General features: G+C 45.1%; 4 protein-coding genes and 1 long non-coding RNA gene across 16 annotated transcripts; 2 read left to right on the top strand and 3 right to left on the bottom strand.

Moving 5' to 3' along the window:
* Positions 1-2,511: 2,511 nt before the first annotated feature.
* MBTPS1 (membrane bound transcription factor peptidase, site 1) lies at positions 2,512-57,537 on the bottom strand. 2 transcript variants are annotated; one of them, XM_019743717.2, is made up of 23 exons: positions 57,370-57,537; positions 42,538-43,023; positions 41,533-41,790; positions 38,429-38,632; positions 36,547-36,657; positions 35,980-36,089; positions 34,561-34,677; positions 34,018-34,085; positions 30,103-30,205; positions 28,201-28,352; positions 25,476-25,637; positions 21,212-21,356; positions 18,323-18,511; positions 17,580-17,752; positions 16,063-16,178; positions 15,194-15,350; positions 14,293-14,417; positions 13,527-13,604; positions 11,300-11,440; positions 9,228-9,359; positions 7,857-7,983; positions 4,774-4,904; positions 2,512-3,391 (listed from the first exon to the last, which is right to left on the bottom strand). In XM_019743717.2, exons 2-23 carry the CDS (start codon positions 42,704-42,706, stop codon positions 3,195-3,197), a joined length of 3,165 nt encoding a protein of 1,054 aa, XP_019599276.1. In that variant the 5' UTR covers positions 42,707-43,023; positions 57,370-57,537; the 3' UTR covers positions 2,512-3,194. The 2 variants fall into 2 exon arrangements, with proteins under 2 accessions (XP_019599276.1, XP_074170611.1); XM_074314510.1 differs by lacking the exon at positions 57,370-57,537 and adding an exon at positions 57,183-57,298.
* LOC141567477 (uncharacterized) lies at positions 7,929-10,364 on the top strand. The gene is made up of 2 exons (XR_012490117.1): positions 7,929-8,036; positions 8,398-10,364. It is a non-coding gene; the product is annotated as an uncharacterized LOC141567477 (long non-coding RNA).
* A 1,588-nt stretch (positions 57,538-59,125) lies between the features above and the next one.
* On the bottom strand, positions 59,126-80,329 carry HSDL1 (hydroxysteroid dehydrogenase like 1). 5 transcript variants are annotated; one of them, XM_074314512.1, is made up of 7 exons: positions 80,206-80,314; positions 76,009-76,128; positions 71,860-71,910; positions 68,755-68,980; positions 67,628-68,073; positions 67,189-67,416; positions 59,126-61,878 (listed from the first exon to the last, which is right to left on the bottom strand). In XM_074314512.1, exons 4-7 carry the CDS (start codon positions 68,972-68,974, stop codon positions 61,780-61,782), a joined length of 993 nt encoding a protein of 330 aa, XP_074170613.1. In that variant the 5' UTR covers positions 68,975-68,980; positions 71,860-71,910; positions 76,009-76,128; positions 80,206-80,314; the 3' UTR covers positions 59,126-61,779. The 5 variants fall into 5 exon arrangements, with proteins under 5 accessions (XP_074170613.1, XP_074170614.1, XP_074170612.1 ...); XM_074314513.1 differs by lacking the exon at positions 80,206-80,314 and adding an exon at positions 76,676-76,789; XM_074314511.1 differs by lacking the exon at positions 76,009-76,128 and having other exon boundaries at positions 80,206-80,324.
* Positions 80,330-80,434: 105 nt separating this feature from the next.
* On the top strand, positions 80,435-99,898 carry DNAAF1 (dynein axonemal assembly factor 1). Its single transcript, XM_019743734.2, has 12 exons — positions 80,435-80,712; positions 82,559-82,694; positions 83,077-83,168; positions 84,675-84,896; positions 85,042-85,208; positions 87,952-88,073; positions 89,737-89,903; positions 93,130-93,393; positions 95,450-95,553; positions 97,423-97,479; positions 98,372-98,738; positions 99,559-99,898. The coding sequence occupies exons 1-12, from the start codon at positions 80,577-80,579 to the stop codon at positions 99,642-99,644; spliced, it is 1,920 nt and encodes a 639-aa protein (XP_019599293.2). The 5' UTR covers positions 80,435-80,576; the 3' UTR covers positions 99,645-99,898.
* Positions 99,899-99,910: 12 nt separating this feature from the next.
* TAF1C (TATA-box binding protein associated factor, RNA polymerase I subunit C) lies at positions 99,911-109,718 on the bottom strand. 7 transcript variants are annotated; one of them, XM_074314503.1, is made up of 17 exons: positions 109,563-109,718; positions 109,243-109,416; positions 109,054-109,128; positions 106,716-106,854; positions 105,512-105,593; positions 105,222-105,319; positions 105,052-105,141; positions 104,886-104,959; positions 104,003-104,241; positions 103,750-103,866; positions 103,555-103,672; positions 103,397-103,468; positions 103,131-103,266; positions 102,831-102,974; positions 102,052-102,226; positions 101,825-101,962; positions 99,911-101,745 (listed from the first exon to the last, which is right to left on the bottom strand). In XM_074314503.1, the coding sequence occupies exons 4-17, from the start codon at positions 106,851-106,853 to the stop codon at positions 100,754-100,756; spliced, it is 2,613 nt and encodes an 870-aa protein (XP_074170604.1). In that variant the 5' UTR covers position 106,854; positions 109,054-109,128; positions 109,243-109,416; positions 109,563-109,718; the 3' UTR covers positions 99,911-100,753. The 7 variants fall into 7 exon arrangements, with proteins under 7 accessions (XP_074170604.1, XP_019599292.2, XP_074170605.1 ...); XM_019743733.2 differs by lacking the exons at positions 109,054-109,128; positions 109,243-109,416; XM_074314504.1 differs by lacking the exons at positions 105,512-105,593; positions 109,054-109,128; positions 109,243-109,416; positions 109,563-109,718.
* Between the last annotated feature and the right edge of the window lie 6,723 nt (positions 109,719-116,441).

The following is a 116,441-nucleotide window of genomic DNA, read 5'->3' as shown; positions in this document are numbered from 1 at the left end:
ACCAACCACAGTCTTTCAGGGCTGCTACTGAACTTCACTTTGTTAGACTATCCCTCATGCAGCTTCCCTTCTTGGAGCCACAGTAACCACAGGTCCCTAAAAATCGTGGTACCTTAACATCCCTCTTCTGCTCTGGACTTAATGTCTCAGTGTCCGTGCTTGTCCCTCTCTAGCCTCTCCTGTCCCAACTACGTGACCCTTCAGATGCCCAAATCCCAAGGAGCACCCTAAAACCGCCCTTAGTGTGCTTGGTCCTGAGCTGGCAGGGCCACCCCATCTAAACGGACAGAGCACACAGGGCAGCAAGCAACCCTGGCACAGGAAGAGGTGGGGGGCAGGAGAGTGGGTCCCGAAGGCAAGTGACACGTGTAGACGCAGACCTCAGGTAGGAACAGGGGACAGCCCAGGTCCGAGCTCCATCTTTCAGAGGTGAGGTATCCAAGTCCCCAGAGGGACAAGTGAACCTGCGACTGCAGCCAGCGTGGGGACTCAATGCCCAGCTCACAGCATGGGCTCTACAATGTGATTCCACAATCACTAGCCTACAGTGTTTGGACAACGACATCGGAGATGAAGCCTTGTGTAGTTTATACAAAGCTTTCTCTAGTTCAGTCATTTGCCAACATTAACACGAGGAGATGTCACATACTCTAGATTTCCGGTTTCTCTAGTGAAATCAAGACGTGCTGTCCCTGGGAAAGGGCCCTGCAGCGTGTCCCAGTCCCGGGACCTGCTGCCTTAGGCTGGAGCCACGTCCTCCTTCTCTGCGGAGACAAGGATGGGCCGTGACCCTGGCCTTCACAGACATGGTCCGCTGTCCGCACCTGCAGGGTAGGCAGGGGGATAAGAAGGCCCTGTGACAACCAGTGCACGGGCCCCTCATTCTGACATGTGGAAGCTACACGCAGATCCATGACCCACCTCTGAGGACAGCACGCGACTGTGAGCCTCAATGCCTGTTCTCACGCTGCTTTGTGGGGCCCTCAGCAGATTCTCCAAAGCTGCAAAGCAGCAGCAGCCACGGAGTGCATTTCAAAGTACAAGGTCACCAACGTGACCTGCCAAGGAGAGCCCGTCACAGGAGAGTTGGGCCTGAGTGGCTCCTCCCTCGTCCCTTCTCCTGGGCCTTTCTCTTTCCAGAACCTCATCAGCGCCCCGATCTCACATGGCCTCTGCCTGCGTCCTTTCCATTCAGTTCATTCTCACCTGTGACATGAAGGCTGATACTCGGGCAGCACAGAGAAAAGGCTGGTCAAGCAGGGGTTAAAAATTAACAGGCTCCCTTAGATCGGTTACTTAGAAATGACACCTAGTAGGCAAAATAGACGTCATTGAAATGAAAAAATTTTATGCTTCAAAGAATACCATCAGGAAAGTGAAAAAGACAACAGAATAAGAGAAAATACCGGGGGTGCCAAAAAAATGTACACACATGTTCATCTTTTGTTACCAGTGTATATTAATACCGTTGTTTTCTGTCTTAAAATGTGCATACATTTTTTTGGCACCCTCTGTATTTGCAAGTCATGTATCTGATGAAGGACTTGTACCTAGAAAACACAAAGAACGCTTATAAGTCAATAATAAAAAGACAACCCAATTAAAAAATGGGCAAAGGCTCCGAACATTTCTGGAAAGAACATGCACACACACAGCCAACAAGCACATGAAAACACGCTCCATGTCCTTAGTCTCTAGGGAAACGCAAACCAAAGCCACATGGCACTTCACAGCCACTAAGACGGCCAGAATCAAAAAGACGGACAGTCACAAGTGTTGGTGAGGACGTGGAGAAGCCGGAGCCCTCAAACAGGGTTGGCAGGAACGTGAAACGGGGCAGCCACTTGGGAAACAAAAGTTTGGCAGCAACTCAAACAGTTATACAAGAGCCGTATGATTTTACTCCTAGGTGTCTACCCAACAGAAATGAAAACTTACGTCCACACGAACACTTGTACACACACACTCACAGCAGCATCATTCACAGCACCCAAAAACTGGAAACAACTCAAATGTCTATCAACTGAGAAATGGATAAACGAAACAAGGTCTATCCATTCAATGGAATATTATCCCACCATAAAAAGGAACAAAGTACCGACCTGCTACAACATGGGGTGAGTATTGAAAACATGCTGAGTGAAAGAAGCCAGTCACAAAAAACCATATACTATATGGTTCCATTTACATTTTGAAATGTTCAGAATAGGCAAATCCATAGAGACAGCAAATTAGTGGCTGCCATGGGTTTTGGGGAAAGGGAACAGAGAGGATGACTTGCTAACAGGTACAGGGTTTCTTTTGGGGGTGAAGAGGTTCTGGATTTCTGGGGGTGATGGCTGTACAACCTATGAATATACTAAAGACCACTGCGTTGTACACTTTAAAAGGGAGGTGTTTATAGTACGTGAATTACATCTCCACAAAAACAAACAGGCTGCCTCAGAACCCATTCCAGGTTGTCATCAAGGAGAAATGGGACAGGTGGAAAAAGAGCCAGTGACACAATTCTTTTCAGCTTCATACAGGTAATGCATATTTATTGAAAATTTTCTTCACCGACAATGGTGAAATCAAGACCCCAAATTACAAAACATGATGGCAGTTGAGACTTATAAAAATAAAGCGAAGGTCTATGTTTCACAGATCTGTGCAATTTGCCTTCAAATCTCAGTCTGTCCTTTCATCAAAAAGGAGATCACAGAATCTGTGTTATTCCTCATGATGGAATAGTAAAAAACTGCATTCCATTGACAAAAAAAATAGCTTTGCTTCCAAATAGCACGAGTTTTTAAAGTGACTTTTTCCCAACAATAAATATAGAAAATAGCCTTAATGAGCACATCTTAGCTTGGTCAGAGTGTGTCATTGTTTAGAAGTACATCCTCCTGCTCGGGTCAGGAGGCCGCAGACAGCCTTAGTTCTCCAGGCCTCTGGTGCAGCAGTGGCTGCCGTCGCTCTGGAGGCTGAGCGTCGGAGCCCCTCTAGCAGGCCCGTCGAGACAGACACTTGCGGATGTACGCGAACCGCCGTGCACCACAGGGGAGGCCCGTTTAGAACAGACTCTCAGACCCCTGAAGATGAAGACCCAGGCCCTCTAAGCGGGCGGCCCCTCTGGAGACTCCACAGCAATGCCTGCCCACCAGGGCCGTCAGGAAAGGCTCTCTCTGGCTCTCACGGTCAGCGGTCTGACATCACACGGAAGGGGTCTTCGGTGGGTGGACCTGCTGCATGAGCTGTGGGCGCTTCACCCTGGGTTTCCTCCGCTTCGGCCTGCTTTTGGCCTTGTTGATTTGTACCACAAAGAAGGCCAGGACCACCATGGCCCCCAGGAAGGCGAACACGGGGATGGTCTGGCCCACCTCCTGATTGTAGCGGCCAGGCATGATTCCTGCAAGGGGACAGCAGGGGACCATCAGGAATGCCACAGCCCCTTCTCCTATGAGAGGCAGGCTCATTGGCAACAAAAGGCTGGCTAATTTCATTAGCCGGGCTTGCAGAGCAAACATAATTTCTAAACCTTAGCTGAAGTAACCCAGGCATTAGCAGAGAATGAATGAGAGCGACCTACAGCTGCATCCTCAGATTAGCAGCTCCTGTGCGTATGGCGGGGTGAGGGTGGGGGGCGTGCAGTGAGGTCTTTGCTCCTCACCTCAGACAGAGACCAGGACTGGCCTTTGTTCTGTTGCAGACAATCTACAACAGGGCTGCCCAGAGCTGCTTTTTGTTTAGAAACAATGGAAGATGGATGAGTCTGGATGTGGGGAGGAGAGGAACTGCTGGTGTTATACTAGCTGAGCGGGAAGAAGAGGGAGAAGGCCAGGCAGGGAGGTAAGGACAGCTGGCCATGCGCCACCCTCCTGGGAAAGCCTTCCACAGATGGGACACTGGTCAGGAACTAAGAGTGGCCAATGGAGACCCCTGGATCTAGTCAGCATGACTCTGTAACAGGACTGCTGGGATTCCAGGATTAATTGTCTTCAGTGCACCCCATGACCTGCAGGCAGGCCCTCAGGAGCTTGGCATCCCCTCGCAAAGTTCCCAGGGTTGGACTGCATGGGGTGGAGTACCCTTTTCTGATCCCCAGAGTTTCTGTCCAATTCCTGGAATCAGAAGAAACCCCCGTTGGGAGTCATAAACTCTTGGAAGAGCACAGGGGTTTCCAGAGTGAGAGCTGCCCACACTCTGTTGGAATGACTGGTAACAGCGCTCCCAGGTCAGGGAAAACCTGTCCCAGACAGGCTGGTCAGGCCAAAAGCCAGTATCTGTAGAGGGTACATTTGATGTCACTTGGGGTGAGGGAACAGAATCAGATCACCTGAATCTAACTGAGATCCCAGCCCCTTGAAGTCCCACCCAGGGAGGGCAGACTTGGTGGAGACCTCTGGGCTCAGGGTTCAGGCCACAGCCCCCGGCTGGGCCCCACGACAGCTGATGACAGGCAACCCCTGGGGTGTATAATACATGTTTGCAGAACTTAAATAAGAATGTGTAAGTTACTCTGTTGGAAAATTTTAAGTGTAGTAACAGGCCATCATAAAAGAAATTCAAATTTGAAAATCATGGTAGAATTTTCTGAGAGGGGCGACGGAGCGTTAATTTCTTCAGCCTGCTTATGGCCTTGGTGAGTCACACCCCGAGGAAAGCCAGGACCACTGTGGCTCTCAAGGCAAAGACGGAACCATCTGGCCCACTGCCTGGGGGAGGGAGGGAGACCACTTTGAACAAACTACAGTATGACTTCGCACAATAATAAAGCACCTAAGGACTGACCTCCAGGAATGTCCCAGGCACCACTTTCTCCAGGAGACAGGGGTCTCACTTGGGGACGATTCGATCGAAAGTTGGGTAACACCACTTTGTCCAGGTCGATGGAGAGTAACTTCTGATGTTTCCAAAGATTACTTCAGGAAAATGGATAAAAACAAAATAAAAATGAGTAACAGTACCAGCCTAGGAAGCTCAGCCAACACCTAAGACACAAAGTGATTTAAAGAGAAATGTCAAATGACATCCCATCTGCATCTCCCTACATACAACCGCCTAACAACCACAGTGACAACTTCCAGGTCCTGAGACAGAAACGTCAAAATCAAGTCCACACCCATGAGATTTTAGTGTCCTGAGCAGGGATCAGTTCTACTGGGTTTATCACATTGTCACCTGGGAAACGTTACCAAACACTGGGAGAAGACCACACATGAAACCTCAGAAAGGAGCTCGCGGACGGCAGGGGCTGACGGCGGGGGCTGTGGGCAGGGCATGGCCACAGGCCAGGCTGAAGGCGCACGGAGGTCTGTCCTGGAGACACTGGAGCTGGCAGAGCCTGCTTTCTGACGAATGCAAACCAGTGCAGCAAAGGTGCAGCCAAGATGGTGAAGAAAGAAAACACACGTGCTCTGTGAAATGTGCTGGGCCTGTTACGGCAGCACCGTTATTACTAATTCTGAGATCTGAGGAACTTGTTCAGGCCAATACAACTTACACCCAAAGAACAGAGAGGCTGATGTGCTGCAAAGGGCAGCAGACAGACACCTAGATAAGAGCAAAGAATGCCAACGGAAAATCTGAAGATGGTTCTGGCTCAAGTGAGGGAATGGAATTAAATATGTTTGCAAATGATGAGTTCCCCATTTTTCTGCTTCTCGTTCATTTGGAAACAGTTGGCCTATCTCTGCGTTTGGCCAAGTGACAGCAAAGCTGCTCAGGTGTGTCGGCCATTGGGGTGAAGGCCAGCAGGCAGCGGGGCGGCGCCAGGTCTGTGAGGAGGATTTCTGTGTAGGAAAGAGAAACTACATCGCGCACTTCTGCCTGGGTGAACGCCTGGAAAATGCCAGCGAGTATTACAAGCTATTCTACTTTATATGATTTAACTTTCCAGTTCAGGTTTAATCAGTCTGAAAATTAAACTGACAATGTTAAATTGTGAAATCAACGACATTTAAGCTTTATAGTTCTAGTTGAATATATATGGGGCTATGTTTTAATTCTAATGGGTGATATCCTGTTCTGGAATTTAATTATCTGGTGACGGTACTGTCTTGTTAGGCAATCATGGGAACGGCATGCTACACGATCATTTGAGAACTTCACAATGCTCTGATGGAAGGACAGAAGGGGTTCCCAGGGGGCACAACACCCCTGCAAAGCTTTAAGGACACCTGATGCTCAACAAAGACACCGGGCAAATGAGCCTTCACTTCAGAGATGGACCGGAAACTTGCACTCAGCACTGGGCTGCCGGACACCCTGGGCCTTTCAAGGGCTGTCGGAAGCTGCCTGACACGGTCTCACAATCTCTTCAGAGATTCAGAACGTAGACCTAGATCTCGGCCTCTGAGGACTGAGGATAATATTCAACAAGACGTGAAATGTGAGGTAAAGGTGAAGCCTGGTGGGTGGGTGTATCAGGAAGGAAAATCAGATTCTATGAGCTGTACATGATCAGCACCCTTGATGGGCCAGGTGGACATTTAATGGATTGTCTGATGTGGACGCGCAGAGACTAAGGACACTGTTATCTGTTTCTCAGAGGCCTGAGCCGCATCGTGGAGAATAACTGGGTTTCAGGAACTCGAGCCAACAACAGTTGTCCAATGAGTATGAATTGCTGATCGCGGCTAGAATTGAAGTCTGGTTTGAATGCTCGGATAATAGTGGGTTATAAATAGATAGGATGTAAAAATAGAATCTTCTCAGAAATTTTTAAATGACAGGTTGTTAACTGGAATGGAAAAGTACTCAGTAATTAAAGTTTCAGGAAGAACACTGCTGATGAGAAGACAATGTCACAAGGCTACAATTCCACTGTTTTCTACTGAGCACGTTCTAAAGCAGGCCATCTGGTCAGTGAGCGGAGTCTGACAACAGGAAAGCACAGGAGGCTTCTAGGCCGTCACAGGCATCCTCGTTTTGGTGGTGCCCTGTCCCTGCCACACGCCCCCTGGCCACACCAACACCTGTACACACTGAGACCCGAGCAAAGTGGGCAGCCTGGTGGGGGAGGGAGGGTAGGAGCTTCCCAGAGGGGAGCCTGCTGCCCCGGCACTGTGGGGGAGCCCTGGCCACCAGTGTGTGTGCGGTGTGCTGCCTGTGAGAGGAAGACCGTTTCCACAGCATCGCTCAAAGGAGAGGGAGTGGGGGACGGCCCCATCACTGTCTCGGAGACACGAGCAGCTGCTTCATCCTGCCAGGACCCCGAGTCAGGAAAAGCCCCCATTCTCCTGAGAGAGCAGGATGTTGTCCACGGAACTCAAGTTTTAGCTTCCGAAAGGAAACGACACACATTAGGAGGTCGAGTTAGACAGTGAGAAGGAGAGGCAGGCAGACCCACAACGTGTGGGCAGCACATACAGACGCATCGACCCAGTCGTGGTGGGCGGTCACGCTCCAGGCACAGCACTCAGCACGGCGAGGGCACAGACGCACATCCCGGGCAGGGCGACGCCCGAGAACCAGACCTACTCTGAGCTGTCCCAGCCCTTTGTGCATGATGCACAAAGGACCTGTCTATGTTTCAGAATCAACATCGCAAACAGGGTGCACTCAGTTCCTGAACCCCAAATCCAAGGAGTCAGAGCTTCTGTTCAAGTGATACCACTGTCAGAGCACAGCTTTGTAAGCAAGAATCGACCAAACCTAACGAAATGCTAATTATGCAGAACACCACCAGAGAGCACAATTCTAAAGGTCAATACGGGGGCTCACTAATTTAAATAACCACCACAAAATGACACGCTAGAAGACTTGATTTTTCAATAATAATGTCAGTAAAATTCCATTCTCTTTTATGAAAAAAAAAAGTAATGAATCATAAACCCTGCAGAAGGAGTAGAAAAGCACAGGAAGACACCAACCTGGGTGCCGTCTCATTTAAAGGCTGTGGCTTGGCCCACGACAGGTGCGGACAGGCGGGCAGCGCCCGAGGCTCGGGACCTCCCAGACGGGCCTCCAGGACCTTGGAATACCGGTGCAGGTGGTTCCCTGCGGCGGCGGCAACACAGACAGCAGGCAACGATCGTTATGAAGATGCAAAGGTAAAAAACGAAGCTTCGTCAATTTGTCTGTTTTCTGCCAATGGGCCCACCACACGCCCCATGAACCTGCCTCCAGGTGCTTCAGGAGTGAGACGTGACCGGGGCCGCCCCGGGGACGTGTGCTCACTGCCAAAATGGAGTGAGCAGAACAGCCATTCCACTGAAGGTGGCCACGCTATACGCACGGCTGTGGCTGGGTGCCCTTTACTGACCATGGTTACATGCACCAGGCTGTACTGAGGAATCCAACCTGTAGAAATGCTTCATGGAAAAATCTTTCTCTTTTGAAATTATTGAATTCCCACGCAAAAAAAAAAAATAATCTGCATTTCCAAACTTGCAAATTTCTTTTATTTCGCAGATCTGTGCTGTCCAATACTGCTGCCACTGGCCATGTGGCTAGTGAGCAGCGGAAATGGGGTGAGTGTCGCGTATTTAAATAATGATACTGTGATGTACTGGTCTAAAGTATTTTATTCAAGTGAATTTCACCTCTTTCCTTTTACTTTGTAATGTGGCTACTGGGAAATGTAGAATCACATCTATGGCTCCCACTATACTTCTGTGGACAGTGCTGGGAGGATCGGGACACTCGGTCCACGAGAGCACGCAGACCAGCCTGCCGTGCAGCAAGCAGGTGGGGCCACAGGCCCCACGGAACCCTCTCTCCACGTTCCACCTCATAACCACCCGTGGCCCCAAGGAATTCCTTAACTTCCCTCAGTTCCTGTTTCTTCACTGGTGAACTAGAAAGAATACTATCTATTTTCACAGGGTTCTGAGAGGACTCAGCGAGGGAGTCTATGTAAAGCAACCCCTACCCAGTGGCTAGTACCTAGTGAGAGCTCAAAAATGTCGGCTATTCTCACCAAAGACCCCCTGGAGCCAGGGTCTTCGTCTGTGAAAGGGGGACATTAAATTTTAACTCAGAGCAGTGTGGGGACCTAGGAGTGAGCATGGGAAAGCACATGGCACCCAAGAGGCCCTCAGCACATATCCATCCTGTTCACAGGAGAACGGCCCTTTCTGTAGGTTAGAGCTACTGGCCACCATTCCGCCTGAGGTCACAAGGAAAAACATCAGTGGCCCTGCTGACTGGCTCCATTCTCTGGCAGGCACGACCATTTCCTGAAGCAGCCTGAGCCAGGCTTCACCCAATTCTCCCCATGGAGTGCCTGTGTGCCCACTCACCTTCCATCCTCTCTGGAGTGACTGAGCCTGCCCCGCTGGGAGGGCGCTGTCGGTTCCCAGAATGACTGAGGCTGGGAGGTGTCACCCCGTACGACGTGTACTGAAGGAGCGCATCCAGGAGCCAAAAGCAGTCTGTTGGTACAACAAGCAGGCTGCTTAGGAATTCGATTGTTTTTTAATGGAGAATAGAAGTTAGCCCCCCAAATGAGGGGGGAAATGGGTCCAAGTAAGATTAGGTCCAAGTAAACTCCTGTTCTTGAGAAACACACATTCTCCTCGGTCAGCATCAGACACAGAGCCCAGCAACAGAGACGACCTGGCCGTGGGCTGCGGCGCTCGGGAAGGTCAGCAGCACTGTGCCCTGGCTGGACCAGCTGCCCCAGTGCCACTCAGCTCTGGGTCCCTCATGATGAGGACAGAACAGGGCTCATTCAGGGACAGCGACACCACGTGACACCCACTGAGAAAGGAACCATCCAGAGACGGGGCTCCAGGCAACGGGAGAGGAGAACAGGGCACCAAAGCTTCTGCCAATGCCCAAAGGCTGTCCTGAGGGAAGGATCTAGATTTACATTGTGAAGGCAGAGCCAGGACTACCACCTGCGCTCCACACGGAGGTGGACGCAAGGTCAACACAAATGCAGAATCCAGCAATTTGGGGGGCCCTGTAGGACAGTGGGCCCCACCCCCAAAGCATGGAAGCAGAAAGCCCTCGGTTACTCTGGGAGACATCACAGGGAATGGAGGTGCTGGAATGTGAGCACAGCTCCCCTCACAGAGCCACATGGATGGACCCTTTCTCTCAGGGGATGGAGATGCTGCACGGTCGTTAATCCTGGAATCACCACATGCGTGCAGTTTCTCCCCATATATGCCACTCCAAGTCCCATCAACACCAGCCTGGACCAGACGAGACTCACGAGCTACAACACCAGGAAGCACTTCTTGCAGGAAAGAGCACTTTCTGGGGAGGTGCCCGAAGCCTCTGAAAGGTCCTCAATGCTGCCATTTGAAGTTTAAGGACCAGGACAGTCCCCTCGGGCATTTAAAATGTTAATAAAGACTCTTAGCGGGAGGCTCCAGGTCTTAAAAGAAAATCTCTGTGGAAATAAAACATTAATCTTCTTTGAACTGTGACTTTCACCCTCACTTTTGATTTTTAAAAAGAGCAACCCTACTCTGAGGATTTACATAAAATGCTAGGAATGTGGTCAGCTTCAACTTCCACTCAGAGAGACTTGACCACACAACTCCCAGCTCACGCTCTCGTGGCCGCTTTCTTTCCAGTTAACCCTGTTCACTGTTCGCAAATATGAGGACATAACCCACTACCCTCCCCTCTGCTCTAGTTAGAAGACTAGGTTTTGGTCCTGGTTTTGTCATCGTCTGGCCAGGCATAAACATGTAACACTCTCACCATTCCATCTCCTCCTTTACAAAATGAGAAAAAGAAACGACGTCCAAGCTCAAAATTTCCAAATTTAGAGGCAGCATCAAGAGATGCTGAAAAAGAGGAGGTGTGCTAAGGACTATTCCCCATCTCTGACACCCCCCCACACCACTGATGAAACCAAACACTCCTCACTTGTGAAGGCTCACAACAGCCAGAATAAATAACCACGTCTGGGAGGAAAGCCAAGTGCTGGTCCTGCAGGAAAGAGTGTGTCCGACTTGAGAGGGGCACCACGTGGCAGGGCTAGCGACATACAGACTCCAGAGGGGAAAGCTGAGGAGGGCAGACAAGGGAAACCCGCAGAGGGTCTCTCCACGGAAACTCAGTGGTGCTGGCACCCACTGGCCAGGACAACAAACATGGAGGGGAAGGCAGAGGAGGCAGTAACTGCAGTTTTGTTTTGCTTCTTAAATGTGCCCAGATTTATATATACCTATCAAAATATTCCAAGCAATCAAAGCAGCGGCAACCTCCCCAGCGGCGCCTGGCTCTCATGAGCAGGTTTCTGTTAATTTACCAGCATCTCACCAGTGCCTTTTCAGGGAAAAGGGGGAGAAAGGATTTGAATGTCCAAGTCGTGAGGCACAATCTACTTTTCAGCCACAGCACCAGTTCTCACCCTTCTGTCGGTGACTGTCATCCAAGCAATTGGAGTCCCCGTACAGCACGATCCGGCCTCCACCTTCAGCAGGAATCTGATAAAGTCCCAAAATGGGGACATTTTCAACAACTGCTGTTTCCTGCTTTAAAACCTCCAATCCTGAAACAACACAACAAAAACAGCAATGAGAATTTTTGTCGAGGAATAAATGATTTTCCAGTTGCCACTGAACTTGACATTTAGTCCATGTCACAATTAAAGAAAACACAGCAAAATCTACTCTTCAATCACAACAGTGCAAACTTTTAGGGTAAGAAAACAATGCCTTAAGTGCCATTAATTTCGGTTTTAGCCAAATTCACGTCCACGATATATTTCCACATCTTCTTTCACTGCTACTTAAAATGGTGATGCATCATATTTATAATTTTAAAGGTGCCACTTTTTCTTTTTATACTAAAACCCACAAGCTTTTGTCCCTTCTTATTATGCTAAAAGGTTTATGTCCTTGGACTGCATTCACTAGGTGCAGCCAGCCAGGCAGCTATTGCTCAACACATGGGCAGGAACCTCTATGGATATCATCACAGATACTGATACCCAGTTTTGTGTCTTATTATTCAAAGTGAGGACAAACATAACTAAGTTTTAAAATATTTGGCCACATATTTTAAATTTAGATTTAAGATAGTTTTACATTAATCTCACAAATATAAATGTTCCAAGAGCCTTCTTATCTCTGCCCAAACAGATGGCACAATTTTAATGTCTAGTGAATCAAGAACTCAAAGATGCATAAATGCCATGGGCAGCACCTGCCAGTGACGTCATCATATAATCTAAGAGTTGCTACCCTGAAGCAAATGCATTCCTCGGCACTAGATGACACACATCTTCGTCAAAATCCAGTATTTACCATGTTGGGAACATCTGAAATGTCTGTGGCTATAAAAAGGCAGCATTTCCTGCTCTGTGTATAATTCCAATAGAAACTGAGTGCAAGAGAAAGCAAGATTCTTTCTGGTGGGGAGGGAAAGAGCAGTAAAACAGGTGAAATGGGGCAAGTACACACTGCATTGCCACTTGGCCTCCTGGTTTGACAGGATTTTGTTTCTGACAATAAGGTCCTTTTTGATCCCATATAACCCAGATTTTCAAATTCCTATTTTGTACCCAAAAGGTTATTCATAAAAGCCTGTGTGGAGATAAAAAAAAAAAAAAATCTTAAAAAAAATTTCAAGGTGATGAATTTTATTTTCAGACTAGCAGAACCCCAAAATAAAGTACACATCCTTAAATCTACTTTCGATTCCTCTCCCTCAACAAAATGAGAAGCTACCACAAGTCACAAGCCAAGGGAACCACTGCTGTCATCCCTGTGTAGACCTGTACCAGAAATGACACTGCCCTGTGAGAAACCGATTTCAGAAAGTCACGAACCCATGGTAAACTGTGCCAAATGACTAGGAAGACATGATTATTTATTTATGTGCTTGAAGTTAAAATATAGCCCTATGAACACTGATCTATTGACTGACCTTGTCTTGATGAAAGGAAAAAGCAACCCTTTCTAGATAATTAAAAATAAATTCTACCTTGCAGTTGTAAAATCTGGCAACCATGAAAGCAGAACGATTCACAAACAGTAACAAAAATTGAAGCAACTTTAAAAGTAATTTTAAAAAAAATCTACAAATATTCATCAGCAAGAGGCTGTCTTATCTATCTCTGCATCTCCCAGAGCCACGACCCAAAAGTCTTGCCTAAAGTAGGTACCATACATAGTATGGAAATAAATTATAAAAGAAAAACAAAACAAAAATGCTAAGGGGTATAGGGATTTCTTTTTGAGGGTAATGAAACTGTTTGGGGGCGGCCAGTTGGCTCACTGGTTAGAGTGCAGTGCCCATAATACCAAGGTCGCCGGTTCGATTCCCATATGGGCCAGTGAGCTGCGCCCTCCACAACCAGATTGAAAACGACTTGACATGGAGCTTATGGGTCCTGGAAAAAACACACTGTTCCCCAATATTCCCCACCCATGAAAAAAAAAAAGAAAAGGAAATGTTTTAGAAGTAGCTAGTGGTGATGAATGCACAACTGTGTGAATACGCTAAAAATCACTGAATTGTATACTTTAAAAGGGTGAATATGTTATGGTACATGAATTATATGCAATAAAACCATTACTGAAAAGAAAAAAAGAAAGGAAGAAAACAGAAGCGTATGAATAGCAATGCCTCACCTTGGTCTTTAAAAGTCTGTGTTATCACTATGCCATCTTCTGGAAATTTCGCGATGCTGCACCCGGATGCATAATACACTAGAAAAGAGTCGTTCAAAGTTATGAGACCATAGAACCACGGAACATTTTCTCAATAGCTACTCATTTACCTAAAATGCATTCTTTAGACATTATATGTTTTCTAAGGTTATTGTAAATCTTAAGAGGAGCTGCTATTATTGCCTGGTCACACTTAAACTACAGGGAATTACCTCAAACTTCAAGTTAAAAAATGCTATTAATATAAGGCTTCTGAATAGGTTTCAGAAGTCAGAGTTGTCACAGACTTGAAACAACTAAGTCAGGACGAGCAGAACCAGCAGTAACCACAGCGCTCAAGATGTTGTTCTAGAAACTATCTCCCAAAACTACTCTGTGGGGAAATTACTTAAATGAGATTTGCAAAGTTATTTCATAAACACAATTGTATAAATAATCAGGAATCTATGAGGAGTGTGTTATTTGGGAACATACAGGATACAGAGCACCTTACAGATGGCACTAAAACTAGACATGCTTGCATACAGTATTTCCATTTGAAAAATTTGGACTGGACTAGAATGGTTAACACCCAGCCTTCCGGTCCACTGTGAAGACATGGAATTGTCTCTCCATGGACCCCAGCCTCTTCCAGAATCACACCATTCTCTGAAACTTAGACTTTAAAGACACACTGCATCTGCTCTTGCATTGCCTGGAATACAAAAACACAAACACAAAACCTTACTGTCATGGCTCGCCAAGGTAAAATCCCCTTCGTACAGGCCATCGCTGAACCCCATATTCCAGACAGACAGAAGTTCATTCAGAGCTGGGATATTGGCTCCTCCAGTGTCTGGCATCCACCACTGCCTGGGAACGTGATAAGGAGGCACAAAGAAGGAAGGAATTAAAACACTCCACATACGCTTACTCTCTGCATAACGAAACTGAATTTCCTCTGCCAGAATCCAGTCCATCCACACTCAGGTTTCAGCTGAAACTAACTGAGTGGGTGTGAGCAGTACTATAACGCAAATGCTTCAGCAGTTGTGCAGAGGACATCAAAGCCAAATTTATGAAATGCACCCTATGTAATATAAATGCACTGCATTTAGAGCCTAGACCTCGAGACGGTCAGTGAAGGAAAAGACATGAGACAGAAAACAAAAGAGAGATGAGAAAGAAGCTTCTGAAGTTCGTCAAAGACCCTAAAGAAAAAAATCTAAAATCTATTATAGGGGTGACATATTCATAATACATTGGGAATCCTTGGTTAGTAACTAATTTACTGGAAGGTTTCTTTAAATAACAGTTCCTCTGGTGTATTTACATTTGTATAGATTCAGTAATAGAGCAATGGGAGAATAGAAAAGAACTAAACAAATTTAAAGCTCAAGTAGCTAAGATGAACGAGGAAAGCCAACAAACCCTTTAACTTAGTACTTGGACTCAATGAGCATTTTGCTCCCTTTCGAGAACATCTCTACTACATGAAGAGAAACCTTGCGCTAACCAAGCATCTGAACATGTCACTCACAGCTGAAAAGACCACCAATGGCCCACACGGTCACGTTACGTGTTTCCCAGGTAGAATTTAATTCCCCAAAAGGCAAACTTCTTATCCAAGTACCAACTCCTATCAGTACCTCGTGTTTTCATCGTAGAACTTGACTTTCCTCATAACGGATGTGTTGTACCAGTCACTGAAGACAATGAGGGAAAGGCCGTTGTCCACGTCCCGCCTCAGCTTGGCGACCTCCTCAGGGAAATACTCCTCTTCACTGTCCACCATGAGCAGCGTTCCTGGGGGACAAAGTGCCAGGCTGGGGGCAAAGTGCCAGGCTGGGAGAGACTTCACCTCTGAACAGCGGGCCTCACTGTTTCACAAAAATGGTCTTTTACTGGCATCCACACCTCAAGTTCCTGGCTTCTAACGCTTTGGTTTGTGTCCCTGAACCACTTTAGAAGGGAGTGAAAAAGAAAAGATCAGGGCTCCACAGTACAGACACCAGCTGGCTGCGGCCTTGTTTCGTTTGTGACGCCCAATGTAAAGACGTCTCACTTGCTTGGGAAGAAGTAAAATACAGCGAGTGCTGGAGTTTCTTTTAATGAAAAATAAATAAAACTGTGCAGACGTCCTTGTCCCCCATCATCCTGACAGTGTCACATTTTAGCTGAACGTTCCCACCGTCACCACTACCATGTTCTCCCGAAAATCAGACCGGGTCTTATATTAATGTTTCCTCCAAAAGACGCATTAGGGCTTATGTTCAGGGGACGCCCTCCTGAAAAACCATCCTAGGGCTTATTTTCTGGTTGGGTCTTATTTTGGGGGAAACACGGTAAGTAGGGCTGTTCTGCGTGGCGCCTCGTTCCGGCCTCCACTAGGACCAGGAGACCCCACGCATGCTCCTTTTGCTGGCCTCTCATTTAAACTGCGATTCGCCTTTCCAGCTTCCCACAAAACACCCAAGCGAGCAGGAAGACCCCTGGCCAGCACCTGCGTCCTGCTCACCATACTGATTAGCGTCAAAGCACGTGAAGGGGGAGCCGAGGACTTCGACAAAGTAGCCCATGCTTCTCAAGTGCTGGTACATGTCCCTGAAGTTGGTATGGATGTGGTCACCATTCCTGAAAAACAGCAAGTGCCGGCGCTGAAGGACCAATCGCTCCTCATAACAAAGGCTACCTCACCAGTTAATTCCTGAAAGCTGGTCGCCTCTGCAGGGCACGGCTCCATCCCAGCAGAGGCCTGGGGAGGCCGGCCCACTGGCACAGAAGCAGCAGTCGGCCTTTCAGACCAGCTTTCTCTGGGCTAGCATGTAAAATGGGTGATAAGAAGAAATCGTGCACATGGCACGAGCATGGAGATAAAATGACAAGAAATGGCCCAAGAAATACACTGAAGCGTCACTTTAGTGGTGGCATACGTGTAAATGGCTAGCAACCACCCGCAGTTGACAGAATCAGCATGGAAACGCAGATGTGCTGAAACAAGCCCCAGGGGGCAAGCGCACTAAGACAGCAACGTACACTTCACCTCGCATCACTGCTACTTGTCACCTTGCTACCCCTCTTCCTCCTAAATGCGCTCATTTCCCTACTGTACATTCTGTGTAAGCTGCCTACCCCACTGCCCCATGGAAAGACCCAGCGGTCCTTCCATCTGCCTCCCCTCACCTCTCGGCCCCTCAGAGCCTCCTCAGTGGGCTGAACCCAGGCGCTCCTCTCCAGGCCCATGGCCATTACCTTGGTCTATCAACTTCTGCCTGTCTCTGGTCTGAGCCCCTCTAATCTGACTTCCAGAGACATCTTTATAAAGAACAGATATGACTTTGCAAGTGTCCTGCTCAAATCTTCAAGGCTCTTTCTCCCCCTCACCTTCAGGGTCAAGTCTCAACTCCTTGACTTACACTAAGGCAGAAATGAACTTGGCACATGGGTTAGGAGACTCAGCCCAGCTGCCCTGGAGGGGCTGTGAGAGGGCAGGGTCTGGAGGCTTGAGGAGGACACAGCAGGAAGTCTGGCACACAAACAAGTCTAGACAGGCAGCCACTGGAGTTATAAGCAAATCGTGACACAATCTGTTTTTAGGTGACTGCTGCACGGACAATGGGATTTAAGAGAGCAAGAGTGGCAGCAGTGACTCATCAGGAGGCCACCATCACCGTCCAGGCAAGAGATGACAATGGCCTGAATGAGAATGGGAACAGAGGCGGGAGCCAGATAGGGCAGGAGTCAGGACATGTTCTAGAAGGAGAACTGAAAGGATCTGCTGGCTGATTCTACAGAAGTAAGGGAAAGAGAGCAATTAAGGATAAATTCAAGGGTTTTTACTGCACAATTATGCAAGTCTGAAAGGAGAACTGCAGGGTGCCTTAAAAGCATAACAAGGACCTAAGAAGTCTGGGGGGTCGTGGCAGCCCAGGCTCAGTGAGGAGCAACGTCTGCTCCCCAAAGGGACAACAAGCCCGTCCTGCTGCGGACGGACTGGGTGTTGCTGAGTGTCGCGTCTGGCAGTTGGCTGCTCACCAGTCCAAAGGGTCATTCTTCATTCTCAGGTTATCCCTGGGGAAGTAGCCGGGTGGATAGCGGAGGTTGTGGTACTGGTCCCAGAGAACGCGCTTGCTTCGAGGAGGAGCTGGAATTATCTTCACCTTAATAGGGAGCTTCACTGTTGAAGTCTGTTCTGCACCATTTTTTGACTAAAAATTCAATAAAATAAACTTGAAACCGCCCCCTCATGCTCAGAAGAAACTTTCAGGTTCTTGGGTTTAAAAAGTCATTTCTATTTATTTAAAAAGTCATTTCTATTATGTAACCCTAAAAATTTGAAAACAAGAATTTCTAAAACAACAAACATAGGACAGAACCTTCATGTATCACAATTAATTTCATTCGGAATCTTCTTTTAAGAGTTTGAGACTTAAAATTCAAAGCACTTTGTTCCTGAAACACTAGTGCTACATAGGATTCACCCTACATTCCCTGAGAGAACACCCATTTTGTGCCATCATTTTGAGCTTGAACTTGGGCACAGAGTAGTCCTATCTGCTGCTGCTCAGCTACAGAATCGGAGGCACTATCATTACTGAGCGGGCGTTTCAAATCCAGCTGCTCTACAGGCCCTGGAATCATCGCTCAGGGCCTTCAAGCCTAATGGTGTCTGCCAACTGTGCCTCAAATCCGAGACCCGAGGCCTTCAGCCTGTCCCTCCCTTCTAGCAGGCTAGGGTGAAGGTCAAGAGAAACCAGCCCGTCCCTGCATGCACTTACTTCCACCTCTGCTGGGGAAGCTACGGTGATCATGACGTGCCCCTGCGCAATGCCTTCCCAGGAAGCCGCTTTCTTGGTGACAGAAATGGAAATGGCCAGGTAGCCTGACCAAGGCCATAACACCGAGGAGTAAGAGAATGCTACTTCGATGTTGTCTCCGTTCTGCGGTAAATAGGGCTGCCAGTCAGGCTGCAGGAGAAAAACAAGCAAAGGCGAAGGTGAAATGCTCAGTTCCTCAATGACCTGCAGTGGTTTTTGAGAAATGCTTCGCATCTTAAATAAGGCAAAATGAAATTTAGACACAGATACTAAGCAACATATACCCAAAGTAGCCTATGGAATGTCTAGAACATTGTCCACTAGAAAACTCTAGAATCCCACTATTTCGGACAGACTCCAATTTTAAAGAGAATTTTTTCCCTAAGCTAAAAAAAAACAAAAGAAAAACAAAAAAACAAAAAGGGACACGTTTTGATGGAAAACTTTTATCTGATAGAGAACTTAAATAACTGAAAACACTCAGATTTGAGGTGATATCCCAATTAGTCGAATGCTTCAAGCATCACATGAATTGAAAGGAATCATGGATGCAAAACTGTCACCAAATTCTGAAGCCAGTAATTGGGCAGGTAGATAGAGGTTTATGGCACTGCCAGAGGAAGAGCAGGCTCGACTGTCAAGATGACTGCCCTTTCAGTTTCCTCCTGGTTTGAGGAAAGCGAAAAGGGAAGCATGAGAGGAGACCATCTGGAAGAAACATAAATGAGCTCTTATAATAGTTCAATAACCAGTATTTCAAACTAATCTAAACTACTCATTTCCCTCACAAGCCAGATAGCAACAATATACTCCCCAAGTGAGTCAGCATATTAAAAACAAATCAGAAAAAGAAGACAAAATATTTGTAGGATACATTATCACAAACAATGAGGAAGGAAAGGGATTTTTAATAAACACTCTTGAGATCACTGGTTAGCAATTGAGAAAAAAGTTAATTTTCATCCATCTCTTATACCACATATCAAATTAACTCAACACACGAAAAAATTACATATTTAACAAGCATAAAAGGAAAGTCAGGTAGAAAATAAAATTGAGATTTTTATTATGTCTTTGGAAGGATAAGTTTCTAATTTTTGAAACAAAGAAATCACAAAAGATCAAAATTCAACTAGATGAAAATGTGAAATTTTTACAGAACTTCCCCCTTAAAATAAAACCTACTAATACATTAAAGAGAAAACTAAACAATAAATCTGTGGGAACTTTTTGCACAAAACACAGTGGTTCATTTGTCTATGATATGAAGATCTTGTTCAGATGGATAGAGAAAACCTAAATTCTAGTACAAGAATTGGCCAAGACAATGAAAAGCTACTTCACACAAGAGAAAATGCAATTAGTAAACAAACCTGGACAGCCACCTCACAAATAACTGCACAAGTGCACATTAAACAAGGTACCCCATTTTACCCTCTCTGAATTTAAAGTTAAAAGATGAACTACCCAGAAATAAACCAAATGTCCATCGACTGGTGAATAAACAAAATGGTCTATTCATACAATGGAATATTATTCAGCCATAAAAGGAACAAAGCACTGACACATGCTAGGACACGAGTGACCTTTAAAAGACATGCCCCTGAGTGAAGGAGGCCAGTCACAAAAGACCACATGTCACAGAACTCCATGTATATACACTGTTCAGAACAGGTAAACCCAAAGGGCAGCAAGTATCGGAGAGATTGCCAGGGGCTGTGGGAAAAAGAATGGGGAGTGACTGAAAATAAGGGTTTCTTTTTGGGGTGATGAAAATATTCTAGAATTACATAGTAGTGATGGTTGCATCACTACTCACTACTAAAAACTACTGAACTGCACAATTTAAAAGGGTACATTTTATGGTATGTGAACTTTATCTCTCTTTTTTAAAAACCTCATAAAAAAAAAAAATGTTCCATCCAGGGCAGGCACAGTGGAAACACTGCCCCTCTGTATGCCACTGGCCGCAGTGTGAGATGGTGTAACTTGTCTTGGAGAGAATTTTGTAGTATGCAGCAAAGAGCCGTAATAATGTCCACACCCTCTGATTCACGATTCCAATCCAGGGAGTTTATGTTAAGGAAATAATTCAGAAGAAAAGAAAACTGTATATGCAAAGATATTCAGTGAAATGTTTATATTTGAAAACTATCTATTTGTAAGCAAATTATGGAAATAGTAAGCAAATTATGATTTGACAGTTTTATGTATTATTAAACAACCATGAAAAAGTACATTGGTGCTACTTTTAAATGTATGTGTAGTTCCATTTTTAAATGTTTACGAGATTGAGAACTAAAAAAACACTAAATTTTTACCTGCTGCACAAAGATAAAAATGTGTATTTCAGATAAGAGTTGGAAAAGAATATTTAAAAAATAGTGGCTGTGTTAGTGCGCTGGGGCTGGAAGTGATTTTTCTGTTTCTTTCCCTAGCCTTTACTGTTCTGACGTTTATGCAGTAAGTATAAAAAAAATTATAAAAACAAAATGCAAAAAAGACCATACCTTCTAAATGCTAACGCCCATTTGTGCTCATTAAGCAATAAAATAATTACAAGTGGGTCTTTAATTATAGGTGGGAAATAATCAAGATGAGGAATAAAATGCAATTAGTTGATTTAGAAGCCAAACTCAAAATGCCAAAGTGGAAAAAAAAAGCAATTGGTTGCATTAATTTATCCCTGACTTACGTGGAAAGGACTTGGGGGAAAACAAATCACTGCTTCCAATCCCCCAGCACCCCACACAGGAGAGAACCATCCGTGTTTTAACTTCAGGGGAAAGAGCTAAGGCACAAAGGTCTGGGCCAGGTCTCAGTTCACCTCTAGCCAGAGTGCAATTTCACCTTGTCTACAATTCTTCCTGTGACGCCCATGCCATTGAGGATCGTGACATTGACGATTGTCGGCATTCCTCCATAGTAGATGGGCTGGGAGCAGTAGGGCCACATGTAGGGACACTCGGTCAGATCTATGTAGCTGGGGCTCAAACTGAAACAAAGAACATAGCGTTAGAAAACAACACCAACGTGTACAGGGAGAGTCAGCAGGGCAGGCCTGAGCCTTAGAAGGGCCTGCCTGCAGGGCTGCCCTCAGCAGGCATCTGGGAACTTGGCTTTGAAATGCTTCCTGCGCTAAGACCACTGGGCCAGTCTGCCTCAACTGTCTGTACAAACAACGGGATGTGTGGGCAGCACCTCCTTCCTTCTGCAAGTCTGGAACTTTGGTGGTTGTGGCTGGCAGAGAATGAGGACATGACCAGCCCCAGTGAATGCCTTGGATACAAAGTCTCAAATCATGAAATCACTGGGGCAAAGATGGATTTTTTAATAAATGCAGCTGTGACAAATTGGTGGTCATTTGGCAAAAGATAAAATTAGACCCATATCTCACACCACACCTAAGAATAAACCCCAAATGGATCAGGAGTCTCAAGCACATAAAAGGAAGTAAACAAGAATTAGAAGAATTTCTCTTTCACCTCAGCATAGAGCAAGTCTTTCTGCGACTCAAAATCCAGCGGCAACAATAACAAAAGACTAACAAAGTTAGTTATTAAAAAAAAAATCGCATTGGCAAAAATCAAAGGACAACTGACAAACTGAGAAAAAGATCTGCAATGTGTATCACCAACAAAGGGTTACTAACTCTAAATTATCAAGAACTCTGAACAACCGAGGGACGAACAAAACCCCAGAGCAAAATGGGAAAAAGAAATGAACAGACACTTCACAAGAAAGGTATAAAAATGGCCTTGAACCACAAAGTGCTCAAACTCACTCATAATTAGAGAAATGCAAATTATAACACTACTGAGCAACCATTTCTCACCTATCGGATTGGCAGAAAGTGACCAGCGTGACACAACACTCTGCTGGTGAGGCTGTGGGGAGGCAGCGCTCTCACACATCACTGTGGGATGCAGATGGACATAGAGGGCAAAGGAGTGATACGTAACACAGTTCCTATCCTATGCTCTTCACTTGGACCCAGCAAATCCCACTTCTAGGAATTTTTCCAGAAGACACACCTCCAACAAAACTAAAACACGAGGCCCAAGATGATTTAGAGCAATAGCTTATCATTGCAAAATATTGGAAACACAATATAAATACCCAAATATAGATAAGTGGTTGAATAAACAATGGTACATCTACACTGTGCAGCTGTAAAAAGGAGGAAGATCTCTATGAATTGATATAGAGCAATTCCCAGGGTACTGTCAAGTAAAAAAAATCAAAGTACCAAAGAATATTTGTAGTAATGCTACCCTTCGTGTTAGAAAGGGGATTTAAGAAAATATGTATTTGCTCATTTGGGCAAAAAGAAACACAAGAAAGATAAACCACCAACGAATGAGGTTGTTACCTACAAGGTGGGTGGAGCCAGTGTGGAGAGAATAGAAGGGCGGAAATGGGGACAGAAGGATGCGGGAAAGTGACACTCCTCCAGGTGTACTTTTGTGTGCGGTTCTGCCTTTCGAGCCGTGGTAATGCTTCTCATACCCAGTATGTAAGCAGCTGAAATGAACCAGGATGTGGAGGGAATCCAGAAAGAGATCCAAACACTAACAAATGAACTCGACTGTATGAAAACTGAACAGCAACACCACACTGATGGAATGGAGGGAAACTTAACCAAAGTAAGGTTCCTAATGGGAAACAACGTGACTGTATCCTGTAAAGCTAAAGATAAAAAGCACTATTCATAATTACTGTAAGCAAATTTGCTAGTGTATTTCTTTTTTGCAAGGGCGCGTGTTTGCAACTCTAAAACTACTCAGTATGCATATACTAGGACTGAGCAATCAGTGAACATGTCGTGGATGAGAGCCAGGTTACTCGCTGTTAGAGAAGAGTTACAAACAAGGAGAGGGAAGACCAGACTGAGAACCGTGGTGTTGGGTGGGATCGGAGAGAGATGAACTCATGTTTTTTGGCATATCTACAGATGGACACATAGAGCAATAGGTACAATGTGTGCACGCGCGTGCGCACATACAGACATTTCCTAGCTCTGTCTGATAAAAAGGCCTAGAAAAAACTATAAGCACAGCTGCCAGGAGGAAAACTAGTGCCCAGGTCTGGCTTCTAAATACCTCTCTCCAGTTAAAGGACCCAGGCTGTTTGGAGAAAGAACTGACACCACGCCTGGGGCATGGAAATGCTGTGCTGCCAAAAAGTGAGAAAGTGCTCAAAAAATGATGGAGACATGCTGAAAAGACACAAGAGCCAACTAGAAGGGGCCCCAATAGCCAAATCTGAGACAATGTGAGCAACAATATAAACAATGATATTATTAGCTTATAACCCAGAATCAAATAAATGTCCACATGTCTGCACTGATAAAAATAAATTGAATAAATAAATAAATGAGCGAGAAGGGACAGCTCTTCCTTACAGCAGATTGCCAATTAATAAATGAAGCAAGAATGAGAGAAATAGAGAATCACCATGGGGCAATCTCTATCGTAATAATCACTGTAGGCAACAACCATCAACGGACGCTAAAATTAGTGAGTGAAAGTATGTTAAGAAACAAGAGGATCTGCAAGTGCACCCGTACACGTGACATTTAGTAGCCGCAAAGGGACAAACAGTAACTGCAATGAAGAAACCTGGCAGAGCCACCACAGGCAGGCACCATGAGCCGTGCTGCTCAGATCTCCTGCTACAGAAGCACAGCTACGGACGCCGCCAGCTGCTGACCCTCTGGACCCTCCACCACGTCTGTGCCAAGGCCATGTTCCCCCAGGCTGCTCCCAGCCAATGACTGAGTATGGAGGGGTACGAGGGTAGGCCCATCCTGAGGGACACAGGCTCCTCTAACAGGTGACTCTGGTTCAAGGACTTCTCCCCACCAGTAGAAACACTTAGACCTGTGCTATGGTCGGAGGGTCTTCCTCCGCAATCCTCCTTCCTCCCTCCTCTGTTCACAGGCATCCGATCAGCACAGCAGTCCTAAGACCATTCCTGCCTCTTTCTGTTTATCCTTCATCTCCCCCTTCCCCAACAGATCTCTTGGACAGCTAACCCCATCTTGGCATCTGATTCCTGGATGGAGGGCCTGGACTGACACATCACCTGAACTAAATGATGCAAATGAACTCCACCAGTAACAAGAGGAAGGAAACCAGTGAAGTGTTCCCCGATTGGAGGAGACCATGGAGACAACAAAATAGAACATGAGATGCTGGACTGGCTCCTGGTCCAGGGAAAGGACAGGGGTGGGACAATGGGTGAAATCTGAATACAACCTATAGATTAATCAATGGTAATGTATCCTCATTAATTTCTAGACTCTGAGCCTTATACTATGGTTATGTGAGATGTTAACATTAGGGAAAGCTGGGTGAAGGATTTATGGATCCCTGTGTACTATTTCTGAAACTATGCTGTAAATCTAAAATCATTTCAAAATAAAAAATGAAAAAACTTCCTATCAAAAATATATAACCTCAAAATAATCATGAGAAAGCATCAGAAGATAAACCCACATCAAGAGACAGTCTACAAAACAGTCACCAGCACTCCCAAAAGAGTCAGAGTCACGAATGACACCAAAAGACATGAACTGTCAAAGGCTGGAGGAGACCAAGACGACACAACAACTAAATGCAATGTGGGGCCTGGGTTCTGGACGGGACAAAGAACACGGGGGGAAACCGGCAAACTGGGAATAAAGTCTGCAGATTAATTACAGTACAGTATCAGTGTTCATCTGTTAGTTTTAACAGTTGAATTATGCTCATCTAAGATACTGCCCTTAGAGGAAGCCCAGGAAAGGGTACACGAGAACTCTGCTATTTTTGCAAATTTCTGTACGCCCGAGATTACATCAAAACAAAGTTTTAAAAAGTGAAAAAGAAAATAGGAAATCATTATTTTAAACCATTCATATGAAAAATAATAGAACATCAGGCAGTGGAAAGCAGTTCAAGCTCAGCCAGCCGGCACCCTGGTACAAGCGGCAGCATGAAGCTCTCCCTGGGGGCCCTGAGTGTCGCATGATCAGGGCCTGGTTCCGTTTGGAGGCCGGTATTCTGTGCAGAGGGAAACGCGCCTCAGGATGCAGTGCAGAGAAAGCCCCGCAGGAGGAGAGCACACTGACCTTGCCTGTGGCTTGTAGCTGTTGAGGACCTGATAGGCTCTGAGGAGATCCAGCTTGCCGTGGCCTTGCTCAAACATATTGACCCCAGGAAGCCTCCGGGCTGATGCAATCAGGGCCTGCTTCATACTGGCCGGATTCACCAGTTCACGTTTCTGGACTGTGCTGGGGGAAAATCATGTATTTGCTCATTTTCTCATTAAAAAAATGAAAATCAGATTATTCCTAACCTGCAAAAGTGCAAACATGTACCGCCAATCTTGTTTAGTCTCTACGAAAGCTTCTTTGGTCAGGCCTGTGCAAGATAAGAATGAACATGTGTTCATTTCCGCACCTGCCTCGGAAGTGACGAGTTATCAGCCTTCCACATGGCTTGTGAGAACAGTGCCTCAAAGAGCTACTGCTTTTTATACTAAATTTATCAGAAAAACATATTTTCCCAGTAACGCAACTAAATCGATCCTACAGGCTGCAAGAGGCAAGAAGAGGTAAGAGGTACTGGCTCCTCAGGGAAAGCCAGGAGGAGGAAACAAGCTGGGACATGACCCAGCTGGGAAAAGGAAAGGAAAACAGATGGATCCTGTAGAGGTAAGTTGATGCAGGCTGGGCAAGGGGCACCGCACCTGAGAGAAGCCCACCTGCTCCACAGCCAAAACTGCCTTTTCTGTTCTGGAGGCCTGTGTGTGATGCATCACTGCTGCATAAAGCCTGACAGAACCGTGCAGATCTGAGGCCACCTTGAGAGTTTCCTTATTGGAATGCATCTCGACAAACCTGAAGTCAGCTCTCCTGGGCTAGGAACTTCGTGATACCTAGGCAGTATCAACTGCTTAAGAAAGCTAGTGTTAAAACGTTCACTTCTGTATGTCAATGCATTATAAACACAAGTAAATTTTAGCCTCTCAATGCAGGGAAGAAAAATCCAGTAAGCAAAAAAGAAAAACTTACTCTCTGAAGTACCTAAATATTTCTCTATAATGGTGGTTGGTCTTGGGGTGTAGGCAGGTTTTTCTAACAGGTCTAGACGGGAAATCTGACATAAGGGGAAGTAACAAGACGTAAACCGTGGGACCGATTTTCAGTGACAATAAAAGAACTACTAAGGGCTCAGCTATGGTCACCAATCTTCCCCTCTTCCTGCCGATAAAGCAAGACCAAAGGTCAGGTTCTAGCTCCTTACGGAGCTCTGGGAGGCTGGCGGCTGAGGAAGCACTCCCTTGTTGCTCAGCATCCATTAGGAGCTATTTGTCACGCCGTAAAACTGTTTCTGAACTATCACAGTGGCTTCATTTTTATCTGCTGCAGGGAGAGAGGGAAGTAAAAGGATTCCTCGACACTGAAAGTATCTGAACTTAGAGATGCCCCTGAGAATGGAACGTCACACCCTCCTCATCTCCCCACTCACTTGACAAGACAGAGTTCTGACAGGCTCAACAGTGGAGCCTGGAGACTGAACCAGTATTTTCTGTTTCACAATCAACAAGAGTGAGAAAAGGAGCCCTAGCTGAATTCTCTCCTTCTGGAGAATACAGAAGCCTAAGTGAGCCAGGTGACTCCCCGTCTGCATTCCCTCCCCTCTTTTGTCACTACATGTAACACGGGGGTGAAGAAAACAACTAGAACAGAAATACAATGTTTCTAACAGCCACGTAGTTATTCTCCAAAGACTACTCTGGCCAATGCCAACAATTTCAAGAATTTGGCTCTGAACTGCAAGGGAAGGATGGGAAAAGGAGGAAAGGTAAACATCTACCTTTATGAAAGATTATTTAAAAAAGTCTCTGGCATTAGAAACTAAAATCAACATAAATTTAAGAGAATTTTAAATATAAAAACATTTACTATCATTTGACGGTTTTAATTTTAAAATTAATATAGAGTATAATAACTTTTAAATATGCAGTTTTGTGTTATTGCAACACAAAAGCTCAACTAAAGCCTCACCTAGACAGAAAGAGGATTTTTGGGGAGGTAAGACAGGAAGAGTTTTTTGGGAGATAAGATATAAAATAAGTGCTAGCTCCAAAGACATCTTTTCATGACGGCAAGTACGGCACCACGGCCCATCTAAGAGCACCCGAGCATCGATTCCGGTGCACTGTCTTTGAGAACTTTCTTCCAGTTTAATTAACTGCAAAATTAAGGGTCGATCACTAAGCTCCATTCCGACTGTGGACAGGATTCAATAAGACAATGACAATAAGTAAATCACACTGTCTTTTATGAAGGAGTGGTGACTGCTGGTTTGACAGCTCCTAGCCAACAGAGAACATTAAAAGGTGAATCCCCAAGGAAATGAAGGCTATGGCAGGGAAAGAGCTTACTTTTTGTTCCCTGCCTGCTAAACACACTTGCTTGGATATAACATACAGCTGTAGCACAAACACGGTGCGAAAACAAACAAAATGGGGGCACAGGGGACATGGGGGACTCTCTGTACTTTCCTCTCAATTTTGCTGTGACCCTAAAACTGCTTTAAAAAAGTCTTAAAAACAAATCTCCAAAACAAAACTTTATGGTTTAGTTTACATAGTGTGTTACCACATATGCCCTTAACTGTCAGAAAAATCCTCTATCAAAGAACAGACTCGGACTTCTGTAGAGATGGAGAAACAGAGCCGGAGCAAGGTCCCATGATGTGCTCCTAAACTCTAACCCCAGCTGGTGACGAGCGAGATTCAACTCCTGGTTGGCTGGCACCACCTTCTCTCTGCTCAGCAACACTTACCTTACTAGTAAGGTGACAGCGCCGGCAACCACTGGAGAAGCTACGCTGGTCCCCGACAGGGCCCGGCACCCTCCTTTCACACCGGAGCCCCTCACTCCAGCACCATAGGTGACAATATCAGGTTTCACACGGCCATAGCCTCCTGGTAGCTCCTATGAATAAAAGCAGGAACACACATGGGCTCACAGGTTACGTGTGGTTATCAGTGAATAAAACCAGAACAGAAATATGGGTTATTTAAACAGTGTCATTGCAGTAAGTTTCTGGTTTTAGTCTGAAATTCACTGCAATACAGAAAACAAGCTTAAATGATAATGTAGAAAATAAAATTATTTGGGGTGTGTTTTATGATAACCAGTATAACAGTAACGCCATCAAGCAACTACAAATGAATATTTTTAATTTTGCTAACACACAAGACTAGAAACTGGAAACTGATTTATCTCCAGATAACTTAAAAATTAGAGGTATCTTAGAAAAATCAGAAAATTAAAAGTTAGGATAAAAAGAAATTATTTTCTTTATAAGGAAAAAAGTACATAATACAACTGAAGGTTTCAATCTGTCACTAGAAGAGAAAGAAGCATTCAGAATGATAAATGTAACTGTAAGAGTAACTTGGGAAAAGATTTTTAACTGAGTACTCTGAAATTTCCTGGAAACTGAGGCAAAAATGATAATTACAACAAGGGTCTATGTTCTGTAGAAAGAAGTACTCCAATTTAAAGTGAAAAAAATCTCGTGGCAATCAAACATAAATGGACTTTGCACCCATCTATGTGGGACACTGAGTAAAGATATCTTGAACTGCAGCTCTGTAGATGATTCAGGAACATTTCTCAAAATGTCATTAAAAAACAAGGACAGCACAAAGGCCAAGGCCAAGACATTACAATTCTGTGAAAGCATTTACGAGGGAGCAAGACAGACATCAACTGGTACAGGCATCCTTTCCAAGTATTTGGCAGTAAAAAGAAAGTGCTGAGGGAGTGTGGATGAACGGGTAGGAAACACATCCCTGAGACTGACTTCCTCGGAGTGGGGTCCCCGCCTGTGGCAACAATTCAGTGAACATCATTCCGGGAGGCATCTGAGTGCACAGGAGGCAGGGACCCACGGTGGCATCGCCTGAAGGGGCGCCAGGAGCGGGGATACTGTCATGGTGGCAAGCTATCCCGTAAAGTGTTGCCAGCGTAGACAAGGCCACAATGTTCTCAGGAGGCTGTGACTCTCTTCTGGGACTTTCCCAGACCTCCAAGCTCGGCACCCTTGAGTTAGAGCACCCAGGAGGTGATCTGACCCTGAAGATCGTGAGGGGCAGGCAAGAGTGCCCAGTGCTGCCTGAGGGAGCGTCTAACACTGAATCCAACTCTGTTCTCACGGGTAGAGGAGGATGAATTAGCAGCACAATTAAGCCCCGAGCAGCTGAATTACTTAACTTGCTGGATTATTTTGATTTCGTCCAGCTGTATACAATTATCTCTGTGTTGGCAGAGTCCATAGTAAGTTCTTCTCAGTGGTTTCTCTTGTTTCTTAAGGACAAAAAAATCATCTCACCCAGCCCCAAGGAAGACTGCTCACCTTTGTACTAGTTAGGACAAGCGGGTACAAACCTAGTTGAGACCTAAAAAGTGAGTCACTCAGGAAGAAGTTCAAAAGTGGGACGGGGAAGAAGTGGAACAGGGAAACACCCTTGCCCAGAGCTCCAGGGAAGCGGCAGACGTCACAGGGGCCAGATCGCATCTTCACGGCCGGGCAAGTACCCGCAGCCCTGACTATGCCACCTGTGCATGTGAGTTGGGCTGACAAGCCGCTTTTCTGGCTGTGCGCTTATAAATACACCCCCAGGCTTTTCGACAAATGGTTCCTTTAGGCACATTTGACGAATGAAGAAAAGCCTACCCAGGTAGTCATTCCCCTCGAAGAGAAGCGGGCGATGTTATCCTCAAAGTCAATGCCACCTACTCCAATCACATCCATCTGATCGGCAGGGTTATTCAGAGTGCTGCATTGAGGCACAAAAACACAAAGGGAGAAAAAGAATTTTAAATGAACTAATTGAAATAAGGGCAATTACTCCCCGAAAAATCAAAGCCCGGCTGGGGTGGACGGCTGCTCCTCACCGCTGTCCTGTGAAAGGCCAGGCTCACGGCCACCTTCATGCTGGGCTCAAATCATTCCCTTGTACCTGGAACACTTTCTTACCTCCCTTCCCCGTCAACTTAGCATACGACAGCCCAGGACTTCCTTTTTCCAACAGGACTTCTAGGCTTGAAGGAACCCCCCCACCCTGAACTTCACAAGACTTAACACTACGAACACTACGATGATTCATCACCTATGCACACATTCTCGCACTGCTTTCAGATCATCCCAAGTGTATTCATCTTGCCTCCCCAACTAGAGTCCACATTTCTCTGGGAAGGAACTATCGTCCCACATTTGCATCTGCCATGATTAGGAAGTTATAAAGTTTTCCACAGATCTTTGTAGGGCATTCCACTTTCCTCCCAGGGAACCGTGGAAATGACTATCATTATTCCAGAATCTCGGGCTCCTCAGAGAGAACACTTGATGTAAGGGGAAATAACGTGTAATTCTCTTCAATACTTCAAGAATACTAGATCTGCAAGGAAATTATAGTGAAATAAATAATGACAAATACATTTAAATTATAAAGTCAAGATATAAATCAAGATGCAGCTGAACTATTAGAAAGTGTAAAACAACCAGTTATGAAACTGCATTTGTGAGCTTTATCTAGTACGGCTCTGAAACCAAAAAAATAAACTCTTTGATAATTCAATAACCCAAACTGATTCCAAGTGGCTTAAGGGATATTAGTAGCAAAATTATAGAGTATCTGCTTTTAACCAACTATTTTAAACCACAGTGAGTCAACCTTGGCACTGCCTTCTTAGTTCAATGGCCACCAACATGCTACCAGGTGGCTGTTCAGAGGTACAACAGTGCTATTTTACAGGCTGATGCTAAAAATGTATAAATTTCTATGAAATCAAGGAGCAGAGATTAGTATAGAAATCACTGATAAAACTTCCCACTATAGCTGACACACAAAAAAAGCCACCTTCCCACCCTCTTCTACCTGTCAATCCCTGTAATACTTAGTGTGCTTTAAACCTTTACAACGTAAGGGAAAGCATCAAGAAATCTTTGTTGGTGCTCAAAAGGGGGAAGCTGCAGCTGCAAACTCCCTGCACCATGAAGTCTAAGTATCAAGGGTGTGGGACCCCAAGACAGCTCACAGCAAGGGGTACCTCGGGATGAGAGCATTAGCTGCAGAATAGCTGGCAGTACAATACCTGCGATCAGCGAAGCAGCTCTTTAGGCACATTACGGCTACGTGACCAGCCCTACCCAACGCCCAGCAGTAAGCGATGCCTCGGTGCTTACATGCCATTCTCAGCACTACAAAGCAGGTGGCAGATGCCAGATCTCTGTGCAGCAATATGAGCAGATGAGTATGACACCAGGCCCTCCTCTCCAGAGCTAATACACTGAAAATGAACAATTCTTTGATTAGAAGCCACTAAATGTGACTGCCAAGAGATTTCAGAAAAGTGACTAGTGTGTAGCAAAGTGGTCGGAATGGCATGTGGCAGAGCTGGCAGTCGAGCGGTGTGAACAGAAGAAACGCCAGCTAGGAGGGTCAGCAGCAGGAACATAGGTGACTGAGACTGGCACCAACTTGCTTTCCTCAGGGAGACCCAGGAGGAGACTGATCTGGGGAAGACGTGCACGCAGGGTGGAAAATAAAGCTGAGCCAACAGCTTCAGGCTACAGTTAGGGAACTAGGCTTTGGCTCACAACAGGCCCACCACCTGTTTTTGTAAATAAAGTTTTACTGGAACACAGCCACGCCCATTCGTTCACACATTCCAAGGCTGCCTTCACTCGCCTAGAGCAGCTGAGTAGCTGTAACACCACATGGCCTGCAAAGCCTAAGCATTTACTATCTGATCCTTTACAGAAAAAGTTTGCAGACTTCAGGCTAGAATACTGATGACCCTGAAAACTAAGAAGAAAAATTTCTATTTCATTAGGTGATAATCATCCACGGCAGATTCTGCGGTAACAAAACTGCCAGAACACGTGTTTTAACAGGAGGAACACAGGAAAAGAAGAACAGCCCCACTTATAGAGGCTTGGTATTTCTGGTGCTTTCCCTTTGTTCTCTAATTACACCCTCAAAACCACTCATCAGAGTGGGTCTCAGGCCTGCCTGTGACAGGGAAGGAGTCTGAGGCTCAAAGAATGAAGGCCCCACAGCCTGCAGTGGGCAAGTCAGGGTCACCCGGCTCCACACCGATGCTCTTTCCACAAGCCCACGTTGCCCATGAAGGGAAGAGCTGGGGAGGGAAAAGACTGAAGGCAGAACGACCAAGTGATGACCTGGTGACCCTGATCTGATGAGGGCTGGCCTTGAGTGGGGACACCAGAAATAGGACAAGTGCGAAAAGGAGAAACATTTGGAAGGGAAAACAAGAACACTTGATAAAATCACTTAACAATTGGTGTTTTTCATGGTAGAGCTACAGTAGTTAGAATGTTTATGTCACCTATGAGTCACAACATATGTTACTGATGACATAGAAAAATCCAGAACCTTGGACCCCTTACAAGGAGACAGCATCAGTGACTAAACAACTATTAGCCTGGAACCATGACTGCCAATATGCATGGTCTTTGAACCATAAAAACATTCATTTCATACATTCAGCCTAACCCTATGCCCTATACCCTTTGCATAAGCTCAGCCAGTCCTCAAGGCGGCTTGCTCTCCCCAGCAGGATCTCCTACGGATGTCACTGCGAGACGCAATGAGGGAGTGTTTCTGAAGGCACACGCACACGTCCTTGCCATGTACACGGTAGACACACACGCACGCGGGAGGGAACACATACATTCGTCTCTCCCTCTGCTACTGGGTTATGGCGCACTGAGGGCAGACTCGGTATTTTTTCTTTTTCCTTTGTGGTGACCTCAAGTCCTCTGTCACAGCACCGAACTGCCCATATCCTGGGTACCCAATAAAGGAGGATGACAAACATCTTACTGCGAAAGCATTTCAGCATGAGAGATTATTTACATACGTTACCTACAGAGTAAAAATCAGAGCTGTAGGCAGAAAGAAAACTGGGATCTCTAGCCAAAGTGTATTGTGTGTGATTCAGTGACTAATGTTTCGCATCTCACGCTGCTTCAGTTCACCATGACAGCACAGCACAAAGGAACGTTTCCATGACACCATTCTCTCTGCCTCCCCCACCTGATCCCTCTAGTCAATCCCCAAAGCATCATCTGTATCTGTTATGTCGCTTTCTCCCATTTCGTTCCCTGGTATCTGTACTGCATCTTTCCTAACGAGGCAGGTCCCTCTTCTTATCTACCTTTCACCCCTGTGCTTCATATAGAGTACGTCTCAATAAATATTGCAGAATCTATTTATTTCTAATCGATTGACCTTCCTCACTGATTGTGGGGGGGGAAAAAGGAGAATAAAACATGAGGCCTTCAAATTACTATTTATAGCAAAGTAAAAAAATAATAAAATAAAAATTAAACAGAAACAAAATTGGCCTTGAGTTGATAGCTGCTGAAGCAAGTGGTGGCGACCTGTGGTTTATTATACAGTCTATTTTTTGGTATGTTGAAAATTTCCACATATAGGATGTCAAATATATATGAACAGGTATAGGTAAAATACAGAAACAGACAGACAACAGATAGTTTTTTCAGTTATTTCAGGGGAAAAAGAAAACACCTCTGAGTTCATCCCTATACGGGGATACTTACCCATAAAGAGGCCCATCGTTGCCAATGGCAGAAACCATGATTACGTTGTTAGCCGTTAACTCCCACACCTACGAAATCAGCAAGCGTTTATTAACGACAGTACACCACTTTTGAACATCAACATATAATTTTTAAAAAATAACCACGACTTTGAAAAACAGTCCTAAAAAAAGAAGGGTTCACCCTGAAAATAGAACACTAGACCCTTCCAGGCATGAATGTGTTTGTAACAAGTATGCTTAGATAACAAAAGCCAGGGTGTAGGATTATACAGTGCACAGAGCAGACACTGCATTTCCAGGCATGTTCAAAACACAGGTTATGTGTTTAGATAAGACGGAATCAACAAAGTGCTGTGGGCTACTTCCGATGCAAGCCACTAAAGCTCATGTCATCACCCATCTGTCCTCACAGCGGGGTCACCTCAGGGGTGACAAACCACCGGCACACTAGAGATGAAGCCCTCGAAAGTCAGGGCATGGAAAAGAGCAGGGGCCATCACCAAAGGAGGCAAGCGTCCTTCTGTGCGGTGACAGGACCGACCTTGTCGACAAAGGGATGGTCCATGAAGTCGGGGCCACCGATGCTGAGGTTGAGCACGTCGATCTTCTTCAAGATGGCGTAGTTGAAAGCGTCCAAGAACCAGGATGTGTAGGACACCTGGGTAATGACAACACAGGCCTTCAGGGCTTTTAGGGAATGTCTCTAAGTGCCACAACGGAGTTTTTCATTTTAAAAGTAAAGTATAGAATTTTAGCCGCATGAAGTTCTAACTTAAATCTCAGAAGTAAACCCCAAGAACAAAGAAGGCTCTGAAATGTGAACTACTCCACCCAGAAACTCTAAGTCCCTCAAGGGAGCTGGGCTCGAACGAGCGCGCATGTACTGAGGGCGCTTATCTCTCCAGGTCTAAAGTACAGCTCCGTACCTTAAAGTAAACCCTCTGAGGCAAAACCCCAAACTTCTAACTGCCCCTCTTATGAAAGGGTTTATCCCAAGACTCTTCTATTAAGTTGAGAGTTAATAAATAGTTTAATATATTTGTCTAATCATCTTTATTCCTAAATAGACTGAAGGATACGTAGCACCAATAAATGTTATCTCATAGAAGTATTTCTCTGATGTTCAATTCCTCCTAGTTTTCTGACAGAAGTTACATTATTTGTGTATCACCATTTAGGGGTTTCTATAAAATACAAAATTAAACTTATAGTGGAAAACAAAAGTAAGACTAAATATTTATATTTGCTTGTGTATGCTAAAGAAATTCTAGGAGAGCGTATAAGAAAGTAAACTCTCTCGCGGGAGACAGAGGGGAAGTAAGGTAAGCACCTGCGAGACGGGGACAGGGTTGGGACAATTAATTATCGCTGTGTTGCCTTTTACATGAATACATAAAACTACACAAAAATTAAACTTTAAAAATAAATAAAGACTAGGACCCTCCCCCTTTTCTATGAATAAGTTTCCAAATGAAGAGTAAGGGAGCACGCTTGTATGTCCACGTTACCCAACACGATCCTAGGTGCTGGGCTACAGAGGTGACCCTCGAGGTGGTCCTAGTACAGTAGGGGTAACACACACACAAACATGCAATCATTCTCTCATGTAGAAAGCACAAGAAATGTGCCTGAGACGTGTGGCACAGGAGCCCGAGGCAGGCCCAAAGCAGAGGGAGAAATGGCAGTAAGGAATCCCTGCATGCAGCTGCCTCAGGGCAGGGTCTTCAGAGTTCAAGTGAGGTCGATGAAAGGGGTGGTGGGAGAAGGGCAAAGCCACACAGAAGGGACGGTGAAGAGATGGTGGAGAGACAGCACGACACACGTGGGACGCCAGCAGCAGCTCTCAGCTCGATGGCGTGTGCTGCATTTAAACCAGTAGGCATTTTCTAGAATTTTCCATTTTTACATTTCAATATCAATTCTTTATTTACTTAAGTTTCAGGGCCCTCAAAACACCTACCTGGTTGTTGGTGAAGACCCTGAAAATATGAAGTTCGGCATCCGGAGCAAATCCTTGGCATTCCCTCATGCTGGCTATCACACCCGCCACGAAGGTGCCATGGCCCAGCCCTGTTGCCCGTAAGGGGAGAAGTCATAAAACCGCTGAGACATGTGCCAACATGCAACATTTCAACCCACCAATTCAAACCGGCTCCTTCTCCAAGTCCTCGCTACCGAACGTGGCCTCTGCACTTCCTCCACTCAGAGCCTACGCCGCACCTGCCCCCCTCCTGGGCCTACCACCCCTGCTCTCTCCCAAACAGGGAGCTGCTCCTGAACCAGGCATCCCTCTTGCCTCAAACGCTACATCCTCACATCCTCTAAGACGTTCAGCAAAGTCTCTGCCAAAAGACACAATGACAACTTGGGTTCATCTGAATAACGATGGCACACGAACTGTTTAATCATTAACACACAGAAACAAAATACCCCTAACTGATAAAATGGAGAACGGGAGTCACGCACGAAGCCCGTATGAAACCAGAAAATGCCTCACTCCCGGTCTCACCATAACACTGCCACCTACCGTCGTCCAGCGTTCGCTCGTTGGTCCAGTTGGTTCTCTCCTTCACATTTTTGAAGTGGGGATGCTTCTCACTCAGCCCAGTGTCAAAAACAGCAACCCGCACGTTAGCACCTTATTCCAAAAAGAAAGCAAGTACAGTCAAGTTTGGAGAAATGATCTTTTTGGATTTTTGTCTATAAAACACATCCCTCCTTGGAACCCATAGAGAACGACATGTCATCGAGGGCCAAAGCCTGCCCAGAGTGCACAAGTCAAGTCAGATGCCCCAGGGAGCCTGGCTGAGCCGAGACTAAGAAAAAGGGACAGATGGGGAACGCTATTATTTGCTGCTAAGTAAGACTTGAGGACAAACAGAAAATCACTCTGGATACCCTTCAACTATCACCAATGCTCAGAAATGAACCACCTCTCCCCACTCCTCCATGATGACAGATTTCCCCTTCTGGTAATTTCCTACAGGCCTCCATCCCCTCATCTCCTTAGAGAGGCCCTACAGGCAAAGGGCACCCACAAAGCACACACCTCTAGGAGACGGGGGAACATCCCTATTCCTGACAAGGACAGCGCCTTACTGCTGCTAATTCGTGACAACACTCTCCAGAGAGGACTTGTCAAACACATGCAGAGATAATCACATTTTAAGGAAAACTATTATATTAGGCACTTTTCTACAATGAGTCTATTTCAGATACTGGCCAAAAGGCACCCGCATCAATGCAAAACAACTAATGCTGTCAGATCAAGAAATTCTAGAAAACAATGAAGAAAAAAATCCAAGATACTTCTGTTATTTAACAGCTACCAGTTGTAATGAAGGTAGTGTCTTCCGGTAACGAGAGTTGTGTTTATGTATCTATACATTAAATAATCAATTACACTGAGATAACCATCAAAATGTACTGCTGACTTTTAAAAATGCACATATAAAACTGGAAACTGTTCGGGGGGGAATAAAAAATGCTTTTCTGATGATTAGAGAATTTCTGTTTTGTGAAGGACTTTTCACTCTAAAAAGGATAAAACCAAGAAGAGACAATCATTTTAATAAAATGTCCATAAATGTCTAATTAGTATGTTGCTTTGTACACCTGAAACTAATTTAAAAAAAAAAAGTCAGTCCACCGGTGTTAAAAGTTTAAGTATCTCAGGGTTTCTGAAAGGCAGGAGGCTGAGGAAATCAAAGGAGAGCTGGGGGGGGGGTGGTGGTCTCTAGGTCTAGACAAACTGTGGTGTGCTGGGGGCCAGGGAAATGGGCTTACATTTAAAAAAATGTCAGGGTCTAAATCACATTAGTTAAAAAAGGAATTTTCTGCCATGATGAAGCAGTAAGAAAAAAAAATCTTATTGGTTGTTTTATTTCATAGGATATGGTAATTTCCTGTTCTGAAATAAAAGATCAACCAAGTGTGATAGTCAGTTACTTAGCCATTCTGCACACCGGGCATCACACAGGACTGAGAAACTCATTTTCATAAAACTGCCCAAGTCAAGGTAACCATTTTTGACAATTAAAATCTCTTTCCTGAGAAACTACAGAACTTTGCTGGACTGCCAGTCAGCTCTGGCTGTGGGCAGTGCTGTCTGTTCACATATGTGTATGTGTCAAGAGGAAAGAAATGCTTTACGATCTACCCCTTCTAACCTCAGACACGGTACAGAAAACTGAAATACCAAAAGTGGATAGGATTCAACAATTGAAAAAGTCACAGAAACAGATGCCTAGCACAACAGAAGTCAAAGACAGGGACAGCTGGCTGTGTCTAGCTCAGTAAAGAATGACGAGGACAGATGCCTGATGTCGCCGGGTTTCAGCGCTTGGCATCCGAGAGGGCGACCTCCGGGACACCGGATCCTGTGCTGCTTCCGGATGCACAGCACACACCTGTGTATCCCATCTGCCAAAGCACGTCTGCCTGGAGGGTCTGGGCAACCTGGCGCGGGATGGCTCTCAGCAACCGTCGACTCGAGTGCCTTCCTGTCGCGTGCCAGAAACCAGAGCCCAGGGAGAGACTGGCTCTTCGCAGGGGACGGGACGACTGCCACTTCTGGCTCCATCGAGTGTCATTACAAGGCACTATGGGGTCAGCTAGAGCCAAAGAAGAGAAACATCAGACGAGAAAAAACACCGAAACAACCCGATACCTGTCAGGGAAAACAGTCATTCTAACAGTGCAATGGTTACCTTTTCAAATCCTGTTTGAAGGAAAATAGGCTTCTCTCCCTTTGCTAAAAAGATTTTCTCAATGCACCTGTACTTATAGGATATTATTTAGCCTATATGATTCCCAAATAGTTTTTTACCTGAAATTTTCTAACCAATGTAAGGCAGAGAAAGAATGATAAAATAATCATTTTTAAAGAAATAATGTAAATTGTGATACTAAAACTGAAAGAATGCCTGATTTTTCATCACCAACTTGTTCTCACTGAACCAGAAAAAGGGGGGAGAGGGGAGAATTGAAGAGAATGGCTACTACCCATTCGTGAAGTTTTATGGCACTGGATTTCTAGGACAGGAAAAATACATGTTATCCCATTACACGTGTCTCCAATCAAACATCAATACCTTTTTTCAACTGTATATTGCTCGGTATTCTCAATATACTTCTCTATCAGAAAGTCATCTTTCAAACAGCAAAAGAACTACAAAGGAGTCGGGAGTATTTCTGAGAGTGATGGAACTATATCATATCTTGATTTTGTTGCTGGGTAACTGACTGTACCCTTTTATCAAAACTTACTTAACTGTACACTAAAAAGCATGCATTTCACTATCTGTAAATACCTTACTTTTTTTCAAATGGAGGAGAAAGCAAGAGAAATACAACAAGAGCTGTCCCTTTACCTTTCACAGACCATGCTATAATGAAGACAAAACTGCATTTCGAATCAGTTATAAGAACAGCAAATCCATAATGATACTGAAGTTCTGTTTCTAAAGCAAATTATCATCATTTTAATTCCAGTCTTACCAGACTACACCCATGAAAGTACAGAGAACCGGAACAATATATAGTCATGTCAATTCCATTAAGTAATTATTTGCTCAGTCCACCTGAAATTATTCTACACTGAACTTCCTGTGTTGTTAAGTCAACAGCATGGATACTGGAGGTACTAACTGAAGAATAATGTATAGGACAAGGGAGGAATCTGTTCTGCTTTACCTTAAGTACTGAATTTAATTCTGGCTTCACTGTTTAAGAGCAATTTAGAAAAACTGAACAATATTCAAAGGAAAGCAACTAAAATGGTAAGGGGACTTGAAACCACGTCATAGGAATAAAATGGTGAAGGGATTTGAAAACATGTCATACAAGTAACTTGAATAAAGAGATTTTTATTATCCTGGTGAGAAGAAATTCTCAAGGGGGGATACCACGGATATCTTCAAAATAAATCTTTTAAGTACCACCTTGTGGAAAACAGGGTAGCTCCATCTTTGGCCTGTGGGACAGAGCCAGGGATGGGATCCAGAGTGAGACAGGTTTCAGCCCAAAATGAAGCAAAGCCTTCTAAACACAGAGCCACAGAAATAATTAAAATTTAACATCTACTTACAACACCCTAAATCTCGGCTAAGCTCTCTTCAGAGGCACGATTTCATTTTATCTTTACAAGAACCCTATGAGGTAGGTCATACTATCTTCACTCTTTGGATGAGACAAGTTGGGACTTCGAGAACAGTTGCTTATCATCCAAGGTCACAAGTAACAGGAGACTGGGCCCATCAGGCAGTAAACTATCTCCTTAGTCAAACATAGCATGAGACAGCCATGGTGGAGAGTGCATCAGGGAAGCCCCACCGTGAGGGTCTATGATTACCGTGCTAAAATCAGGCATCTCCATATTTCCTAAAATATTCTGGAGCTCTTTAAGATTAAAAATAATAATAATAAGGAATAATATATAATATTTGGTTAATAGTACAAGGCTTGATTTGTTTTTAATCTTCCTGGATTGCTTTGAGGTTATTGCTTTTTAAAGAGCAAAAGCACTACAAAATATCTGGACTAGTAGAAAGAGCTCTGAAGAAGTGAGACACCTGAGTTGGAGAGCTGGCGCCAGAACTGGCTGGTCATACCATGCAAACAACTTAGCCTTTTCCCCTGTGTGTTTTGTAAACCTCAGAGGCTCTCAGGCCTAGTATAAGACAAAGGAAGAAAAGTGAAAAAAATTTTTTTTCCCTTCCGATGAAAGAAATGATAGTAAATGATAAGGGAACCGGCAATTTGTTGCCCTAGTTTATGACAAGTAGGAAAAAAACAAAAAACCTTTCCTTTGGTAATCCATATGCTTCGGGAAATATTACGTAATAAGTATGCAATTCATTTTTGAGGATAGGCTTTATCTTGACAAGCCCAAGTTGTAAAGCAGGAGGAAAGAATAAGCCCTCGTGCTGAAAAGGCAATCGTCAAATTCTTTCCATCCGGACACCCGCTTGGCACAGCCCAGCCAAGGCGTGATCGTGCATGGTCGGGAGAAGCTCTGAGCAAACAAAATGAAACCCAAGGAAAAGACGTTTTGCAAGACACCATAAAAAATGAAAACACACAGTGATAGAAGCAAAATTCAAATAAAGAGGAGACTCAAAGACACGGTCTTTTCCGTCAGTGTGAAGGGGCTGCAGGGCCTCAGAGTCTGAAGGCTGGGAGACCAACGTGGGTGAAAAATCACTCCCGACAGAAACAAAGCTCACGCTCATCCTCTATGTAAAATCTGTTTTCCTACCAGAAGAGCATGATGCCTCTTTTTTGTTTTTAAGTTCCTGCCAAGAAAACATTCACAACTAATGAAATTAGATGAAAGGTCACAGGTATTCATTCACTGTACTATTTTTCAACTGTTCTGCCAGTTTGAAATTTTTCAAAATAAAGTGGGTGGAAGGGGTGGGGGGGTAGTTTGTCATGAGTAAATATGTACATTCTCGCTCTAAATCCAAGTGAAACACACGGACACAGATTAGCCTGAGGTCTCAGTACTCACACTCAGCATACTTGAGGGAACGAAAGACTTTCCGTTGGGGTGTTACCCGTTTGATGTTTGGGTGATCTTCAAGTGTTAGCAGCCCCGCTTTCTGTTTTTCTTTTATCTGAATCACTTCAAAATCACTAGGGTAGTCACTGGATGGATTATTTCGAGGAATAATTCTCCAATTGTCTATTTCACTGCTCTTCAGGGCACTTGAAATAAATGAATTCCTAGCTTTGGCTGTAAAGTATCCATTGAAAGCCACAATATATTCTGAAATCAATGACCACAAATAAAAATCAGAATTTACATACATATGTAACGTAAGATTATACCTAATCTAAAATTTCGCTGGCAAAAGAAAACTTACATATCTTAAAACCCACAAGAGCAGTAAACAAAGAGACTGGTTTATATGCTCTGGACAGCAGTTTCCAGAGCTTTAAGTTATAACGATTGGCATGAATCCCCTGATCACAGGACACATCACTCAAAATCAGATACTTGTGCTATTTTTTCAAAAGCAAATAGCACCAGAAGTTGGAACGTACAGCAAAGTGCATGCTAAGCTTTTCAAATAGGCAAAAGGAATCCACAGAAGTGAAGGCTTAATTTTATTTCACTGAAAACAATAACAAAATGTGGAGATTATATACGCATGTGCTAGTTATTCACATCTGGTCACTGGGACTTCAGAACGTAACAGCCAATTCCTCCAAGCCCCCCGCCCTCACTAGCTACAGTGGCATCTGTTCCATGGACTCAGATTTTAGGGAAACAATTCAGAATGTTGATTTCCTTGCTTCATATTAGCTAACTACACTAGGAACACAAATTTTAGCAGAGATAACACCAAGCGCAATACACTCACTCCATTTGAAATGTATTGTAAATAGGAGGGAAATATTTGCTGGCAAAAGATAATGTTTAAAATAAGTTTGAAACAAAAATATGGGGGTGGGGAGAGTCCCTAACATTTAAAATAATATCGTTACAAAAAAAAAAAAATAATATCGTTACCATATTCCACCACTGTTGAAGAGAATTCCACCTTCAAAGTCAGGTGGGAACAGCCAGGGCACGGGGCCTTTTCAAAAGATCTCTTTTCCAGTCTGTCACCCAGATGTTTCTTCCCACAGAGCAAAACCATTAGCAGGAGCAGCCAGATGTTGACAAGCTTCATGGTCATAAGTGAATATGGTCATAAAATTGCATAAATTCAAATCACACTTTTTTCTTCCTTGATTATAAGTTAATTTTTGTTTCAGCTAAAAGCCGAAACATTGCTGATCAGCCATTTTACAGTCCTGTCCAATGTAAATAAAAGTTAAATTTCATGGCCTTTTGTGGTTTGGCCTGAAAAGAGGCTTTCATTTCTTTCTTCGTTTCTTCTCCATCTTGGACATGAGGCTTCTGTCACTCCAGTCCAGACAACTGAGTCCTACACTCCATTTGCACCACAGAACCAAAGTTCAACAGGGATGAGCAATCACTCTGTGAGCCAATCTACAAAACAAAACAAGCACAGAGGCATGAGTAGCACACTGACGGAACCAGGTAGGATTTAGTAGTTACCAGCACAATTTAGATAAGAGTCTCAAAAAGATACTCCAGTTATAAGACAAAAGGAATGCATAACACAACCATGAAAACACCTTATTATTTCATTTTTAGTTACTCCTCACCTCTTTCAGGGAAAACAATAAAGTTTGAAGGCAGCTTCAAAACTGAGAAAGGAAACAATGAATGAGAAAACTAAGAATAACAAATAACCAGGAATATGACGCACATTGGTCCTGAGAATCCTGGCAGCCAAACAGAAGGAAGAATCAGGATCTTTTGCTTATTTTCCTTTACTTTGTTTCTAATTCAGATTCTGTATTTTCCTATCATTTGTAACTCTTCATCTCCAGGGCATTTCCCCAATCAGCACTTTAAGTCTCCATAAATTTCACTAATTTTTCAGGCAAAAGCTTGGTATATACACCCTTACTCTCTAGTGTAAAATTAATACCTAAGAACAAACTAATTTCTATTCAAGTCTTGTACGTAACACCTTCTTTAAGAGATACTGTGCTTTAAAATTATTCAAACTACACCTTTTTATTTTGAAATATTTTCTGCCAATTCTAAGAAAAGACCATAGAAGGGTTTTTACTATCATTAATGTTACTTTACCTGATGCCTCAACTTAAAGGAATTTAACGTACTACATGTTATAAAACCAAATCATCTTTTTGCTGGAAATAGTATGAGAAGACAGTTTGTGAGGTAAGCTGTTGCCTAAGAAAAATGTTATTTGAGTGTTAAATTACACATGGACACAAACACATTTCAAAATATCTGAGTGGTAGGAAAAATGATCATTCTTCACAGTGAAAATTATAGTAGCAGTAAAAACAAAAAAACAAAACAAAACAACAAAAAAAAACAATGTTGGCTGTAGTATTCCCAGAAAAATCAGTTGCATAGATCATACCAGAAACGTAAATAATCCAGCAAGGGGAAGATAGATGAATCAGACAAGTCATCCTTATATTACCACTTGTCTCTAAAATGAAAACGTTTAGGAAAAGAGTTAGCCCCCTTTCCAGAGGGGAATGCCAAGCTGTTAAACCCGTCTTCGAGCAGAAACTGGTGCTTTAGAGGAACAAGGAATTGGTGGTTTCTGGGGTTATTCATAGGCACTTCTATAAACAAGAAAACACTGATAAAGTAAGGGGTGAGTGTCTAAAGAATTCTGAAAAAGTTTAACAATTAGGACTTTCACTGCTGTAATAACAAATGATTCTGAAAAGCAGGCCTTTCTCTGGAACCAAAGACTAAGGTTGGTGAAACGGAGCTCATCCTATAGAAATGAAATTTTAAAAGTTATTTCTGCATCCACACAATGAACAACGAGAATGCTAACCACAAGAACAAAGAAATGAAAACCAAAGTCCAGAACAGACAGACCAAAGGAGAGGAACAGGCGACACCAAAGCCACTCCACACACAACGTGCTGTGTAGTAATCCACCTGGGAGAGAGGCCCAGTTTCTTCTGTTTATACTTCCTACGTGCAGCAATGGAGTATCACAGAATAAACTACACGAGGCATGTGCCTCACCTAATTCTAGTCTTTACTGGTGAAAGAAGACTGAAGCTCACCACTGATGGCAAGTGCTCATGTTACATTAAATGAGCTTCCAATTAAAAGATTTAAATAGGTCTCTCACTCAAAGCAAACCTTTTAAAGAAATAAACAAATCTCTTAAAACTCTTTTGCCTCAAGATAAAGAATCTCTCATACTCGGACTACGTATCACACAAATATTAGTGCGTGATCCTAGGGAGCAAATCTTAGACTGAAATGTGTCAGATCAACTTTTATTAAACCTGTTCCAAAAAAAATCACACAGGTAAAGACAGCGGACTTACAATGCAGCCTACGTAGAAGAAATGGCGGATGTTCTCTTACAACTGAGGCAGAAACTTAACTTTAAAAGAAAGAGAAACAGAAAGAAAAAGTTAGTGGGGAGGGGGTTTAAATTTTAAAATGCCTAAAGTAATCCATTCTCTCTAAAATAGAAAAATAAAACTTTTTAGGCTTTTGGAAACCAGGACACTGCAGTATCATAAGACACACTATCTTAATTTACTCACTGAATCACGTGAGTTTACAGAGTGCTAACCAAGTCTAAGACGCCACCAGGTACTGCAGAAGAAACACGTATTGTTAGTAAGTGAGGGACACAGGCCTCCACGTGTGACCCAGCAGAGGCCAACCATAATGGCAAGCAGCTAACCAAGGTGCAGGAAACTGCCAGACAGTGCCAGGGACACTGGATTGAGGGTGTAGAGGGGAGCCTTCTGTTGATGACGTGAATGGCCACTGGCTCTGGCGGAATCGGAGCTGGTAGGGCTGGAAGGAGGGACATAAGGAGAGGAAAAGGGCATTCTGAGCAGAGCTCCATCACAGAAGAGGAAAACACGCGCCGTACAAGGCTCAGCAGACCAACTGCATGAAGAGGGAGGCAACGAGATGCCAGCCTGGAGAGGCTGAAGATGGGGGGCAAGGAGCTCAAGCAGGTATGAAGTCTGAGCGGAATGGCCAGCAAACATCTGGAAATACAGACCCTCTCCATCCAATGGGAGTGAACTTCACAGAGATAAAACAGAGCCGTGTGGGACCGCTGAGCAATTTCGTTCACTCATCTGACTCATTTACCGAGCAACTCCGAAGAGCCAGGCACTGTTCCTGACGGTAGGAACAGAGCAGCAAACAAAATACAACAGAAATCTCCGACCTCACAGAGCTGACCTTCTAGTGTGGGGAGACAGGTCACACACACGATAAGTAAAACATACGGTACTCTTAGCCAGTGACAAGTACTATATTTTGAAGGAAAAAAGAAAGAAGGGGAACATGACATGTCAGGGGGAGGGCTGAATTTTTAGACAGAGTGCTGCAGAAGCCCGTGAGCCTCTGATGGAAGCCGGAAGCCTGCCAAGCCATCTGGAGAAAGAGTATAGCAGGCACTGGGGAGAAGCAAGTACAAAAGCCCCGAGGCAAGAACTATACCTGGCTTGTGTAAGGAAAGGCAAAGAGACCAGTGTGGCTGGAGCAGAGTGAAGAAGGGCAATCAGAAAACGAGATGAGAGAGCTGAATGGGAGGCAGACGAGGAAATCCTTGTGGGTCAGACACAGGTGTCCACTTTCCCTCTGAATGGGAAGGGAAAGCACAAGCAGAGCAGCGACACGGGCTGGCTGGCTCAGTAACTGGCTTGCTCTGGCTTCTGCGTGGAAGGGGGAACAGGCAGGAGCAGGGACCAACAGGAAAGCTCCTCTAAAGATGGTGGCTTTATAGGGCCATGTTGGGGCAGGAGAGGTGATGGGATGGGCACATTACAGATCTGAAGGCAGAATGGATAGAATCTGCAGATAACCAGATGTGCAATGTGTGCAAATGAGGAGCCAAGGACACACCAAGGCGTCTTGTGCAAACACCATCGGTGTTTGCCCCTAACTGAAACTGAGATGGAAAGGCTGCAAGAAAGCTGGTTTGGGCAATACTAGCAGGAGCTGAGTTCTCAACATGTGAAATTTAGGAGCATTAGAGTTGGGAGTGCATGGCTCAGGGCAGAAGGAAACAGGATGATAAAAATTTTTTTAAAATAACCACCCCAAACAAGCGAAAACGACTTTCCATAATGAAAGGTGGTCACTTGAAAGAGACCACTGGTGCAGTAATTAAAAGGTCACTGATCCACTCCACAAAAAAGCCACACCAGTGAAGGCCAACCTGCTCTAGTCTCCAACCCCCCAGGGACTGGAAGGAAGACACACTCAAGTAGAAAACCGCACGAGGTTGGGAATGACAGAGATGAGGTTTTGTGAGGAACTGGCTGCACCACTTATGCATTTTAAAGATGAACTGAAATCTGGGTTCTAAGAAGACACTCTTTTCAAGACCTATAGATCATAAAAACTAGGACAACAGATACTGAGGTTTCTATGATTTCCCAATCCAAGAAGAGGGCTTCAAAATATAAATATGCTTTATGGAAAACAAAACCGCCACCGCGGGACTAGAGGCACGGGCTCTGGCGTCGCAACACTGGCCACTTACTATTGACCTCTGTGCCACTGGCCTGTTCGTTTTAAAGAGGCCAGTCCCCACCGGCTCCTCTACGGGGCCTCTGAAGGCACAGACTGCGCTTTCCCACGTCTAAAACATCTATTCACCTGTGTAGACGACAGAGCCTTCGGGGCTCACTATGTAATGCAAACCTGGTGAGCATTCGCCCCAAGACAGGCTCACCATCTAGTGGGAAGCAGGTAAATAGCAACAAGCATAAGATAAGCACAGAGCATGTAAACCCAGACACATACATATACACACATGAAAAGAAAAACACCTTTTTAAAAAGAGTTCTAATTTTCCTTTTCTTCTTCCCTTATCTGAAGAATTCAGCTGAGGACAAGGTAGGCGCATGGGGGAGCCACAGTGGCCCCGTGTGGGGTGATGGAGTCTGTGAGGGTGAGGAAGGTGTGTGTATGTGGGGGTATCACAGCCTGAATGGGGTGAAGGCAGTGACACCCCTCAGTGACAAAGGGAAATTGATTTGATCAAATAAATACTTTACAGATAATGGGAGGCAGCTTTTTCATCATCAGAATGAAGTCACAGATATAAAAAGGGAAAAATCTTGAACCATGCAGGACCAGACTAAAATTGAAAAGTACTGGTGTGAAGTTTTCACTATATACACAGACAGATGTAGAAATAAATATATGTAATTGTCTGTATGAATGTGTATACACATACATACATTTCCTAGCTCTGTCTACTGAAAAGTAACATCCCAAAAGGAGGGCGTCCACCTACTGCCCAGAACAGGTTTTTTGTTTGTTTGTCACATTGGCTTTTTATTTTTAATTTCACACATTTTTCATTTTCTAATTAATGCATATTATACAAAGAACTAAAGTTACCATTGTTTCATATGACCCAACAACAGCCAGGACTTAGACAAACTCGTCCAGAAACAATCCCCATCAAAGGAGACACTCAGAGTAAAGCCTGAATGGTTCTTCCCAGTTAAATTCCTTTATTCTGAAAGGTCCTTTTCAGATTTTACCAGTGCTCCATGCCCACTTATTAAAAGGGGCTTAGGAATAAGGGGCATTACCCCCACTTCACAGTTCAGGGAACTGAGGCTCTGAGATGTCAGCAAGTTTCCCAAGACCACAGAGAGAGTTTATGGCACGACTGATAGCCACCCGAGGCTGCCAGCTCCAAGGTTAGTGCTCTTTCATCATCATCCTGTACCAGGGCTTCTGGGAAATGGTGGCGGTTGGCTCCTTCTCACAATGGCCTCAAGAAGCACCCAGTGGACACCTGTGTTTGCAGCAGGTGCTGGGGACCGAGAGAGAAACCAGACCCAGCCCCTCTCAAGGACCTCCTCCTGGTCTGATTGCGGAGGGGGCAGGTCCTTAAACAGACTCTTAGAATCTTGTGTGATACGTGATGGCAGAGTTGTACACGCACACACCGAACAGGCAACCAACACTTCAAGGTGTGCGACATACAATTTTAGATTCCTTCCAAACTCTAGTATTCCATCCGGAATAGGAGGAGGGGTTGGAGCGTCGGGGCTGAGTTCAAACCTTAGACAAAGGACACTGATGTTTATATTTGATGCAAAGTAGTACGGCTAAGATTATAGGCTCTGAGATCAGAAAGCATTAGTTCTTTTCTCGTGGAAGGCAAGTTACGATCTCCATTTTTCATGTGAGAAAACTGAGGCTCACAAAGTCCAGTCCAAGATCAGCAGGCCGGCAGGTGGCAGAGCAAGACTGGAGCACAGGTCTCCAACGTCAAGGCAGGTCTCCCACTCACCTTGCTTTGCTTGGGTGGCTCTCCAGACCACCCCTCTCCTGACCCCTGGCTCAGTCTGCAAGGCCAGACCTGGCCCACCACCTCGATTTTATTTTGAGGCTAGAAACCTGAGTGCCTGGGAAAAGCTGTCAGAAACATGTCCCTTCACCTGGAAAGAGGAAATCTCGCTGAGGGAAAGACCTACCTTGTGAAGCTTGTAATGCTGACTCTATTAGACTCCACTGCGTGGAGCCAATACTCTGAAACTCTGGGTGGACGGAGGCATTAGACTGTCCTTTTCCTTCCCTTCAGGAATTATCTCTGGCAGTTTACTCACTTCTGTAGAGCTCTTGGCAGCCCTGCATTCTTTTTTTTTTCTTCTCACTTATGTTGACATTCAGTATTATTTTATATTAGTTTCAGGTGTACAGCATAGTGGTTAGACATTTGTATAATTTATGCAGTGATCCCCCCCGATTAGTCTAGTACCCACTTGTCACTGTACACAGTTGTTGCAACGTTATTGATCATATTTTCTATGCTGTACTTTACATCCCGGTGACTATTCGGTAACTACCGATTTGTATTTCTTAATCCCATCACTTTTTTCACCCAGCTCCCCAAGCCCTCTCTCCTCTGGCAACCATCAGTTTGTTCTCTGTATCTGTGAGTCTGTTTCTGTTTTGTTTGTTAGTTTATTTTGTTCTTTACATTCCACATATAAGTGAGGCCATGTGTTATTTGGCTTTCTCTATTTGACTTATTTCTTAACATAATACCTTCCAGGTCTATCCATATTGTCGCAAATGTTAAGGTTTCATTCTTTTTTACAGCTGAGTAATATTCCCTTGTATAAATGTACAATTTCTTTATCCAATTGTCTACTGATGGGCATGTACGTTGCTTCCGTATCTTGGTTATCGTAACCAGTGCTGCAATGAACATAGGGGTGCATATAGCTTTTCGAATAAATGTTTGGATTTTTTTGGATAAATAACCAGAAGTGAAACTACTGGGTCATAAGGTAGTCCTATTTTTAATTCTTTAAGGAATCTCCAAACCGTTTTCCATAGTGGCTGCACCAATTTGCAATCCCACCAACAGTGCACAAGGGTTCCCTTTTTCCCACATCCTTGCCAACACTTGTTGTTTGTTTATTTATTGATGACAGCCATCCTGACAGGTGTGAGGTGGTATCTCATAGTGGTTTTAATTTGCATTTCTCTGATGATTAGTGACATTGAGCATCTTTTCATGTCTATTGGCCATGTGTATATCCACTTTGGAGAAATGTCTACTCAGATCTTCTGCCCATTTTTTAATTGAATTTTTTTTTGGTGTTAAGTTGTATGAGTTCTTTACAAATTTTGGATATTAACCTCTTATCAGATATATCATCGCTGAATATCTTCAACCATTCAGTAGGCTGTCTTTTTGTTTTGTTGATGATTCCCTTTGCTGTGCAAAAACTTTTTAGTTTGATATCATCCCATTTATTTTTTGTTTGTTTCCCCTGCCCGAGGAGATAGATCAGAAAAAAAATATCACTGAGAGCAATGTGTGAGAGTTTACTACCTATGTTTTCTTCTAGGATTTTTTGTGGTTTTGGGTCTTACATGTAAGTCTTTAATCCATTTTGAGTTCATTCTTGTACATGGTATAAGTAGGTGGTCCAGTTTCATTTTGCTGCATGTATCTGTCCAGTTTTCCCAACACCGTTTATTGAAATAGACTGTCTTTAGCCCAATGTAAATTCTTGCCTCCTTTGTCATATATTAATTGACCATATAGGTGTGGGTTTATTTCTGGGCTCTCTATTCTGTTCCATTGATCTATGTGTCTGTTTTTATGCCAGCACCACATTATTTTGATTCCTATAGCCTTGTAGTATACAGTTTGATATCAGGTAGCATGGTACCTCCAATTTTGTTCTTTCACAATTTTGTTCTTCTTTCTCAAGACTGGCGACTTGGGGTCTTTTATGGTCCCACATAAATTTTAAGATTATTTGTTCTAGTTCTTTGAAAAATGGTACTTTGATAGGGATTGCACTGAATCTATACATTGCTTTGGGCAGCATGGACATTTTAATGATGTTAATTCTTCCTATCCATGAGCACAGGATATGCTTCTATTTACGTATTTGTATCTTCTTCAATTTCTTTTTTCAGTGTCTTATAGTTTTCCAAGTACAGGTTTGTTACCTCCTTCGTTAAACTTATTCCTAGGTGTTTTGGGGTTTTTTGATGCAATTGTAAACGGGATTTTCTTCATTTCTCTTTCTGACAGCAGAACTGGTTTTCTAAATACCATTCTCTACTAAAAGAAGACAGGCTCCCTGGAGCAGCTAGTTGCAGGCTAGGCAGGGTAAGAACAGATGAGTATGGGACATCTTCTTGTGCCAGAAAGTGAGGAAGTGCTCAAAGAATAATGGGGGTGTGTCAAAGGGGCACAGAGGCCAGCTTAGGACATTCTGGATATCAAAATAAATAATGAAAGTAACAGATCCGAACCCACTGAGTAAAACGGAAACACGAGTCCACAATGACATATATAAATAAACTGAAAGTTTTAAGAAGAATTAGATATTTACATAGTTTCAGAATGCCTCCCAACAAAATACTGATTTACAAAGGGGAAAAAAGTAACTTTACGTGCGAAAATTCATTAAGTTAATCAGCAATGGGACACATGGAAACGGGGCCACAGAGCAGATGCACTGGAAGAGCCCGGCACCCACCGTGGGGTTCCTGCCAAAGATGCACAACCTGAATCGGGTCACGAGGAAACACCAGAACCCAAACCAAGGGAGTCTTCAAAATAAATGGCCTAGAATTTTCCTAAGTACGGAGGTAACAAAAGCCAAGGAATGATTGAGATACAGCTCCAGACTGAGATTCAAGAGACATGACCACTAACTGCAACTCAAGATTCGGAATCGGGTCCCTTTGCTGTAAGGACAATCCTGGAACAAACGGCAATACCTGAATGGGGCCTCCCTGTGATTAGATAACAGTGCTGTGTCAACACTAATTTCCTGATTTTGAAGGCTTTGCTATCATTATGTACGAAGGTCTCTGCTTGCAGGAAATACCCACTAAAGTATCTGGGGATAATGGGCATCAGGTATGCAACTTACTTTCAAATGGTTCAGATTAAAAAAAAAAAGTTTTATACTGTTCTTGGAACATTTCTGGCAGGTTGAACTTGTTTCCAAAATATGCAATATATATATGCACTGAGAAGGGTGGGAGTACTAAATTTTAAAAAGTAATGAAAGGAACACACATATAAACCTCTTATATTAGACTCACTGGGTCATAACCGGACCATATACCATGTCAAAGAGATTTACACGCATCAACTATTACACAGAATGACATCCTAACATCCGGTCAGATGGGACAGCTCGTCAAAATGAAATTAAAAACATTTCACATTCTACAGAACTGAGAGAAATGAAAAGATTCATGGTGAAATAACTTTCTGTTAAAATTAACCCCAGTGTTTCCATAATTTATATTATAAAAACCAAGTAACATTTTGACAGACATAAATTGACACTCAGTATAAAATACAAATCATGTTTAAGAATTCAACCCAATAGGGAGCATTTTAAATCTTGCTTCCTGGCAATTGTCATCAGTTTGCCTCAAATAAAATCTTATGAAAAATCTTTGCAGGTTTGGACATTTCTTATGCCAAAAAAACAATAAATTATCCTGTTTCTCTTAATCTTAAAAAAAAAATCAACCCAATAAAATGAGTGATCTCATATGTTGCTAGTGAATGTAAAAAAAAAAATTCTTGTAACCTTTTAGAATGGCAATTTGCCAATATGTATTAAAAGCCTTAAAAATGGATGTAGTAAGTCCAGTATTAACAAAAACACTTACTGAGGTTAACACTATTCTAAGTAATTTGCATGTATTAACTCATTTAATTCGCACAACAACCTGTTACTACCCCCATATTCAGATGAGAAAACTGAGGCCCAGGTAGCTCAGAACCTTGCCTGGAGCCACATGGCTAGTTAGTGGAAACGCTGGTCTGAGAACTTGGGAGTCTAGCTCCACAGACCACACTTTTAAGAGGTAGGCTACCCTGCTTTTCTAAAACCTCTCCTAGAAATTCATTCCATGTAAGTGTGACTCTGAAAGCATACAATGACTTATGTCCAAGGATTATAACTGGGCTAGATTAGGGACCATCGAAAAGTACAACAGGGAACTAGCTAACTAATTATGGTTCAGCCATAATTATGGAATGCTATGCAGCAATTCTAAATTATGTTCCTTTGGAAAGTTGAATAATGGTCCCCAAAAGACGTCCCCAGCCCCAGAACCGATAAATGTCACTTCATATGACCAAGGGGAGTTTGCAGGTATAATGAAACTAAGGACCTTGAGATGGGGAGATTATCCTGGACCATCCACGTGGGTCCAATGATAAGGGTCTTTGTAAGAGGGAGGCAGGACCACCGAGCTGGTAGTAGTAGATACGATGATGGATGCACAAGACTGAAGTAATCAGAGAAAGAGGTCAGGAGCCAAGGAATGCAGGTGCCTCCGGAAACTGAAACAGGGAAGGAAACAGTATCTCCCCTGGAGCCTCCAGAAGGAATGAAGCTCTGCTGCCACCTTGACTTTAGCCCCAGGAGACTGACTTTGGACTACTGACCTCCAGAACATTAAGATAATAAACTCATACTGTTTTAAGACACAAAGTAGAAATGTGTTACAGTAGCAATAGGAAACTAAAATATTTCCCAAAGAATATGGGGAAATACTAATGAAATATTAAGTAAAACAGTTCATGTACAGTGTGATCCAAACTCTGAATTTAAATATGTATCTACTATATGCACAGGAAAAAAGGAACATGAAAAGATGTCTACCAAAGTGGTAATAACAGCGGTTCTACATTTTAATGGTATAATTACTAGTAATTATTTTCTTAATTCTATTTATTTACATTTTCTACAAAGAGTGTATCTTACACTTTTATAATTAGACAAAACATATAAGGTAAACACCTATAAACCTTTTAAAATTTTCTGGTAAGAGAGTGATACAAAGATTCAAAATATGTTAAAGATTTAATTTTATTTGTACATATAGTAGAGCTTAAAAGGGATCTATTTCCCAGGAATTGTTTACAAAAATCTATCTGTGTCTACCGTCTAAGGTAAGGCTAACTTTCAGCTAGTTCATTCTGAATGAACAGGCTTATCATCGGTAGTATCACATAGTACTCATAGGGTCTAATTAGGACTATTATTGGAGCCACTAAGTGTTTATTGGATTTAATATCTATAAATTCTCTATATAGAGACCTGGTTATCTTTACATACAAAGGTACACTCTAAAAGATGGTATATCCATAATTATGGGTTTTCCATAATTAGGTATAATTATGCCTCTAATACAGATTTAATCAAAAAATAGACACCAAATATTGAAGAAAAGCAGTTCAAATAATACATGCCAAGACTAACATTTGATTATTCTTGGAGCTGTATGTGAAAAAGGGGAGATGAAGTAGAGGAAACACATTACTTGGGCTAGCAACTGGTCTGACATTTAACATTCTTTGCAACTCTGAGATTCCTCTACTTTGCATTATAAAAGAGTATCACTAAGAATGTAATTCTAGGTATAGCTAAAGTACATCTGAAATTATTTCTTTGCCAATAATTAAAGAACACAATTCAGGTGAGAGGAAATTACTTGTACTACCGATAGTTATCTAATTATGCAGATATACCTTGCTTTTTAATGAACCTTTACTGAAATAGCTCCAGAGAAAACTGAATTGTGTTTAGGCCATGCAAGGGTACCATTCAGCTTAATTAAAATTTGGCTGTAAAAATACCACTTTCATAACTAATTGCATACTTGGCTATATTATCATTGTTTAATAAGCTAACATTTAAGAGATGTCAAACCACACTATCTTAAAAAAAAGGTGTATTCTTATGCCTGATTGAACCATTCTTTCTGGCACATTCTGTCCATTAGGTTTTATAAGGGGAAAAACACACAAATAATTCAGCCCAAAGAATCAATAGTGCCAAAGTTAAAAAAAGTCTTGGTCTGCACTGTCTTCCATTGCCTACCTAGCCTTTCACCCATGTTGCACCTGTCTAACTTATTTTATCCTTCAGTCCTCTGGTACTGGTTAGCCACAGAAGAGGCTCCTTCAAACTCAGCCCTTTTCCCATTTTACTTTAAACTCATTTCCTTAAGCAAAAAGACATTGTCCAGATTAATAAATCTAGTTAACAGATTTCTGCAACAGTCAAAACTGATGAGGAAAACAGAATGAAAAATCAACTTAAGTGTTTTTTAACCACTTCCTAACCTGTCTCAGGCAAAACACTGGAAAAGACCACAGTCCTCTACCCAAATGCCAAATATAAGGTCTAGCCTCCAGTTCTTGATAGTTCAAATCACCGAGGGTTGGAGTTGTCAAGTTTTTCCAATAAAATATAACCAATATCTCTACTCTCTCCTGGTACAAAGAGGCAGTTGTAAATCTCCCCCGGAAAACCCCACTTAAAACACTAATAGGAGACTTTACCTAAGTCTTCAGCCTTCCTAGCTTTTGTTACTCTAATTATTTGTGGGACTTACTGTGGCTGCCACAAAAATAAAGAGGCATTGGGCAAGAACTATCTACCACCAGAATTACAGAAAATGGAATCAAAGAACATGTAAATTTGAAGGAAATGCTAAAAAATCTCTTGACTAGAAGAGATCCGGCTTGATCTCATGGGTGCTTCAACAGTTCTGCAAGCACTTAATTAGAATTTCTTTTTTCATAGGAACAACCAACTCTTGATTATAAGGGATGGTTGGGGAATGCAATGGAGAGAACTAACGGACAAATGTCCCACTCAGGCGACACCCCCCACTACCTCCAATAAAGGGCTCTGGCCATCTGCGTTATACAGGGAAACACAAAATAAAATTTCACTTGCAAAAAGTGTACAAAATGAATGGATAAACAAAATGTGTTACATCCATAAAATGGAATATTATTGGGCCAGAAAAAGGAATGAAGGGTTGATACATGCTACAACTTGGATGAACCTTGAAAACATGCTAACTTAATAAATTAAAGTAGCCAGACACAAAAGGCCACATATGACTCCACCTGAATATGTTAAATATTCGGAAAAGACAAATCTAGGGAGACAGAGAGAAGATTAGTGGTGGCTGGGGTCGGGGTTAGAAACAGGCAGTGACTACACAGATGGGCACCAGAGATCTTCTTGGGGTGGCAGAAATGTTCTAAAAGTGGACTGTGGTGATGATTGCACAACTCTGTAAATTTGCTTTAAAAAACTCACTGAGCGCAATCACTATGTTGCACACCTGAAACCGATATAATACTGTATGTCAACTATAATTAGAAAATTTTTTAAAATTATTTTAAATCACTTAAATACCTTAGTACACGTGAATAAGTACCTTAAAGCAGGTGACTTCTATGATATGCCAATTTCACCTTAAAGCTCTTCAGTTTTAAAAAAGTATATATGTAAAACGGGTGCTGCGGACAACAAAGTTGGGAAGCATCACTGTTCTCCAAGCCCCTCATTTTTAGACATATGCTAACTAAGACATGTGCTAACTAAGACCCTGAGGTCAGAGAGCTACTTACTAGCACGGCCAGCCATAGGAAACTAAATTCTCCAGCAAGTTCAACTCAGATCTCCTGCCACTCTCTCTCACTTGGAAGCGTCTTCAGGTAAATGGAAGTATTTCATTAATTTGCCTACACAAACTGGCCAACATTCTCAGGGGCGCTAACCCAAACAAGGGGTAACATCTTCCGAAAAATGACGGTCTACAACAGCCTTGAGAAGCACCCATGACAGCGCAAGGCAAGATCTGAAGACCCTACAGGTCTGCAAGGAATTCCGGCTCTGACAGTAAAGCAAAGAGTCTTCGGGGCCCAACTGGATGTCGAGCTTCTTACGCTGCAGTTTTGAAAATCAGCGGAGCAGTGTGTACAGACTGAGCGAGCGCAGAGAACCGAGTCGTTAAAAACCTGATACCAGCACGGCTGTGGGAGCAGAGCTAGCACTACGGGCATGTTCGGAGCTTGAGGGCCAGAGCCTGAATATTGTTTCATTCCGCTTATGTCACATAAAGAAAAGGAAACTGTACCAGCTACCACACCGTGTAAACACGCAGAAAGGGCCAGGCGGGGACACCAGCCGTAAGTCTGGGGCCGCTCGTTTCCTACCGCCGTGCACGTCGCGTTAGCCGGTGCGTCCGAAAGCCTCGCTTACCGCACGCCCCCTTCGCCGCCGGCACGGCGCCCTGGTCCGCGCCCTGCGGGTCCAGGGTCGCACGGAGGGCCCAGCCACCGCACGCTAGTCCTCCACCCTCGGGGCCTCGGGCCCGGCGACCACAGGTGAACGCGCGGGCGGTCGGGAGGCGGGGAGGCGGCTCCGGGGATCCGGCCGCCTGACGTACCTGCGGCTGCCTCAAGCTCGGGTCCGGTGGGCCCGGGATAACGGCGCCTCAGCGGCGAACACACCTCGGGTCTCCATTCGGGGCTGTTTACTCCCAACTCTCGCGATACCGCGCGATCGGGGCGGAGAGACCGACAGCTGGAAGACCCAGCCCCGCCGGTCGTGCGTGCCTTGCGTGGGGCCTGCGTGCGCGCTCTGGACACCGAGGGCCGCAGGGCCTAGTCCTGGAGGGCGGACGATGGTCTCGCGACGTTTGCGGCCCGGGGGCGGGGGCGGGAGGCAGTGGAGAGTGGTCCTCCTGATGGAGGGGAACGTACAGTAGGAGTGGCTCGGAGTGGGGTGCGCTGGGCTTTGGGGCCAGGAGCTTGGAGAACGGGCACAGGCCCGAAAGCGGCCGCGCCGCGCAAGGTCCGATGGAGGACGACGCAGACTGAACGCCCCCCATGGCCAGCATTTGCTATAAACGCCTGAAGCTTGTACCCCAGCGCTCTCTTCCTGGGGCCTTTAAGGTGTCCCTATGCAGAGCCAGGCTCAGGCGGCACCCCACGCACCCACTCTACAAACCTCTACCCATTTCACCGACATGGCAGCTGAGACGCGGGCAGGTGCATCAGTCACCTGTGAACCAGTCACCTGTCTGACTCCCACTCTGACAGGAGAAACCCCTGCTCCAAATCCCGTCAGCTCCACTCCTAATCCCTCTCCACCTCGCTTGGACCACTAATGCCAGCCAAGTGGTTGCCCTTTTGAGGAAATAAGGATCAATGTGTTAAACTCTGAAAAGTTTGTTGCCCAAAAAATATCTGGGTGATTGAGATATTAGGATCACAGGCTGTTTTCTGTCTAAATGCTGAACTGGCCCACACTTGGCATTCGGCACAATTGGGGGACTGAAAACATGTTTTAGGTTATGCTAATGAAAAGTGATGTGCTATATAATATATAGATAAAACTGCTTATATCTTGTTTGAACTTTCCACTGCACCATGATAATGCAGAATGGTACCAATATGACAAAAAAAAAAAATCTCAGCATTTCACTTTCTCTAACATTTAACAAAACTGATTTAATATGGTGGATAAATACAGAATCACCTGTGAGCTTTGTGATCCTGGGCAAGTTGTACCTCAATTCTTTGTACCTCACCTTCCTCACCCCAAAAAGAAATATTACCTACGTCATAGAATGAGAGTTAAAAAAAACACCACACACATACAGAGCTTGAGTCATACATATTTAATAAATGGTGGTTATATCTAGATCAACCCACATCTGATTAAATTCTCCTCCCTACCCCCCCCCCCCATTTTGAGATTGTGTCAGGAACTTGCAGAGAGAGAATTCCATTTGTAAATCCTCAAGAGTTAAGCACTCCCTGCTGCCACCATTAATTTACTTGATCTTAAACTTAAGTGTGTTGTTCCAATTTGGGGTAAACTGGTCTTGGCCAGGGTTCTTTTAACACCCCTTTAAGTCACCAGGCCATTGAATACACAACCCAATTATTAGGGACTGAGACAGGCTAGTGAATTGCAAATATCCCTGTAAGGTGATAGTGAAGCCCAAAAAAATGGGAAAGGGGAGAAAGGCTGCCAGCTTCTGAGAACCCTATATACTGAAGGGAGTCAGGATATGAGACAGAGATGGTTGAAATCTACCAAGAAAAAGCTGACAGCCACAGGTCCCACCACTCCAGGCTCTAAAATAACTTCCTAAATCCATGCTTCATGTGTGTAATAAAACATTCACAACACCATGGAAGGTAAATCTTTATTCAAACTAAACGGTATTTTAAAGAGTAACAGCCTAGCCAATACTGAGACAGAGAAACACGGAGAGACTGGACTTGGTTTCGGAGGGCACAAAATGTCAAGGTGGAGGACACTATCTAACCCTCTGGTTCCCAAACGTGGTAAGATTTTAAGTCACAGGTTAAAACAAAACAAAAAGACTCCTCAGCAGAGCTCTCTATCCTTGCTGTCTCCCTTGTATTTCCCACTCTTTCTTAAATCCTCTACAATCGACCTTTCATCCTCACCACTCAAGGAAATGGCTTGTGGCAAAACTGCCAGTGATCTCGTTGCTGAAGTCAATGATCAGGAGAATGAGATCAAGAAATCGACTTAGTACTTTTCAAAAAACATGGTTGTGTACAATTTTCTTGCTGAATTACCAGCTCTTAATGAATTACTACCACGGGTGTTCACAGATTAAGGTTTTCTAATTTTTAAGTAAGTGTTTCTATGGGGGGAAAATGTATCTTTCATTCCAGACAACGAATTTACAAACACACAGAGCAAAACCTCTTCCAAAGAAAGAAGCAACAGCTGTCATTGTTAAATTTTCAGTTCACAGATTGTTTCAAAGGTTCTTATTTTCCACATTCTTAATAAGAAACCCCATCGACAGTGGTCCAATTATGACTCTCAAATGAGCTCTGGGAAAACGCATTTTATGTAAGACAAACCCTAAGAAAGATTCTTGGTTTTGATCTTTCACTAACTGCACCAATCAGCTTATTTACATACGTCCTGCCAAGTAGAGAATTTTAAAACATCACTGACATGGTTTACTTATTTTCATCATGTAACAATGATTCAATACCTAATCTATAAATGTAAGACATTGCTGTACTACATAACACCTTAGAAATAAATATGGTATTTTTTACATAAAGTTACTACTTCTTATTACACATCAGATTTCAGGTCAATGTGGCACGAAGTCAATTTATTTTCTAGTCTTAATGACCATAAATTAATTGTTGGGTGAGGAAAAATGCCAAATGTGACCAAATAAAGGCTTCCAAGCTAACTCCATCAAACCCTTCAGTGTTACGTAGTGTTGCTAGTGTGTCAGTTTTCACATCTGCATGTCTTCCTCTTATGTGATGAGAGCCTGACCAGTTAAGTGGAGGAGCTTCTGCATTGAGCTGAAGTCACATCTGGAAACACTGAGCCAATGTCACTGGCAAAATTGTGGGTATAGCATAAAAGCATGCTTAAGCCTACTCATGATAGAACATCACCTCAGGAGAAAACAATTCAATGAAAGTCCTGATTTCAATCTATTTACTAGTTTCTGCATCAGTGTCCCATTAAACTCCAAATTTTCAAATTGCACATACTGCCATATTCATATCGTGATTTGCAACTGTCAAAGCACTAGGCAGGCATGTGGTCCTCAAAAATGTTTGCCTTTATAGGACCTGAACCAAAAACATTTCAAAGTAGATTTCAATGCTAACCCGTATTATGGGTTATGGGGGGTTGTGCACAATTATCTTCACACCAATAAAAGTATTCACTATAATATATAAATTAATTACAAGAACCAAGAATGAGTTTCTAACTTATTTCAACAGATACAATCATTATATCACACACATAAGTTGTCCCTATTTTAACTACTATTCCATAAATACTCGGTTTACACACCAATAATGCTACGGGAATGGAATAATATTACATGGAAAAGTGTATGAAAACCAAATTAACAAGAATCTAAAGGACTAAATTCAGTTATAAAATGGGTCATAGCCTTAGAAATCACTACTTAGCCACAATAATTATAAATCAAGACATGACTGAGGGTCAGTCATTACACGTCCAAATATAGGAATGCATTAATTCCATAGATTTTTAAAACACAGAATATTGAAGTAATATTATACACGGCAAACCTATAGCACAAAATTGGGTAGGCTTGTTTAGTACAAAAAAGAATAACCTAGAATTTTAGTACCCTGTAAGATACCATGTTAAGCCATCTTGACCAAAAAATCTTTTTGAAAGGTAGATCAAGTTGCCCAGATACACACAACATACACACATATATGGTTCACTAATGAAGTATCAGTCGAAGAACAGTATTTTCTTACACAGAAAGTCAAATAATTAGAGCTATACAATAGTAATACACAGATTTCTACTGCTAATCACACCGGCAATCTTATTTATAAAATAACACTTTTAAATAGCCTTTCCTGATGAACATTTGAAAACCAATACTAGAATCCATCTACTGAAATAGATAATTTCCTTTAAAAAAACAACATCTGGGAAGAAGAGACAAGTCATGTTATAAGTATACTTCAATGTCAGATTGCTGTAGCAACATATATCACCCAACTTTTGAACAGCTTAGGAAAAAAAAAGAATCGAAATTTCGGTTTCCTCTATCAGTTCTTGTACCTCAGTCACTATGCATGCTGTGCCACCCACGTGGCCCTCGAGGTTTTTCCAGAGCATTCTCTGAAAGTATGTTTGATTTGCAAACGATGTGTCAACAGTGTGCTAAATAACCAGTAATGAAAGAAAATACAGAAGATAAATTAGATGTATTCTTCCAAATGTCAAAATACTGCAGGTTCCCGTGAGTTGGCAAAACTTCCCAAACCATCTTCCAGTTTCATGCTTTGCAGGATAAGGCCTCCTTACGTAACGAACGATTGAGAATATTTGCTCCCCACACCCAGAGCCATTCAGGCATATACTGTGCAAAAAGAAACTAAAAATGAAAAGAGAAAAAGGTTGTAAGATTAGAATCCGAAGCCACTGACACTGAAACGCACAGGTCAGCATATGATCTAATCCAACATACATCACCAATCACTTTAAACACAAAAAAGAAATAAGCCCTTAGGCACTGCTGTACTGCGCACCTACTTTTGCATAAGACCCCGTGCTAGACTCAGTAGGAACAGAAACACGATCAGCACCCACCCACCCCCTTTCTCCGTGAGGCCGGACAGACCTACATGCAGTAATATGATTCCATCTTTACTTAACATGATAGTAATAGTATGTTCATTTGGTTAAGAATTACAAAATCATTTCAGGAATAAAAGGCAGTTGAAACAGATAAATGCACACGTGCTCAGTACTATGTGAGAAAATGCGTTTGAGGGGCTGAATGGAGCTAAGCGGAACGAGAACTGAGTCAAAAACACCAGGACCCTGGTTCACTGTCTTGAGACGTGATAAAGATGACTTGGGGATCCAGGCAGGGAGCCCTGCTGACGTCCTTCTGCTCTAGGGGCTCTCCGCCAGGGCCATTTTGACCCCCAATGGACATACGGCAACCAGAAGTATTACTGGTTGTCGCAACTGGGGTGGTGGTGCTACTGGCCCCCAGTGGGTATGGGTCAGGGACAGGCTGAACAACAAGCAATTATCCAACCCCCAATACCAGTAGTGCTGCGGTGGGAAAATCCTGCGTGATACTGACAGATTTGTTAGAACCCAGATTTGTCAGCATAGTGAAAGCTACACTGAGAGAAAGTTCTAACACCTTGTGTGTTAAGAAAGGGAGATGAACAGGCCCCTGGAAAGTGCCGAAATTATAGCCTTGAACAGAAGTATAATAATAGAGGTTACCCCACCATCTCCTTAATAAACAGACTCAGGTTACTCTGCAACTCCAAGCGCCCACACTGAGTAAGGAGGGGGTCACAGTACCATGAACTGCAGGACGACAGTCCCAGAACTGAAACTGTTCACAGCACGCTTCCCAGCTGGGAGACAGGAGCCCAGTGTCTGGCTTCGAGTCATGGGTAACTTTCTGGGAAAAAGACCCTCTGTGGACCTCTTTAAAGAACCAGGATTTCATGGAGGGGAAAAAACAAACAAACAAACAAACAAACAAACAAAAACCCAAAAAACACAAAACCCGGATATCCCTCCTTGGAGCTGCTGTCCTAAAGCAAAAGGTTCTAAATCCATGGCGATAAAAGTCAGCTTATGATCCCTAAGGAGGACCCTGTAAGGACTGTCATGCTCAAACACACAGGTGCACCTGACACAGATGACATAATTGGTTCCCCCTTCAAAGTCCATTTTTTTTCGGTACTGATTTAGTGGAGAAAGAATCAGCAGCTGAAAACCTGTTTGTTTTTCATGACCACTTTGTATGACGCACGGGGACTAGTACCAAGGTGAACTCTGCCTGTTTCCTCAGGTGCTGCATGTGGAGACTGCCCTGGAACACCCTGTCTGCCTCATCCCAATGAGGTTTCAGCACCCTGAACAGCAGGGTGGAAAGAGCTAATGGGAGAGGAGAGACTAACATCCCCTGGGTATCTAGATAAACTGAAGGGGCTGACTCCTGGACCTGTGTAGGTAACAACAGAAGGAAGGAATGCCAAGTCTCTGGGCACTCGCAACTGCAGGAGAGTACCCCAATGAGGAGATGTGAGCGTGAGTGTGTGGATAAGAAAGAGAGGAGGGGTGGGTTTCGGGTTCTGGAAGGCTTTGCGCATGCTCAGGGCTCCCGACCAGTCTGTCCAGGCCTAAGAAAGGAGCTGGTCCTCCCCTGCAAAAAAAACTGACAGAAGGGCTTTCATCTCCCACAGTTGTCAGCCTGCCCCCCTTAACCCCTCCCCCACACCACAATATGCAGTCCCAGGGCCTTTTCATTTCCTCCAAGCTCCACCTCTCACCAAAGCCACATTTTCTCTTTCCAATAGCAAGACACACACACAGAATATGTGTGAACCAATACATCAAAAGTAGGTAGGAATTCAGAAAAGACGTCAAGCCAATCCGAGAGCTCAGATTCTCCCACTCTGCTCCCCATTCCCCGAAGCTTTCTCTAGGGATCCTATCACCTGGAACACAGTCTCCATATTCATAAGCAAGAGATTTATTGGTCAAGTTTTCAAGTTAATTGTTTTTTCAACCAAACACATAGCAGCATGTTTCTGGCCCTTTTGTCAAGTATCAGAGATAGAAAGCTACAACAGAAAGGCTCTTCTTTTTCTGTCAAACTTACTGTGTGTTCTGAAGCTCACAATTTAATATTGCCTGATGCCACTTCTGAAAATGATAAGAAATGCTCCCAAATCAATACTGACAACTAGTTAAAATTAAAGCAAATACATTTAACTCCTTTCTAGCTGTTTTTTAAGTCCAAATCTTTTTTTTCCTATTTTTCGCTTGCAAATCTTTATTAAGACAGCTAGCATACTACATAAAGATGTAATCGTTAAATTATATGAATAGTTGTGGAGAAAGCAAAGAAGTTACGGTTGTGAGTCAGTCTGACACTGCTCCTGTTCAGAACTGCTGTTTTGCAGACATGTGTAAGGGAGGCTGAGGCATGAGGCACGGGCCAGGAGTGAGGAAACCTGCTCCCTAATTTCTTTTCATACAAATTTAGAAATGTTCCCAGTAAAATGTGGTGAAACTGCCTTAGGTGCCATCTTCCAAGTGGCTTCAAGAAAGGTAACTCAGACATACGAAAAGTGCTGAGTCCTGCTGAAGGAAAGCCGCACAGACTGCAGCCACCATCACTTCTGAGGCCCCATCCTCACTCGGGCCTCCTCTCTGCTCAGTGATCCCCTGGTGTTGCCCCGGGCACCTCACTCTCCCTTCTTCACAGTGATTATTTCAGAGCTCCCCCACGCTCAGGCCTCCAACACCCTCCGCCTCACCGTCAGTGAGATGACCCAACCGCAGGAGCGATCAGACAGGAGTGCCGCCGCTTCCACGGGGGCTCCCAGCCTCTCCTCTCGCCTCTGTCGCTGTCTAGTTGTTTCCTAAGTCCACACCACTGCCCTGTGCTATCAGTCCTATCCCCCCAGCTTCCTGGAACCATGGCTTCTTTCTCCTGTCTTTCAGCTTTTCTTTGACACCTAACTTGCTAACTTGCATAAAGTAACTAACAAGCAGAACTCCTCCCTTCGACCTAGTCCGTCCACCAACACCTACACAGCCTTACTTCTGGAGCATGTCCCCCTCTTGTCCACACACATCTACTCACTGCAATCCAGCTGCTCCCTAAAATGCCTCTAAAAACTGCTTTCATCAAGGTCACCAAGGAGTTCCAAGATTCTAAACCCAACACACGTGTGTTGGTCTTTATGATTTGGGACAGATGGCATCACGTGACACTGATGGCTGTTCCCTCCTCCACCTGAAAACCATGTCTCCTCTTGGCGCCTGTGTTCCACTCTCCTCCTCTCCTACTGATCCTGCTGACTGCCCTTCACAGTCCACCATCCCCTGGAAGGTGGGAGTTCCTTGAGTCTCTGACCAAGCTGTCTTGTCTCTCTACACACTCTCCTTAGATGAATGTCACCCACCCCCATCTTCTCATCCAGCTAAACGCTGGTGACCAGTAAGCCTTTATATCCGTATAAACCTCTCATCTGAGGTTCCACCTATGCAGCTGCCAAGTCCACTTCTCTTAACAATTTCCCAGAACCTTCAAATCCAGCACGTGTAAAACTCTTAATGTTTCTCCAAACTTGGCCTCTTCCTCCCATGCTACCTGTTTGAGTAAATGGAACCACCAGGTTCTAAAGCCCAAAACTTGACAATGTTCTGCTGCTTCCTTTCCTTCCACCACTCATGTTCAAGCTATCACCTTTCTTGTTAAGAAATACAGTCTAATATTCTTATTTAACTCATAATGTAGAAAACTAACCAAAATAAACACCACAAAACAAAGCTTTACACAATATGTTGACATGTCAAACTTCATACAGTAAATTTCTTATTAGCTGAAGATTGACAGAGGATTAAAATCTTAACAAAATTTAGATCTTTGCAATCTGAGTAAACTACATTCAGAAAATACAACAATTACAAAATAAAAGTCATAATGGCAAAAGCTATCAGAGAAATCTGCTATGGGCAAAAGAGCAATCGATGGGTCAAATCTTGTTGTAAAATTGAAAAAATACTGATGATGCTAAAAATAATTTGAGTAAAATAAAAATGAAAATAGAAAAAAATGGAAAGTTTTAATAGCTTTGTATAGAAAACTACTCTAGGAATTAAATTAGCTTAACAGAATTTTTGGCAGAAAAATACATATTTTCAAGAAACATTCATCAATGTGAACAAAGTTTAATTGTAATTAAAAAGTTGGTGTTTTATAACTGCAGTCAAAATATTTGCTGCATCTAAACCCCGTGCTCATTATATCTTCACTTCTCAGAGAACTTCATGGTCAGTGGCTTCTAAAACTATTTTAGGTTTCTCTGCTTTTCTCCAGTAATTAAAGACCTGGAAATAACCACCTAAATAAAACTGCTTCTTATTAGCCAAACCTTTTGATAAAAGTAAAAGTTCACTGCTGATTTACTTATCTATTTATTCAGTAAAGGTAAATTTAATAATCTTTATACAAAGAGTCTCAAAAATATCTGTTTGGTAATTTAAGAAAACTCTACATATTAAAGAAAAAAGACGTCTAAACTAGGGCGTATCTACTTACTATGCCAGATAAAGAAACACAACTGCATTATAACAAATCATTATGAGTTCTCTATGTAATACTTAGAATGAAATTTTCAAATATTTAACAAAGTTACTCTTTAAAATACTAAAGACTGAAACTTTGTCATGCCTAAACAATAAACGTAAAAAAGAAAAAGCTGTGATTCTTGAACAAGTAAGTCTAAGAATATACTGAGATATTATCTGACATAATGGTTACATGAACTACAGACCTATTCTGTGGTTTTATGTTTTGGGATTACGTTGTTAACTTAGAGGTACCCCCTTAAGCATTACTAGAATCATTTTTGAAATTCCCATATAAATCCTTAGTATTTTTATACTATTACTATCTACTAATATTACAAAAGCATATTTTATCTCTCAGGTGTCAAGTAGAATGTTCTTAAAATAATAATCGCACAAAAAAGAATTTAGTGACTTAACCAGAACCACTAAGAGTGTCAGGTTTAAGAATCAGAATTTGCAATTCTCATCTGTCAGCATTAGGCTTCAATCAGATTCCCATGTGTCATTTAGAAAAGTTTAGGGCGCATTAACCCAATTATTACAAGAGCTGAGTGCATACTGTTACCTGGATAGAATGGGACCAGTATCCTGTGGTCCTTTTTGAAATGCCAAGAGTAGAAACAGCATGATGTGCATATACTTTTGGTGAAGGTACCAACCACGAGCACTTGTGCAGAAAGCTGCCAGGTGCGGTCATGTTGGTAGCCACGTAGAACGGGATTAGACTCTGTACAAAGATTCCTTTGGAAGCATATTCATACTGCAACGCTCTGCTGAAGTGGTCTAAGTAAGCCTGTTAAAATGGAGCAGGGGAAAAGACTTTTAATTTTCTGGAACTTGGAAGAAAATTCAGGAGATAAAAGGCTTGCTTATTATCATTTCAGGAAAAAACAACAGCATTAGCAAACATGAGCTGCTGACAAAGAGCTCCACAAATGGGACCAAACCATGGTAATAAATGCCCTATTGCATCATGATTTCATTTTCAACCAAGAACACATTACCTTGGAAGCAGAGAAGGCAGCCAGCTGGGGCGTTGGTTTGCAGCAGGAGCCGGAAGAGATAGTGACGACAGCGCCTTTCTTTCTCTCCACCATCCCCGGTAACACTATGTGGACCATCAAACTAGCCGCAGCAATGTTGACATTTATGATGTCCCAGAGTTTGTCCTCGGAGACCTGAGTAAAATACTGGGGGTAGGGATAAAACACGCCTACATTATTTACCAAGATGCCAATGTCTTTATCTTTCAAGGCTTCTCGAATTGGGTGGTAGATCTCACGGCCGTTGCTGAAGTCCGCCACTATAATATCGGTTTCCACTTTGTAGGTGTCAGCGATGTCTTTAGCAACCATCTGTAACTTCTCTTGGTTCCGACTAATCAGGATGATATTGAGACCACGGCTCGCTAACTCTTCTGCATAGGCTCTTCCAATCCCATCTGTTGCACCTACAGTACAACCAGGAAAAGTGAGCATGCTCTTTTCATGGTGAGATCTTCAAAATTGAACCTTAAATACCCCATTTCCCATTCCTGCTTTCATCAGAGAAAGAATCACACTAGAAGTCAAGTGAGCTCTAATACTGGTCAGTCAAGCACAACAGCATAAGATACATGCCAGTCAAACGCTCTCCTAGACACCCTGACGGGTACAGGAAGAGCTGTTTTATATTCACCAAGTTGACTGTGAGATACAGTAGGAAGCTGTTTCCAAACTTATTTCTCTGGCTTGAATGAGTGCCAGGAGGTACTTTCCTGGGCAATAATGACAAATTAAAATGACATTTAAAATAAGGAAAGCATTTCTGAAAGTGAAGAGAGTCCATGAGGACAATTTCAAAATACCGCAAAAAGGAAAAGGTGTAGGAAGGTGGGGCTGGAACACGACTGGGAACAGGAGAGGGAAGAATAAGGATAAAAACCATAGGAAAATTCTTCCAAGATGGGGGCAGTAAGGAAATGTGAACAGAATCATAACAGAATATGTTTTTTATTATCCGCAAGTTCCCACGAAAACATCACATTAAATTCAGTGACGCCTAGAATCACGCATCCAACTTAAAACACAACTTAAACAGGAACAATCATTTCGATTTTAAATTAGGCAAGAATTGAAATCTCATTTCTTACCACTCACAACTGCCCATCTTCCATACTGCTTGATCAGATCTGCTCTGCTCACCAGGCGAGGGACAAAGTGCAGCCTGATGAGGCTATAAAAGTCACAGATGACAGTGATGCTTTTTCTGGCCGTATACCAGGCCCCAACCAAGGCTAGAGCTTCCACGTAGCAATTGCACGACCTGGCGATTTCCCTATACAAGAGGTAGAAGCTGTCAACGGCAGCCATGGCAGCCTGCAGGGAAGTGGAAAGAGAGGTGTTCGTTGTTTAGTAAGTTAAAGGAACGCACACAGTCTGAGTGAAGAAAGACATCTGAGGACATCAGAGCTTAACAATTTGCATTCCGACCACAGTAACAGTTCCAATGCATGTAGCCCGTGGATCCAGGCAATTTATGCTCTCACTAATACTTGTAGTTTATAAAGTTCTTTTCTTCCAAGGAGATTAGTTGTGTTGACAGCTACCAAGAGATACCAAATTCCTACTAAAATGCAGGCGCTGTGCTACATGTTGTGGATACAGAGATAAACACAACATGCTCTGTGCCCTAAAAAAAAGCTCCTAGCCCAGTGTAATGACAGGCACAGACTTTTTAATTCATCTAACTGCTGAAAAGGATGTTTGTTTCTTTCTTTTATTCATAATCAGCAAGTGCAGAGGGCCTACTACCCAGGTAGAGACAAAGTAGAAGAAATAGAAGTAATATTAAGACCTGACCTTGGCCACAAAGGGCTTACAGTCCATTTGAGACAAAGCTAAGCTTTAATAACCTTTCACATAAATTAAGCACATATTACATATAAATAATATACACAAATGTGTATTAGAAAAGACATACTCCACAAACTTACAAGAAATGGTTTTCTCAAATGACAATGGAGTAAGCACTCCTCCATCCTACTAGCTTAATTTGTACACCATTATGATCTTTGTCCCTTTATGTTTGAGGAAATACAACTCAAATAAAAGTCCAATACAACTCTTTTAAGTATCCACACAGCAAGAATTTACAAAGCACCTACTATGTTCATGCACTGTGACAGATGCTAAGGATTCAAAGATGAATTAAATTACTGTGTGGAGAAGAGACAGACATTTAACAGAATCATTTTCAATGCCCTATGAACTGCTGCATGCAGGCCTGCAATCAGAGATAACCCTGCAGAGTAGACAAGGGCTGGGCATGACCATGGATGACGAACTTCATCCTAGATGGGACCTGGGGAGCCACTGACCCAACTGTGCACTATCGATGAGGGACAAAGTATCAAACAGACCAGAACAGACTACAATTAAATTACGGGGAGATCAGATTTACACAAACACAAGGACACAGCATTTATTATATAAAAGAAAACTGATGTTAAGCCAAAATATATGTATATAAAACTTCTGGGATTAGTCCCTGTTATAGAAATCCCATTAAAATGGTGGGGGGCAGGGGGAGAATCATGAAACTAAGAAAACACCCAACAATAGCAGCAAAAATTGACATAAGCTTAAGGAAGAATGAGTGAATTTCCTCCCACTCGGCTACAAAATAAGCTCAACCAGGCTGCAGAGCAAAAAATGAAATAAACAGCAGAAAATAAATTAACCACAAATGGAATGTTTATATAAAAATGACACCATATTGTGATAAAAGGCACATAAAATAATCAAAACTGTTGAATATATGAATATATGTGTTGAATATATATATATATGAATGTGTAGCCCAAATTAAAAACAACACATACAAAAGAAATATGATAGAAAACTGAAGAAATGGATAGGCAGTAGGATTCTTAAATGCCCCCCAATAAGGATATATACTCTCTCATCAAACAGAAAGTTGCATATTGCTGCCCTATTACTAATTAAGTTGATGTGGCGTTAAGTAAGTTAAAGAATGTTTTTCTCAAATGACAATATAGAAAATGACTGAAGTTGGGCCCCCTTATTTCCTATGGGTAAAATGCTATAGACTGTTGTTCTGTTCATAGAAACTTACCTCCTAAATAAGAATGTCAAGATTGATTATGAAAAGAAAATATTATAAACCTTATTAGCTGCACAAACCAAATACTTAATAAATACAATTAAATGCTCTTTTGGGGTAATTATCTTTCATGGACCCCACTGGCTAAGATTTCCTAAAGTATGACGTACCAAGACCAACAAAGTTTGGACTGAAGATGCCTTTCTTTTCCTGCTCCATCTGCCAGACCACAGGCCATAACACACTCCTTGTCTGCCCCCAAATCATTCAAAGTTAGGATCATTTGTCTCAAAACTGTTCATTCTTTTTCTGCTGTGCATGAATGCCTCTCAAAGCTCACCCACACTAGAGAAGAGGGAACGACATCCCACCCCCTTTCAAGGGTCTCTTGCTCTGCCGTCTCGATATATAATTAAGTCCCTGCTGAGGCAGGCAGCTGACAGGATGTGCCCCTGACCTGGCATTGTATCAGTGTTCACAATGGTTACAGTCCCTGAATAGTATTAGCTGCTAGATTCCCAAAGAAACGACCAAAACAGTAACTTCTTATCAGAAAGAATATAAAAACTAAAAGTCCATGTTAAACCATCTGAAATTGGGAGATCCTGAAACTATGTTTTAAAGTACACACGTGCCTTTTGTCATAACTAATCAAAGACTAGGCCATGAGAAAGTAAATGCAAAAAATAATCACTTGCATGCACTAGTACTTTTCAAACAAAAATAAAAGTAGAAATAACAAAACTATGACAAAAAAACTACACACTTGTAATATTGAATATATTCTTCTAAATAACAGGTGCATGTTTATCTAAGATGTTAAAACAATGTTTTCAATGAAAAATTAAATACCACACATCAAGATCTAGTGGGTTGTAGCCAAAGCAACACCTGTGGGAAAGGTAACTGCATGAAGTGTCTATAATGAGGTTCTAGCTACACAGGAGGTCGGATATGCCTCATGGAATGATCTCACTAATGGGAAACTCAACTTCCTCCCCCCATCCCAGACAATTTGTTTCAAGAATTTGAATATTTGTGAAGGAAAAAATTCTTAGCAAAAGATGCCTGACTATAAAGGAGTTTACCGATCTTTCTACTCTAGTCATTAACTGTCATGGTTTCCTCTTACCTTGTCTCTTGGTCTTCAGGAATATGCTGTTCTAACTCTCTTAAGGCCAATCTGTAAACAAAAACCAACACAAAATAAATTCCTTTCCTTTGCCCTCGTAGCTCAGCTGGGAAAACTGTATATGAAACTGAGATAAAAGTTTTTGAAAATTAAGAAAACACAAAAATTCTTATGCCATGAATTCCTGTCTACCGGGGGGTGCCAAAAAATGTATACGAGTGGACACTTTGGTCAGCGTTGCTCAAGCAGTAGTTCGCCATAATCAGAAGTGTCTGGATGCTGATGGTAACCACTTTGAGCACCTCTTATAATTGCGGAAGTCAAATATGACTTGTATTCATCTCTTGTTACTGGTATATATTGAGTATTACAATTGTAATACAGTTTTCCTTTCTTAAAATGTGTATACATTTTTTTGGCACCCTCTGTATATAGGCAGCAAAGCATTTCCTCATCCCAGAATAAGGAAGGGAACAACAGCGTCTATCTGGTGAAAGGCTCAGCGGAAATGGGCCCCTTTTCCTGCACCTTTTTGCTTCAGGAACATTTCATCAAATGGGACAAAACCTGTTCAAATAGCCTAGAGCGAGATGGCGCTCTGCACAGACATGGGGAGCTCAGGACACATGCGCAGGAAGAAGCTGGCCTGGCAGGGGAGGCAGACACAAGCATCCTTTCTCCCTGGTGTCCTCCTGGGCTTTCCCCTGGGTCTCCTCTTTCCCTCTGCAAACCACCTTCCTGCACTCTACCTGAAGGGCACTTGAACCTCCACACTCCTGCAGCCACCTGGCATCTCTATTCCAAATTCCTGGCAGAGATTCTCACTAGCCCTGGAGCTCAGGTATCCAGCAGCTGTCTGATCAGCTGGCGGAGGTGGCGGGGAGGAAGTGTCCTGCGGTATCTTGAACAGCCCGTTCTAGCCTGTGAGTGGGGCGGGTGCTACAAGAATGAGGAAATGAAAAGAAACTCTGGTACACCTTTCCCCTCTCCTTCCACCCTAGACACTGTGTTATAACTGTTTTGTTTTTGACCCAGCCCCACGCGGCTGAGTTCTCTAAGGCTGAGGCCCAATCTGACTCCTCTGTTTCTCCAGCACCTTCACAACCCCTGGCACAGAGCAGGAGCTCAACAGATGTTTGTTGCATTAAACTGTACTACCCAGTCTCTGCTCAGCTCCCAGGCTGTTTTTCCTGTCTAGCTCTCAGTCTCCACATACCATCTTGTCTCCCACTCCAGAGGGGACCACCAAACAAACTCCTTTGATTCTTTACAGAAAGAAAAACATCATGTGCAAAACCCACCAGGGACCTCCAGCTCAGCTCCAGCAGGAAACACACCGACTTCAGGGGTGAGTTGAGAACAGTGGTATCCAGGGCCTTCACCCCCAAGTTGGCCCCGCTTCTCGACTCTACCCACTCAATTCCCCTTCACCATATTGTTGGGGGGAATACCATTACCATATTTTAACATACAATTCCACCACAAGTACCTTAAACGTGTATTATCACTGCTATATTTTTTAAAAGTCACAGAGAATCAGAGGGCTGATGGCATTCAACCTTGAGGTACAGAAAGGCAACTTGATCATTCCCCAGACACAACTCCAATGGGCGAGGTTTGACTCACATCAACCAAACTCACAGAAGACTGACAAATTCAAACACCAACTTATTTATGAATAATAGACAATATAGCCAAGAAGCCTAAACATGCATGGTCACTTGTCTGTAGGAAAGTCTACGACGACATTCAAACTATGAAAACAACAGCAATGAGGAAAGCTCCAGGTCGGACACTGAGGACCCATTCCGAGTTAAGCCAGGAGCCCCTGCCACGCCGTGGACACAGAAAGCACTGAAAGATGAATAGAGCAATTCAATGTAATGTGGTGAGGGCACTGCTGACGAAGGTGTAAGACCATTCTGGGCGGAGAGGAGGCAAGGCCCAGCCTGCCAGGTCCGTGAAAGGTCCGGCCTGCCAGGAAACGGACAAATTCAGTGTGCTTACAGCACAGGATGGGCACCTAAGGACGGAAAGGGGGTGGAGGGGAGGCCAGATCATGACACACCTTTAGGCCAAATGGAAGCTCGGGCCTCACTCTCAGTAAGTCCCTTATGCCAAAGGAAGAAGCTTCTGGGTTTGTTGTGGAAGGTGTGGCTGCAGTAGTGCAGGCAGAATGTGAGGAGTCCTGAAACCTGGTCGGTCCAGATGGGGATGAAGCAAGGCTGGACTAAGAACACATGGCTTTGTGACTGAATGCTTGCTGCTCCTCAGACACACCATTTCCACACATTTGTTCATACCCCGATGGGACCATAAATGAAAAATAACAGGAAATTGTCAATTCCTTTCATCCTCTCAATCCTCTTCCCCACCCTAAAGTACAAGATGGAAAATAATTTCTAATGAAAGAAGAAATCAGGACTCCCTCCAAAGCCACTAAATTCCAGGAAAGCTCATGGAAACAGAGTTTTAAAGGCGTTTACTACACATTTAAGTCTAGGAGCCAACCAAGATATGAATAGATATCGAGCTGCATTTAACTTGCTTGGGGGTTTGACTTTTTAATTTCTCTGTGGATAGGTATTAGTCTAAAACTTAGAGAAATCCATTATTTAAAAAGCAACAATAAAACACAGTAAAATTCTGGTTCCTATACAACCTTCCTATAAAAGTTATTATAAATCTTTGTTTTCTTGCCTCTACAGAAAATACTATCAAAACAAGACAAACAGGGGCAGGAAGAAAAGCAACTCCCTGCTGTCTGTTGGGCATCTTCTACGTTGATAAGGCCATACCCATCAGGGCTAATTCTTCAAACACTTAAAAGTCTCTTAGGTGGGGCGGCCGGATGGCTCAGGTGGTTAGAGCGTGAGCTCTGAACAGGGTTACTGGTTCGATTCCCACATGGGTCAGTGAGCTGAGCCCTCCACTAGATTGAAGACAACGAGCTGCCGCTCAGCTTCCAGGGAGCAGCCGGATGGCTCAGTTGCTTAGAGCACAAGCTTGCAACAACAAGGTTGCCAGTTCAATTCCCACATTGGATGGTGGGCTGTGCCCCCTACAACTAAAGATTGAAAATGCTGACTGGACTTGGAGCTGAGCTGCACTCTCCACAGCTAGATTGAAGGACAATGACTTGGAGCTGATGGGCCCTGGAGAAAAACACTGCTCCCCAATATTCCCCAATTAAAAAAAAAGTCTCTTAGGTAAATTATGGCCTTTGGGTGATGATGTGTCAATGCAGGTTCATCCTTGGTAGAAAAAAAAAAAAAGGTACCCTTCTGGTTAGTGATGTGCCGCTGACAGTGGGAGAGGCTCTGCAGGTGTGGGAGAAGGGAGCAGATGGGAAATCTCTGTACCTTCGTCTCATTTTTATCATAAACCTAAAACTGCTCAAAAAAAAAACACTTAAAATAAAAAAACCTTCGGAAAAAAACCTTAAAGGTAACATTACAACTATAAAAATATCATGGGAAAATTATGGTCAAAATTGCAAGGAGCAAAGTCACTTCCTCAAAGCACAACTGCTGTGGCCTATAACACTGCCCTGACCTACAACTGAGATGGCTCAATTCGCGGTGAAAAGGGCACCGGAATCTAATACAGGCAGACCTCAGCAACACGGAGGGTCCGGCTCCACTACATGCCTATCCAAAACCTTCAAGAACCAAGAGTTCTGGGAAAAGCGTCTTGGCTGAAACATAGACATCACCGAGCTATCCAAATGGATGGTAAAAGAACCCAAGACAGATTAGCAAAAATGTTTTCAGAGCAAATAAAGCAAGTATCATGGGAAGAAGACAATGCACCACCAAACGAAAGGCAGTGTGGTCGTCTGGGTAATGGGCCTTCAAGATGTCCACACCTTAGTCCTCAAACCTTGTAAATATGTCACCTTCTGTAGCAAAGGGGACTTTGCAGGTTGATTAAATTAAAGATTTTAAGATGGGGAGATTATCCTGAATTATCTAGGATGGGTCTAATGTCATCACATGCATTTTTATGAAAGGGAGGCAGAAGGGTCAGGGTCAGAGAAGATGAGACCAAGAAGCAGAGGTTAGAGGGGGGAGGGGAGATATTCAAGGACGCTAGGCTGCTAGATTTGAAGAAGGAGAGAGGGGGTCACAGTTTAAGGAATGCAGGCACCTCTAGAATCTGGCAACAGCAAGGAAACACATTCTCCTCTGGAGCCTCCAAGGTGACATATCCTTGCTGACACCTTGACTTTAGCCCAGGGAGACAATTTCAGACTTCTGACCTCCAGAACTGTAAGAGAACAAATTTGCAAATTAGGATGGATGGATGGACGGATAATCTGTCAGTCTAGTTTCTAGGACCGTAAAGAGACAAGTTGCAAATCCTGCAACATCCCTTACACCAAAACCTTCAAGTGTATACAGGAACAAGAAAGCCTCTGGTTTCTATGATCTCTCATAGCTGGGATAGACCTGAGGTGGTCCTCACCATCCTCATCAAAAGCTGGTACTGTCCAACTTTTCAGGAAGGCTCCAGGGCCGTGGACTTTATTTTCATTAACATTTTTTCCCCCCATAGGAATCTTACTTCTTTCACACAGTCTAGATCTGCCTTGCTCTCAGTACGCAAATCCAATCTCAAATCCTACTAAGAACAGCTCAAGTCCCATTCCTTCTCTTCCATTCAATCCCAGCACTCACTGACGGGCACTGATGACACACCAGGCCCTGAGGATAAACTGGAGACCCACATACCTCTTCCTTTTCTCTCCTAGGTCATTGCACCAACCCCCACCTCTGAGTTCCCCTCTGTCTCTCTTACCCAGTGTGGCACTTACCAAACTGCTCTGCATTCTACTTAAGTGTCTAATTGGTTCTCTATCTTGGTTCCCCAAGTAAAGCACAGGGCTCTTGAGGACAGGAAATGTCACCTAAAACTAACTTTTCTGTAATTAAAGAAAAAAAAAGAAAAATACATGTGGAAGTTGTAAAACCTATTATGCACTGTTCAAAGAATAATAAAACAAAACACCCACGCAGCCACCCTACTTCACAAACAAAACCCATCTTAGAAACCCATCCACTTCTTCCCTGATCATATCCCCTTCCACCACCCTGGGCCAACCACCTGCCTAAACTCTGACAGAATTAGTCCTGTGCCTTTTTTTATTATTATTATTAGTTTCAGGTGTACAAAACAATGTCATAGACATGTATCATTTATATCCCTCACACTGTGAAAACCCCTCCCCCCATTTACTACCCCTCTGATACCGCATACAGCCATTACAATGCCTTTTTTTTTTTTAATAGCTGTACTAGGTGTTACCGCAGCATGGATTCTGAAATACCTAATAGTATTCAGTTTGCCTGGTTGTGAACCTTATATAAAGGAATCATACTTCGTGTATTCTTTGGTGACTTGTTTCTTTCACTCAATATTGTTTTTGAGACTCATCTGTGCTCCTGGAGCAGTAGGTCACACTTTCACTGCTGCACATTATTTCATGGTCCGAATACACCATATTCATATATCCCTTCTATTGCTGATGGGCATTTGGTTGTTTGTGTTGGTTTTTATTCTACAGCTTTGATCAGTGATGCCATGAACATTCTTACGCACGTCTCCTGGGCACATATATGAGAGTTCCTCAGAGGGATATGCCCGAGTCACACGGCGAGGCCACCAGGCATCCATGCCTTCAAGCAGATGCTGCCCAAGTGGCTGAACCCCTTGGCATGCCCACCGACAGTGAGTGTGAGTTCACACTGCCTCTTTCTCAATGGCTGGCAACGTCCAACAGTTCACCTTCTACCCACAGCGTGTTGTGAAATGAGATGTAATTACGGTTTTAATATCCATTTCCTGATGACTAATAAGGTTGATTGGCATTCTTCTGATATGTGCTGTGTTCTCCTATCTATAAAATGCCTGTTCCTAGTTTCTGCCTTATTTTCTTCTATTGTATTGTCTTTTTCTTTCAGAACTCCAAGAATTCTTTCTATGTGCTAGATACTAGTCCTCTGTATGTTTTGTCTCCAGTGCTTTCAATGACTGAATGTCTTCATTTTAATGGAGTCCAATTTGTCAGTCTTTTCCTGTATGGTTTGTGCTTATGTTTTATTTCAGAAATCCTGCCTTAGCCTCCACTTATAAAGATGTTTTTCTATGTTATTGTCTGCAAGTTTTACAGTTTTGCTTTTCAGATTTACGTCTTTAATCCTCCTGCAGCTTTGTGAAGCTGTGAGGCTGGGCTTGCATCCACCTTTAATATTCCTCCTCGGGACCTGGCGGGGCACTGTGGACACAATATTTATTTAATAAATAGAAGCAAATACTGCTTTGCGTTCAAAGCTCAAATTTCACTCTTGAGGATAAAAAGCTTAAGAAGTTTCTCAAACTTCGTGTCAGCACTTTGACAAAGTTATTATTGGTGTATCATGACTTTTTGAATTTTCCTTACCTTCCTTTGCCAATGTATAATAAGCCACTAAACTGAATCCATGGGAAGCTGAGTGGAAAGAGCAGAACATGGGATCACTCATCCAGGATCCAGTACTCCTGTTTCATGTCTCCATTTGTGTAGTAGGAATTAAGATATTCATAGCATCTACTCCTAGGTATACACCCAAGATAACTGAAAACTCATGCTCACACAAAAACTTGTATAGCCATGTTCACAGAAGCAGTATTCACAACATCTAAAAAGTGGAAAAGACCCAAATGTCAATCAACAGATGAATGGATAAACAAACTGTGGTCTAGCAACATAATGGAATATTATTCAGCAATAAAAAGAATGAAGTATGGATACATGCTACATGGACAAACCTTGTAAACATTATGCTGAGTGAAAGAAGCCAGATACAAAATCATGATTCCAAATATCAGGATTCCCATGATATGAAATGTCCAGAAAAGGCAGATCCGCAGAGACAGAAAGTAGATTATGGTTGCCAGGGGACAGGGAGAGTGGGAAATGGGGAGTGAACTGCTAATGTGATTTCTTTTTGGAATGGGAATGTTCTGGAGTTGAATAGTGGTGAGGGCTGTACACTGTGAATATACTGCTATGAAAAGTATATTTTTAAATGGCTAAAATGTGAATTTTATGTAAATTTTATCTCAATTTTTTAAAAAATCAACAAAAAATACCATGGCCCTGGACTACTACTGTAGTAATTAAAAACACAGACTCTGAAGAGCCTTCCTGGGGTCAAATCCATGTAAGAGTTGTGTATCTTGGGTGAAGGTGAGGTTACTTCACCTCTAAACATGAGATAATAGCTCCTACGTAAGATTATAATGAAAATTAAGTGAGGTCAGACACATAGAGCACTTAAGAACAGTGCCTGGGATGTAAGTAAGTGCTCAACAAATCTTAGCTAGTAGCCACTATAATTCAGTGTTGAATGTCAGCTATCGGCTCTCTGTGGTGGTCAGGGTTAAAACTGAGAGCTGGCTTTCTGCGAAAGACTCTTAAGTGCTTTATTCCTATCGCCTCACTTATTCTCGCATCAACCTTATGACGCAGAGTTATAATCATCCCCAGTTTACAGATAGGAATGCTGAGGCTTATAAAGGTAGCGTGACATACACGAGCCCCACAGCAAAGTGGGCAGTGGGAATTCATTTCAAGGTCTATTAAAGTCCAGAACCCTGGATGGTGGCCCCAAAGTGCGCCCCCTGCCTCCACCCCTATTCCCCCGCGGGCATCCCGCTGGCATCACAGAGAGGGCCTCAGGGTTTGGTTGGCTGAAGTGTCTGGGCTGCACGTTCCTTTGAACAGGAGCAGCCACACTGGTGTCCAGAACCCTTCCCCTCCAGCAAGCCTGAGCAAACGACCGCCGCTTCGGGAACTGGCGGTGCCCTTTCTTCAAGCGCTCCTTTATTCTAAATTACTTCTAATTCGGAACAAAAGACGACAACAAATTCCACTCATACCAAGTCCTTAGGAAATGAGAATAAAGAAGCATGGACAAAAGGCAGTGATTTTCAGAGCGTTGTAAGGAGCACCCCGGTTAAGGGTCTGGGGGTAACGGAAACCTGGCACTCGCAGTGGGTGGGGCCCCAGATCTGCCGGGTCCTAGGGGGAGGAGACAGGCCCAGAAGAGAGTCCTCTGGGATGCAACGCAGGGATGGAGTTAGGGGAGAGCGCTCTGGGGTTGGGGACGCGGGTCTAAAGGGAGAGGTGCTGGGGGTGGGTGTCCGAGGGAAGGGAGAAACGAAGGGGTCCAGTGTCCCGATGGCGCGAAGGGGCACTGGTCCGGGGGGGCGTGGTGGGGTACAGAGAGACGGGCGCGCCCAGGGGAACGAGGAGGACCAGGCGGGCCTAGGGCCCGGAGCCGCACGCGGGGAGCACGGTACCTGCAAAAGCAACGCAGTCTCCGAGCTGCTCCCGCCGGACCCGTGCGTCTGCCACCCCCGTCGCCGCCGCCGCCGCCGCTGCCGCGGGCCGCACCCCCACGTGACCCGCGCACGCGCCGGAGGCGGAGCCGTTGTAAGGCCCGCCCTCCCGCATCCGGACGGGCGGACCTGCCTGTGTGCGCCTGCGCGGCGGTTGCCGTGGAGACCAGGGAAGCGTTGGGCTACTAACGTCCTGGGCTCCAGTGGCGGGCAGGGAAGAAAAGCCGGTCCTCCCTGGCGCGGCTGAAAGCCACAGTGACTCCGCTCAGCGAGGCTCCCCAGGGCTACGGGGTGTTCGGTTTTTCCAGAACCCTTCGGTGTTCGGAATAAACATGCACCCCGAGACTTTGGAGCCCGCGGCGGAGGGGCCGGAGGAGCAGGACTGCGTGCAGCAGCCCGGCGTGGAGCAGGGCGTGGAGGAGTCTGCGGGTGACCACGGGAACGCAGGCCAAGGAGACCGCAAAGAAGGTGCCGACCGCCGCCCCAGGGAGGCGAGGGGGGCGACGGGCTGACCTCAACACCACCTACCTGCTTCACAGCCAGCAATAACGATAATAATAGTAATAGCAGTAGCGGCCCACACTTATTAAAGGACGCCCGTCAAGCTCTCACCGCATTGGAGCCATACACCTGCCCTCTGCGGTAGGCACTCCTCTCCCTGTTTCATACAGATGAGCAAACTGACACTTAAAGAGGTTATAGGACTTGCTCCAATCAGATTACCCTCAGCCAGTCAATGACCACAGAGACTCCCACCTGGATAGTCGGACTGCGGAGCCGAATCCTTAGCCCACACACCATTCTTTCAGAGCCCAACTTTTTTTGTGTTTTGAATGTATCCCTTTATGGCTATGACTATGTAAGATTAAAAGATATCTCGGCAGGACATCCTGAGTGAATTTGCAGCATCCAGTCCAATCAATGCCTGACCCACGGTAGAGAGTGAATGAAGAGCTGGTGGTTGTGGGGTCAGCCGGTGAGGCCCTGCCACTGTTTCCCAGAATGAGCATAGAAAACAGGCTTCAGCCTCTGTTCCCACTTAGCTTGGGTCCCTAAAGGAAACATTTTAGTGACTAAAGGAACTAATTGATTTGTGTTTCGTTTTTGGAACACAGTCAACAAAAATATATCTTGAGCATGGACTGTCCAGACAAGCCCTGTATGAGGAGCTATAGGGAAAGCATGTTGCTCTGTGGACAGCCACTCATGCTGGGTTCAAATTGCGGCTCTGCAACTGGCCAGTTTTGTGGCTGTTGGCCCAGCGCTTAACCTCTTTGTGGTGCAGTCTCCTGATCTGCAAGCAGGAATAATTATACTTAGAGTTTCTGGCACACGGTGGGCCATTAATGGTAGCATTTGTTATTAATGTAATCAATTGTTATATACATTGAGCACCTATTCTTTATTTCACAAACCTTTATCTAGTGTTTCCTGTGGCTGAGCATTGTAGGCAGTGGGAAATGGGGAAGTGTAAGACAGTCCCACACACCCAGGGTGTAGTAGACCACACAAACACACTGACAGCAGAAGCCAGTGGCCCTTAAGACTAAGTGCATTTGAATTGGCCGATTTTGGTTGACCTTTAAAAAAATTAAGTGCATTTGAATGTGCTCATTTCCACCATTTTTGTTTCTTTTTTTTCCTTTTGAGAACTTTAAGAAGAACAGAGAACATTATAACAATCACGCATGTATCGCCAACCAAACTGAAAATGATTAATATTTCTATCATGTTTATTTGAAGTATTTTTTTACTTGAAGTCTTTTTTAATTAAAGAAATAAAACATTTCAGATAAACTTAACATTCCTTCCCCTCCCCCCTCCATTCCTAGTCTCATTCCCTTCTCCCCAATGCATAACATTGGTTTGTGTGTTTTTAATTAATATATAGTAACTTATGCTTATTATGAAACTTCTTGCTTTTTTCACTCCATGTATGTTTCTTAGAATTAACCATACTGGTGATGTAGCTCCAGTGCATTCTTTTCAAAGGCAGAATAATAATCCATTGTTTTATTTAACCAGTTCCTATGGATGGACATCTGCCTTGTGAGGAGTTTTTGGCTGTTACAAATAATGTAACAGAAATGAATAACTTTGTGCACGTCTCCTTGTTCACCTGTACAAGAACTTTTATAGAGGACCTACTTAGAAGTGAAATTTCCATAGTCCTTAGGAGGCTTTAAAAACTGTTATACATTTAAAGAGAACTGGTGTTCCCTACTAAAAGCAGACAGTAACCAATCAAGTTGAAATGGGGGGAATTTTTAAATACTTTTCTTGATCTCCACAGACCCAATCTCTTATTTTACAGAAATTAATGATCCTAAGGAAACATGTGCAGGTCCTTCTGACGCATCCTACCAAAGCGAGCAGAAACAGAGTGGTGACAGCAGGTCACATGGTTGCTTAGAACACCAGAGAGATGACAAGGAAAATTATGGCCCCAGGTATGTGGGAATGATCCTGCCAATTATAGCACATATTTGCCCAGTAAGGGAGATGGTGTAATCACCCCTTTGACAGATAAGGAAATTGAGGTTCATGGAGATTAAATAGCCCACTGTCTGTAGTAGTGGAGTCAGGACGGCTGATTACACTATTAAAAGTATTCTTATTAGAACATATGTTGCAATTTTTACAAATGCTGAAAGTAATATTAGATGAGGCCCTGAAAGCTATACAAAAAAAAAAAATGAAGAACTTAAAATAGTTATCAGGTACATAACATATTGTGGAATTTGGGGAAGGAATGGATGTGGTAAAGAATTTCTGGAATATATTTTAGAGCTGACAAACTCAAATTTCTCGTTCATGTTTTTCATTTAACAGAATGACTAAAAGTTTCCTGCAAAAACTCTGCAAGCAACACAAGCTTTATATTACCCCAGCATTGAATGATACACTGTACTTACATTATAAAGGTAGGGATCTGATAGAGGAGATGGTCTCATGTCAGGCAGAAAGACTGATGTTATAAAAAATTACTTGTGGGGCAGGGAATCATCTGGAATTCTCACATTATATTGAAGTAGAAATTTCAGAGTTTAGTGGAGGTTTACAGAAAAGCAACAATATTTCTCTGAGCAAAGAGTCTTACCCGACTAGAATTTATAAAGGGGTCACTGGCTCTATGCATATGAGGGAAACACATTGTTATCTTTTATTTAAGATTTCCATAAACTTAATAATTTTTCGAGCCAGAAGCTAGTTGTAAATTCTTTGGGCTTCCGAGGGATGTGTTGTAAAGGATTCAAAACTGGCATAGAAAACAAAGGATGAGGGTCATGGGGTGCCTCTCAAAATGGAGAAGCATGAAGAGTGGCATCCCTGAGGGCTCACGTTTGGTGTCCAGTATCACATATAAAAGTTCAGGTTCATAGACAGAGCTATTTCTCCCAATGCTAAAGAGAGTGATAGCGCCCAGTCTGGGCTGAATGGCGGATGCTCTACTTGCCTCCTAAGTCGTCTACGTGTTCATTTGTTTACTCAGTAAGTGTTTACTGAGGGCCTTCTGTGTGCCTGGCACTGTCCTGGTGCTGGAGACACAGAGATGGATGCCGTGACGATGGCTTCCTGGTGTCCTGGGGGACCAGGCAGCCCCTGGGAGGGGCCCCGGCCAGGAGGCCCAGCAGCACAAATACCTTACCAGTTCGGAACGACTCCCAATGGTCACCTTACCTGCACGTTGTCTCTTCCAAAATGCTCCATCTGTTTTCTAGGGGTAGCGGTGAGAAGATGACGTAGAAGGGCAGATCCCGGGGGGTCAATATTTAATAGGTGGGAAGAAGAAAGGAACCCACTGGGTTGGACCAAGTAGAAGGATTCCGGGGTTAGAACAAGGAGAGAGGTGTGCCCATATTATCTACCACTGTGTAACAACGTACCCCCACACTTAGCAACTTAAAACAAATTTTCATCTCACACTGTTCCTGGGGGCCATGAACCTGGGAATGACTTCTGCTGGGTGGTTCTGGCTCAGTCTCTCATGAGGTTGCAATCAAGCTGTCAACTGTTTCTTTTCCTAACTTTCCATTGGGATCCCCAAACTGAAAAATAAGAGCCACAGTTTGCATTAGCGTCAGGCGTAGCTCGATCCCAGTATTCGTAGTGCTTCTTCACGAGGCTGCGCTCTCCTTTTTTGGCCCCACTTCCCTCTGATTCAGCTTTTTTCCAATGGAGCCAACCATACGCCCCAGGATTCACCAAGTGGGCCCCCACTAGGCTAAGCGTGACCAACCCCGAATAAATCACTGTGACTCTGAGAGCCACGGGGGTAGTTATCAGAGAGGATGTTCCTCGAAGAAAAGTGGCAATGGTGTCCCTAGAGGAAGAAGGCGTGGATATTAGGCAGGGAGGCAAAAACCACGGTGATCCCTACGTTTCTTATCTGCAGGGAGTTTAATCGACACCCCGTTCCTTCTCGCTAGGTTTCAATCGCATTGAGAACTTGGAAGAGTACACGGGACTGCGCTGTCTCTGGCTGGAGTGCAACGGAATACAGAAAATTGAGAACCTGGAGGCCCAAACCGAATTGCGTTGCCTCTTCTTGCAAGTGAACTTGCTTCATAAAATCGAGAACGTAGAACCTCTGCAGAAACTGGATGCTCTTAACCTCAGCAACAATTACATCAAGACCATTGAAAACCTCTGTGAGAATGCCCCACAAGGGGTCTTTCTAATCGCCATTATGTCTACCATTTTCCCCTGGGGGAGGTTCTACAATGTTATGTGATAGTATGGGCAAGAAACAGTTTGATACCTTTGTTGCTTACTTCTGCTGACTTCCCCTTCCAGCCTGTCTGCCTGTCCTGAACACGCTCCAGATAGCGCACAATCACTTAGAGACGGTGGAAGATATTCAGCATCTAAAGGAGTGTTTGAAACTTTGCGTCCTTGATCTTTCCCACAATAGGCTGAATGATCCCAAGATCCTGGGCATTCTGGAGAGCATGCCCGATTTGGTAAAACACACCCCCAAAACATGCATTTTTAAAGTGTTCTTTCCATAGCAAATCTCTCTTCTTTCTTCTGCTTCATTCCGCCCTCCCAACCTCTCTCCTTCCTTTCTTCCTGCCGTCTTTCCTTCGTTCACACTCTTTTCCTCTTTGTATTTTTAGCTGGAATATATTAAATGCCAGATGCCCTATCATTGCACCCACAGATCTTTCAGTGTGTATCTCTGACAGATAAGGACCCTTGTTTAGCAAAATAAAAATACTATTATTCTATCTAACATGTTATAATAACTACATCTAATATGCAGACCATGTTCCGTTTTCCCCCTTTGTCTCAAAAGGGCATTTTGACCATTGGCTTGTTTAACTCCAAACCAGATCTGCATATGGTACTTGGGTTATCTGTCTCTCGAGTCTCTTGATCTCTCACTGTTCCCCTTCCCGGTCCCCCACCCCCATCCACCCCATTAATCTGTTGAAGAGGCTGGATCCTTTCTCTGGCAGTGTGCCACGTTCTGGAGTCGGTTGACTGCATTCTCATGGTGTCATTTAACAGGTTCTGCTGTACCCAGTATTCCTTCTAAAATGGTAACGGAGCCAGGTGCTTCATCAGATCCAGGCTCAGTCTTTAACTTTGGGGTGAGGTGTTGCGTCACATCCTGCGGCCTGTCATAGCTGGTGGCCTCTCTTTTCCTAACTTTGAGATTGATTAGTGGACTCAGGTGTTGTCAGCCTGATCCAGCCATTATGTCCCCCATCGAGCTTCCTCCCAGTTGTGTTAGCAGCCACTGAGAAGCATTGCCGAGATGCCTTATTTCATTAGGGCACACGATGATCATTTTCTAATTCTCTTATTCCCTCTGCATTTATTGGTTGGAATGTTTCTACAAAGAAGAGTTTTCCCTCATCTACTAATGGTTCCCTAATATCTGGTTCATACAGAAAAGACCGGGATAAATATCTGGTTCTTTCTTTTTATTTATCAGTTTTCAGAGAAATGAGTCAAGAACCTAGTAACAATCAATAGTGACAATGACGGGTTTTTCTTTGTCGGTATCATTATGAACTCACGGATTTATATACATACAGTAATTGAGGTGATTTAACCCTTGCTTTCACTTTAATATTGGATGTTCAAATGGTCCCATCTTCAGGCCTGTGACAACTCTCCAGGTGGCACCCATGTCCTTTTCACTCAACCCCAGTGGCCTTTGATGGCTGCCTTGCCTTTTAGGGTATATGCATTACCATTTGTACTAGTAAAAAATATTTAAAATAGCACATAAAACCCTTGAGTTCACTGTTGACTGCTTAGAGCATGGGTAAGTAAGGAAAAAGTGAGTCAATTAAAAGAAAAATAGTTTAAGTATACTCTGCAGAGCAGACTGTTAAGGACTGTTTAGCATTGCCAGCACGTGGTGATAAAATAAAGCTGTATTATAATATGTACTTTTTTTTCCTCACTTGGCTGCCATAACAAATTACCACAGGCTGGGGGGCTTAAACAACAGGAATTTGTTTTCTCATAATTCTAGAGGTTAGAAGTCCAGAATCAAGGGGTCGGCAGAGGTGGTTTCATCCTGAGGCCTCTCTCCTTGGCTTGTAGACAGCCATCTTTTCCCCATGTCCTCACAGTCTTTCCTCCGTGTCTGTCTGTATCCTGATCTCTTCTTTTGGAAAGGATGCCCCTCACACTGGATCAGAGCTCACCATTTGTGACCTCATTAATCTTAACCACTTCTTTAAAGGCCCTCTCTCCAAATACAGTCATATTCTGAGGTGCTGGGGGCTAGGACTTCATCATATGACCTTTGGAGGGACACAATTTAGACCACAACAAAAGCAGTCTGCCTTAGAGTTTGTTTTATGATTGCTTTTCGTCTCCACACCCCCTGTACCCCTTTAGTGCCTGCACGTGGAGTACCGGCTCCTACTACCTTAGGCCCCACAGGACAGGGCACTGGACAATATGACAATAATGGTGAAAGCAGTACAAGAATGAAGTTAGGGAAATGCTAAACTAACGAATTCACAATATATGTATTTTCTCCAACAACAGAAACCACTTTAGATGTGAAAAATATTTCATCAGCGTAACTGATTTTAAATGGTTTGCCCACATGTCTTCTTAACTGTTCGCCTTCTTTGAGTTTCATAAGCAGGAGAGGAGGTGACAGTATTTAAAAATTGGGTGGGGGGTAGGGGGGGTGGCATGCCGTCACTGCTGTATCCCTGTCTCTTTCCTGGTCCCCACATGACATCTAGGAGATCTGTAGGCCTGGTGAGAAAGGCCCTCGCAGTAGATAAGCAGGCACTTTGCATCCTTTCCCCTTAGTCACTGCTTCTTCTCTGTCTAGCTGTTGTGTGTGTTTTCTTAAAATGAGTCCTGGTGGGGAGGAGAAAAAACAATTAGACTGAGATTAATTTCAGTAGGAGAGATTGGGTGAGCAAAACTCCTGTAATCGCTGCCCTTGGAAAAGGCCTCAGGAAGTGTTTTTCCAGTATTGTTCTGCAAGGCCAAGGAGACTGCCATCCGAAGCTCAGAAAAGAAAGGGCTGCCCAGTTATCAGGAACGTTCTGATGACACAAAAACAATGATACCCTCCTCGCTTCACTAATAAAGTCCTCGGGACACGATGAGGTTGGCTCTTCCTCTTGATTGATTTATTCTGAGAGCACAGCACATATGAAAGATTTAAATCACATCCACTGTTTAGTAATTAATTTGGTTCTGCCCGTCTGCTTACAGCGTGTCCTGAATTTGATGGGAAACCCGGTTATCAGGCTCATCCCTAACTATCGAAGGACAGTCACTGTTCGACTAAAACACTTAACATTCCTGGACGACAGACCAGTTTTCCCAAAGGACAGGTAAGGAAAAGAAAAGCCTTTTGATCTCATTTTAATATACAGCAGTGAAGCATGCTTATTTAATGTTCTTTTTAAAACTCTATGCTCTTTGGAGCATTTTCACATGTTGTTCAATGTTCTTTAGAAATAGGTGTAGGGCTACCTAATTGGTCATAGTAGGAAATTTCTCTATTGTTGAGCCCTTATTCATAGGTTTTGTTTTTGTATTTTTTTAAATAATCTTTTGATAAATATCTTTGTGTATAAGTCTCTGACCTCATTGCTGATTGTTTCCTTCGGATGGAATTCAACAAGTTGTGTTATCGGACTAAAAAGTATGGTTTGAGCGCTTTTTGAAGGTGCTTATAAATACTTTTTAATTGTTTTCTAGAAAGTTTGTAACAGTTTATAACTTCACCAGATTTTTCCATGAAAAAAAAAAAAAAAGGAACCCTTATCCATTAGCAGTCCCTCCCCATTTCCCCCCCTCTCCCAGCTCGTGGCAATCACAAATCTGCTTTTCTATCTCTGTAGATTTGCCTGTTCGGGACATGTCATATAAATGGAAATATACAGTCTGTGGTCTTCTGTGACTGGCATCTTTCACTTAGCATGATGTTTTCAAGGTTCATCCACCTTGTCCGTACTTCATTCCAAAATAATGTTGCAAAGTAATATTCTATTTGGATGTGCCACTTTTTATTTATTCATCAGTTGATGGACACTTGGGTCATTTCCACTTTTTGCCTCTTGTAAATAGTACTGCTGTGAATATTTGTGTGCAGGTTTTTGTGTGGGCTTTTTTTTTTATCGACTCATTTGGGTAAATACTTAGGAGGAAGATTGCTGGATTATATGGTAAGGCTATATTTCTAATTGCCAAACTGTCTCCCCAAGTGGCTGCACCATCTTGCATCCCCACCAGTAATGAACGCGAGTTCTTTGTTGTTCCACATCCTCACCAACAGTTGGTCTTGACAGTGTTTTGGATTTCAGCCATTCTAATAGGTGTGTTGTAGGATCTTGTTTTAATTTGTATTTCTCTAATGTCATATGATGTTGAACATCTTTTCATATGCTTATTTGCCATCTGTATGTCATTTTCGGCGAGGGGTGTCCAGATCTTTTGTCCACTTTTTTTATTGTTTTATTTTTGAATTTTATTAGTTCTTTGGATACAAGCCATATTCAGTTACCTTTCCGCATATATTTTCCCCCCAGTCTATGGCTTGTCTTCTCATGCTTTTAAGCTTTGCACATTTTAAAATCGTGTTGTCTTTGTATTATTGAGTCGGGAAAGTTCTTTATATATTCTAAATACAAGTCCTTTGTTAGGGATATGATTTGCAAATACCTTCTCACGTTCTGTCTTGTCTTTTTACTTTATTTATGGTATTCTTTGTGTTACAAACATTTTTAATGTTGATGGAGTCCAATTTCTCTATTTTTTCTTTCGTCACTTGTGCTTTTGGCATGACATCTAGAAGGCTTTGCAAACCAATTGACTTTAGAGATTAAAATATATGTATGTTAACTTCTGTCCTTGCAGCCATATGTCCTATGTGCCTTTGGTTTGATTTGGGGGGAAAATGAACAAGTTTGGTCAGATAGTATGTTTTGCATTTACCTTTACCTGTGACCATTCAAACCTCCCTGGTTTCTGTTTATTTATCCTTCTACACAGAGCTTGTGCAGAGGCCTGGGCTAGAGGGGGGTATGAAGCTGAGAAAGAGGAGAGATGTCAGTGGGAGAGCAGAGAGCAGAAGAGGATCACGGACAGCTTGGAGGCCTTGGCAATGATCAAGCGGCGGGCTGCAGAGAGAAAGCGGCAGAAAGAGAGCCAAGAGACAGGTACATGCTCAAGACCAAGATGCTACCCAGAGCTCTGTGTAGATTAGAAATCCAGGCTGTTGACCTCAGTCTTTCATCTCTGGGTTTTGGTTGGGGGGGGAGTGGGGTTGGACCATTTACTCACATACCTGCAGATCCAGTAGCACTGGGCGTCTCCAAACTGCTGGGCAGTGTAAAACCCAGACAAGTATGTGTAGTTTCAAACCACTTCCAGTGATTAAAACACAATTTGTTAAAATAACCTCAGTTTTCCAAAATAAATGACATATTAGTTTTCTATGACTGCCATAACAAGTTACCATAACTGTAGGGGCCTAAACAACACAAATTTATTATCTTACCACAGTTCTGGAGCTCAGAAGTCTGACACGGGTCTCCCTGGGCTAAAATCAAGGTGTCAGCAGGGCCGGGTTCCTTCTGGAGGTCCCAGGGGACTTTCTGATTCCTTGTCATTAAGGAAGACAGTTTGTTTTCCCCATTCCTTGGCTCATAGCCCCTTCCTCCATCTTCAAAGCTAGCAACACAGCATCTTCAAATCTTTCTCTAGCTCTGACCTCCTGCCTCTCTCTTTTGAGGTCCCTTGTGATGACATTGGGCCCACCAGCATAGTCCAGGATAATCTTCCCATCTCAAGGTTCTTAATCTTAATCACAGCTGCAAAGTCCCTTTTGCCATGTGAGATCACATAGTCACAGCTTCTAGGATTAGGACAAGCTTTGTGGGGCCATTGTTTTGTCCACCGCAAATGAATATTCTGACCTCCTATCAAGGCAGCATGGTATTGTACAATACCATAAATAAAATAAAATCACCAGCATGTGTACTGGGGGCTCCGTCAGTGCTCTTTATGCCTCATTTGAATCAGAGGGTTATGGTAATCTTGATTTTTTTTTAATTGCTATTAAGGTTTTTCATGACTACTATTGCTCCTTTAATCTCACATTTTTCTGCACACAGAAAGGTCTCACCATCCATTTAGTTGGGGGGGCACTCATAAATAAATAGGTTTCTGTACATAAACCTCAGGCCCAGATACACACACTTAGATACACGTGGAATGAGCAGGCAGACACTGTCAGAAATCCCACCAGAGGGAGAAGATATGATTCTGCCTCCTCCAAGGAGCCCAGTATCCCTGGGGAGGCAAAGAGGAGTGCCAGATACCCGGATGTAGAATTAGGTTGTCAATTGGGAAATCAGACAAGGTTAGCTGGGCTGGGTGGGAGCATATCAAGTAGGGCCTTGGAAACCAGCTTTGACATGGCAGGTGACAGTAAGTCGTGGGCTATGAAGGCTAGACAGCGGTCAGGAAACAGTGTTAGTGGCATGAGCTTGGTGGCGGGGTTGGTTGGATGAATAAGGGGTGGGGGATAAGGTGGTCCTGCACGTGGGGGAGCCAGGAAGGGAGCTGCAGCCCCAGGGCTGGGAAGAGACCTTCTGTGCAAATCACAATGGCAGGACCAGGGCAAGCCTGGGAAACATTCTTGTCCCCATGGATCCTCCGTGCTATTCTAGGATCTTGGAGTCTCTCTCTTGCCTTCCTTCCTTACCCCTCACCCCCACCATTTCAAGACGGTCTGTTAGTTTTCTATGACTGCCGTAACAAGTTACCATAAATTTAGGGGCCTAAACAACAAAAATTTATTATCTTACCACAGTTCTGGAGCTCGGAAGTCTGACACGGGTCTCACTAGGCTAAAGTCAAGGTGTCAGCAGGGCTTGGTTCCTTCTGGAACCTTCAGGGTGATGGGGCAGAACCAAGTATGGCTGCTTGCTGCCCAAAAGCCAATACCTGAGAGACAAGTGTTGGGTGGAAAGGAAAGTTTATTTTATTCAGGAAGCCGGCAGCCTGGGACGATGGTGAATTAATGTTCAAAGACCATCTTCAAAGTCTGGGACCAAGCAGAAGAGTTTTAAAGGGGAGGGGGAGTTCCAGGGAACTGAGCGAGGTCTGTGTTTCTTTAGTCACAGATAACACTTTTTCACATCAGACGCCTGGGGGGTGTCAGCAGCTGGTCACAGCTACCTTGTGGAAACATTCTTTCCTTCTGCAAAACAAACTCAAATTCTCCTTGAGACCCTGAAGTTATCTCCTGCTTGACAACGAAACAGCACATCAGCAACACAAAATTATACTATGAGACCAAAGGAGTTGAGCTAGAAGAGCTGTTAACATGTGAACAAAGGCCTAATTAAGAATTAAATTATTTAATTCTAGCTGCCAAAATACCAGGGGCACTAAAATTACAAGGAGCTAGGCTACATGTCTACTTTCAGGTTTGGCGTAAATGAACCCCTCCCTGCCCCACCCAATCTACTGCCCTGAGTCTGCTCACTCCCAGTGCCCCTGGCCAGCATTTGGTGGATCGAGGGAGGGAGTGAGTCCTGATCCAACCCCAAAGAGAGCCTGTGGGATCCTGGGGATGGTGCTCAGGGCTCCTTCACAAATAAGAGCCCCATTCCCCATTCTATACCCAGAAGAGCCAGAGTCCCCATATGTGTCTTTAAATGACACATTGTTTTTTACCTGATTACAAAATGTGAATACACTCACTACACATAGGAAACATAGACAAGCGTAACATAATTGCAGCAAAGCCACTCATTATTTCTGTGTGGGTATTTCCTGGCGTTTCCTCATACATGTAACATATATATTTTTTTTAAATAGAAAAAAGGCATAATTATGTTTGCCTACTCTTTTGCATTAACATACTATATTTTCCATAAAATAGTCATTCAACACATAAAATTGTCATTCAAAACATGTTTTTCCCCAGCTTTTCATTTTGATAGTTTTCAAATTTTCTGAAAAGCTTAAAGCATAGGAAAATGAAAAGCTGTTGTGTCTAGATCAGATGGTTTTTAACACTTACACACACACCTACACACACTTTCCACTTCTGTTGAACCATTAGAAAGTGAAGGCAGACAGTGTGGCTCTTAAACCCAAATACTTCCAAGTCCATCTCCTAAGAGCCTCCTGCATTTTCTTAATGGCTGTGTCCAGATTCCTCTCCTGGACATTTAGCTCCGTTTACTTAGCAATCATAAACAATGGTTTGATGCACACCCCCGTGGGCAATTCTTTACTGGTCCCTGACAGTTCCCCATGGTCACTCTCAGCAGTTTGCTGAGTGTCCCCAAGACACAAGACATGAGATGTGGAGATACCCTCGTCTTCCCAGAATGCTTCCCTGTTCACCTTTGGACTTCTCTTATTCAGGGGCGGTGCCAGCGCCAGACAAGACGGAGAACGTGGATGTTGATGTGCAAGGGAAGGAAGAGCCTTGTGAGGATGAAGAAAGGCAGCAGAAAATGGAGCTGTTTGTCAAGGAAAGCTTCCAGGCCAAGGATGAGCTCTTCCCGGAAACGCCAAGTCTCTTAGAGGATCTGCCTGCAGAAGTCAATGCAGAGGTTGAAGACCAGGAGCCAGGGGCTCTCCCACCTGAGGCCCCCAGGGCAGTGACCCCGGGAGCTGCCTGGGAAGGTACTGTGATCTAGAACACAGGTGCTGGCCCAGGGCCGCACTCCCAGAATCACAGCCTCGGGATCATGCATTTGTGGGACCTGGGCTGGTTTCCCCTTCTGGTTGCTGTTTCTGTACGATAAAGTACACACATCATCTCATTAGCTAGAGCAGCGTGGCCATAGAAATATAGCCATGACTACATTTTCTAATAGTCTCATGAAACAAAGTACAAAGAAATGGGTGAAACACTAACAATATATTTTATTTAACCCAATATAGCTTAAATATAATAATTTAAATCAGTATAAAATTATTAATGAGATACTTTACTTTTAGGGGGCACTAAGTCTTCCAATCCAGTATGTATTTGATACTTAAATAGCACATGGCAATTTAGATGATAACTTGTCAACGGTTAAAGTGAAATGTAGTCCTACCAAAAGAAGCAAGTTGTTTTATACTGCTTCCGCTTTTAAATTTACTTCATTAAAAATGAAAACAAATACAATTAAAAATTCAGTTCCTCAGGAGTACTGGCCACATTTCAAGTGCTCAGTAGCCCTACGTGGTTCTGCCTACCATAGCGGATAATGCAGATCTAGGAAAAGGAACCCGTCAAGTTCTAGCCAAGGTCCTTGGGTCCTGCCAACTGACAGATAACTGCAGGACTCACCTGGGATGCTGTCCTGTTGCTATGGTGTTAGTGAGGATGAGGCAGGCCTGGCACCTGCCCAGGCCACAGGCCCTTGGGAAACGGGATCATTCTGTCCCCAGCCTGAGCAACATGAGAGGTATGCTTGGGGAGTTTAGCTGGTCTGGCCCAGTGTAGTTCTCCCAGAATGGAGGTTCCCCATTGTCTGGGAGAGACCTAGAACTGCTGATTTAGGTGTTGTCATACCTACGATTCTTGCATGATCACTCCGTCCCTGTGAGTTCTTGCTTTGAGATCACACCTGGTCTAGCAGTAGAGTTTTCCATGAGTGAAACTGGCCTTCGCCTCACTGAACAAAGGGCACATTTCAAAAGGAGTGGCTTAATTGCAGCATCTGAGGTCGGGAGACGGAGACAAAATCCAGATCTCTGTTTCCAACATGCATGGGTACACAGTGAAGGCCACGGCTTCACAGGCTGTCTTGTTTAGGTTTCTCAACTTTACAAGCCAGATGCTATCATCATTGCCCCATTTTATGGAATTGGAAACGGAGGCTCAGAGAGGTGAAGTAACCTGTTCCAAGTTGCAGAGCAAGTAAATGGTAGAGCTGTGTTGTGGGGCTGGGGTCATCCAAATCACCCACAGAAGCCCTGTCTGCATACTTCCTTGTTTCATCCTAAACTGGTGCCCCACTGTGGCTCTCTGAGTCAGGCTGGCTATGGTCATTACTCAGGTGGCACACTCTGGCCCTATGTATAATGAGAAAAGTTGGGCCATTACTCTCTAATGTAATAACTGAAGCCATGAGACTGAAGAGAAAGCAGAGAGCAGGACCCAAGGATACAGCCTTGGGAAGCTTGAAAAGTGGGGGCCTGGAGGAGGAAGAGGAACCTGATCTTGATTCCATATTTATTCCCAAGTTAAGCTTGGGATCGTTTAACAGGCCTCCCTGACACTTGTGCAGTGCTCCCAGGCATGTGCCCTGAGGGACAGGCAGTCCAAGAGGGTGGTGGGTTCTGCCCTTCCCGACAGGGCTGTCACTTGACTCTCCAGCTTGCCTCTTCTCCAGCTTCCAAGCTGGCCTTTGACATTATCACGTTTCTCAGTGTCCTTGCCCATCCATCAGGCCTTTTCCAAGGCTCCTGTGTATTCTGCCTTAATTCCTGGCTGGCACTTCCCTCTCGTCTCCGGGTCCCAGAAGGGAGAAGCTCTCTCCTTTTCCCTTCCCTTCCCTTTCTTTTCTTTTTAGACATAACCCCATCCTAATCTGGGGATTCTCACAGCTCCTATCACAGGGGCTGGCCTTTCAGGCCAAGGAAAGTGTTGTCCTTCCACCGCGCTTGGAATCCATGACCTTGGCCTCGTGAACCTGACTGCTGCGTATAAAACTAACCCCAAGGTTAATTCTTTGTTGTTCCTTAGAATCGACTCCTCAGACGGTGGCCAATGAAGGTGCATCAGGAGCAGAACGTGATGAAGATCTGGAAACCATTACGCTGGACACACAGGAGAAGCTCTTCATCGATGTATGTAGATAGTTCCTTCATTGATGTATGTAAACACCGTGTTTCCCACAAAATAAGACCGGGTCTTATATTAAGTTTTGCTCCAAAAGATGCATTAGGGCTTATGTTCCGGGACGTCCTCCTGAAAAATCATGCTAGGGCTTATTTTCCAGTTAGGTCTTATTTTCGGGGAAACACGGCAGTTCCATGAGGAGATAACTATCTGCTTCACAGCTGATAAAACAGGTGATCAGATGCAAACCTTCAAAATCCTCACTCCCCTAAGTGTGGTCCTTGGACCAGCGGGCGTGGCATCCCCCAGAGCCAGTTAGAATACAGACTAGCAAGCCCCACACGGACCTACTGATCCAAATCTGCATTTTATAAGATCTCCCCAAGTGGTTCACACATGTGCACATTCAAGACTGAAAAGCGCTGCCCACGTGACTCCCCTTGAACTACGTGGTCTACAAAACTCTTGTTTTCCCAGAAAGAAACATTACTAAGCAATTCTGTCCAGCGAGCCTTACGCGTATACACAATGGTTGAGGAAATTCTGTCATCATCAGAGCCTCCAATCCTCTACGGACAGCTGCCCAGCAAGCAGTTGCTGCCATCGTCCTGGCCTGTCACTTCTTCAGCGGCTTGATGTGACTGCCCAGTTCAGCCAGGGGGTGCCCTGCCTTACGACTGATCACAGCCTCACGAACCCTCACCTTCCTGACGCTGTTCCCATTTTGGTAACAGCCTTATATGCTTGGGCCCAAGGAACGAGCACCTTTTATCACCACCACCCCCAGGAACTAGCGTTTGGTGGGGCAAGGAGTGGGAGGCGTTTCCTTGCACCTTTAGCCTCCTCAGACCTAGTGGACAGCTGGTATTCACGCTGTCCTCCTGGAAGGACGGCCCTGCCCCTCTGCCCGTGAGTGAGCTCGTCAGTTTAAACCCATGGGTGCAACTTTGCCCCCTGCCCACTTCCTTGATAAATTTCTAAACTGTGCTTCATTTCTAACTTCACAATTTCACGTGGCTCAGTAAGACTTAAACTGAGCACGGTCAATTTTCAGAATGGCTTTCTAGCTTTCTGGGCGTACGTACTAAGAAACAGAACTGGGCAATTAATCTTTAACGTTGAGAACCAGCTACATAGAGGACAACTAAGAGCTAATACCTACTGTTCTTACTCTTTGCCTGGCACTGTTCTAAATACATCTTGCATTGACTGATTCAACCTTCCAGTAACTCTGAGAGGTAGGTACTATTCTCATTCCTATTTTACAGATGAGGAAATTGAGAAACAGGTAGGTTAAGCAACTTGCCTAAGGCTACACAGCTAGGTGTCGGTGGAGCAAGAATACCAACCTACACAGTCTGGCTCCAGAGTTCATACAACTAACCACGCATTGGGTTGTCAGCCTCCATGCTGGACCAGTTGTTAGACATAAAGATACCAAAAAAACAACACAAAATCCTTCTAGTTTTGTGGCGGTCCAAAATATACTTATTTTATACCACAGAGTCCTGAGACTTATTTGTATATAAAAGGTGCATTGGTTTGGGCCCCATCATGTCCCCCCAGGTCACCTGGCTATATCTCCAATGACAAAGTCGAGTGGAGAAAAATGTGGAAATTCTTCAAACACGTCACGCCTTCCAAATCTCATTCAGTGATGAGATCCAGATACTTGAAATGGCAACGTGTATGTGTGTGCGCGTGCGTGCTGAGCGTGTGTGGGGCTGCCTGAGGGGTTTGCATCATTCCTCAGTTCCCCTCCACACTTTGCTTGCATAGAGTTCAGGCTTCCTGGGCTATGAATGCGTCTGTTGCGTCCCTCCAATGTTCAGAGTGTGAGTGCCCTCCTGGTGACAAGGGCTCCTTTGATCTTTCAGGACCTACCTGACCTGGAAGATGTTGATACAGGCGAATCTCTGCAAGGCCAGGACAAGGTAATAACACAAGCTTTCCCACAACCAGCATCATTCCACTTTCACTTCCAGTCTTCCCACTTACAAAGTGTATCTCCTTACCTTCCAAAGTGCTCTTTGTGCTGAAAGCATTGCGCACCCCTTATATTTTCACTTTTCAAAAGGAAATGTAGCTGTTGGCTGTTGCTCACTTCTTCCGGGTTTTATGATTAACCACTTGGGTTTTCTTGAACATATTTTATCTCTGATTTTTAATAACTAGGCACTTACATCATTACCTGACATTTTTCTGCCCTTCCGATGTATTTATATGTTCATCCTATGACTGTCTACACTAAAGCAACACAGAGAGAGGGAAGGACAGATGTGGGGAGGAAGGAGGCGTATAAGAGGCACAGTGGGGAGTTCTCCCAACGTGACCTGACCCTCCTGCCCACAGCGTTACTGAGTATCCCTGTCTGCCAGACCCAGGCCCTTAGGGAGAGGAAGTGTAAGACAACCTGTGCTCATCACTGAGGAATGGCACAGACACGAGCCACAGTTCCCATGGGGCCTGACCTCCAAGGGGACTAAGTCCAGGTGGCAGGATGAGGCTTATGCCAGCCCGAGGCCAAGCCTCAGAGAGGAGCCCATTCAGGGACCCGGGAAGGGTGCAGGTGTTGGAGACCCAACAGAGAGTGGGAAAGAAGTGCAGACATGGCTATAGAGCTCACCACGACTTTGGGGCTCAGAAACAGCTGGCCAAGGGTGTCCATCCCCCGGCCTAACTTTCCAAGGACAGAATGTGCTACTCCCTCGGGCCTTTCTTCTATGTGGCAACAGAGTATCTTGTGCTAGATGAAGGTGGAATTAACATTGTGCATTTTAGTGACTTGTGAAAACAGAAATGTTCAAATACATCTTTTTTTAACAGACAACGTGCTCTCCAAAGATTACAGCCATCTCGAGCTTAAGTGATGACAGTGACCCTGAGCTGGACTACACCTCAGGCTCAGGACTGGGAAACACGTCCACAGACACCCTGTCAAATATATTCGCAATCTCCAAGGACACCTCCAGGAAGGCTGAGACTCCCTTTACACACATATTTAAAGCAGCAGCAAAGAGGGACTTGGAAACCCAAAGCAAAGAAACCAAGTGCCCAGGCCCGCTGATTCAGGAGCTCAATGACGACGAGCCTCCAGGCCACCTACCAATGTCCCCAACCTGCAAAAGGGACGCCGCACCACCCCTCTCCAGGGAGGATGGGGACAGTGATCTACTTTCGGCCTCTCCTCCAGGTAATGCCACCCCACTCTCAAGAACACAGGGGCTGAAAGCTTTGCCAGTGAGGAAATGAGGGTAGGCAACGGGACATTCACCCTAAGAACCCCATGTCCTTGGACTGACCCGAGATGACTGTGGTCACCTTCCGAAGTTTACGCCTCTTCGAAACAGCCACTTGCTGGCCTGAGCCGATCCATTCCGGGGCGGGTGGCCTCTCTGGGCTACTTAGGGCCGTGTAGACCTCAGTAATCTTGTTCACCGGGTGTAGATGGGGGGCTGGGAGCCAGCATTTTTCAGCCTTTTGGCCTTTCCAGAGCAAGGTTTCTGAGGCAGGGAGGGGACCGGTGGCACCACAGCTGGGAATGTGGGACAGAACGAGGGTGGCTGCAGGCTTGAGGGAATAGCCCCTCCATAGTGAAAGGCCAGAATCTGGATGGGTAACATGCAAGATGGTGCTGGTAGGGAAGGGAGGTTCACCAGGCAGGGACAGCGTCCTGAGCAACTGGCTGGGTGGACAAATGAAGCCACAAACTGACATATCAGCCCGGCCTGGTGCTGGGGGCCTGAGCACGTGACCAGGGAGATGCATTTGTGGGGGAAGCTGGCTAGTGCTTACTGATAACTAAGCAAACTGTGGCTATTTGTTCAGCAACTGCCTTGGGGACCCAAGTCAGGGCATCTGCTGAACCTGGACAATTACTGCTCTTACCCGACACTCCTCGGTAGCCAGCTTTGTCTCTGAACACAAGCTTTCGTGGTTCACTCAAGGCCTGCACATGGGAATAAGGGGGTGACCACACTTCCCAATACTGAGTCACCTTCGTTCCTCTTTAGGAAACCACACTGGAAAGGATGGAGTGCCATCTGTGATGGAGCCCAAAGCAGAGGAGCAGGAGGATATTGAATATGGCTTAGACTGAACCCCCCCGGCGGCCCCTCTGCCCTTGGCCGAACAGGAAGCCACTGCTGGTGCAGGGGGCTGGGCTCCCCTGCCTTCCCACAGTTCCTGGGAGTGCTCTGGGGCCGTGGCTGGGATGCGTGCCCGCCGCTCATCTCTGCTATGCTCTCAGCCTCTGCAAGCATTCCCCGTTCTCAGCATAGCCCATTTCCCCTGGTCATTTGTGCTGTAAACCGTGTAAGCGTAAATGTCTCATTTGATTATAAACATTTCAGTATCCACACGAGATGTGTTACTAGATTATTTAATATCCGCGCGGGTCATGTGCTACATATCATCAGGTACCGAGACAAGAGCCTTCTTCTCTTCACGGGCGAGTAGAAATCTAGATCAGATCCTGGTGTCCTGTGAAATTTCAAGTGGGTGTTTTCCTCACGGGAGAGCAGAATCCCCCACCTGAGCTGCAGAACTTTGCAGAAGCGAACTTCACGCCTTAGACATCAAATCTACATGTGTACACCTCCCAGGCTAAGACATTTTATCATTCAAAACCATGCTCAGGTGACAAGTTTATTCAATCCTAAAACGTGGGTCCAAAGCCTCTCCCTCTACGAAACATGAGATCATGGTAGAACATTAGTTCATTGCTTCATACATACAAACCAGCCCACAGCACTTGCTGATGCCCCCCAAGGACCGCTAGGCACTAGCAGCTCCTCAGTGTCTCATTTCACTGTCACCTACCACAGAGAGGAGCTGGCACTGTTACCCCAAAGTCCACGGCTCACAAGGTAGAGCCCACAGCCCGAAGGGAGCTTGTGCTTCAAGCACAGCACTGCCTCCTGGGGGGAATCTGACGACAGACCTTCAGGCCAGGGCGGCTGGGGTCTTCACTACCTGCCTTTGGAAGCATCTTCAGGCAAAAGGACGAACTACTGTCTTGTTGTTCCTATTCGTCCGACCTGGCTCCAAATCTTTTTTGGGTGTCTCCCAGTCAGTGGCCTTCAGGAGGCAGAAAGGTCTGCACCCTGAGACTGTTCCGTCTTTATTTCCTAAGTATCAGTTACAGAAGGCACAGCGGGAGCAGGACCGAGGGCTCCCCAGAGGTGGGGGAGCAGCTTCCCTCGGCCCTCAGAAGCCCATGCGGGGCTTCTTCCGGTGTGGCTGAGAGCCAGAGAGGGCAGGCCCCTGCTGCCTGGAGCGGGTGGCCCGGGTGCTGGAGGTCTGGGAAGAGAGCACAGCGGCGCCTCCCAGGGTGTCCCTTTGGAGTGAGAGCTTGGCAGTGCAGTCTGGGAGGGTCCGCTGCCTGGAGGGGGTGGCTCGGATGCTAGAGGTCTGGGAGGGGGGTGCAGAGGCACTTCCTGGGGTGTCCCCTTGAAGCGGTAGCTCGGCCATATAGTCCCGGAGGGTCTGCCGCCGCTCTGAGGGGACACATTGGGCCCACAGCTCCTGGGTCAACTCCTGGGAGGGTGGGGTCACCGGGGGCCGAGGCCTGGACACAGGGGATGTCCTGTCTGGGCTGTGAGGGGGGCTGGTGGCATCTGAGAGGTCCAGGCGGCCGCTGAGAGAGGAGAAGGTACTGGATAGCTGCATCCGGCGCTTGTGCCGCTTGGGCTGTTTCCTGGGCCCCGAGCCCCTGGCCTGCTGCTGCTCCCACCAGGCAGCAGCTGGGCCTTCCCAGGCTGCCTCCAACCGCTCGCTGAGCTCATCCTCGGGGCCTGGCTCGGGGGCAGGAGGTGGCTCTGCCGTGGGGAGCGAGCCCAGGTCCCTCTGCTGCACTAGCCGCCCTTTGGCCATGGCCGCCCGAAGACCCTCTGGCACTTTCCCCTCAACCTTCTGCTGCTCCTTGAAGCCCAGCAGACGGCGGTGGGAAAAGGTGGGTGTGGCCCACACAGGGGGAGCCGGGGGCACCTCCAGCAGGGCCTTCAGCCACCTGCGACAGCAAGCAGTGGCCTGGGGGCTCCAGGAAGCTGTGGGGGTGTGGGAGTTGGGCCCAGGATCACGGGGGAGCCCAGAGTCTTCCTGGAGGTGGAGGCGCTGCTGGAAGACATCTCCAGCTGCTGAGAGCTGGAAGAGCGACAGGGTTGTTGTGGAGGCAGAAGGTAGGAGGGTGGCGGCCAGACCTAGAGACAGGAATAACAGTGACCCCAAGGCCTGGTGGGGGTGCAGCCCCCCCAGACTCACTCCCTCACCCAAGCACACCTATGGTTGGTGCTTGCAGACGCTCCTGCAGCCGCCACTGACTCTTGGGCTCCAGCAGGGGGAATGAGGAGAGGGAGTCGCTCCTGGAAGGGAGAGACTGGGGGGGCCCTGCCAGCCGGGGCGTGGAAGCCCCCTCCCCTGGAGGAAGGGCAGACAACTGAGGCCCTGTCCAGGCGCCAGCCCTGCCCATCCTCCCACGTCCCTCCTGCCCTCGCCCGGACCCTCACCTGCGATGTGCAGCAGTTGCAGCTGCCCGCCCTGGCCGCCCAGGAGCAGCGGCCTCGGGTAGCCGGGACGGGGTGCAGGCAGCAGCCGGGCCAGCAGGGGTGCGGAGGGGAGGCTGTGGTCCCATTTCAGCATGGGCACCAAGGGGAGACGCTCATCCATCAGATAGAGCGAGAACTAGCGGACCAAGAAGAAATGAGAGTGAGGTGCGGGAAACATCTGCTAAGTCTCAGGATGAGTGTAAACCTACTCCGCGACCAGCCCTGCCCGCCTTTCCACCTTCGCCTGCCCAGCCCCGCACAGGAGGCATTTCCGAGTGGGCGGCGGCATCTCTCATCCTGACGGCCACAACCAGGAGAAGGGCTCTCGTCACATCGAAGCCCACCTGGCTTTCACCAGCCTTCCCCTAACTCACCACACTCTGGAACCTATGCTTGAGACACACCTACTAACACCCTGGAGCCCTGAGCGGGTGGGGTGGGGAGCAGACCCCCGGGGACCCTCAGACCTCCTTCCCTTTCCTGAGCACACGGTAAATTGTCCAGCTTGGCAAAGACTGCTCCCCTGCCCCCTGCCTTTCCTCTTCACCTGGCCCATTGCCAGCGGCACCTTTCAAGCCCTGCTCAGATGTCACCCCTCCATGAAGTTGTTCCCACCCGCTAGCTAGCATGTTTCAGCCACAGACTCATCAGGGTTTTGTGATTCTTATTTCACCTGCATTTGTCCCAGAACCATCTCTAGTAACCATGCACAAGGGACAGGAGGGGGAAGTGTTACTCACCTGTGTACAGATGAGATGGAGTGTGGGCTGCAGAGAGTCAGGGCCACACTCCCCCAGGTACTGGGGGAGCATGACACGTTCCCCTTTCTGGCACGATGCTTCCGCCCCACCACGAAAAAGCAGCAAACCACAGCCTGGCGGGCCCTGGAGGGAAAAGCCAGGTGGGTCCTCCCACAGTCCGAGGTCTGGGGCACCACCCCTGCAGCTTTTCCTACCCCAGGGGAGGGCCCCCATGCCAGCCCCCACCCGGTGTATCTGCTCTGACCCAATGCTGGGCCCTGACAGTCCCCACTCCCTCACCTGAGTGTCGATAATTTTCACTCCAGTGCGGTCACCCACAGTCAGCGCCCGAGGATGGGATGTGAAGTCTGCCCAACGCCAGGGGGAGGGGTCCCGGAACACAAGGGTCTCAGGATCCTTATAGATTTGCCGAAGCCTTGGAGAAACAGGCCAGCCATGGGCGGGGAGATAAGCTGATGGACGGGAAGTGGGGGTGGGGAGTGCATGCCAGAGTTCAAGGGGAGCCATTTGTGAGGATGGAGTGTTTCTTGGAAAAGGGGCATTACCCATCCTGGGGGGTCCACAGACAGATGGCTCCCGAACGGCTGCAGATGGCCAGCTCCCCGGGCAGGTGCGGGCTACAGGGCACAGGTGTGATTAATGTTGAGCCATTCCCTTCCCCCATGCCTAGCCCTTGCCCCCCAGCCCGATTCAGCCCCCTCACCTGAGGTTGATCCCTGTGGCCCCCTTCTTGACCTGCAGTACTTGGAGCGGAGCTGGGTGCCCCTGCTTACTGACCTTCCAGAGGGCACAGTGGTAGTCAGAGCGGACAGCCAGCAGAGCTGACGAGGGGATGGAGAGGGTCAGGCTCAGGCAGCAGGTCAGGCAGCAAGGGAAGGAGGTGTCTAAGGGCCCTTACATTCTCCCTGCACGGTGCGGGTCACCACCTGCCGGACAGGTCCCCGGAGCTGGATGTGGCCAGGATCCCCAAAGATCCGGGGGTCACCACCTGGGGTCAGACGGACCTGTTGGAAATCTGAGCCTCTTGCTAAGGAGAAGTGCATGATCGCTACAAGCCCCCCGCAACTTCCTGCCTTTCCCCTGGACCATGCCAAGAGCATCTCCTCCACCAGAGGGAGCCAACGGGGATCCTGCCCAGTGAGAAAGGATACACAGCCTGTCCAGGGCGACTCCTGCAGGGTAGACCAGCTGCCCTACCCGGGGCATCCTTCCGGGCAGCCAGGCCAGTGCACCTCCGGTGAAGGCATCGTCTAGGAGCAGCTGCTCCCATCGCATTGCCAGCTCCTCATGAAGCAGCTCTCCCAGGAGGTTCGCCACTGACTTGCCCAGGATCGGGCCCCCAAGGATGGAGAAGCGGCGCTGTCGGTTGCTGAGGTAAGCCCAGGGACACCTGGGGGGGGACAAGAGGATGGCAGGGGGGTCAGGCTGTGGCAGTGCCAGTGAGGAAGACTGGGTACCCTTCCTAGGAAGGCCAGGTGCAGTACACACATCTTTCATCTACCTAGAATTTGTTCCTTTCGGAAACCACCCTACCCTATTCCCATGCCCTGGGGATAGTCACATGACCCAAGCCCGGCCACTCAGAGTATTCCATCACCTCTGGCCACAGTGATTGGCTCACAGATGGGCACGACACCCAAGCCAAGCCAATGACACCCTTCCCAGGGCTTCTGTGAGTGCCCCAGGAAAAGACACTGGCTCTTTCCTTGGAATCATAAACCATCTTGCTGCACTTGGAAACCACCTAGGAATTAAGCCAGGCAGAGGCAAGTGGATGAGAAAATAAAAAGAAACAGAGCTCGATTTCAAACATTTGAAAACCTGGATATAGCCTTGCCTGCAGCCCATGAATTTAAATTCCCCTTTCCCCTTAGGCTATTGGAGTTGCGAATTTTGTATGAGGAAATACGGCTCGTGACGCCTGAGGTACAGAGCAACTGTGATGGAAACTTGGATCCATTCCCAGCAACGTCCACATCTCCCTCCCACACCAGCTAGGCCTACCCACCCCATCCTTTGTCACTAGCCACTTGCCCCCAGGGCTGGTGTCCACCGAGGTCCTGGAGTAGCCTCTTCACACTGACCACTGTCTTCTTCTTAGAGCGGCTCTGTGTGGAAAGGCCTCGTCAAGCTCATACACCCTAGGGCTCACCCCGACATAAAGTGGGAGCCCCTCTCCTAGCCGGCCAGGGTTACTCACCCTTGCTCCCTCCAGCTTGAAATTCTCCAGCATCAGCTTCCCCAGGGGTGCAAAGGCTACGTCCCCATGGTCCCAGAGGAACTGGCTGAGCTGCAGGAGGAGAGGAGGCCAGGTCACTAAGCAAGGCCCCAGCCACACAGCACTGTCCGTTCCCTCGTGGGGCCACTCACCTGTTCAGTAACATCCAGCACAGGTCGGGGCTGCCTCCGGAACTTGGGACTTCCCCGGAAAAGCAGGTCCTGGGCAGTCAGGCCAGGGTCCCAGGGATCTGGGGCAGAGTGAGGTTGAGGAAGGGGTCTGTCCCAGGGACTGGGAAGGGCCCAGGCGACTGGACATACCCAAGGAGCCTGGGGGTGGAGGGCATTAGCAGGAGGCGGGAAGGTCTCAGGATGGGTGGATTGGGGGAAACAAGCGATGGGGCAGCAGGTTGGGAGGGGGCCCTGAGGATCAAGACCCTTACCAGGACCAGGTGGCAGCAAAGGAAGGGGCCCAGGGGTGTCTGGCTCCCAGAACAGGCCCTTGGCCAAGGGCAGCACCCTATTCTGTGGAAAACACAACCATGACAACAATGCTTCTGGGACAGGTGTCGTCGCCAGCACTTGTCTTTTATTAACTCATTCAACCCTTACAAGGAGGCTGCCGAGTTGATACAACAGTCATCGTCACTTTACTGATGAAGAAATGGAGACACAGGGAAGCTGTCACTGGCCCTAGGTGACACCCAGTAAAGAGAAGGGCTGGGTCTGAACCCAGGCAGTCTGATTCCAGTGCGTGCTTTTGACCTCCAGGCTGCACGGCTCTCGAAGGAGCCCTCGCGCTCCCCGCACCATTACTGGCTGACCCAAATCCTACCTGATTCTTATTTCCACTCAGGACACCCTTTGGTCACTTATTCGGGGCACCCACAGGCTACTCCACTCCCTACTGCAGGGCCGGGGATGGCTCAGCTCAAACACCAGGGGATGGAAGAAAGAACCCGCAGGCCAGGCTTCCAGAGGGGAATGATTTGACTTAAGCCCTCCCTTGTCAAGGAAACCACACTGTTCCCCTCCCCAGCGCCTCACTGGCTCTTTTAATTTTCTCGCCCACCTGCCACTGCCTGCCATAATCCTCAGCCAACCTGCCTCCAAGTAGCAGCTTTAGGCTTAGGCTTCCAGGCTTCCCTCCTGTCCCAGGAGCTCTCCGCCCCCCTCCCTCCCTCGCAGCCTTGTGCTGTTTCAGCATATTTTTGGTTTCTGCTCAAAGCTATTAGCATTACTTTGTAATGATTTTGTCCTTTGGTCTGTTTACTTGTCTATTCTCACTCAACCTAACTCTAAGCTCCATGGGGGTGGAGACTGTACCCAAACAATTGATGCTGGATTCCCAGGGCCTCCTGAGGTATCTGGCAGGGTGGTAGGAGCTGTTCAATTGAGTATTCAATGAGCTGAATACAAAGAGGAAGGAAAGGCTGGGGGAGAGGGAGGTAGGGAAGAGCGAGCCAACGCTTTACTCAGCTCCCACTCAGTAAACCCTGTGGATGGAAGGTTGTCCCATGGACCCCAAAGGAGGTGCATTCTGGCTCAGCCTGGTCTTAGCAGACACGTCACCTTGTACTCCTACCAACTGGTGTGACTGCTAGAAACGGGGGCCAAGTGAAGGCTCTCTCTCCCTGCCATCCGTACCTCGGAGTTCTGGGGCAGGGACTCTGGCAGGGTCAGTGCATCTCTCCAGCTGCACATGAAGGACGTGTCAGGGACATCGCTCAGACCCAGGGGGCCGGTCATAAACAACGTGGGGCGGAGGGAGCTGGGGAAATCCATCCTAGAAAATAAGAACCACATGTCACACTGGCATTCTCAAAGGCCTCAATCTGACCAATAGCCTCCAGAGTGAAAAGTGCCCTCAGAGGAGTATACTTCTTTGAAGAAGCAGATAATAAAGAACAAATGAGTATGTAGCCAACTGCCAGAGAGTAGGAAGTGTTGTATTAAAACCAACCAACCAACCATGAGGGAGGGGATGGCGATAGGCCGAGGGTGTGGTTTTAGCAATGGAAGCCAGGGAAAGCCTAACTGAGAAGGTGGCTTTGGCATGGCTGGAGCCTAACGAGGAGAGAAGCACAGACAACAGGGAAGAGGGTTTCTGGCAGAATGAACAGCAAGTACAAGAGTCCTAGGGCAGGAAGTGTTTGGGAAACAAGTAGGAGGCCATCCAATGAACAAGAAGAGTGGCCAGTGGCAAAGGATGAAGACAGGTGGCAAGGGGTCAGCTTCCATCATAGCTCTTAGGTATTATAATCACGTATCTGTAAGCTACGCACCCTACACTCCAGGCTACATTCCCAGGAATAACTCAAGTTCCCCCAAGCCAGGCACTGAGTCTTATTTTTCTGTCTTAACCACTGTCAAGTATAGTATCTTCCAGAAAACACATTATGTGTTGAATAAAAATAAGTTCAGTGAAAGGGCTTTGCTACATACACAGTGCTCCAGAAGTACAAGTAGCCACATCATCCCTCTTTTTTTTTTACTAACAGCACAAATCACAGCGGTGCTCACTTACTGAGTGTAAACATCTGCCAAACACAGTACGACATGTGTTAGTCTTCTAGTCTCCCTATTTTGGAGTTTAGGAAATTGCGGCTCAGGAAGGAGCCACTGGTCCAAGGCCAACAGCTTCCCCCATCTAATTCACAGTCCAACTTCTGCACCGCCCCTCTCCTGTGCATCCCAAAGCAAACACCAGCATTCGGGTCTTCGTATGCACAAATCGTTTCCCTTGGAACTGCTGCATTTTATCAGCTGATTCTGTAAGCTCCGTGCATCCATGTATCCTCAGGACCACGCAAAATGTCCATCACACAGTAACTACTTGTCAAATGAATAAATACGTTTCTCCAGCAAGTCAGCCTCATTCCAGCGGTGGCTTGTATGTATAGTCTTATCTCTTCCGCTAGACTGCAAGCCCTCTGAGGGCAGGGACTGTATCTCATACATTCCTGGGGTATTGGTGCCTGGCTGCTGCTTTCATTCTCTTTAACGTAACCAGAGAGAACAGTGGAAGGAATCAAGAAGATGCTCAGTGAGTCCTTGTGAAAAACACTGGCTTCCACAGGACTGACTGTACCAATGGCAGTGAAGAAGCCCCCTCTCAGAGGCGGCTGCATCCCTGGTACATCAGTGTGCGCATGTCTCTGGGTTGTCTGTTGTGCCTGGGCTCCAATCACACTGACCTCCTCTAGGTTCTTCCTCACCAGGCTTTTCACCACAGGGTCTCTGCACACTGTCGCTCTGCTTGAAGCGATTGCCAGGGTCCTTCCTATCCATCGACAAAATCCTACTCATCCTTCAGATTTCCAGTCAGGAAGCCTCTCCCAGTTCCCTCACAACCCCATTCTCTCACAATACTCTGCATGCTTTCTCCAGAGCACGCACTGCAATGTGTAATTACATAATTAAAGAGCTGTTTGATTAAAAAGTGGGAGAGGGATTTTATCCCCAGGGCCTTGGTATTTGCTACACGGTAACAATCAGCCCCAGTATGATGAAGGAACAAATCCAGGGATGAATGAACAACAGTGTAGTCAGGGGTTCACAAAGCCGGAGCCTGTACCTGGGGAGAACAACCTTGAGCCCCATCCCCTGGCCAATAAGCCACAATGAGCAAACAGAACCATAATCACAGGAGAGCTAAGCAGGCTCAGGAAAAGTGTCTAAAGTTGTGCATGCACATTAGTGAAAAGAGCTGTCCTACAGTTAACTTTTCCTCATTAGAATAATAAAAAGCACTCTCCTAGGCAGAGTCTTAAGATGCTAGCATGAAGTAGCACGTGGGTACACTGCACAGGTGCATGTAGGACCCACTTCAACATACTTTGGGGAGGGAGCCGAGAAAGAGGAAGCAGTGGCCTCCAACGCCAAGAGGCTATGAAAACCGCCGTAACTGTAAACCTCCGGGAGCCACATCTATTCCCTATTGGAGTGTGCTCCCATGGTGCATCAAACTCTCGCTTTAATATACCTTTCTCTCTGCAACACTTTCGCCCACTCTCTTGATTTCTATTCCGAGAAGGGCAAGGACCCGTGCGCCGGTAACCTGAGAAAAAGGAATCCAACAGCGTCAAACAAACCCGGGAATTCCGAGGGTGTTGGTGGAGCCCGCGACCTCAGGAAGCCTCTAGACAAGGCAGCCCCAACTTCCCAACCTCACCTGGGGCTCTCCGGGCCTCTTCAGACCTCGAAGGCTGCGTTACCGCCACGCGGGACACGCAGAAAGCGCGCCTGTAGCCGGAGACGGGTGAAGGGATCCGGACGGTCCCTCCCCTCATACATTTACTTGGCCACGTCCTCCCTACTCATCTCTTCCAACTCCCACCTCCAGGCCCTAGAATTTCAACAGCACAGGACTCTCATCAAACGCTGTATACCAGACAGCTCGGGGACCGTGGACTCGCGCGGAGAGCAGACCCGAGCTTTCTTCTCGGCCCCGGGACCCCTCTTCCTGCCGTCCAGCAGGGCGCGCCCACTTACGTGGCCCGGGCCTCGCGGAGCTTGTCTGAGAAATGGACCTCCGCGTGACGCTCGCCTGACCCTCGTGACACGAGGGAGCCCAAAGCGACACGCTAGCTCCAGCAAACACCGATGAATCAACCTCACAACGGTAATTAACGGTCTTCCGGACCTAGCCGGAAGTGCTCCCTCGAAGCAGGAAGTCCCGCCTCCCAGCCTGGCCTTACGGGCGCCCCAGAGCGCCACCTTCCGGGAGGAGGGGGAATGGGAGTGGAAGTGGTGCTGTGGGCAGTAGAAATAAAACCTCAAGTCCTGATAGTGAAAGCCACGTTGAGGAGAGTTCGAATTCCATCTCTATTTAATTAACGTCCTATTTTGCAGGGTTGTTTTAAGTATTAAATGTATTCACTCAGCAAACACTTTCTGAGCACTCACTATGAGGCACTGTATTAGTCAGTAGGAATCCTAATGATTGTCCTTATATCCTATGAAGTAGGCTTTACATATAGGTGTACAGGTAACTCTGGGGATGCATGAGGTTTCCCCAATGGTCAGGCAAGTATAGCTTTAGGCATTGATTCTCAAATTATGGCGTGCATCAACATCACCTGGAGGACATGTTAAAACATAGTTCCTGATTCAGGGAGGCTGGGGTAGGACCTGATAATTTGAATTCCTAACTTCCCAGATGATGATTCTGCTTGCTTAGGGGCCAAGCTTTAAGTATTGTTTAATTATCTTAACCTACCGTGTTTCCCTGAAAATGGGATCTAGCTGGACAATCAGCTCTAATGCATCTTTTGGAACAAAAATTAATATAAGACCCGGTATTATACTATATTATATTATACCCAGTATTATATTATATTATACCTGGTCTTATATTATATAAGACCCGGTCTTACAGTAAAATAAGACTGGGTCTTATATTAATTTTTGCTCCAAAAGACGCATTAGAGCTGATTGTCCAGCTAGGTCTTATTTTCGGGGAAGCATGGTAGTAGCTCTCAAACTTGATCATGTATCAGAATCCCCTGGAGGCCTTGTTAAAACAGCTTGCTGGGCCCTACCCCAGAGTTTCCAGTTTTGTAGATCTGGGATGGATCTAAGAATTTGCATTTCTAATGAGTTCCCAGGTGATGTTCATGCTTCTGGTCCAAGCACCACACTTTGAGAACCATTTAAAGAATCAATTTCCAGAATCTTGGCTTACATCTATAGTATAATAATAGTTTTTATCTGGGAGATGTTTGGAATCAGATGGTTCCCTTTTTGCATCTCCCCTTTCACGATTGCTTTTTTCCCCACTTTGTAGTATTGCCCAAGATGGGCACTGAACAAGGATGGTGATTCCAAAAAGTTGCATTCCTGCAAGAGAGTCCCTGTGAGACTAAGAAAAGCAGATTCAATAAGAACTAATGATGGATGGGTGCAGGAAGGAGAATTTTGGGGGCTGACAATATTCTGTTTGTTCATCTGAATACTGGTTACATAGATATGTTCAGTGTGTGAAAATTCATCAAAAGATTTGTACACTTTTCTGTACATACTATGTTATACTTCACTAAAGAGTCTTTTAAAAACAGAAGAAAATAAGAAAATATTGCTGGCTGTGATGCTATCTCATTGAGACTTTAACGTCTTGGTTAGGCTAAGGGATTTCCCAGCTACCTATCTCAGAAATAGAATTTAGAAGTCACTCTAGGAGGGTGGGAATTCTTCTGTCTCTGCTGGTCACCAGTGTATCCCAAACAACTAGAAGAGTAGATGCTTGATAAATATTTGAATCAATGAAATGAGACGGTTCTTCTGAGAAAATATCAACACATTTATTTAAGTTGAATAAACAAAGTCAGACTGTTTCTAATAAAAAGTAAGTCTGATTTAGGTGAGTGGTTTGACTATGAGGGTAGGCTTTGCCAGTTAGATCATTTGGAGAGCATTTTTCATAAATGAAATAGGCTCAGTCTGCATCTCTATGGTTTTGATAAAATATATTGGAAGGATTATTATAATAAATAATAAGTTAAAAATTGCTCCTTTTGTAATTATTTAAACTTGTGACAAAAATATTTGGGATAGTTTTTAAAAACTATTTTATGGGTATGCATGCAAAAAAAATTGAAGACTATATTAGTTTCCTTTTGCTGCTGTAACAAATTACCACAAATTGAGTGGCTTAAAACAACCCAATATCATACAGTTCTGGAGGTCAGAAGCCTGAAATGGGTCTCACTGGGCTAAAATCAAGGTGTTAACAGGGCTGTGTTCCTTTCTGAAGGCTCTAAGAGAGAACCAGTTTTTTTGTTTGTTTGTTTGTCTGTTTGCCTTTTCCAGCTTCTGAAAGCTGCCTGAATTCCTTGGTTCATGGCCCCCTTCCATCTCTAAAGCCAGCAATGGTTAGTTGAGGCTTTCTGGTGATGCCATTTCTGATTTTGACTCTCTGTCTCCCTCTTCCCCATTAAAGGATGCTTGTGATTACACGGACCTATCCAGATAATCCAGGATAATTGCCCTATCTTAAATTCAGATGATTAGAAACTTTAATTCCATCTGCAACCTTAATTCCCCTTTGTCATGTGATGCAACATATTAATAGACCGTGGGGATCAGGCCCTGGACATCTTTGAGGAACTATTCTTTCACTTTCCACTCTTATGAGCCAGCTTCCGCATTGGGAGGTCAGTTCCATTTCTTCCTTCTTTCCTTTCTCTAAACAAGCTGTTATGTCTCCTTTTGTTACTGCGTATTACTTAACATGCAGTAAAGTGCACAAGTCTTAAGTATACAGCTCATTGAGTTTTTACATACGTGTAAACTTAAGACAACCACTACCTAGGTCAAGACAGAGAATATTTCCATCTCTCCAGAAAATTCCTTGGTGCCACTTTCCAGTCAATATCCCCTTCAAGAAATAACCACGATTCTGACTCTTAGCACCATAAATTAATTTTGCCGGTTCAAGAACTTTATATAAATAAGATCATGCACATGGTACTCCTTTTAGTCTGGCTTCTTTCATTTGTCAACTGAAAAATAATATGACTAGGTGTCTCATCACCAAAAAAAGATTTGGGAAAAAGAAGGGTTGTAACCCAGGGCATGTGAATATGGCAAGTCAAGAGCACACTCTGGCCTGCATGCCAAGATGGAGGAGTATTTAGAGACGGGAAAAAGAAGTTAATGGAAGGGGAAGTTATGGAGCTTTACCATAAACATAGACTTCTTCCTGTAGGGTTCTGAGGTGTAGGATTCTTGCAATTACATAGAGTGCAAGAAGTTCCATAAGGCCTAGCTGCCAAATATTTAATTTTGGCTAAGGAGCACTTCCAGTTGGCTTCAGGAAGGCGTACAGTTTACAGTTTGTAAATGTAAATCCTGAATATGCCGTGGGATTGTTTCAATTGAGAACACCTTTATTTATTGGCTGAGAAGCCCCAAGCTCAGCTAACCGGCTAGGGGCCGGCTGCTGTGATGGCTGTGGCTTGGGGGCATCCTTGTGTGGAAGCCATATAAGACGCTGGACTTGGGTCCCCAGACATCTTCCCTAGTCTTTGCTTCCCCAGGACCACCTAAGGGCGAAGAGGCTGCTAGGAGAGGCCCCACGCCTCTCCAATCACCGCACCCAAAGCCCTGCACCTGAAGTGGGATGTCCACTCTATCCACATCCAGGCTTCAGCTGTCCAGGAGACTGGCCTTCCCATTGGTTGCGAGCACTGTCTGCCACACCTGCGGGCTCTCATTGCCCTCAGCGAAGAGGGGGCGGAGCTCGCAACGTGCTGTAGGGTGCACCGCGTGATCCCCACGCGGAAGCCCGCTGGCGCGTGTAAAACGGCGCGGGCGGCGCAAGATTAAGATCGGCCCACTGTCCCTCAGGTCCTCACGTCCAGCCATGGCTTCAGCGGCTAGCACGGCCCCAAGCGCTGACGAAAGTGGCCGCAGGAGACACCGTCTGGCCGCTTCATTGCAGATCAGCCCCCGGCCCAGGCCCTGGCGTCCTTCTGCCAGCCTGGGCCAAGACCCCTTGGAGCCAGCCCCTGCCCCCAGCTCGGTGGACAATGAGGGGGGTGGGCAGCCCCTGGCCTCGGCTGCTGCGGGGGACAGTGGGCCCCGGGCGGGGGCTGGAGTCAGGGTACTGGGGGCAGCTCAAGCACAGGAAGACTTGGGGGAACAGACGGGGCAGTCCCCGAGGGTCTCTGTCGGGCCTGCAGGGCCTGCTGGGGACTTCTGGAAGGCGGCCAGACATCTGGGCCTACAGCTCAAAGACCCGCCTCCCGGCCAGGCCGTAGCCTTGCTCACGAAGTACGCGGCCAGTCTAGGCGTCTCCCTGATCTTCCGAGAGGACCAGACTGCAGGTGAGGCCCTGTGGCCTGGGACGGCAGCATGTCCCCGGCTAACCCCAGATGAAGCAGTGGGGACCGTGAGGTGGGCCTGAGCCTGGGGTCCTGAGGCAGCCCCCTGCTGTGAGCAGTGTGATGTTAGGACTACTGGCTACAGCGGACATCTAACTGGCTGGTCACCACAGGGTGAACAGTATCCCCATCTGAAGCGCCTGGAGGTTTAAGGACATGCCCCCAGCTACCCATCCTTTCAGCATGCTTTGTTTTGAAGACCAATGACAGGTAGTTACAGTTGCCTTTCCAGTATTGGAGATGAGATACCTGAGTGAGGGCCAGCCCCAGACTTAAATACATGCTCAAACACAGTTTGATAATGAGAGCACTACATGGAGATGTAATCATACTATGTCCTTTCCTCTTAATGCGTGCCCTCTGCCCCACACTCCTGGCTCAGACACAGACACACACAGCAATACACCAGGTTCCAAATTCAGGTTCCCAACCCGAAGCCAGTGCATTCCTAGTTTCTAAGGAGATAGCAAGAAAATCATTCCTTAAGCTGTTGGGACCTTTTGTAAAACTACCTAAGAGAACCCTGAATGAACAGCTTAAAAAGAAATAATGCATTAAATATGGATTGGGATTTACTTTAATTAGGTGGGGTAGGACAGCAGATGTGGAAATGATAATCATGAAGGAGTAAGTCAATAGTCACAGATCCCTAAAACCTGAAGGCACAACTCGCCATGCAGGGCGACGTGGGAAGGGACTACGGTGGGTCAGGAGGCAGAAGAGGGAGGGGGAGAGCAGGGCCCAGAGCCTTTATTGGGGTTTTCTTGGGAAGGAATGGTCGAGGCAATGCAGGTAGGCTGAGTAAACTCAGGAGTGAGGAAGGCATGACATTGAGTAAGTTTAGGGGGCCCAGGGGGTGGTCCCTAGTTGTCTACTACCTGGCCCTGGGGTGATTTAGGGTATGAGAAATATTGGCTTGAGTGAGAGTTTGATGATTAGGGTGTGAGCTCTAGATTGGCTGGTTTCTATATCAAAGGATGCTTGCAGGGGAGTCATTTGCTACCTCCAGGAATTAGGTAGACCTGGAGGGGGTGGTCTCTACAGGATCGAGGGCCCAAATGCCAGAGCATCTGGAATACAGAAAATGAGAAAATAGATTCAATACAGATGATAATAGCTAACATTCAATAGTTCTGGATGATGGGCCAGGCATTCTCTGAAGGGCTTCGGGCACGTTAACTCATTGAGTCCTCATAACTATTCCTTACAAGAAATACAATACTGTTAACACCATTCTGCAGATGGGAAGACAGGCCACAGAGGTTGTAGCTGTCTGCATGGTACAGTATAACCCCAGGCAGTCTTTTTTCAGAGCCTGAGCTGAACCACAAGATTATAGTGACACGCCGTTTGCCTTACAGTATCCTTCCCACTGTTTACGTGAGTAGGTGCCGTTCTTAGTCATTTTTATTTTCTATGTTGACACAATTTCAAAGAGCAGCATCAAAGAACTCCCATAAACTCTTCATCCATATTCTCCATTTAATATTTGCCACCTTTGCTTTGTGTATCTCTCTCGCTCTCTCTTCCTTCTATATATGTATTTACATAAAAATATCCACATTAATCTTTTCTGAACAATCTGAAAGTCCATTTACCCCTTAAGTGTGTATTTCCTAAGAACGAGGACATTTTCTTTATGACTACAGTGCAATTATCAAATTCTAAAAGTTTAACATTGATATAACACCATTGCCTGATTGCCATTCACATTCAAGTTTTGCCAGTTGTCCCAATAATGGCCTTTATTTTTTCTAATCCCACATGAACTGTTACATTTAGCGGTCATACCTCTTTAATCGCCTTTTTTTCTGAAACAGTTTCTCAGTCTGTTTTTGTCTGCAGGACATGATGTTTTTGAAGAGTCAGGTGTTTTGTAGAATGTCCTTACACTGGGGTCTGTCTGCTTCTTCGGGTGTGGGTTCAAGCTATGCATTATTGGCAGGAGGGCTGTGATCTGTATGTCCTACCACTGCTGATGTTAGCTGGGAGGGCCTGACAAAGGTGGCATCCAACAGGTGTCTTCACTTTCCCCCTTGTGCGTAATCACTCATGTGGGGAGGGGGTATCTGGAGACGGTGTGAATATTCTGTTCCCCATAACACAGTCACCTCAGGGTTTTAGTGTCTTTTGATGATGGTTGCCAGGTTCGGTTATTATTATGCTGGCTGTCGCATGCTGGTTTTCTGATGCCAGCGTTCCTTCTGCATCTACCAGTTGGCATTCTTGATGCCCTTTTAAAGTGGGTGAACCTGAGTGCTAGTGAGCAGCGCTGAGATGTAGCGTCTCTTCTAAAAGGGCAGTCCTTTTGGGAAACAATTTAGCAGCAAGTACCAGCAACTACCGTGAACTAAGGTTATGCCCTTTCATCAAGGGAACCCAGTTCTAGGATTTTCATCTATCTGGTTAGCATTGTCAGACCCAAAGGTAGCGTCTACAGCAACAATGGGACAGGTCTTAGAGACTGTGAACTGAGTAACTGGTCATG

Source organism: Rhinolophus sinicus, linkage group LG11 (assembly GCF_036562045.2).
Source record: "Rhinolophus sinicus isolate RSC01 linkage group LG11, ASM3656204v1, whole genome shotgun sequence".
NCBI classification, from domain to species: domain Eukaryota; kingdom Metazoa; phylum Chordata; class Mammalia; order Chiroptera; family Rhinolophidae; genus Rhinolophus; species Rhinolophus sinicus.
This window is presented reverse-complemented; position numbering and strand designations above follow the sequence as displayed.

Coding starts and splice junctions, on each gene's coding strand:
- MBTPS1 (XM_019743717.2), bottom strand. CDS start 42,706: ATGACCATGAAGCTTGTCAACATCTGGCTGCTCCTGCTAATGGTTTTG. Junction 30,206..34,017: donor AACGATGGGCCTCTTTATGG/GTAAGTATCCCC, acceptor GCCTCAATGCAG/CACTCTGAATAACCCTGCCG. Junction 4,905..7,856: donor TTAAATGAGACGGCACCCAG/GTTGGTGTCTTC, acceptor ATTTTCCTGAAG/TAATCTTTGGAAACATCAGA.
- HSDL1 (XM_074314515.1), bottom strand. CDS start 68,974: ATGGCTGCCGTTGACAGCTTCTACCTCTTGTATAGGGAAATCGCCAGG. Junction 68,074..68,754: donor AAGATGGGCAGTTGTGAGTG/GTAAGAAATGAG, acceptor GTTGTACTGTAG/GTGCAACAGATGGGATTGGA. Junction 61,879..67,188: donor ACTGGTCCCATTCTATCCAG/GTAACAGTATGC, acceptor TTTCATTTTTAG/TTTCTTTTTGCACAGTATAT.
- DNAAF1 (XM_019743734.2), top strand. CDS start 80,577: ATGCACCCCGAGACTTTGGAGCCCGCGGCGGAGGGGCCGGAGGAGCAG. Junction 83,169..84,674: donor ACTGTACTTACATTATAAAG/GTAGGGATCTGA, acceptor CCTTCTCGCTAG/GTTTCAATCGCATTGAGAAC. Junction 85,209..87,951: donor TGGAGAGCATGCCCGATTTG/GTAAAACACACC, acceptor GTCTGCTTACAG/CGTGTCCTGAATTTGATGGG.
- TAF1C (XM_074314503.1), bottom strand. CDS start 106,853: ATGGATTTCCCCAGCTCCCTCCGCCCCACGTTGTTTATGACCGGCCCC. Junction 103,867..104,002: donor AGTCGCCCTGGACAGGCTGT/GTATCCTTTCTC, acceptor CAAGAGGCTCAG/ATTTCCAACAGGTCCGTCTG. Junction 101,963..102,051: donor GCAACTGCTGCACATCGCAG/GTGAGGGTCCGG, acceptor CCCTTCCTCCAG/GGGAGGGGGCTTCCACGCCC.